The sequence below is a fragment of the Macrosteles quadrilineatus genome, unplaced genomic scaffold (genome assembly GCF_028750875.1).
Source record: "Macrosteles quadrilineatus isolate MER2022 unplaced genomic scaffold, UCM_ALF_1.0 Scaffold_2__2_contigs__length_208266976, whole genome shotgun sequence".
Lineage (NCBI taxonomy): Eukaryota > Metazoa > Arthropoda > Insecta > Hemiptera > Cicadellidae > Macrosteles > Macrosteles quadrilineatus.
Window position 1 is genome coordinate 94,061,174 of NW_026542595.1, and position 144,179 is coordinate 94,205,352.

Below are 144,179 nucleotides of genomic sequence, written 5' to 3' on the forward strand. Positions count from 1 at the left end.
GCAAATATTAAACTAATAAAAATATATAAGATTAAGTATTCAGTAACTTAAATTGTAGTTCACCAACTTTTTTACTGCATATATGTGAAATTTAACTTTGTAATCAACTAGATATGTTAATATATTGACTCCTTATCACTAAACCAGATACATTACCACTTGTCGGTTGGTCTACGACAAGGTTTCTCCTTGCAGAGTAGGTTATGCTCAATTTGTTTTATAATAAGTACTACTTAACTACTATTTTTTATAATCACAATGTGTCTTTTATGTCGTATCAAACCTCATTCATTCCACATACTATATTTGAGCAACCAAACCAATCAAAAGTTAATTACTCGTGAACATCCTTTACTTAATTTTAAATGGTTTTAGTCAACCTTACAGTTACAGTTACGGTTTAAATCCACTCAGTAGATGGTTTAGACACAACTCTCCTGTGAAGAGCACCAGACTCTAGTGTTTAGGTCTACGTTGATAAGTGTGTTTAGCGCAACAAAAGTCAAACAAACACAACGTAAAACAACCCGTCTGTATTATGTATAACGGTGGGTAAACACTGTCACCTATTTATTATGGTAACAATTCAGCCAGAGATTCATATAAGTTTATTCAAAGTATTCATATGAAAGATGGGTTAAGAAGGCTATTGCTCCTTATATCAACAACTAATGAAACATGTAGGTAGCAATTTTACCTACGACAGTTTTTGAAACTAGCTGTTTCAGTTCAGTTCTTAGAGTTAAAAAGATTCAAATAACATGGAATTTAATTGTTTACTTACTTAACAGCATTATACTTAACAACATGAGTAACGGACCAATGAGATTCAAGGATTGAGCGAAAAAGTAAAATTGAATGCTTCAAACTTTAACTGATCAGCTGTCAAGACCAATTTAATTTTTAATGAGTGCAATTAGTGGTTTGTCCAACGAGTCGTTGCATCACTGTCAGTGGTAATGAGTGTTTATAAACGAAACATAACCTATCTTAGAAGTTATTAGTAGTGATTGTTAGTAATTAAAATAAGGTCGTAGGTAAAGTAGTGAACGTAACTCACGTAAATAGTCTTAACGATACTCGTAGAACCATCCATAAAAGTAACTATGAGTTGTACAGTTCCAATATTTTTTTCACAGACTTTTTATCATAATTCCCTTATTCCAACAGTAAGTAGTGCCAATTTATGTTGGACTTTTAACTTAAAAGCTTTACCTAAACTTATCAGTCTGTGTTTGGGGACTCGACAAGTCGTTCGTCTCACTTAGTGTAGTTGGAGTAAAAACTTTAGATTTTAAAGCCAAGTTTGAATAACGTTAAGCAAAGGACTGCTTTACGTCTAAATAATGTAGAAAGATCAACGAAAAGTGATTTGGGAATAATCATAGGTAGGTATAAAACACGACTTTTTACGTCACAAAATGTATTTAAGAAGCGCCAATACTTTATTGATAGCACGTATTAGTGAGGTTAGGGAATACTTGCAGTCAGATATTAAACTTATCTCTAAATGAGTGCAAACTACAAGATTGGCTCGTTTATGAGAAGATTGTTTGACCAAAGAGAAGGTTTTCAATTACAAGTTCAAATGAGTTTTCCTGCTGGATGCTGGAGAGAATTCTTTAATAATTTTAAAATTATTAAAATGGTATTTTATTAATTATAACGTATATCCTCAGTCTAATTTAGCGATTATCTTTTAAAGCAATTTTGTACTGGGTGTTTTTTACTAAGAGTGTCTTTTTCAGCATATAATGTGGTGCAACAGAAACGAATCTTCTTCCTCATAACATTAAAGAAAAAATATTGTTTAAGGGAACTAAGTTTTTTGCCGGAATGGTTGAAGTAACTCACTCTCTAAGAGACAAACATTTGGATTCACGCTATAATGCCAGTTTAAAACACCTGCTTTAGAGAGTCTCTTTATCCGTAGCAAATTTTTGAGGTACCAGTTTTTAAGCAAAATAGTTTTTCCATGTGACTGGTTTTTACTGGAAAACTTATAATAAACTCCATGTTTTCTGACGAACGCAAAATCAATCAAGCGCTTGAAACTATCAAAAGGTTTTTTACTACTCAAAATATAGCCATAATCTTTATAATAGAACCTCTCCATATACAACGGACTGTTAGAGACCACTCATGAAATCCTGTGCTTTAGGAAGCTACCTAAGTACAGGGCAAAGTTCCTTGAAATACATTTCTTTTGCAATAGTACCAGGTTATTTATTGTGCTGCCTGAAAACCTTTAAGTGGAGGAGGACACTTACAGGCTTGGGAGAGTGGTTAAACGACTACTACTAGTAGACTACTACTAGTAGTAGTCGTTAGAAGTATCTCCCTACTCTAACAAGATTTTTGAAGTTACTAAACAAATTAAGACAAACATTTGAGTTAAACTATTTCCAGAGTTTAGTTTTATTTGAATAATTATGTTTTATAAACCTTGTGACCCAATATACCGATTTTCTGAGCACAATAAAGATAATTTGATTTGATTCTTTTTAGGATAATTTAATGGTTAATCACCTTGTAGTTTCCAATGAAAAACGCGAGTATACGGAAACTGTTTCTAGTTTATTACTGCAAACTATTCATACGTCATTTTTCACTGAAATGAGAAGACCTATTTTACAATATGTTGTATATATTAATTGATTCTGTTCTTATACTTTATGTATTGACGTTGTGTAACGAGCTAGTTTTTTCAAAACACTTTTTTCCTTTCCCCTTACCATACGTCTCCATACCTCCATACATCCATACGTCCATACCTTCAAGGCCATCACTGATCACCAAGCACTAAAATGGCTGTTAACAATTAAATAGCCATCAGGACGACTTGGACGATGGGTCTTGGAAATTCAGCAGTTCACCTTTAACGTAGTCTATCGGAAGGGTAATAACAATAAGTTGACAATAATAAATTAACAATAAGCTGACGCACTTTCCCGAATCGCTGGGAAACCGAAACAGAACCTAGAACCAAATTAAATTGTAGTAAGCAAAAATAACAACGATAACGATGCGGGACGGACCCCAAATGAAATCTAAATATCCAAGGCAATATAGTGGATAAGTGGTATGACCGCATTGTCGGAAAAGATGGGAAAAAGTAGCTCGAGATATATCGTATTCTTGACAGTAACATCTACAAACGAATTGCACGGAAAGGAAAGCACCCTATGCTATGTGTCCCAAGAAAAGATCGAATTCCAGGGCTAAGAGAAACTCATGACGCACCCACAGCTGGTCATTTAGATATCCGAAAGACCGTAGTGGGACAAAGTTACTCTTGGCCAGGTTGGAAGAAAGATGTATTGGAATATGTACGCAAAGTGTCACATTTCCCAACTCCACAAACCTGAACAAAAACCTATCAGAGGTCAAATGTTTCTGCGGAACCCAGAAGGACCATGGTATACCGTTGTTGCCGACCTTATGGGACCATTTCCAAAGTCCTCTCGTGGTTTCACCTTCTTGCTAGTGATCCAAAATTAATTTTCTAAATGGATTGAAATCATACCCTCCGTAATTCTACAGCAAAGGAGGTCAAAGGTAAATTTAAAGAAGCCGTCATACATCGTTATGGAGTACCGACAGTCATTCTAACGGACAACGGAACCTAATTCACGTCAAAAATTTTTAGCCATTTCACAAAAGAATGGCAAATTGAGCACAAGTTGACTGCACCCTATTCACCCCAATCAAAACCAACCAAAAGATGCAATCGAGTTCTCAAAACCATGATCAGGCAGTACAATGTTGATAACCACCGCCATTGGGACAAATACCTAGGAGAGTTTCGCCTCGCCATAAATTCCACTGTACATGACAGGCTACAGTCCGGCTTTCCTGAACTTCGGAAGAGAATTGAGGTCACTCAATTCGTTACTTAGAGTACAATTCGTCGAAGGAGAAGAGGTACCCCCGTTCAGACTGATTGATGAGCGCATCTAACGTTTCCAAAACATCAATGAGTACGTAAGGTGAAATCTGAGTCAAGCCTACAGGACACAAGCAAATTACTACAATTTAAGAAGACCAAATACATTGAAAGTAGGACAACAGGTTATGTGCCGACGTCACGACCTCTCCGACGCATCGAAAGGTTTCGCTGCAAAATTAGCTCCGAAGTTTGACGGCCCCTACACTATTATCAAAAGGCTTAGGGGTAAATATTTTTTACCTCAAGTCTGACAGTGGACACACCATTCGAGCCCATGTAAAAGACCTCAAACCATACCTCTCCAATTGAGAAAAGCTTCATGGATGGGGAATGAACATAATAAAGCCCCCACAAAATAAAAAGAACCAACAACGAGTAGTAGCTAAGAAGCCAACACCAAATGGACTACTGTACGACAAGTGGATGAAAAGATCTAGTACCCAGAAGTCTCCAATGGTAGGCAGCAACAGAGAAACTGTCGGGTCGTTATTGGCTACCCATTTTTTGGAAATTGTTTTAAGCCGTGTGTCAGAAATCGCCGTATCACCCGACCCTCTAATGGAAGAAATGGTACTTACGTATTATACGGAGGCCACTCATTTTACAGCGCGCTGCGGCGGTAGGGTTAAGTTGGGTTATCATAAATATGTTTGTAGAACTTTCCTAGTTTCGTTATGAATCGAACTATACGAGATGAGTCATAAAAACTTATGATAACCCAACCTAACCTAACCGCCGCAGCGCGCTGTAAAATAAGTGGCCTCCGTATAATACGTAAGTACCGAAGAAATGAACCAGTTTCTCGTGAACGAAGAAATGGACGAAGGCCTCTTCCCACAATCACCCTCAAAACCGTCCCCTGTGTCCGAAATGGCAGCGCGGATGATAATACGTTCGCCCCACATTTCCCCTCCAGTGAGGTGTGAAAGCGCCCCGGCAGCTTTAGATGGCCCCATCTTTTTGGAGAGATAACGCCTGAGGATGTGCGAAAAAATTGACGGAAGATACAAGCTCTCGTTAGGAACACCAAGTTCAACTGGGATTCCCTACACAAATGATAAATTGACGTTTTTCAAATACGGCTCATGAAATTTCTTAGACTGATGAAACGAAAAGACAGGTTTGGCAGTCTCTTCTGGTGGATTACAGTCCGGCATTCCTGAACTTCGGAAGAAAATTGAGGTTTCCCAATTCGTTATTTCAAGTACAATTCGTTGAAGGAGGAGAGGTACCCCCGTCTAGACTGATTGATGAGCGCATCTAACGTTTCCAAAACATCAATGGGTACGTAAGGTGAAATCTGAGATAAGCATACAGGAGACAAGCAAATTACTACAATTTAAGAAGACCAAATACATTGAAAGTAGGACAACAGGTTATGTGCCAAAGTCACGACCTCTCCGACGCATCGAAGGGTTTCGCTGCAAAATTAGCTCCGAAGATTGCCCCTACACCATCATATAAGGCTTAAGGGTAAATATTTTTCATCTCAAGTCTGACAGTGGTCGAACCATTTGAGCCCATGTAAAAGACCTTACACCATATACCTCTCATAACCCATTCAACTTTTTCTCTCCCTGCTCTAGCACAAAACAACAAAAGAAAACTACAAAATTTTAACGTGTAAAAGATAAATCTCGTACTGTAAATTTATATTTTCTTTTAATTTCAGGTAGACACTTCTTTTGGATATACAGAATGGAACCACTGACAGATTCAAATTTGAAAACTTTCGTAGAGGGACGGGACATAAATGACGAGGTCATCAACCACTTCTTCCACCTTCTTCAGCGACGTGGCCAAGAGAATTATGCCAAAAAGAAAGTTATGTCTTTCCCAACCCATTTCTTTGTGCGGTGGGACCGAGGTAATACGGGGTATGAGTGTGTAGCGTCATGGGTGATAGAAAATCCGATGATTACGGATATTTTGTTTTTCCCAATACATGTGGATGTAGGAAACGTGCATTGGGCCCTGATAGTTGCGCGGACACAGCACAACGACATAGTAGGTAGAGGTACCCCCGTTCGACTGATTGATGAGCGCATCTAACGTTTCCAAAACATCAATGAGTACGTAAGGTGAAATCTGAGATAAGCCTACAGGAGACAAGCAAATTACTACAATTTAAGAAGACCAAATACATTGAAAGTAGGACAACAGGTTATCTGCCGACGTCACGACCTCTCCGACGCATCGAAAGGTTTCGCTGCAAAATTAGCTCCGAAGATTGCCCCTAGACCATTATAAAAGGCTTAAGGGTAAATATTTTTCATCTCAAGTCTGACAGTGGACTAACCATTCGAGCCCATGTAAAAGACCTCAAACTATACCTCTCATAACCCATTCAACCTTTTTCTCTCCCTGCTCTAGCACCAAACAACAAAAGAAAACTAGTAAACTTTATGGTGTAAAAGAAAAATCTCGTACTGTAAATTTATATTTTCTTTTATTTTCAGGTAGACACTTTTTTTGGACATACAGAATGGAACCACTGACCAATTCAGATTTGGAAACTTTCGTAGTGGGACGGGACATTGATGGAGTCATCAACCACTTCTTCCACCTTCTTCAGCTACGTGGCCAAGAGAATTATGCCAAAAAGAAAGTTATGTCTTTCCCAACCCATTTCTTTGTGCGGTGGGACCGAGGTAATACGGGGTATGAGTGTGTAGCGTCATGGGTGATAGAAAATCCGATGATTACGGATATTTTGTTTTTCCCAATACATGTGGATGTAGGAAACGTGCATTGGGCCCTGATAGTAAGGCGAAAAAGGTTCAATAAAAAAGTTCAGAAAGATCTTGGGTTACTTTGAACAAGCTGGTCACTTGTCCATGGCAGGAGAATATCCACGATTGTACCGTTTTCGTCTGCCCGTTTGCCGACCTGTTGATGAGGGAGCAAAGCTTACAACCCTCCAGAACATGACCCGAGGATTACGTGAAATCCTAAAGAGAAAAATTAAATGGATGGGGATGAACATAATAACGGATAATAATGGACGGGACATTGATGGAGTCATCAACCACTTCTTCCGCCTTCTTCAGCGACGTGGCCAAGAGAATTATGCAAAAAGGAAAGTAATGTTTTTCCCAACCCATTTCTTTGTGTGGTGGGACCGAGATAATGCGGGGTATGAGGGTGTAGCGTCATGGGTGAAGGAAAATCCAATGATTACGGATATTTTGTTTTTCCCAATAAAAGGGGATTTAGGAAATCTGCATTGGGCCCTGATAGTTGCTCGGACACAGCACAACGACATAGTGCCGTTCGACTCACTAGGTCTAGAGCATAACCGGAGGATGGAGCAGGTAAAAGAGCTTCTCGAGAAAGACACAGGAAGGCGAAAATGGACAAGTTCAGGAAGATCTTGGGCTACTTTGAAGATGCTGGTCACTTGTCCATAACAGAAAAATATCCACGATAGTACCGTTTTCGTCTGCCTGTTGGCCGATCTGTTGATAAGGGAGCAAAGCTTAAAAACCCTACAGAACATGACTTCCCGAGAATTACGTGAAATCCTAAAGAGAAAAATTAAATGGATGGGGATAAACGTAATAAAGCCCCCACAAAAGAAAAAGAACCAATAACGAGTCGTAGCTAAGAAGCCAATAGCAAATGGACCACTGTACGACAAGTGGATGAAAAGATCTAGTACCCAGAAGTCTCCAATGGTAGGCAGCAACAGAGAAGGGATGTTTTTGGTTGAGGAAGAAACTGTCGAGACGTTATTCGCTACCCATTTTTTTTAAACTGTTTTAAGCCCTGTATCAGACATTGCCAAATCACCCGACCTTCTATTGGAAGAAATGAACCAGTTTCTCTTGGACGAAGAAATGGATGAAGGCCTCTTCCCCCAACCACCCTCAAGACCGTGATCTGTGTCCGAACTGGTAGCGCGGATGGGAATACGTTCGCCCCACATTTCCCCTCCAGTGAGATGTGAAAGCGCCCCGGCAGCTTTAGATGGCCCCATCTTTTTGGAGAGATCAACGCCTGAGGAACCAGAAAATCCCCCCGTCTTCTTGGAAAAGCCAAACCCGAAACTACCATCATGGAGGATTCAAGAAAAGACATTTGGACCGCAACAGGGAAGACACACCTCAGGCAGAGAGTTTTTGTCAACGGGAAATTCATCCGAAAAAAAAGGAAGATACAAAGAATGAAGATACAAGCTCTCGTTAGGAACCCTAAGTTTGACTGGGACTCCCTACATAAATGATAAATTGACGTTTTTTAATGACGGCTCATGGAATTTATTAGACTGATGAAACGAAAAGACTGGATATGTATAGGGTACTCGTAGTATTAGGTTTTTCTTAAATGTTCCTTGTTTTGTAAATGAAAAGTCTGTGACTTTTAGTTTTGTTTTCGTAAAGTCAAATTGATAGAAGTATTTAGAGGTAAAAACAATATGTTTTAAAGTGGTAAGGTATTTTGTATCACCTTGTTCCATTTAATTACCTTGTGATACAAGGTTGTGATTTTTTACGTTTGTTATTCTCTTATTTAGAACAGACAATTTTACAAGTTTGTAGTTTTGTAAGAAAGAACATTTTGTTTTTGTAAAAAAAAATCGTTTTAGTTGTTCTCAATTATTGTATTTCTCTTCATGAATAAAGTGGTGAGTGTACCGAGCCAGTTTTTTCAAGACACTTTTTTTCCTTTCCCCCTACCCTACTTCTCCTTTCGCCACCTTACATCACGCTTCGCTACGACCTCCGCCCTTCTCCTTACCTTACGACTCCTTTCCACAATTTGTTTTAGCTGTAACATGTTAATTGTTGCAACAATGAATAATCAGCTGTTCTTATAATCATTTTTTTAATCAGATTTCCAACAGATCTCTGCGAAGAATTTTGCATCAATATCTTCAATTCCATCCTTACAAGATTCAAGTTGTGCAAGAACCTAAAGCACCAGACTACAATCGAAGAGTAATGTTCTGTGATGAAATACTGACAATAAAAAATCAAGTGCCAATTTTGTCGGACCTGTTAACAAAGTCTGATGAAGCACATTTTTACCTTTCTGGCCACGTCAAGAAACATAATATGCGATACTGGAGTGCTGATAATCCTAAAGAACTTCATCCTAAGCCTTTACAAAGACCTAAAGTGACTACATAAGTGTCTGTAGTCAGTATCAGTGGTGTCGTCTGGTGCCCAGTTTCGACCGAGAGAATTTTTGTACCCTACTTTATTGAAAATAATGGTGGGGACACAGTAACCGTGAATTTAGATCGACATGTGGTCATGTTAAATAACTTTTTTATTCCACATTTGGGAGAGTTGGAAATCAACACAGAGCAGGTATACTTTCAGCAGGATGGAACCACTGCACACGCAGCTGATAACTCCAAGATCGCACTCAGAAGGTCATTTGAAGGTCGATTGATTTCAAGATTCGGTTATATACCCGGCTCAGCTCGATCACCAGATTTGTCTGTCTGTGATTCCTTTCTATAGTACTAAGTTCAAGGTTTTACGTCGCGCTACTCCCCCTTACGTAGTGTGTGTGCCCGCACCCACTCCACGGAGGTAAGAAGGTTTGTATCATTTGTTAATTTAGATTGGTTGATTAATTAGTAATCGATTGATTGGTTTTTATTTTTTTGTGATTTTTTAGCGATTTTTTAGCGATTTTTTCAGGATTTATGTGCTTATTTGCTTGATATTATGGCTGTAATTCCACTTTTAGTGCTAATATAAGCTTATTTCCCTGGTACTAAGCCTTTAACGGTAATTTTATTATATTCTACAGTCTAATTCATCATTAAATGATTATTAAATTGGTTAAAATGACTAGAAAGTCAAGATTAGGCTATTACGTTTTGAATTTGCCGATTAGTAACCACTGGTAATACTTGAATTTACAAGAAACTGTTCATTTAAATTACTTAGACTTCACTACATACCATGTAATAGGTGCTTAAGCAGTGAAATATACAAAAATAAAGTCATAATTTACTTTTATAGAGAAATAAATCAAGGAATAAGCCTGTACTGTTGTTTGAACTGTCTTTGTCGCAATAGATTTTTTCCATTTTCTGGCTAAACTATACAGTTATAAGCTCTCCAAATGTGGTTTTCAAATCATTTACTAGTATAGTTTAACTAATTTGATGTTAAAATCCCTTAAAAAATCACAAAAAACCCTATAATTTGCAATTTTATGACAATTATCGTGTGTTAAACTCGTGGCGAAAACGCTATTTTATTTTCTGAATTATAAAGCTATTGAAAGGATTAAGAAGAAATAAACTACATAATTATGTTTATTGCTATATATTCAACAGTAATAGATATATTTCAGCCTTTAAAAATGTTTACTTTTTAAGCTTTATCAGTCTAAAGTTGGCTATTTTGCTCCGAGTTGGACTATTTTTAAGTCACAGATTGTAGACTTTTAAAGTGTATATTAATGTAATATTTACTGTTTTAGGCTAAAATGAGTCTCAAAGGTACTATATTATCCTTTGGTTAGTTCACAATTGGCTTAAAACAGTTAGAATCCTAATAAAGATCCTTTAAATTCATATAACAATCGTAGCATTCGTCTAGATCAATATAGACCTTTAGTTAGTCTTCCTAAATATCCATTAGAGGCTATAATCAGTATTAAACTAATTATAAAATATTTATTTGAACAAAAAGTGTACATAGTGTTACATCAACTGCCTGCCAAGTCGCGGGCCGTATTTCCCAAACATCGATAGAATGCGCTGACAAAGGAAATTGCACAAGGTCACCGCGCGCTGCTGTAGATCTATTGTCATACTTTAATATGTATGGCTAATATCATAAACACTTTTTGGCTTAATGGTTTATTAGTAAACTACAAACACCATACAGTTTACCATTCACAGACTCTTGAACCTCGAGTTTTATTCGGTTGAAAATTGAATTTTCTATACGTGTTTTCAGTAAATACGTATGGTTTTAAAGTATTGAACTGTATAAAGAATGTTTATTAACAATATTATGGTGAGAACAAGAATTAGTAAGTAACAAAATCAGTAATAAAGCATTTTAATGTTGTAAAAAGCATAAACCTGAGTAGTTTTAATGCAAATTATACGTATTTTTTGGTCATTTAACCACAAATGTAGAGTTAATGTGTACTTTTAGGTATTTTACTAATAAATCTAGGCTTATATAGCCTGTTTGACCACAAATACAATAGAAAATGATTTATAGCCTTTGGAATACTTCTCACATTTTAAGACTATCGTGTCTATCGCCTGCCGTTTGCGGAACGCAACACGTAGTAACTTAAACGCGGGCGGTCGATTACTAAATAACCCTTAAAGACGCATGGATTTAATTAGGTTAGTAAAATGTGGGTAAAAATTAGCTTGAATTCAGTGAAAATCCCATCTCTGTATCACTTTTAGTTTACGAGATATTTGCATTTAAAGTTTTCCATGAGTTATTTTTCCTATAAACCACGTAAATATTATTTTTAACATACAATTTGCATCATCTAACGTTAAATTTGAAAGCCTCAACCTAATTAATAGGTTATAAAGCTATTAAATCCCAATATTCCATGAATTAACAGTCTTTAATCCATAAAAACTGAGTTTCCAACGCTTTTTGACCATTCTGATAGGTGGAAAATCACAAGAAATGCCTTAAAAATCAAACCAATCAATAGATTAATAACCAATCAATCGATTACTAATTAATCAACCAATCTAAATTAACACAAACCTTCTTACCTCCGTGGAGTGGGTGCGGGCACACACACTACGTAAGGGGGATTAGTGGCCTTTTAAAGGTTGATCGGTTGAATTTACCGTTTATTATTGGTTTTATCTAATTAATAGATAGACTGATTACTGATTAATAGATTGACTGATTAGATATGGTACTAAAACTACCAAAAAGATGCTAGATTGACTGATTTTGGTAGTAATATAACATGTTTTTTAAGAGTGTAAGGCAATAACCTGATGTTTAACGTAAAGTCATGTTTGAATAGATAATGAGATAACTGTAATCAGGCTGTTCTGTCCAAGGTATAAATATTTTGTATACAGAGTCCTTCAGATGATCACGTAAAAGGCCATTTGTCTAATAAAAGATGTATAAGTGTTGGTGTAGGGGTTATGGCGGAGAGACGTAAAACATTAGGACTTGTGCGTAGTGTTAAACGTCGTAGAGTGAACAGTGATCCAGAAGATAGAAATACAAGACCAAAGTTTACAGATCGTCATCGACTTCATTCAGAAGGAGAGAAGGAAGAAGAACCCCTATCACAAGGTGTTACAATAAAGGATTCTGGACTTGGACCATCTGCAGGACTTACTGTACCCGGCTTCAATTACCTAGGACCTGGAAATCCCCTTGACAATGGACCACCAACGAACCAGGTAGATGAGATAGCAAGACAACACGACCTTCGGTATGCTCAAGCACAGCTACTATTTGAACAAACAGGTAACACTGAGGAAGCTTTTAATAATATACAAGAAGCCGATAACGTTTTTTTAAAAGATATATCTCAAATTGTACCTGACAGCTATACAGAAGCATTTGGCAAAGTCATTGGCAAGGCTGGAATAAGTGTTAAACGAGGAGTTGAAAATATATTTCATAGTACATTATATCCAAATTTTGAAGGGAAAATGGACACTGACGAGGTTGATACTGGGTCAAGCACCACTGCTGTTTCTGTTAACCAACCTATTAATGCAACAGGCTTCCTTCGAATTAACGAAGGTGTTAGAAAACCACAAGTACATACCTACAACTTTAAAAAACATTTCAACATAGCATTTGAATGTCATCCCTTGCAGTTTTCCAAATCAAAATCAACTGCCGCTAGTCCCCATGGTGTCACAACAATCATTCCTTACATACATTCAATACCTCGGGAAAAACTTTTCTTCTATTTAACTGAAAGAGAATACAACTCTATAATTAACTCCTGTCATAGTGCCTTTGTTGATACAGTCACAATAAAAATATTCAACATGGGTATCACAACAACAACACTTCAAACTAGTGCAACCTCATTTAAGTCAATAGCAACAAACCAGTATTTAGGGATTTGGAAGAGATTTGAAGAGTACGGCCCAGTGCAACTTGGAAGTAAAATTGATCCTGATTTCTTATATGGAAAAACACTTTCAAAACTAAAAGAAAGTTCTACTGATACTACATATGAGTCTGATAATCTTGGAGCATTTTCTGAACTCAAAAGTGTAGATAATAGAATAAAATATCCCAAAATAACCAGTAAATGGGAGACTAATAAAGATAAGGAATTAGAAGAAAGTAATATGTTTCCTCCAGCTATTATGGAAATGGCTACAGTAGTAGCAAATGCATCAACTAGTACTGGGCTAATATACCAAAACACCTATAAGCCTAAAGATGGAATGTTTCATAACAGATCTAGTGCATTTCACAATGCAGCTGTAATTCAACATAAACCATATGAACAGAATATCGATATTGCAGGTGATGGAAAATTATCTGATGCTAAATATGTGATAACAAATAAAGTAAAAGAGAATGTACCTGCAGTAAAATACGAACATGCCACTGTGGACAATATGTTCTTCAGGTCTCTAAGAGGATCTACTCATTTGGAGTTTATAGAAGGACTGGGCATTGGCTTATTTCCTATGAGTCAGGCAGATGAAACAGTACCAGAAACTACACTAAACATTTACATACAAACAGACATATCTATTAGAGGGGAGTCTTTCGGTGGCAGTGTACATTTCGGAGGGAAATCAACTGCTCCTCAGTGCAACCCTAACAGAGTTTATCTCATACATGATGGTAAAAAATTCGGCAACGCATATACAGCAGATGGCCTTCCAACTTTAGAGAATGTATAAATTGCATCTATATGTTTATAATCAACATGTTTAAAACTGTATTAATAAAGTCATGCATTTAATGCAAATAATCTTGTTTTTTACATTTACTTATCCTCTAGTCAATAAATACACAATATCATTAAACCAATCAATCGATAAAACCAATAAAAAGCAGTAAATTCAACCGATCAACCTTTAAAAGGCCACTAATCCCCCTTACGTAGTGTGTGTGCCCGCACCCACTCCACGGAGGTAAGAAGGTTTGAAGGCCAGAAATTTGCTCAAACTGAAGCAAAGAATCGCCGAGGAAGTTGAAGCGATTCCTCAAAAAATGCTGGAACGAGTATTCGACGGTTTTTCTTCAAGCGAGTCGAGGAATGTGAACGTGTTCAAGGTAGTCACTTAAATTATGTAGTTTTTATAAATGAACAAATGAAAATGGCATAATCAAGTTAAAATGGCATAAGATAACCTTTGTTTATGTGCTAACTCACTTGAATGTGTAACTTACCCTATAATATAGTTAAAAAATATAAATACATTTAATAAAACCGTTAATTTTAAAGGATACTCCAAAAAGAACTACAAATGTAATTAATTAAATGCAAAACTACTAACACTGATGTTAAAGTTACTAATAATTATTTAAGGAAAATGAATCGTAATTGATAATTAATTTAGCTCTGATCTATAATACCAACGTTGTGGGTATTCATTTAATTAACCATCATAATAATTAAATCCAACCATCAATGCACAACAAAACAAATAACATTAATTAAAATTGGATAATATCTGAAATAATTTTGTTTATTACAAGCTGTTGTTAATATCTATGCACAAGTCTGGTGTGAAGTAGCGCCAATACTGACTATATTTGTATTACGTGCTTTTGCATAACCTTAAAATTATGGAGAAGTGCTTTCAAGTGATTAAAAAACTAATACTAAGTCATCAAATAGTTAAATTAACTTTACAATTAATCACAATACGACTGATAAGAGCTGTTAAATAATTTCTTCTCATTTTATCATGCCCACAAATGTAGGTCAACAAATATAAAATAAACGGTATTTAACTTACTTAAAGAAGGTAATCTCAAATGATAAAAAAAATAATACCACAAAAAACTTTAAAATACCATACAAAGATAGAAATTTATGTCATGCCAATCCAATTTTGATTTAATTATAATTTGCATGATTATTATCTTTTATACATTAATCTAACTTATTTAGTTTGCTATCGTTACATTGAGTAATTGGATTTACACTCTTTTTCATCCTAATTTACTTATCAAAGGCATTAAACTTGCTTTAAAAAATATAAAGAAGCAACTAAAACATTAGAGCACTCAGAAGTATTTTATTTGTTCCTCTACAAATTAAAAGCTCTTTCACTGTGACCACGAATTATAGATTAAATGTTCTATGCATGCTTAGTTAAAGTGAGATTAATTATTATTTCGCAATTATGTTTGGTACCCCATATGATGTAGAGCAAACACACTCTCATCTATATTATTAAAAGAATTCTTTTGTGTGCAGCAAATCGACCCTTAAATATTTATTTTTATATGCATATTGGGTATCAATTTAAAGCTCTTATCATCTAGAGATGTGCCTTTAGCTGATGTGAAAGTCCTTCGACCTTAAGGCTTTTAAAATTTATTAGTATGTGCTGAATTCTGTTGTCAAACCTCTGAACTTTTTCAAGTTTACACTTGTTTGTAAAATATCAAAACATATGGCCATGATACGATTTTGTTTACATCCATACGAAAATGGGGTAGTCTGTAGTTGGTGATGTTTCAGTGAATTTAAGTAAAATATTGTAATATAATTTGTTTATGTAAAGAAGAGAATTATTTAGGCATACGTTAGATATTGAATTGTGAGAGGGTTTTTATGTTTTCATAGTACGTTTTATTGATGTTTTAGGGAATAATTCAAGTAAAATATTGTAATGTAATTAGTGTAAAATCTAAAGAAGAAAATGAGTGACGTTAGTTTTTTTTATTTTCATTGTATGTACCTATCATTATTATTTCTAATGTTTCTGAGATTCCTCGAAGATATCGCGCACGCAATGCTAATAACAGCGATATGATAAAACATAATCGTTATCACCCTTATCAACTATTTTTTTATTTAGAAAACTGAGTTTATTAATAAACTTTGCCTATTAGACACAGTAAAATAAACTTAAATTTATGATATAAATACTATGTAACCTAGATTAATGACGTTGTCCATATAAATGATTTTGAATGATTTTACATGATTCTTTTAACACTTTTAGGACTATTTCATTTTTTAATTTTGGTGGAAGATTATTATTTTTTAATTCTTCAAAAAGTTTTGTAATAGTCCCTCTTGCACCAATCATTATGCCAATTACTGATATAGAATTTAGATTATATTTGTTTCTTAAATAAGTTTCACATTTACTAAAAATTTTCCTCTTTTCTTCATCTACTTCTAGGGGTTGATTTGTTGATGTTTCGAACCTTATAGTTGGATCAATTACAATTCCACTTTTAGATTTTGTATCATATATTAAAATGTCCAATCTTCTGTTCGTTCCACCATCTTCGAAGTAATGTATTTCTTCTACTACTTGCCAGCCTTTTTTCGTAGTTCTTCTGCGATCATTGCTCTTACAGCATGGTGTCTTGCATTACGCAGTAAGGCACCAAAGGGACAAGAGCCAAGGACATGCGGAAGGGTTTCAGGCTCCTTGCAATGTCAGCAAAGGGTTCCATCCTGGCTTCGCCCTGGTACGCTGCGTACTGGTACAACACCAGATATCATTTTTAATTAAGTGATCCATTCTCCTGTAGTAAGGCCATTTTTTTAATATATCCATAGTAAATATGTCGCGGATTTTTAAGTCCCGAAGTGAAACAGGTTGCTAGTTTATTTTTATCATCCTTATGTTTCAGCTTAAGATAGTTTTAAGGTTAATTGTGTTTGATTTTCGTAGAGGGTATTTTGTTTTCTCCTATTTGTTTCCTGTCATTTAACTAATTTTAAAACAATTTTTTATCTAACGAAAACTATCTATGAACGATCTATTATGAACAATTGCTTGGTCTCATGCATTATAACTAAAGGTTAAGGCAAAGTATGTCAAATATAGCCTAAAATAAGAGTAGAACATATAGTTAACATTATCGCACTTACAAGCCTCAGGCTTCAAAATTTATAATAGTATGAGATGTGTAGGTTTACTTGCAAAAAAAATCTATTTCAAACTCAAATACGTACATTACAAGACTCGTAAGAAAATTGCTGGTGAATTCTTCTCTAAATCAAATACTAATGCTTAAGAAAAGCTACAGTCTGAGCCAACAATTGTTTATGTATATACAATCTACTATAATTACTTGGCAAGCAACTCACCTGTTTAAACAAACACATTATGCAATTTATCTATTTAATCTGCATTCTCTTATTAGGTATTTAAATCGTTGTTTCAGTTGAGAATGGAAGCAATGAAAATATTGCGATATCTAGTTAATACTTCATGTAATTTAAAAAGTTATTTAAGAGTGCAATCTAAGTAATGGCAAATTCTCAAGTGTGTGTACATGATTTTACCGAGATTAAGTACCAGTTTTAATGGTTCAAAAATTGATTACGTTGTGAACAATCTAAAATAATTCAGAGTTAATGAGTTTAAATTTATACAATTGCATAAAAAAATACATTAATAATAGACCTTCTGGTATAATACTGATTTCATTATTTAAAATAGTTACCCTAAATGAGGTTAGGTTTTGTTTCTAAACTCATATTATTTTGAAAGATACTCACACTGGTTAGAATGCATTGCTTGTTAATTTTTGAAAATAACCATAAGTTGATCTCCTTTAGGTTTAAGTATTTATTAAACCATTATTTACGGAATAAAACCTGTTATTTTATGTAACTCATTCATTATTTTGTATTTGTATATTTACTTGTTCTATATGGCATATTAAACGTGTCGTCCTAACCAAGTAGACACCAAACTATAAATCGTAAAAGTATAAAAAATTACATAAATACATAAAACCATATCAAAAGATGGTAAGTGGAGATCGATTTCGACTGGACACTCGATCAGACGTTTTTCTAATAGGCTCTTGATCAGACCAAATAGGCGAATTCAATTCCTTTTCGCCTATTGGGTCTGTTGATGATTGGAGCGTCCAATCGAAATCGATCACCACTTAGCATCTTTAATATGTATTTACCGTGTTGTGAGTCAACAGTATAAGTGTAAATATATTATTACAACTGTTAGGTGGCGTATTTTTTGTACTTTCAGGTAATTTCATAACACGTACGATGCTGATCAAGAAGTTATTATGTAGTGTATTTGTAGAATGTTGTATAGGATGTTGCGAAAGTGTTAGGTAGTTTTAGTAGAACTTACTTTGGGACCGCACTCGTAAATAGGTTGCACAAGGAATCGTTTTCAATAAATATGTCCCAATCTTATCAACAGAGTGTATAGAAATAAAACAATTGTATTGATGAAAACCTCTTACAGTTTAGTCTTAAAATTGTTTGTTTATGTAATTTTCATAGAGTTAAATTATTAACAGCTTTACCACCACTTGGAAAACTCGGATCTAACCTGGGGAGAAAACTCATTCAAACTTGTAATTGAAAAGCTTCTCTTGGGTCAGGCAATTTTCTCATAAAGACCCAATTTCTTATCTTTTTTTATTTTAATGGTATCCAATGGTATCAATGATTCAATGAGGTGTGGAGAGCTAGAATTGGTACAGATAACCATGAATATACTCCTTTAAGTTGATATTATACAGAGGCTCAAAAAACTGTTTTCGCTTTTTTTTAAGGCTAGCTGGGATTCACAGAAAAAATTAAATATTATTGTGTCTTTATGCAAATTTCCTAATAAGGAAGAAACTATTACTTATAAACTTGTACCGTAGGTGGCGTTGTAAGACCTCATTTTTAGTATTCTTTGTTCAATTTCTGTCCACAGGTGTAAGTGTATGAAAGTGCCGTGTGGCCCTAACTTTGCCTGCTTGAAAAAAATTGATTTCAGGACGTAGACCTGAGACCGATTTAATTCTTCATTTTGGTACCAACAGAGGCCGAAAATATTCGTTCTCATGTTTATTTATGTAAAATTGTTGACAATTTTCCAAATTTGTTGTCTCATGTTTACCCTTAAACATGCACATAAATTCTCAACCACCGTGTAAAAGCTTTAAAACGAATAGTTTTATGTATCGGTGTTGTAGGATTGAAGGATTCGGAGGAAATATAAAAAAAACGGTAAATTTAAAAATCCCATGTTATTCTTGGGGAGAAAAAATTTGTAGTTCGCTTCTTTATGGATATTTGCTCAAAGTTTAGCAGATTTCATATTTCAGACTATACAATGGACATTTTAAATCAAAACACCTTTGTCTTCCTTTGATTAAGCTGATGGTGACTTTGTGTTAAATAGAAAAACACAGTAAACAACAATAATTTATCTACAGGCGAAACTAAAACCAGAATAACATCAGCTGATCCATAACAATGGCAATTCTATGAGGAGTATGTTTATTATATGGTATAAGTATTCTCAATGGATAATAAAACGACCAAACTTTTTCTTAGAAACTTGTATTCGTATACATTAACATTTGTCGAACAATGGTCAATTATAACTCGTAAATTTAACCGAGACTTAAAACTATCCTAGACCTAACATTTTGGCATCAAGTAAGACTAGGCATTGGTTTGAAAGTAGTCTTGAAAACAATAATAAATAAAACGTTTTGTTTTATCAATATTTAAACATAACAAACGATTGTGATAAAATAATAGCTTGATTTACAGCATATCACATTAATAGAATATTAAATGAAATGAACAAATATATATAATATAATCAGTGCATTTGAAGACTATGTTGGGGAGAAAAATAATAACTATAAAATTGTTTTGTAGAGTAATAGTTGTAATAAGCTTAAAATGCTTTTTCCTTTTAAATATTTGTTCACCAAATCGTATTTCTTTTGCTACAATCAGATTTCAAGCGCCATTTATTTGCATGCCAGGTTTTTAATATAAATATAAATCAAAACGTATACTGTTAAAGTTATTTTTAGATTTATTATGATACATTTTAAACTCTGATTTTGTTTATTACTAAGTTATTCTCTTGGTTCTGGAGTGTTCACAAATCTTACAATAACACTATCTAATGTTGTTTAAGTAAGAAAACAATTGTATACAACAGCAAAGAAGAGTTAGTGTAAAATTACAATTACTCTTTTTAATTTTCAACACATTTAGTACATACAAAAGAATCTAAAAAGTGGTAACTTTTATTTAACAATTTACATTATCTAAAATAGTAAAATTTACATTTGTCTACATTGCTATGGAAGATATTTCTATTGTTTTGTATTTACATAAAACTACATTAACATTTTATACAAAAATGACAATTTACATATTACACAATTTACAATTAACTTACAGGCTAAGCATATTTACAAAGCTGAAGAAGTCAAATACATTTGGCGTTACAATAACGTTCGTGATTTATTACAGTCAATGAACAAATGAAAGTAATATAGGGGCTTAGAGCAAAATCGGTTGATAAAATATAAGTTAGTATTTTTTAAATTATCTATATCCATTTGTAATTAATTGATGACTAGCTTTTGATATGATAAAATCTGCATTTGTAGTCCTTCCATAGTTCTTGATTTGAAAAAGGTAAAAATTCTAACAGAATACTATAATATAATAGTATATATTACAGACATATTTTCAAAATTTGTTTTAAAAAGCCACTTTTTGACTGTTTTACTAAATATGCTAATAAATAAGATGTCATTCAGATAATTCCATAGTTGTGTTGGTTTTGGTAACAAATTAAGGTTTTCAAGTAAAATCAAATTGCAGAGGTCACAACGTTTTCTTGCGTTATGTCGTCCAATATTATGTAGCAAGAAACTATTAACTTTAAATAAAAGCAAAACAGCTTATGCAGTTTAATCAAATAAATGGCTCACTATTGGTTTATGACATTATAAATATACATTATTCATTATTTTTTACCATCTAGAATCGTTAGCATAATATTGTAAACAGATTCAATTCATGATTTGTGTACGTCCAACATAAATTATTAAAGTCATATTTTTCCATCGAAACATTCAATGAATTTGGAAAAAATACTATACTTTGTATTTATTTTACGATGTTTATAACAATCAAAACGTAACACCAAAAAGTATGTCAAACATAATATCGTACATTCTAATGGGTAAATAACAAAAACTGAAAAGTCAGGTGTAACTACTAGTGTAACTTATGAGTTCGTTGTTTGTTTAAACTCGTGTCGTGTCCCTCGACGGAGTGCAGTCCCGTCAAGAGACGCACGAGTTTTCACTGAGTTTCGAGGGTATCAGAGTCTGGACTGCCGTAGCCGCTGGACCCGTCTTCCCGCGGCACAGCGCTGGCTATATGGTCTCTCCCTGGCTGTAACATACATCAGAGAATCAGAATATGCTGGCTACGTGGTCTCTACTTAGCTGTAACAAATATCAGGGAATCAGAATATGCTGGCTACATGGTCTCTCCATGGCTGTAACAGAGATCAGAGAATCAGAATATGCTGGCTACATGGTCTCTCCCTGGCTGTAACAAATATCAGACAATCAGGATATGCTGGCTACATGGTCTCTCCTTGGCTGTAACAGACAACAGAGAATCAGAATATGCTGGCTACATTATCTCTCCATGGCTGTAACAGACAACAGAGAATCAGAATATGCTGGCTACATTATCTCTCCCTGGCTGTAACAAACAACAGAGAATCAGAATATGCTGGCTACATTATCTCTCCCTGGCTGTAACAGACAACAGAGAATCAGAATATGCTGGCTATATTATCTCTCCCTGGCTGTAACAAACAACAGAGAATCAGAATATGTTGGCAACATGGTCTCTCTCTGGCTGTAACAGACATTGAAGAATCAGAATATGCTGGATACATGGTCTCTCCCTGGCTGTAACAAACAACAGAGAATCAGAATATGCTGGCAACATGGTCTCTCTCTGGCTGTAACAGACATTGGAGAATCAGAATATGCTGGATACATGGTCTCTCCCTGGCTGTAACAAACAACAGAGAATCAGAATATGCTGGCAACATGGTCTCTCCCTGGCTGTAACGGAGATTGGAGAATCAGAATATGCTGGCTGCATGGTCTCTCCCTGGCTGTAACAGACATCAGAGAATCAGAATATGCTGGCAACATGGTCTCTCCCTGGCTGTAACAGAGATCAGAGATTCATAATATGCCAGCAACATGGTATCTCCTTGGATGTAACAGATATCAGAGAATCATAATTTGCTGGCTACATGGTCTCTCCCTAGCTGTAACAGATCAGAGAATCATAATATGCCGGATACATGGTCTCTCCCTGGCTGTAACAGAGATCGTAGAATCATAAAATGCTTACTACATGGTCTCTCCCTAGCTGTAACAGATCAGAGAATCATAATATGCCGGATACATGGTCTCTCCCTGGCTGTAACAGAGATCATAGAATCATAAAATGCCGACTACATGGTCTCTCCCTAGCTGTAACAGATCAGAGAATCATAATATGCCGGATACATGGTCTCTCCCTGGCTGTAACAGAGATCATAGAATCATAATATGCCGGCAACATGGTCTCTCCCTGTATGTACAAGAGATCGGAGAATCAGAATATGCTGGCTACATGGTCTCTCCCTGGCTGTAACACAGATTGAAGAATCAGAATACGCTGACTACATTATCTCTCTCTGGCCATAACAAAAATCAAAACAATATGCTGACTAAATGGTCTCTCCTTGGATGTAACATATATCAGAGAATCACCCTTACCTGCCTACTTACTCTGCAACACGTTCTGGCATGAAAAGACCCAAGAGGTTCAAAATCTCTTTGATTGTGTTCTACGCATATTGTTAGTTTTTTTTTTTTTTCAAATTGCATTGTTTTATATGGAGACTTAAGTATTTAGCAAAGACCGATATAAAATATGCAAACCATTTTTGTACGGGAGAAGTTTTTATTCTCAGCACTTTTTATAAAAAATAGATTTTGATCTCTCTGAAATTCGTCCCAATTTACCAACATTCCTTCCACTAAAATTGAAAGAAGTTGGTTTAAAAGTGTGACTGAACTGTACTGTTATCAACACAATTTAATGTGCGATAAATATAATTACTTGAGAACGATCTATTGTGTATTTAACATTCAAGTTACCTGTAGGTTACCGACTTGCCTTCTAATATGCGCCAGACTGGAGGGGTTGTATGCCATGTTGGCGAACACCAGTCTCTCCTCGTAGTCGTACTCGCACAGTATCTTGTTGTCACATAGATAGAACCTGTCTCCCACACAGAACCTGCAAATTACCATCATATTAGACTAGAAAGTTCAGAGCGAGTATCAAACAACTACGTCTACCAACATACATATACTGTAGTTTGACACTACCTGCCACTGGTAAAATACTACTGCTATTTACATTCTGTGCCTAGTTTCACGTTGTTTTGTGTTCATTCTTAGGATTTGAAAGAAGTCATAAGGAAGAAAGATATATCCAAGATATAGCTAAATATAGGATTAATACAGGCTAAAAACCATGACTCGCAGATCCCTAATGTAATCAATTACCATATGTTTTGTTACTATTTTAACATCATCCGGCGAGACTGTACAAATATAAAATTCATTTGTGGTTGTCATCATGAATTGAATCACAGTTAAAATCAAAAACATTTAATCTAAATTAACATGAAAACCAAGGAGGCCTAAAATCAAGTCACAAGCTTAACAGCAGCAAATCTGCAGCATGCAGTTGGAAGTTTGCTGTTCACTGACGACAAGGTCTACACAGTTTAAGTAATTCATGTTTGCATTTTCTGTGTTTTTAATGATCAATGCACATGTCCGTTGCTTTATTGTGTATCGTTTTGTGTTTGATGAGTATCTTCAATATAAATGTGTAAATAGCCTTTATTACTCATAGTTAAATAAGATAATAACTATCTAAATAAACATACATGTGTAAGTATTCGAAAACAAGTATTATTAAAAAAGATTTAATACTTTCAACACTACACTCGTTGAGAGTTAATCACCAAGAGATCTTTTCATTTATGTATTTAAAGATGAATGAAGGATAGAACAATATTATGTATGCAGCTATTTTACTGTACAGACTAACACCAGCTGCTTCTTTACCTAGAATTATTTTAGTAAGAGTTGAATTGTTATGTAGGATAGCTAGGTTCTTCTGAATTTTGTGAAAATGGAACCGTTGTCTTCCGATTACCAGGCGAGCACTCAACTGTGCTATCCAGTTAGGCTATATGCAACATTGGAAAACACGTTTGGAAGCTGAGGTTTAGTGTTCGACCATTCAACAGGTCGTCGAATCGGTCCTGAGAAATATCAAGAGCTTTTTTATAGTTTGACCTTGAACGATGGACTTTTAATAAATGCCCAGACATGTGATCCTATTTAACAAAGATACACAGACCGCCAACTTCATTCTACACTAGGCATGCATATTCAGCTTAAAATACGAAGACAAAGTTCATCACTGTTATATTACAGTGATCCCGTTATGAGTGACTGCTGGTAGACAACTACACAATGTGTTGAAGTAAAGATGATCACCTGTGATTGCACTGTTGACAGGCGAAGCACTCGAGGTGGTAAACATTGCTCTTGGCCCGCATCACCATCTCGAACGCAGGAATGACCTTGTTGCAAGCGGCGCAGTACCCCGTCGTTCCAAATAACCTGCAACGTTCAACAGAACATGACAATACATAAAGATATCTAAGACAAAAATGATAAATATTTACAAAATGTCGTAAGTTCTTACATTATTTCCGTGTTGATTTGACGTTGATCACAATCTTTGAAATGTTGATCTATTTAGTTTGAATTTAGAAAATGACTAAACTTCTTCTTTACAGATTCGTAATCCATGAAAACTGAAAGGTATATTTTGACCAAATTAGCAGATGGCGCTTGTTTAGTACTTATTGTTTTATTGTTTATTATTTAAGTAACTTAACGAACGATTTGAACTATTGGATTGTCCTCTGGTACTATAAACTAAGAGTAACCCCCAAATTAAAAATATACTTATTTAGTCACAATCTAAAGATAGCTTATGAACTTAAAGCTAATCAACAAGCAAAAAGGCTCCATGTTTTATAACATCATGAGAAGTCAACTTGCAATGGTTTTATTTTAAACTATTTAATTAAAGTCATTGTAATTCTTTCTGTGGCACAGATGATTGGATAAAAGAAAACAACATGGTAAATTTGAGATTTACAAAACTACGTGTTAAATGAGTTTTGCCACTACAACCAGGGGTGAGTTTAATAAATTTCAATAAATTTAAAGAACGCAGTATTCATTTACTACGCCTCTTATCTTTGAAAAGCACAGATTAAGCTACTAGTGCAATATAAATAAGAATTGTAAGTAATAAGTAACGAGGTCTGTTTTTACTTTTACATGTGCGATTTATTTATAGATTAAATTAGCCAAAAACGATGTTCGTCACTGCAAATAAACTAAAAAGGACCATTTATTTCATACGTTGACTCCAACTGTTTATTACTGCCACAATTAAGTGATATAATGGTGATACTACTACCGAATAAGGTTTTAATTTAAAAGTTTTAATGTATATTCACTGTATGTTAATCAATCGTTTTGAATCTATATAGAAATTGTTTTACTTTCGCAAAACCAACATCAGTCAAGTCAACTTTGGATGTAGGTCAAACAAAATTCATTTGACCAAGTAGGACGGGTTGTGAAAGAAACCCATATCAACAATTCAGTTTGCTTCAGACAATTTCCAATCATGAGTGTTTGTTATAGTTCAATTTAAAAACCAAGTTGATCATTCTTGTCTTCTAATTTTCTAAGTGTCACAATAAAATTGTCAAAAAAAATTGGTTTGACATCTAACATTCAATAAAATTAAACAATTCTGTATAGGGCGACGTGGGTACATATTAAATAAAGTGTCTTTGTATAACATATTAAAACGAGTTTACATCAAAAGGTATAATGTTGGAATCACATAAAAACTTTGATTTAAATTCTTTATAAACACTTACGATTATTCAGAGAGCTATTAATTTTCAACACACACTCTAACATTTTAATTTGAACTAACAACAAAACAGAAATGAACAATTAAATCTTAGATCAAGCTTAGCAACGAAAACAAGAACTGCAAACTGTATAAAATACTAACACTTGATTCAAATTACTATATTATTTGTACATAATAAACTGACAAATTATAAAATCAACCATAACAAATAATAATGGTTGGGAAAAAGAATGAGCAAGTGTTCAGGTGTGTAAATACAGTTGCCAATTGGGCATACGAACTATTATTTTTAACAGGTTCACTACCGGCGTCACACCCCTTCTATATGTATAGTACTGACACATTGGTGGTGAATGTGTTAAATGATTTGATTATTACATCAGAAAAACGCACCAAAGGGTGAAAATTTTTTATTTCAGGTTACAAAAGAATAAAACCTCTTAAAGGCGATTTAGTACTGTATTGCTAAATGTCAGTATGTATTAAGAATAAGTAATTATTGTAAACACGATCGTAACTTTCCAGGTTAAGTCAGTTAGGTTCGTCGAATCCGATTACAGCCTAGCTATTTTTTTTTTCCTAGGACGCTAGGTACGAGCCCGGGATTGTTTTTCACATTACTTCAGGCTAGGCCTAGGGGTTGCGGCATTATCATCTAGATAAAATCCATTGGTGACTTGGCGGGATTTGAACCCGGGTCCTCCACGACTGAAGTCCCGCGCTCTAACCACACCACACCAGCTCGCTCCCCAAGCCAAAATATATTAATTTGGAGTTAAACTTGATCGACAATCTCTGCAACATTGTATCTTCAATACCTATCTTTAATTACCTATTGTACGTATCTCTACCATCGATCTCTATTATTACTACCTCTACACAAGCTTACAAAAAAAAATACCTCTAGTTAATTTGTGTGTACACCGCTTGGACCAATCCGGAAAAAAATTGAATGGCCAACAGTTTGACGTAAGACATTAGGAATTGTGAGAATCTTATCTGCTCTTCCATTAGTTTTACAGCCTACAACCTTCTTGTGTCTTTTGCCTCTATTGAAAAACCTATCATCTTTGAAGGATTGCTTTTCTATCATGTAACCCCTATTGTTGTGTTGATATAACACAATATTATAAAATCTCTAACCTCAGGTAATCTCTTTTACAGAGTATAAGGTTCGCTTTGGTGTACAGAGTCGATCCGACTTCTCCCAGTCTGCAGTCACAACATCCACACTTGAGACAGTCCTCGTGCCAGAACAGGTCCAGAGCCTTCAGCAGGAACCTCTCAGTGATCCTCTTGCCGCACCCAGCACACTCCTTGACGTCCCCGGTAGAGGCTCCGCCCACCCTCTCTACACCACCACCTCCTGCGACAGAGGGGAAAAGTGGTTGAAGTTCGTGACTGGCTGTGTGATGAATAACCACGCAAGTCTACTTCCCCGTTTTAACATGCATATAAACAAAAGAGTGTAGCGGACAAGAGGTCTCTATCTCAATCCAGTAAAAAATGGCAGCCAATTGAAATTCTCAGAAGTTAAATTTAACTTACAGCTTTCCAAGTCTGGAGACCCGTGTATATTTTGTAACGGCTCACACTAGGAAAACTAAATTCTACACACCTTTTTGGCATGTTATGAAGTACTTTTTAAGCCTAATAGCCACTTGGTTCTCAAACTCAAAATGGGGGATTTTGGGGGAAACTCAAAAAGTTTAAACAATAAGCCCCATCGAGTGACCCCTCATTTTGAAGGTCCTGATAAAATAAAACTAACAACGCAAACGAGAGGTTTCTAGGTCAATCCAGGAAAAAATGGAAGCTGATTGAAATCTTTAGAAATCAAAAATAACTTTCAATTTTATATTCCATTGGCTGCTATATTTTACTGTGTTAAGATAGAGACCTCTAGTTTGCATTGTTAGTTTTCTTTTATCACCTTCAAAAAGAGGGGTCACTCAATGGAGCTTATTGTTGAAAACTTTTGAGTTTCCCCCATAATCCCCCAGTTTGAGTTTGAGAACCAAGTGGCTATTAGGCTTAAAAAGTACTTCATAACATGCCAAAAAGGTGTGTAGAATTTAGTTTTCCTAGTGTGAGCCGTTACAAAATATACACGGGTCTCCAGACTTGGAAAGCTGTAAGTTAAATTTAACTTCTGAGAATTTCAATTTGCTGCCATTTTTTACTGGATTAAGATAGAGACCTCTAGTTTGCGTTGATGTTACTAGGACCTTCAAAATGAGGGGTCACTCGATGGGTCTTTGTATTTGAAATTTTTGAGTTTCCCCCAAAATCCCCCATTTTGGGGATGTACACCAAATGGCGGTTACGCCATAAAGTACTTCATAACATGCCATAAAGGTGTGCCGAGCTTAGTTTTCTAGTATGGGCTGTTAAAAAAATAACAGGGGGTCTCCACACTTTTTACTAACCCTGTATATGAGGTTACATTACCTTGATCCATGTAATTGTAACTAACATGGATCACTTGGCGATGTATTGGTAATGTAACCTCATATACTGAATATTATATCACAGTGATTCAGGCAAAAACAACACACAACATGAAAACGTTGTTGTATATTTAATAAAACGAGAGTTTCATAACGGTATATTTTAATTGAATAATTGATGACTCTTATTCCAATTCTAAAGTCTATTCCAATCTAGAGTACGAGTAGGCTTACATAAATGAACTGCTTGATGATGTAACAAAAACGTTTTGGGTAATTTCTCAACACAAATATCATTTATAAAGGTTGTTTGTATGCTTCGCTCACCTTTATTTTTGCCCAGTGATGGCCAAAACTCGTCATAAACACACAAAAAATATAATATACAGCTTTTTGCACCTTCTAAATACCACCAGAATATCAATTCCCTTTCCTGAAAAAAATATATATTGCAATTCACTTTTTACCGTCTCAACCTTATCTCCTTTCCAAAAGCACAGTTAAGAGCTTAAACTAAAGGCAGAACATCTATTGCTCAACCTACCTACTGTTCGGAGAAGTCTGGACACCCAGCCCTGATCAAAAGACATATTTTTCTATCGAAGGTTAGGCAAAAAACACCTAGCTCAAGCAAATATTTCTATCACATAATATTATACCGCAGGACATCGGGTCTAGTTGCAGAGAGCGGGGCTTCGGTACAAGATGTTCCTTGTTAAAATCCCGCCAATTACTTAAAAAGTGTATCCATGTGATAATTCTTTAAACCACGTGCAGCCAGAAGTAATGCACAATACCAGTTCCATACTAAACCCAGAAATAGTATAAAAATACACACACAGCTATGCCACCCTACACCTTACTACAAATCTATTTTATATAGGGTTGACAGATTTCAAAACTCACCTGTGGCTACTGTGTCCGCCGTACTCAGCATGTCCAAGGCGGTCTGTCCCTTGACTTCCAGGGGCGATCTGCCCTTCACCTCCTGATATCCATGTTTCATTTGTATCCGTTCGTGTCTGGAACAAACACTCACTGTTAGACATAAATTGTATTACAGTTCTTGACTATAATACCATCATTAACACCGTGTATATAAAAATGTATATTGAAATTGTGTGAAACCTATTATTATTGTTGCAATACAAATATTTCAAAAACTAGTTATTGTTGCACAAGTTATTCCCATTCTGTTAGTTCCATAACTCAAAGTTTTTTTTCACCTGCCCTTAAAAACTTCAAAAAGTTAACTGAAATGCATTAAAATACTCAAAAAAGGGACAAGATTGTTCATTTATTTGTACCGTGTTTTTATTTAATATTTGTATGTGTGTCGTTCAGCTTTTACTTTTTGGTGTAAAAAAAAAAAAAACTGTTGGTCAGAGAAAGGTGACAAACATCAATATACATAATTGTTGAGCCTAGAAATAGCATCACTTTAAAATTACTAATACTTTAAAGTTACCCTCTGTTAAAGAAATAAAGTAGTTTAAGTCCAAATTAATCACACCAAATAAGCATTTATGTTTATACACGATTTTTGTTCAACGGTTAAGCAAAATAAGAAGATCATAGTCAACATTTCATTTGATATAGTTTTATAGGTAGGGTTTTAAGAAATAAACTTTTCAGGTCAAATTTTCACCCTATTCTTATTATCTTCTAAAACAATAAAAATGCCAGCATATCTAACAAATGGTTATTTTTACACAGAATCACAATATACTCAGCTGCTTTTCAACGAGACAATAGAAGTTAGTCAAATATGTGAAGAACACAATTGTTCAGATGGCAAAACATCATTCGTAGTTTGTGTGATAACAGCTGATAAAACAGCTGATCACCTGAATGTCGAGCTTTTGGAAATACCTGTCACCTAGGAAAACACCATAGTAGGAAAACACACGTGCTATTTGCGTGTTTATTAGTTTCACTGACAAGTAAATACAGTTTAAACGGCATCCTGGTTAGTTAGTTTATTGAAATTTAAAGCTTAATTTTTAAATTGTTGCCTGATAAATTTGAAATTGATTTATTGAGGACGATTTTAAAGTGTTGCTATGTGTTTCTTGATTATTCTTACAACATTTTTAGAAATGTTAAAAACTGTTCGATTTTGCTTTTGTATGGTATTTAGTAAACTTCGCAACGGAATAACCCCTCCAAGAGACCTATTGATTTTGATTTTGTTTATAATCTAGTGTATTAAAATAAATTATTTTAAATTATATCATTATGACAGTACTGATTTTATGGTAAGTTGATTCAGAGGGTTTCCAGTCCAGAGAGAAATATCCTTACCTCAAACTAAACAATATTTTTCAATTTTTTTATGGGTTCTGAACCAAACAGCCATGTTACATCTGTAAAAATCCATACACTTTATAGAGATTTCAACATAGGCCTCATACAAATAATTCCGCTATGACGACTAGGTAGTCCATGTACATTATGCAAAATAAACTAAAATTTCCTAAATGAAATTCATAGTTTAACGATAATATAGAATTACCATAAGTCTATAAAAACTGGACAGTTTTCATGTACAGCAAAATTAATTTCTCTTGACTTAAAAAAATTTATTCAATAGAAAAAATAAATAGGAAATTATGTACTTCACGTGACCGATTGAAATTGATTCAGGAATACCAGCGACCGGATCCGTGTTCAAGTGATAGAAATCAGATGCGCAAAAAGTTTCCGGATTCGTCACGCGAAAGAAAAAGTGTCGAGAATGACGCAGCTCGTCCACGGGGTCTAGTTCCCACGAGGAGTACAGAACACGTGAATAGAACTGTGAACTGTAAACTATATGAACCGATAGATACAATAGTTGTTTGAGCTTACATTTTACACAACAAGATCGTACTCTTTAAAATGGTCAGCCTCAAAAGAACTTTGATATGAAAAGTTTCATTTTATCCTAATTCAATAACATTAAAAGCATCAAAAAGTTCGAAAGATAAAGGAAAGACGCTTGTCACATGTTCCCCTCGTTTGAGAAGCAATTTGATTAATGGAACCTTTAAACTGAATGTAGGGTTGATATACCTAGATTACCGTGAGGTTATCCTAGGTTTGGTTCGATAACCGATCGTTTCAAAACTAAAGGTTCATTTTAAATACGATGTTTTTGTATATCATCCACCTCTGAGTCATCTTTAACAAAGAGTCTAAAAGACTTTTTGCCAATTAACAACACTAATTGGAAACGAATGGTGTTGCCGGCATATGGTGAGTCTTCATTAATTATGACTCACTATATATTGTTACACATTACCAACTTACTACATTTTCGAAACTATCTTTAGCCTCTTTTAAACAAATTAGCTCGAAATATCCAAGAGATTATAATCAGATAGGACAGGTGGTCATGTGATAATTCGAGTTTTTAGTATTAATTTCTAAGCCAATATCAGTGAAAATAAGCTATACGCTTATAAATCAAGCATTTTTTTTAGATGCTTAAATTATCTTTTATAATTTGCAAAAATATTGACTACTGATCTAAACTTTACACGGAGAATTAGCATTGAATATTGGTTACTGAAGTAGACATCCCATCTATATGGACTTGCTGACGTGAATTAATTGAAAAATAACATAGTTGTGTGAGCCAGTCACAGAATACGCTAGTGCTAGTGTATACTATTCTAGTTTCTACATTAATTTGTGTAGTAACACTAATTTATGGGGCAGTAGACCAAGTTCATGGGTCACAACACTTGTTATAGCTCACAATAAGTCATTCTATTACGACTTGACAAAAAAAGCTTGTTTCGAGAAAAAAAAACTTGAGCTTGATTCGACAAAATTTTTAATTTAGATCAGCAAAATCTGTGGCTCATATCAAATGACGATTTTGATAAAAAAAAAAAAAAAAAAAAAAATTAAAAAAAAACTGGCGTCAACTTTAACATGGGGATGGAATGTGTAGTTGTACAATTGTACAATAGTCAAAGGAACGAGGAAAGCTAATTCTATTACCACAAGAAAAAATTACATAAAAATAATTAACTTGTATACTTCTCAGATTTTTCAGTCTCGTTACATTAACAATATCATTCAAGGATATCTAACGCAACATTATTTATTAATTGATTAATGACATGTCATCTTCGACCTATAATTAACTATTAACTACTGCTGCAGATATTAGAGTAAGAGGTAAACAATATTTATCCATCATGTGTTTTAACATATTGTAGCAACCTCTCCACACTACTAATCTTGAACCTCTTGTAAACGAATTAGCCACTAGACATTAGAGTGGGAGGCGGCCATATGACGGCGTGTCGGCGATCCAATAAACCAAGAAGCGGTCACTCCAGAAGGCAATATCACTCACACCAATATAACGTATATCTGAATAACTTGTCCAGTATATTGCGCATTCTTCACCGCCTTATTGCCAAGCCAGCCTGTGTCGCCAACTCATATTACCTCTACACATTGATTCAATATAAATCTCAACGAAAACCAATATCTTTGGGGTCGTATTACTTCATCGCTTTTTAATTTCGTCCGTACTTATGAGCAATATTGTCCAAGTTATTTGTGCGTGGGTGTAGTTTTGACAAATGTATATTCGAGCTTATTACAAATTCATTTTTGTGGATTGCAGTAGGTAGAATTGTATGTAGTCGTTTCTTGGTTAAAGTTTGTAGATTTTAAATTGCGTAGTGGGAAATGATGCATTCCAATAATACGTGTCATTTAAATTAATATTTATTTATTTTAAATGATTTATATATATTTTTAAGCAGGTGGCTGAGTGTTTATAGTGATAATGAAAAATGTAAAAGGTTGCCGGCTCAATCCTGACAAAGGTCAATACAATTACGATGTTAAACGTAAACCCAGCAGTCCATGATTATTGGAACTTTAATGAATGGTACAAATAAACAGATAATCTTGTAGGTAATTGTAGGTAAAAAAGCGTTGCATTAAATTTAATCTTTTCTAATTTTGTCTTATTCTGTCTTATTTCTTCTTCTTCCTATCACTCTGCATTCAATTTGGTTCAGAATTATAAAATAGGTACGTAGGTGTCTTAATGAAGTGACCTGGTCAAATTCGCCAATCTTGATCAAATCGTATGCTCAATTCATCCTTCTCACTTAGTTAGAGAAAAACTACTTTAAGCCAATACTTTAAAACACTTCAGTTTTATGAGCAAAATCAGACTAAGGAATCGACATATTATTAATAATAAAAGTATTATTACTAATGGAAATTCACATCAACATTGTAATTTACTGTTCGACGTGTACCTAGTACACCTACGTGATCATTGTTGTTAACTTTGTCGCCGAATACAGGCAAAGGTCAGCTTTGTTTACAGATATGACGTCTTAGATGGTTAGACGCATGTATCTTGTGAGGCTTGGTGACGTCAGACCCGCAGAGCATCACGGGAACTGACGTCAGACGCGCTGAGCATCACGGGAACTGACGGCAAGTGACGGGCCAAGTGAGTCGGAAAATTGCCAATTGTGTTCCAGTCACAATTCACAAAATACTCCGCCATATATAATTTCAATCAGGCTTGTTGTTTTGCTAGCTCCTGTCGGTTTCTGACAATAGTATCGATATTGCTGGGATGCGATCTTCAGGTGATACGTCTGAATCGAAACATAAACTACGTTGTTGGAAACATTTCCAAAGCTTAAGACAATGTTACCTTCAGACTGATACTTCTGTATATGGCGATGCAGGGATCGCGTATGCAATAAAATTTATAAAATTAAATGATTACATTATTCAACCACAGTTGTTTCGTTCCTTAAAACTTCATCAGGTCATTTTGTATGCAACCAAATCGTCAATGTATTGATTGCGGTTAACCACAATAGATTGTGATATGTAAATAGATCCTTTAAAAACCTGCCACAATCACAATACTTGAAACTTGCAATTTTGATATTATAGTTAAAATGGGATTAAACATTTTGATAAAACTGATTAAATGCAGGCTACTGAATAAATAAAACTGACTCTGTCACTGTGATTGTGACAGTTTTTAAAGGAACTATTGACATACCACAATGTATAATACATTGATGATGTGGTTGCATACTAAGGATGATGTGGATGAAATTCTAAGGAATGAAACAACTGTAGATTTATAAATAAATAAAGCATTTATTTATTTAATTATTTACCATTTTATTTAATTTAATAACATATTCCAACCAAGGGTCACAATGAATAATAAAGCAATAATTAAACCACTTAGGTCAACAAAACTCTTAGTCTCTTTTTATTTCAATCTTAAAAAATTTAATGGCTAAGGTGAATGCAGTTTAATGGTAGGTTTTCAAGGTTGCTTGGTATTAAACTAGGAAATTGACAAAAAAATGCTACAAGAATACTTTTATCTCATTGGAATATATTGAGCTTGTTTTAAGGTGCGTTTTATGTCTATTTGTGGGAAGGTTTTATACGTGTAATTGACTCATTTGTTATATCAGGGAAATATAAATGACCATTCAACGTTTATATTATAATAGTAAACTTACATCATAGTAGATTCCAGGTTTAATTTTCTTGTTAAGTAGTTTTTATCTTTTGGGTCAAATCGACAATGCAAAATTCAAACTAAGTCTACTTTGTTCTAATGAGCCATGGTGTAGTTGGGTAAGGCTAGGTTAGGTTATGCGTCAACGTTTTGGTAGGTTCAGGATTGTTGTCAACATTACATTATTTTATCAGGCTTTTCCCCTAACATGTGTGCAGCTTAGTTATGCATGGAACACACTGGACTGTGATTACATAGTTGTTGTAGCAATAAAGTACCTCAGTAAGGTTTAGTTACATTAGGTTAGGTTAGGTCAGGTCAGTGGTGGTGTGCTTTTTTGGACACCACCAGAGTTTGTGGACATACCTGGTCTTTTTTTCTACACCTAACCGTTTTGTATGTCGATTTCCTTTCCATCTTTTCCAACAGACCTTGAAGCTCTTGACAGATCAATCGCGTTGTAAACGATACAAATCTCTGTGTAATCAACGCCATTCAATTATTCACCGCATTCCTCCTTAATTAACTCCGTTATTGTTCATTTGCTCATGAATATTCCGCCACGTTCTTTGGCGTGGTGCAATTATTTATTTAATTACCCAGTTGCCATTCGGCCTATCGCAGCGTTCTGCGGTTTTGCGTTCGTTAACTATCAATGCTGTTCGTTACTAAATTAGTCTCTCTTCAAACCATTATTGTTACGTTGATTAGTTTATGTTTCAGCTGGTGTTTTGTTCGTGATTTGAAGTTGACAATCCTCCTCTTTCAGGTACATTTCAGTTTAAATTTCAAACTGTATGTAATAAGACTTGAAATGTTATGGTTTTTGAGGACTGTATCCGCATTTATTTGTACGTGGAAAAAAATTGAACTTTACGGACATTATGAAACAATTTTCTTTCGTGAAAAATTGTGTTTATAAATACTATATTTTAGGAACAGTACCTGATTGGCTATTGTGCTCGCCCCCAAAGACAATAGAGTTTGAATTATTCGAATAAGGATCCAACTGATGTAATGTACCCCAGATGCTGAAATACCTTGATCATGGGGATTTTAGGAATTGTCTTGTAGTGGCACGCTTATACATTATGTATGTGACTAATCTCCCATTCTTTTTTGGTTGAAATGCGTCTTAAAGGCGTACCCATCACATCACAGTACAGAGTGTTTATAAATGATGAATCAGGTTTAAATAAATTTTATTGGCCTGAATATTGAACAATTACTAAAAAATTAATTGATGAAATACATTTATGAAAATTACATCAATGGAAATGTTCTCTCTGGAACATCCTTGTTAACAAAAGAATATTATTTTAAAACAGTCATAATCTTTAAAATCTTCAATAATTTCGTATAATTTACGTATTGAATGTTCGGTAAAAATCATACGAATCATAAACTAAGTGTCTACGTTGATTTCTTTCGACAGGAAATACACCGAGGCGGTAAGTCTGGATAATGGAGTAAATGATAAGAGTGGAACAATTTAAAGGAGAGAGCTGATCCAGCCTGTTATACAGCGTAGTGATTGCACTTAATCGAACTTTTAATTGAACTCTTGTGTAAAGACGGCAATCTCTGCTCATTTCATATTCATAAGCGAAATAAACGGTTTAATTGAAGTGACAAGACGAGGTTGGTGGCGACAACATACATCGGTGCTTACACGCACACAGACGTGTACTCACAAACACACACACATACACACACACGTGTACTCACAAACACACACACATATACACAGACATGTACACACTAACACACACACATACACACAGACGTGTACTCACAAACACACACACGAACACACACACATACACACACACGTGTACACACAAACACACACGCATACGCACAGACGTGTACTCACAAACACACACACATACACCAAGACGTGTACTCACAAACACACACACGAACACAAACACATACACACAGACGTGTACACACACATAAGCACGGAGTATTTAAGTAAAATCTAAGACAATGTGTTGAAACTATTGTATGGATTTTGTAGGTATTTCTACGGTACAGAAAACCCCTGTTTGGTTAGCCTTTATTTCCTCGGGTGTAGACCTTAAGTCTGGGTTCTGAACCACCGGGTCAAGAGATAAACATTGCTTAAAACCATTTTTAAAGGCGGGGATTGCCGTTTGGAAACTATTGTACTAATCCTGTGCTCGGTCACGTTCCAGAAACCACCGTGGATGTATAAAGTGGCTAAATAAGTGTGACATCATAGCCACATTTTAATGCAGGTTTGGCCAAACGTTTTGGTTGCAGTTTACGAACCCAGTAAGTTTCTTGTTGACGATTATTTAAATTAATTGCTTGGTTATTTAAAATGACATTTAAACTTTAAAAACCTTTTTGAGAACTTTTCTAAGCCAGTTTACTTTTCTTATCACGAATCCTTATTCGGAATTTGATAAATATGGGTTTCTGAGGTAGGCGAATTTTGTCCAAAATCAAAGTATTAATAAAAGTTTAAGTTATAATGTAGGTTCTTAAAAAGTAATATTTCTAGCTATCTTTAGTTTCCAATATTCAGTTTGCTTTGGTTTTCGCAAAAGAATTGTCTAATAGTAGTTTATGCAACGATCGCGTAAAGATAGTCTTTACGACAGAAAATTAAAGGTACGAGCCTTGGCGAAGGCCTTTAAACTCTTCTACGAGTCTAAAAAATAATTACGTGAGTTACGTACACTACTTTACCCACGACCGTTTTTTAATTACTTAACAACCACTCTTCAATACCCATAACGTCTAAGAGAGGTTTCCGTATGTAACATCTCATTGCCACTAATAATGATGCAACAACTTATTGGTCTTAACAGCTGGGAAGTTGACGTTCGATGCATTACTTATTTTATCTCAATTCTTGAACCTCAATGGTCCAAACTTGTACTGTAAAGTAACAAAACAATGCTGAAAAGTAAGTGAACAAGACTTTAAAGTGAATCTTTTCAATTCTAGGTACTAAATTGAAAAGGCTAGTTTAAAAGTCGTAGGTAAAGTAACATGCAACTAAATATGCGTTAACTGCAGTCAAAATAACTCATTGTTGAAGTCATGTGAAAGGGATTGTAACTAAATAATACAAACTCAATGATCAATAGGGAATTCCTGCGACTAAAACATAATTAGTTTAACGAACAAATTATTAATTAAATTCAGATAAATTACTTAACGGAATTGCTTTCGATGGTTCTATAAAATAATCCGTAATTGTATTACGATATTAATTAAAACGTAAAAAGTTTATTAAACGGTTTAATTATGTGATACTATCAATTATTTATTTCATTTGTAATCATGTTCGCTTATCTCTAGATTTACTGATGTAATTAGTTGTTTGAATAATTAAATTGGGCTTAATCTCGTTATGAGTTTCACAGAAAAGTGTATTAAGTGAAAACAAGTGTATTACCTACCTTATAGTAGTTTATTAAGTACTGATCAATACTGTATGACTAAGTTTACTCGTCTAGAAAGCGAGTTAGACGACACATAAAATATAAAATGACATATTTTTAAATAAATTGTTTTTGGAATTGGACAACTATTTGGACCAATATGAAAACGCAAAAACTGGTACAAAATGTAAAAATCGTACGAAGTTGAAGAATATTAAAAAAATAGAGAAATACATAAGTGAAATATGCTTTATTTTGTAAGGTATTTAGTTTAGCTTTCGACTATGGTGTTGAATGAATAGTGAAAACTCTTCGTATCGAATGGCATGAAAGGAAAATATACCTAGAACTGATCGAAATCGTGGATTAAGACATCTACAACAGGATCAAATTTAAAATAAACGAGAAACATTTCTCAAGATCAGCTAGAAAGGAAAGCTTGAAGGGTCGGTACAAAATGGATTCAAGTAAGATATGGAAAAATAATGACCAAATAATAAACTGTCTTTGCATTTTCACGACTAATGATCATTTTAATCAAATATTAAAATAAATAATAATAACAATAGCATTTTTAAGCTCATGAAAAACGTATGATAAACAAGATTTTCATATGTACTATAATTTATTTCTGACTAAATAGTCCCACAATAGGTTACCACAGAGTTATTCAAACAAAAAATTTATAATACATATCATAATAATCTTATGAAGAAATAACTCTGTTGTTATCAGATTGTTCTAAAGTAGAGTTGTCAATACAATCTAGAAAAAAAATCTATAGAATTAAGTATATTATAAGTTCAAACACAATATTTTTGTGATGGAATGTGAGTAGGTAGGTCTGCTGCGACAGGGTGTCCGGACGACTCAGTTTAATGATCCGCCACGACCGCGTCTTGGTGTTGTTAATTACGTTCACAAGTTCCTTAATAAAGGTGGCTAATTGAATAACTTTTAATTGAATTCTCAACTAATGCCTCGAAGCGGCTTTTAATAATGGAAATGAGATGATACTTGGATCACCTCCGACGACTCAAATAACATGAATATCAGTTAAATAACTGTGCCGAGACGTTGGCATGACATTAATATAAGTTGTTATATTGCTAAACTCAGTTGTCATACTGTTTGGACATAATATGTACCATTAAGATATTTCCGTCTAGCTTTGGTCCAGATATAATGCTCATAAATATGATTCGCCAGAAGACAGCCCCCGGACAACTACCCCCCAAGGCAGGTAGTTTGACGTCAGTGTTCGGGGGGAGGGGAGGGGGGCAGTGTTTTAGTCACGGACTTTCAAGGTTCGTTCTCAAACTGTTCTAAACTAACCTAAACAATTCTGTTTGATATTCCCCACATGCATTTTCTGTTATGAAACGGAATTGCTCGAATTAAAATTACAATGATAATTATTACGTATGAAATTAACTTTAATAGCATCACATTTTGCTGGGGTTAGTATTCCAGTCGCGGATTATTGGTTAGTTGGCAGATTTAGTGACGTCACCTTTCACCTGGGAGGTGGTTTTCCGGGGGGTAGTATTCAGCATCCCTCTAAATATTTGAAATAGTTATGAAAACGAGGAACCTGACTAGAGAAATTTATTTCACAGTCAACTTAACTCCTACTTCCATACATAGTTAATCGTCTTATTTCATTTTTTTCTCTAGGGCGCTAGACACGAGCCTGGGATTGTTTTTCACATTACTTCAGGCTATACACAGGGGTTGCGGCATTATAACTTAGATAAAATTCATTAGTGATTCGGCGGGATTTGAACCCGGGACCTCTTGGACCGAAGTCCCACGCTATAACCACTCGACCAGCTTGCTACGCTTATTTCATATTAGGAGGATGCAAAGTTATAATAACCAATTGGAATACTAATCATCAAAAACTTATTTAGGTTTGAACACTATAAACGCAACATGTTCCAATTTCAGAAGCCGGATGTAGCTGTAACCGGTTCCAGTTATAATATTGTCGCAGTGTCTAATGAAGGCGCCTCCAGCCATTCTCAGACAGTTATAATTAATTATCCGACTAATAAGAGCGAGCGAGTGAGAGAGAGAGAGAGAGAGAGAGACCCCTCCCCCCCTAGAGCTAGATGTAAATCTGGGCGAACCTTAGTGAAGGCGAACTTGTTAGTCCTGTGTATCATTAGTAAACCCAGGTTGACACATGCTGTGTGAATTAACATTAGAGACTGGTACTGTTACCTTAGAAAACTGAGGGTGAATAGCATTTCCCCTCTAAACCTGATAAATGGAATGAGTTCTAACAAATATATTTGATTTATTGATTTGGCCAAACACTTCAATGTTCCTATAAAGAATCTAAGGCAGTTTGTTTTGTTTGTTACTCGTTGGAATTTTTTCGAACATCCTAAAAAATCAATAGAGGAAGTAATGTAATGTATTTTTTTACAGTAGCTCATTATTATACATTTTCAATATAAATGTTTAAGTATAAAAATACGTCCTTAACTTCTAGAAGAGCGTTGATAGTTTAGAGCGTCTAGACGAAACTACGACTAACAAAACACAGGAAACATTCATAATAATCATTAAGATTTTTTTCAGTAACTGGTAAATACGTCGTTGCACCATCCGTTACTAAGTAGGCATTACACCGTACCCTTACATTACCCATTTTCTGTACGGTAAGATTTGTTTACAGTACAGCAATTTCGTCTATTTTTATTTTATATATTTTGTACACGAGGAAATAAAAATTGGTTGCCCTAAACCTCACCTGACAACTTACTGGATAGTTTCAGTTCTAGGTTGTATATCAACGAGGGCGTATTTTTCTATTTTCGTACACGTATATCATCTTTATGCAAATTTTCAGCAGACGTAGCCCAGCAGTTTTTGCATAATGAGAAGATATATTTAAATTTTTATATAACTGCCTAGATGGGCATGTAAGTGTACATTTCACTCATTTTTTACTTATCCTCCGAATAAAATACGCAGAATTACTTCTTCCTCCAAACCTAACAAGATGATATGCTGTTACAGGGCACAATATTCTTAACAACAATGTACAGTACGAGTCGGAATGAATAGTTGGTTGAAACATGAGCGTTCCACAACACGATAGTTCCACGCACTCGGGCAAGGAACGGCGACAAGGAGTTAATTACTCTAACAAGCCACAATTTAGCACCGACATTAAACACGCGCGGCACGACACGCTTGTAATGGAGCCGCGTACAACACGAACAGTGTTGCCGGGAAATAGTCGTGCGGTTGGAAAAAAAATTACCGTAACAAGGTAGAAAAATTATGTTGACATCGTCGGGTTTGTCTCTGATACAAGTGACTAACCAAATACTGCTTTCAAACCCATACCCGCCCACACTAAACACCAGCTACTAGGAGGTCACGAAGTGGATATTTATAGGCATGCACTGTGGATGCAATACTCCCTGGTGTGGATTAACGTCCGCACGAGTGAGTACTACGACTATCCGCAGTAATATTATGATAATTAGATCAATTCGTATATACGAAGGAAAAATGTTGTTCGGATTACACTGTATGGGCTATTAATTAACAGCTGTGTCTAAGGAATGTCGGCTTTAGTCACTAACAAGACTACAAGATCGCGTCACTCATCCTACACTCATCTCCATTCATACTTGGCTTAAAATACCTACTAGGTATGGTCGCCATTTCATTGAACAGTATTGACAGTATTGACCAGTTTAACTGTCACATGTTTTGTTTTAATATCAAAAGGTTTAGTCCTACAATAAAACAGTTAATGCAACCGACTATATGATCGGTTATTAAATACACTCAACTTTTAACGTGGAAGTATTGGTTTATTTTAAGGTCGGAGTGTGTAATGTTGGGGAATAATCTGGTGTAGAAATATAATGCAGAGCTCCGGTCCACAAAATATAGGGTTTAATCCCATCAATCACCAATGGTTTTAAATTTTGTGTATGTAAAAACATATCAACAGTTTGACAAAATAACACTGTTTTTTTTTAATATACATTTTTATGTGGGTGCTTACAAAAACACTTAGCGTATTTATTACATTAAGAAGTTATTGAATTTGTGATAATGCAAAGACCATCTAGGCCTAGCTAACTTTTAAAACGGTTTCGGGATAGACGTAGGACGTGAAGCAAATATGTTTAAATACGAAAATGTTGTATTTGCCATTATGATTAAATTTGTCCTAAAGAGCACTTTTCACAATGAATTTTTGAATTTATTCATGGTATATGGAAACTAAATGAATTGTACTATGAGTCGAATTTCAGTGGCCATATGTTTTTGTTTAACACATCGGACCTTGCTTGTACGAGTATTTTACTTGGATCAAATGTTTAAATGATTTATTTTAGATACCCTTTATCCTTAGGCGGACAGTTTTTAGTAAGTGACCTAAAGAGGGAGGAAGGGATAAAGACCAAATTCTGGACAAAGAGGGGGTAAGCAGCATCAGAGGCCGAGTCCTTATCACATTTGGCAGCTTCTTGGCTTCCAATTACAACTTCAAATTGCTTTTGTTTGTGTTTCTGCACCAAAGTTTCTCTCCCTTCTCCGCTCACTTATTACAGCATATGAAGACCAAACAATAGTTCTAACTTACATAATGATGGTCGTAATTGGTTTTGTTTGAAAAGTACTTTTTATGCAAACAAAGTTATTTCTGTGCAAAATTGTTCTCCCTCGTTTGATAAGTGTGGATTTTGAAAGGGGTTTTTTACATTTTGTTTAATAAAAAACTGTTTCTAGTTTCATGAAGTGTGGGTTTAACTAGTTATGTTATTAGACCTCTGTAATATAGCTATGACTTGCCATTAAATATATTGTTTTGGGGGGTTTTAAGAGAAGTTTTTACAGTAGTATGCTAATATACAGACTATTCAAGTAACAAAAATTAAAGATTTTAATTTTGTGATAGCAAAATAATTATTTTGATTGGTTGTAGACTTAAATGAGGTTAAAAATAGTCAATTAGGCCGTATTTTATATTTTGTGCTCTTTTAAAATGTAGATTTTATTTTACTATTTTGTTAAAAATTGTAAATTAATGAGACCTTAATTAAATCTATTACTCACTTAATTAATTTACTCACTGAATTTCTTATTTGTTTTAATGGAAATAAATGCCTTTAGTGTGTAAATAGAGCATCAAATAATAGTTTTATTTTTTATTGCCTCTCATTTCCATTTGTCAAATAAAATAACAAATGCTAAACAAACATTAAATTTACATATGAGTGCGATGAAATAAAATAATTGTGAACAAGCGTACCCATAAAATCGTTAGTGGTATTGATGTTTTTCAACTCAATAGAAAGTTGGATTGTCGCTTGACTGTGACGACCCTAGTAGGTAATGATACGTGTAATCTAGCATTGAGAGAGCAGCAGTTGAAGTGAGAGGGTGTGTGTGTGTGAGAGAGAGAGAGAGAGATAGAGAGAGCGTGAGTGGGGGAGGGGGTGGTTTATCAAGGGGAGTGGCGGGAACTCTCTAAGGAGGCAATTAGCTGAAAACATCAAGCCCTGGGGAGTAGCTAGCCGCTCATATCTGAGCTGGTGAATTGGACATGAAAAACATGGTTATGAACTGGCGTAACTACTTTAGTGCGAGGTAATCCAAGACTGATTGAAACACGTGGTTAGAACTACGTTAATGCAAGGCGGTGCAAGGGAGCTCTTAAATATCCACGATATCGAAACACTTGATACGTAAAGGCTGTGAACTGGCGTAACTATGTTAGTGTAAGGTAACTCTCACATCTGTGATATATGTTGAGCAACGCTATATGTTGAGGCTGTGAGCTGGTAACTATTTTAGTGTTCGGTAACTCTTACATCTGTGAGATTTAAAAACGTAGCATGTAGAGATTGTGAACTAGCGTAACTATGTCAGTGTGAGCATAGACAAAAAGAATTAAATATGGACCTTCAGCCATGCTGCGGTTACCATAGGTTATGACGCACACCGCTGGGATTGCCATGTAGTTACGGCGTACGCGCTACGTAACTACACGGCGCTACCAACGGTGTGCGCCAGAACCTATAGTAACCATGGTAACCGCAGCACGGCTGAGAGTCTATATTTAATTATTTTTGTCTATGGTGTAAGGTAACTCTCACATGTGTGATATTGAAAAACGCTGTGTATAGAGGTTGTGAACCAGTGTAACTACGTTAGTGTAAGGTTTAATAAATGTGATATTAAAATACGCTTTACTTAGAGGTTATGGACAAGTGTAACTATGTAAGTATAAGGTAACTCTCACATATCTGTGAACCAGTCCATGTCAGTGAAAGATACTTTGATACTGATTTCGTCTGAAAAATTAAAAGAAATCTACATAACCGAAGTATACTGTGAAACAAATCTGTTCCATAAACAACAACGCACTCATAGCTTAGTTGTTTGAAATATCTACAAACAGCTGTCAAATAACTTGACATCAATTACTGATGCCCGGATTAAGCGAGGTATTTTTTGCTAGGGGAGTGATGAGGGTTGGGAACAATACTATAGACGAGAGTTAGTGTGATTCTGACAGAAGACTTCACACAACACAACGATCGCAATCACAATACATAGCCTCATCAGCAACGAACCACAGTGCAGTTGATTGGACCGGAAACGAAGGTGATGGCCTAAGTGTGGCTTCCGGCGAATCAGCTGTTGATTAGCGAACAATCCAGAGCTCATCCTGCAATCTGCAGCCGATGAAAAGGTAATAAAAATATCCCAAACGTTCAATGTTAAAAAATATCGGTTGCAGATGAAATTTATGTAATACTAGTTGAGTCTTGAAACAATAAAAAAATAGTCTCTTCTGTTTAATCGCAGAGAATTATTTAATTTTAAAAGTAACATTTAATTGGTGTCGAACAGTATGGAAGTTCACGGAGTAATTTAATAATTTTCTCCCCAAACACGTGTGTTTCTTTGGCTTGCAGTTGTCAATAATTTAACTAATTTGTTTAGTTACATACTTATTTCATGATATTTAAATTAAATAGTGTTTTAACTTTGCGGTTCAAACAGTTAAAAAGTTTGTAGGGGGTTAATCCACGTTTGATGTTGTTTAAGGAACCAAGTTCTAAAGGTATTAGGTTATTTTATTTTATCATGCCTTAGAGGCATAAATGCGAACAAATTATAGTAAATCATCAAATGTGTTCTCCTAATTCATGTGTATTTGATGATATATTTTATTACAATACAATGCAGTGTTATGATATACAATTTGCGACGAGTAGTTAAATTTCCAAAAAAATATTTGGTACGATTTCAATGTATAAAAAACCATTTAATCTGTTGTCACTATTTACTACTAACTAGAGTACTTTTACCTTTGCTTCAGCTAGACATGGAAATTGTAAATATGTAACTCATAAAACTCAGTATTAGCTAATATACAGGGTGTCAAATAAAAAAAGATTTTTCAGAACTTTGGGGTATGATGCCTCTTAGAAGAAAAAAGTATTTGTGAAGATATGTCCGAAAATGTATATTAAACGAGTAAATGTCCGCCATTTTCTTTAGTAGACATAAAAGTCATATTTTCCCTCGTCACATTTCAGTTGATTGTCATTCGATCTGTTTCTTCTTGGTGACGTATAATAGGAATTTCAAATGACTGTTTTCTTTATTTGTTTAATCACATGTAATTTTGGTATATGTATAATGTGATTTTAGACCAAGAGCTTTTCCGGTATACGTGAAACACTGTGTTAGTTAAAAATGTCAATTTGATAAGCTGGTTGTCAGTTCTGTTCCTTATATTACTTGATATGGCAAATCTTGTACAGTTCCTGTACAGGACGAAGCACATGTTTATCGCTGTAGGCTCTGACAGTCTCCTTTGTCGAAGGAACATTGTAGCGGATTGGCTCCATTACACGCCCAACTGATTGTCTAAATTAATTTTAGGATATCCTCGTGGCCACAATCACCGGGCATTCTCTGGCTGCCATTGTCTTATTGGCTGACTCCACCTGTTAGGTAACGATCCTGAGAGAAGTTTGTTGGAAACCTTTGCTAAATTACAGAATTTACTTGATAGAATATCGTAAACCATTTGATGGATAAAAACATTAGCTCATGTTGAAATAATTTGATTTCATCGTGTTATTATTCATCGTTTGATGCATATAATGCATATTATATCATTAATCAACTACATTTAATATACACAGCCTAGTGGCCTATACAAATCTTAACAATTTATTGAAAAATAATAATACTAATTATGGAAAAATTGTACCTGTTTTAAGGCAAAATAATGCTGCTTCTTATATATTAGGAAATCAATATAGCCCACTAGGTATCACGAAAGTAATATCTATATTGATAGTCTGAATTTCAGTTCTCACAATCACCTGGTCGATCTGGAACACTTACCCACTTCAGTGCGAAATCGGTTTAACAGAACCCACTCCATTCGCGGGTGTTGCATACGGTCTGCTTGACATTTCTTAACATTTGACATGCCTTAGGAATTGCTTACAGTATTTCAGTATTGAACTGATTTATATGTACAAAATGTCATGATAATGTAACGTACTTGTTCTTGGGTCGATGAAGTCTTGTTTCTAGCGATGTGGAGTAAGTGTCTTTATATGTCGTTTGAGTGCATACGGAAAGGCCACCCACTTCAACACATATATCCAGACATATCGCGTAACCCATCTTACAGACCCAACTGATCTAAACAACCCTAACCAGCAGCTGTGGCAATAAATTAAATCTTAATTACACCATTTTCGTAATATCCACGTGTGATAGGTGAGCTGCAACCCGACCTCAGGCTGAGGATGAGGCCTAAAACAGCCATAGCCCGCTGGAACTTCACGACACTACACTTCCTATCCTTCACATATGCTCCTACAGTAGGTTCAACCTCCCAGACAATCCTACACCCCTGACTGCCTGCAGCAGCCAACCGGTCCAGATAATGATGGTATGATTGGACCCTGCAGCCATCAATTATATAAATGTAATTAGACAAAATAAATTGGTTGAACAGACGCATCAATTAATTTGATGAGAGATATTGCTGGCAATTAAACCAGTAATAAAGGGGATCACTTTAATTAACTAGTGGAACGCCAACCCTGTGGCCGATTCAATCTGCCGGTGAAAAACTCTGTTTTATCATTTAGAAACACAGTCTACTCTTCTGTAATACAAGATATCAATTAGCTGTGTTAATTTAATTGCTCATTTGTGTTGTGTAAATATTCAAAACAACAAAGTGTTGATTTCAAATGTGTTATAAACCAGCAGTAATGGTATGGAATGCAAATGTTTAAAATTTGGTTAAATTAAATAACGTGTGAAACACTTACGTCTTATGTATGTTGATGTGTTATATTGTTTTATTTATTATAATTAAAACTGGCTTGTAGTAAAGGCAGTCCTCCAATTTTGAGAAAGTACTCCTTTCATGGAGAAACTATTTTTTTTTGTTGGACCCCGAGCCTCTGGTTCGCTGCATTATAACATAGCTATATTTTTTGTCATTTTCCAGGATGGAACCGTAGCCTCGAGGACAAGCTCTAACTACTAAATCAGCTGTATTTAAAACTATTATAAACCCGATTAAATAGCTAAATATCAAACTTACCGCATAAAAAATAAAATCATGTGTTATCATTCATGACATTTTCAAAATAAACAAATTGATTATTTTAGATAACAACCATTTGTTATCGTAAAATTTAAAATTATATATTTATAGGCTACGGAAAAGTATACAAAAATCCAGTATTTTGTCGTGTTGTTGTCTTAGGAAAATAGTAAATAAAAAATGTGCATAACTATTCTTACAACTTGAATTAAATATTTAACTTAGTACAACACATTCAGCCAACATATGTTTGAAATCAATTAACATATTAGCTAAATTACTAAACCATCCAGTAACGCAATTATTTGAATTTAATATTTAACAGTACGACACATTCCACTAACATATGTCTGTAAGTAATTAACTTATTACCGATCCTAAATTATTACGTAGTCTATTACCACACCCTACAGTAACGCAATTGTGCCCGATACTTTACAGAGGGGTTCAGAGGGGGTTGGGAAGGGGGGGAGGTTCAGAAGCAAACCTTTCTCATTACAAACTTCCAGCAGGCCTCATTAAACCGTTCAATGGCTCACTGTTTGATAATAAATAACCAATTACAGCAACTTTGTGTCTTCGCTAATTATACTTTGCCTTAATCAAGGCTCCATTATTTGATCAGCCCTGCTCGGATGAATCAATTAGTTTATTAATTACGAAATATCAGGTCTGCCCTTTGTGTCGCGTAATAATGGGATCAAAAATTGGATTCGGTAAAGAGTTCAGAATGTTAAGGTTAGTTGGTGGAATGTAAAAGAACGTTGAGGTTATTTTGTGATAAATGCTTTTGAGGTTTATTTATAAAATGTACATAGCAGAATAATATTTTGAAACTAAAAAACGTTTATGATGTTAGGCTTAACTAGTGGTAGCAAAACGGGAGTGCCGATGGAGACCTGTGGGGGTGCGTGCGTTTAAAGGGACTTGACCTGGTCTCCATCGGCACTCCCGTTTTGCTACCACTATAGCGCAGGGTTCATGTGGTGAAAAAAACAAAAGATTTTTTATATTTAAGTCCCGTTTGTGTCCCAGTGGTTGTTTACAGCAGAATAAGGCTAATATGTAATGTCATTGACTATTGGCATTTTGGATACTAAAGTAGAAATCCCATTTATATGGACCAGCTTTGTTATGGACCAGCTGTCGCCAATTTTTTTATTAAAAAAGAACGTAGTTGTGTGAACCAGTCACAGAATGCGCTAGTGTCTACATTTCTATTTTACATCTTATTATTGGTTGCTGACCTTTTGGTGGCTGATGGGTCACAAAATTTGTTATAACTCAACATAAGTCATTCCCTAAGATTGATTTGGTAAAAAGTTCATAAAGAACTTAAAATAACCTAAACACGTTTCCAAAGTAAGACATGATTTAAGAGTTTGTATACAACTTCTGCGACAAAAATGTAAGTGACTTTAAACCCCTAAACTTAGCTTTTGACATTGGAACGAAATGACTACGTTTTAAGTTTATTTTTAGTCAACGCTTATACTTATTCAGCAGCGTTTAAAGGCCGTAAAAGAGGCTAAAGTTCCAAAGGAGAATGTTGATGGATAATGTAATCCCAGGACTCTGCAAATCCAGCCGTTAATGTATCTAATGGAGTCTGGCTTAGAGAAGGAGCACACCTACGCACTAAGTCTCTGATCAGCTGCTTCAAATATTTTGAATTGAATTATTATTTAAGTAAGGAATCGTTGTTACAATACTTAGAGACAGAACACTTTATTAAGTGAAAACTTTCAACCCTAAAACAAATTCTAACGAGTAACTAAGTGATAGATTTATTACTATTTTAAGTGTGATATTTATGATTTATATTATTTTATTTATGTAAACATCAATGGCTTGAAATCCAAAACCACCCAACGGAAAAATTATCATAAGTAAAAGTTGTGAAGAATTTTTAATTTTTCCAAGAATCTTTCGTTCCACAGCCTTTGATGATTATTGTTTTGAGGTAAAACTCCTATGTTATGAACAAATTTTTTCTGCCCTATAAAAAATGCAAAAAGGCATAAAGGAAAGTAGTAGTAGAGGAAAAATTATAACCACAGTAAACTTAAGCATCTTAAAGAGTGGATTAGCCTTAAGATCAATATAATGCATTATGTCATATATTTTTAAATTTTTATTCGCATTTGTAAAGCATGTAGAAGTAAGTAATCTTTAATCATACAAACATTTTCATTATCAATCTATATTATGGATGACAGTAGTCTAATTATGTCAAAAGAGTACTCATTAAGTAAAGAGATATAGACATTTAAAAATTGTCCATGGGAACAACTTGAGATTGTATATTGGATCAAAAATTATCATAAGAACTACTATATTCAACATATTTTTGGCTCAAACGTTAATGAGAAATAAAAAAATAATAACCTGTACTATAATTACCATTGAAACCACCAATAACAAATAGGTAATATTCAGTAGCTAAATTCAATAAGAATGCAAATTGTAGTTGTCACTGTATGAATGTTGCAATGCTGCAACGAATAAATTATTTGTGTGACATTTAAAAACCCTAATAACGAACTCTGCTATTACATTGGACGAGTGGTGCATGATGTAATATGAAATAGGGTTTGTTTTATCAATCCAAACGTTTGTGGAAACGTCGAAGATTATAAAAAAAAATACTTGTTTGTTCGATTTCCTTTTTAAAGGAGTATTTTATTTGCGTCATTAACCAAAAACAGCTAAACGTAAATTAAGTGAAATTGAGGAAACCTTCATGAATTGAAAAAGAAAATGTTTTAAGGTTTAATCTTTTTAGAAATTACTATCAATTGTCAATTGAGTAAGAACGCTTACTACTGTAGGAGCGTGACAGGAGTGAAAGATAAGTGTCGGTTGTTTTTTTTTTTTCATTTTTATTTTTTTTTTATTAAAAGCCAGGAGCATTTATTAAAAGCTTAATGATCAAGGAATATCATTATCAAGATCTAGTTTCTCACCATCAAAAAGCTACACACTTTTCTCAGGATCGAGCCAGTGAACTTTTAGATTACCATTCGATCACTATATCAACAGAGCAACCCACTTTAGTTCCTATTTAAGCATATCATAACTTAATGTACTATTCGTACACTCAGTCCAAATAAAACATTTTATATACAAATAATATATAAGAATACCTTTACTACCTTTGGAATACGAATAATAAAGACACATCAGTAGTTTAGTTAATTTCCTAAGAACGGATTATCCTATTAGTTTTCTAGACATGGGCTTCTTTATTGAGCAGATGAAACTATTCAAAAGTATTATAAAACTATTTAAATGGTGGAAAATGATAATGATGAAAGTGTACAGTTCTCCATAAACTAACTTGTAATACACTTTTGTTTTTCAACTATCATAGAATCTTATCATGTCCGGATTTTAAATATTGAAATGACATAAAAATCAGAAATTAGTTGTTAACCTTAAAACTGCAAATCTCCCAATACTTATATAGATGAATAAAATCTCTATATTGTTAACAAAATGAATATTCTACCAGCTACTGAGTTTATTGTTTTGAATCATTTCAAATAAACCAAATGCGTATGAGTAAGGGAACACACCTTGACTACAACTCGCAGCTGTTTCATCAAGAGACTGTGAAACAATTAGTGAGGACAAAGTCGTCTAATTGGTTATCAATTATCAACCAGAAGCTTAACGAGGTCCAGGAACCGGCTCAGAGGATGAAATATGGGAAAACCGACGTCTAATTGAATGTGGTTCTCTGACCGACACAGTCTCTCGTCTGAAACTGATCTTTCATTTATTGGATAGCTATTATACATTTTATAGATCAAATGAATACTGTATAGTCACCTTGGAGTAGTGAATCGTCTAGCTTAGTGCACAATTTAAATTCTCATGTCTCACTCTGTTGGCAAAATAAAATAGTATAATGTAATAACTATTCTGGACTTTATGAACTGTCGGGGACAATGGAACGTAAGCCTCAATCAAATATTATTTAAAAGATTATGATAACTATAGACGAAGAGATGTAGCAATCCAGGTAGAAACAAACAAAACTAAACAAAGTGCTAACAATTTTAATAATAACCAATCAAAACTGATTGGCTTTTGAATAAAAAAAATACACATTTATATTGATTGTTTCTTTAACATGACTCCTTTTCAGTTTTGCCTTAGGAACACATGGGGCATTCGAATTCTGTCGAAATCAATCTCTTAGGGGGCTTACTTTTAAATTATATGAAATCTTCGATCATCTGTTCGATTCCGTCCCCAATCGAAAGTGGTTTTGTAGTATTTTAAAATTAAAGCGAAATACGGAAAACACTGCAACGTAAACAGCAAGATTGAACTGATGACAGCGGAAATACGGTGACGCATGTGGATGACTCTTCGATATATGTTATCATGTTTTGCAAGTTTCGTATGTTTGTCTTGGCTTATAAACTGACGGGAATAACGACGTTAGAAGCCTAAGTGGCTTTAGGGGACAAAACATCTGTTAACCAACGATAGGGTTAGAGAGTAATCTATTTTTAAAATTCACCCGATTCGAGTTACTAAAATAAATTTCAGTTAAAGTTTCCAGCAACAATTTGTCAATGCCGATTCGTCTAACCTTTATCCGCCATATTGTAAAAAACAACAATATGTTAGTCGTTCGTAACTATACCGGGGTTTTTCTTTATTTCAAAATACGAAAGATGTTAAAATCCCATTTTCAATGTAGACAATAGACATAGTTAACATTAAAAACGAGGATTTTCAATTTATTTAGGTAATTTGTTCCCCCTTTATTGAGTATTTTCAAGAAATGTATAGCAGTAAATTGTAGGAAATTTGACTCTCTTTTGAAATTTAACCTTCCACTTTGGTCGAATTCCTAACCATTTAAAAAGTTATTCGCATAAATGTTTAGCAACCTTGCAATTTATATTGGTGAAAAATGTTGGACATTTCTTTATAACTTTGTCTTTTTGGTTTAAAGGCAGAGGTGATGCATTTGATTAAATAAACTTCATTTGAAATGCAAACTAATAATTCGTAAATAGATCCCAAATGTAAATATTGTAGTTTTTATTTTCATTGCTCAAAATTTGAGCGTTGAGCGGATATTTTTAACATATTTTTAAAGGATATAAAAAAAGTCCTATTAAGAACGGTTCATGTTTTTTGTGTATAAATTAAAAAATATTTTTTCCTTGAATATATGGATTAAATTAAATAGCATTTAGTTTTGTATAACTGTAATCGACGCCATGTAACTAATATAATCGAAAATGAGAGGACGAAATAAATCTTAGTATGTTGCTTCTTCAACCTTTTATTTACTTAATGTGGTTAAATCACAATAGATAGTTTTTATTAAACGTCCAACTTCTAATTACAAGTTCGGCAACTCCAACAGTCACTGAGTTATTCAATACAATATGGCGGAAAGTCTACAAAGTCAATGTAATTGGTTATCAATTATCAAACGTCACCATTGAAGGAGTTAATGAGAAGCGAAAACTTGTAATGAGCCTGCCGTGACGTCATGACTCTGACATGAAGCCTTTGTAGTGAATTAGGCGATGATTGTAACATTAATCCTTACACGGTAGGCAATAGCCTCAACGACTTGGTATGCTGAAGTTAAATTATTCCTATGTATTTTATTACACATTATGTACAGTTATGTAGCTGGGGGGCCGTTCGGTGAGGGTTAGATGATGGGGTAATGGGTGGTTAATGGTATGGAGGAGGGAATTCGGGTAATCAGGAGGGAATAAACAGGGTAAGGCTAATAGGTTAGGAATAGGTGTGTCTGGACCAAACTTAATTTAAGCCTGCTGAATCTGCTACCAATAAAATTAGGAAGATTGCTGGGGACCAGAGGGACGGAGACCTTTTACCCAGATCAGAACACCTGCCTAGCCAGCTTTGATTTGAACTATGGAACTAACTATTTACATATTAATCTATCCTTCCCACTAAGAACTGAACTTGGATAACTGGAAATAATTGCTAAGTTACATTCTGGGAACATGTGGTTTAATATTTCATGTTCGATAAGGATGGGTGCTGAAGGCAGCCATCTCAGCTAAGAGTTAATTGACCTCATTTCAATAGTCGGGTGAGCCAGAAGGGCTCCCCGCTTGTTTCCTGAACTAGCCAGACATTATTGCTATTAATTTTAGTCCTAAGCTAAGGTAAAAAACTTATCCGTAACATGAGAGTCCGGTTCGGCGAATTTTTGGCTTCCTTTTCGTCTGACGGTTGGTTGAGCAAGAAGGAGGAGAGGACAAGAGTCTAGGAGGGTGGGGATAGCGCGTTTATGCAGTCGCGGCAGGCAACGAGATAGTCATGCAGCCCGGCTTCGCGAACGGCACACACTATGTAAAATATAGCGTGCCGCTATGCGTCACAACCACCCCCCTTACGACGAAAGAAAAGAAAAGAACAGAACAGTTTTTTTTTTTTTTAAGGTTGATGAAAGGGTTTGGTTTGGTTTTTTTTTTTTGTGGGGAAGTTTGTCGTTCGATTTGCCTCCAGATGTGGAAGCCTGAAGGTTCTGACCAGCCTGGCTGTAAATGGCACCTCGGACCACCGGACTTTCCCGAACCAACCACGGCAGAGAGCGGGATCCACCCCCCCTGCGAAAAGAGGAAGGCATTGTGGGGGATGACAGTTTGTTTCCCTAACCTGGCAAAAATTGAATTGAATTGTTTTCTGTTGTGAAATAAAAAAGGGATGGACAACTGCACGCACAAAAGATTTTTTTTTTCTTTTTTTTTTGTTTCCTAAGGAATTGTAGAAGTGCACTGTGGGGGATTGAGATCAGCTGGTGTGTCTTTTGGTGATGCTGGTCTTGAGAGGTAATGATGGTATGGGCTACGTGTTGAGGCAGCGGGCTGAGTGCAGGTAGAGATGTTGTGTGCTGATGACTCATGCGGACAAGGCCGGAGCATCGCAGGCTGCGCCCAAGGTGTGTTGGCTGATGACTCATGCGGACAAGGCCGGAGCATCGCTGGCTGTGCCCAAGGTGTGTTGGCTGATGACTCATGCGGACAAGGCCGGAGCATCGCTGGCTGATGACTGAAGGTGCAGAGCGTCTATTGTGGTCGAAAGCTGCTACCAGGGTCCCATAAGTGCTCGATATACAATAATTCTTGGTTCTTCATATTAGTCGTTATGCGGGAAAATTGTAGAATTATTAATTGATTTTTGGTTGTTCATTTGATTTGCTTATTATTATTATTATTTTTTTTTTTACTTTTTTTTTTGATTGTGCAGTTGTCTGGTTTCTAATAAATCATGTTGGGGGAAATGAATATTTAATCCGATCGCAGGTGATCGTTAAAGAAATTGTTGTTCAAGGTGACTGTCGTTGTGGAAATGAAGAAGGGTTGGTCGCAAGGCGGAGGTCCGATCACTGACGGGTTGGCTCGGACTCAAAAGGCGAACCATGGGTTCGTTGGGGCCGAGCTACTCAAAACCAGACTGGTGGAACTCGCGGATACCGTTTTGGGGTCTGTGTGTTGATGGGGTTTGGAAGGATAGTAAACTGTTCTTGTTGAAACCCTTTTTTTTTTTTTTTTTTAATAAAGAACGTTTCGCATGCAGTAAATTACGCATGCAGAAAATTGCGCGTGCAGAAAATTGCGCGTGCAGAAAATTGCGCATCGGTAAGCGCTAGAAAAAGGTGGGGATAGGTATTGCTGGAATTCCGGAGGTGTTTCCTTGTCAAGTATTTTCCTTGAAAGGCGAAGTTTCCTATTCATTTGGTTTCTTGCAAAAAATGTACTTATTCCTTAACTTACTGGTAACTATTTCTCCCTAAATCTAACTATCTCTACCTTAGTGACTAATTAAGCTAAGAAGTGTGAAAATAGATAAGGGTGGATAGGAAAGAATAGAAAGAGAGTTTGCCTCTAGACAAGTGACCGCATGCAAGCCACCACAGAAGGTGCCATCACTGAGCCCTTTCCAACGGGGTAAAAATAACAAAAATAAAAATAAAAGGTAAACGCCCGTGGAAAGTCATATTCAAACAAAAAAAAAATCTTTACTGAACTCAGTGAAGGTGTCAGAGACGAAAAGGGAGGGGTGAAAGATTTGGCCGACAACGCACGGAGGAGGACGAGTAGGGCAGCCCATCCTAGGGAAGGATACCCTGAGACTCACAGTCCTCCGGGCGTTGGCGGGGACAGCGACAGATTGAGAAGGCTTAATCTAATATCACTTTAGCAGAGTGTTCTGATCTGGGCAAAGGAGGTTGATCTTGTTGTGTTTAAAATTGTGGCTGAAAAAATCGTTTAAGATGTGACACGTGTGCATTTCTAATGAACTTCCCTGTTGATGGATTTACCAAACGTGCCGTGACTGGGGAAGAAAATGCTTCAATGACACAAGGTTTGGACCAGACAGGGAGCAATTTTTGGTTGATGGCATCGGCAGCTCTACTGAGTTGATGCTCTCTGAACATTACCCAGTCCCCGGTCTTGTACGGGTTGGGCAATCTGTCCAGGTCGTATTTCTGCTGCCTAAGCTGTCTAGCTCTGATGAGGTTCTCAACGGCTCTTCCCCACTCTTCATTTGAAGACTGTGGGGAAGCCTGGTCGTCGATTAGCCTGTCTAGATTCCAGTGGAGCTCTAAAGGATGGGAAATGTTTCTACCAAGGAATAAACGGGCTGGGGAAGTTTTGGTGGAGTCATGGCGGGCAGAATTGAAGGCTAACTGGAACCAGTGTAATTCCTGATCCCAGCGTTTTTGGTGTTCATGGTGGAAAATTCGGATGGCTATTTTTATTTGCTTGTTGACCCTTTCGGCGTGGGAAGGGTTGGGGTAATAGGGACTGGTGTAGATGTGCTGAATGCCTAGTCCCATGCAAAGGTTTTTGACTGTTACTGACTTGAAGGAGGAGACGTTGTCGGAAACAAGAAATTTTGGAGGACCAAAGATTGAGAAAACTTGCTTGGTTAGCACTGATGCGGTGGTTTCGGCCTTGGTATTCCTGACAGGGATCATGAGGCAAAACTTGGAAAAGGAATCAACTACGGTTAGGATGTACTGGTTTCGATTGAGAGAGAGTGGCAGAGGGCCAATATGGTCGATGAATATTTTCTCCCACGGTTGAGTTACTATTTCAGAAGAGAGTTTCCCCACCTTTGTGTTTGGTGCCTGCTTGCACCTTTGGCATTTGACACAAGCTCGAACCTTATCAGCGATGAAGGTTTTGAGGTCTGGTGCCCAGAAAAAGGGTTCGATGCGGGCAAGGGTCTTGCTGATGCCTAAATGGGCTGAAGTGGGAGACTCGTGGTAGTAGGCAAATAAAAGATCGAAAAGCTTGGGGGGAACAACTACTCTGGGTTTTGTTTGGCTCGGAAGACGGTAAAGAAGGGTGTTATTGTCAACTGAATAATTTGGAGGTTTGTTTGCGGATTTAATTATTTTCCTGAGGCCGGGGTCATCGAGTTGATGCTTTGAGATGTCCTTGAAGGCCTCGGGTAAAGAGAAAAGAGATAAAATTGATGGTTGTGTTGCGGGGGGTGTAACCTCTGTCGGTTCTGAGTTTTCAAAGAGTCGGGATAGGTAATCAGCGATAACATTGTCTCTTCCACGAATGTGGTAAATTTTGAACTGAAAGGAGTTAATGAAGGAAATCCAACGTGCAATCTTGCCGATCTGACGGGGGTGATTAAGAAGCCAAGTGAGGGCTGAACAGTCCGAATGAAGCTCGAACTCCCGGTGTTCTAAATACTGATGGTATTTCTGCAAGGCAAAGACTACTGCAAGGCATTCAAGTTGAAGTGTAGAGTAGTTGAGTTCGTGCTTATTTAGAGCTCGGGAAGCATAGGACACCGGGAACAACTGATCACCATGGGGCTGAAGAAGGACTGCTCCGATTGATGAGCCGGAAGCATCCGTGTGGACAACGAATTGTCGGTTGAAATCGGGCATGCGGAGGATGGTAGAGGAAACTAATGCCTTCTTTAAGGCTTGAAAGGCTGTGATTTGGTCGGGGCCAAAAATGAAAGGGACACCCTTTTTCTTTAGCTGATTCAGAGGTGCCGTTATTGATGCATAATCTTTTATAAAACGGGCGTAGAAGGCTGTCATTCCTAGGAAGCGGGATAACTGTTTGATGTTCTTGGGGATGGGAAATTCATCTATTGGTCGTGTCCTGTCAGGGTGGATGGAAATAGTATGATTGGAAAAAATATGGCCAAGGAACTGGATTTTATTGGAGGCTACTGTGATCTTTTCCGGGTTGACAGTGAGTCCTGATTCGCGGAGACGTTGGATTACTGACCTGACCTTTTCCACATGGTCTTCAAAGGTTGAATCGCTATATACACACAAGTCGTCGAAAAAATTGTAAATGTATTTGAACTTTATGTCGCCAAAAATTTTGTCAATCAAAGAGGTGAGAACCATACTACCAGACGCAAGACCAAAAGGGAGGAAATTGAACTCATATTGAGCTCAAGGAACAACAAAAGACGTGAATTGCTTAGACTCCTCGGCCAGGGGAATTTGGTTGTATGCCGAGTTCAAATCAAGGAGTGTGAACCAACGAGCTTGGCCTAAATGCTGAAAGGCGCTTTCTATGGTGGGCATTGGCGTGGCGTCAAGCTCCAAAATGGAATTCAAATTTCTGTAGTCGACGACCATGCGAGTTTTCCCACCCTTTTTGGGAACTAGAAAGGCGGCGGAGGCATATTGTGACGTGGAGGGTCTAATAACTCCCTTTTGTAGCAGCTCGTCGATGTGCTGCCGCATAAGTTGAAGCTTGGGAGGGGCGTACTGGTACGGTTTGTTTCGCACAACTTTGGTTTCCTTGATGCGGATATGATACTTCAAGAGGTTTGTTCGCCCTAACCTGCTAGTGATGGTCTCAGGGAATTCTGAAAGCAACTGAGAGACAACTTTGCGTTGTTGGGGATTTAAATTTTCCCCCATATTGACTGAAAGGTCTTTCTGCTCGGTGATTGGGGTGCAAATGAGTGAAAAGGCTGTTGGGGATCCCGGTGATCCATATGGAAAACTTAGAGAGTGTGTGCACATGTTGATTTGTGCCTTGGTTTTGGTTAAAAAATTAGACCCTATCAAAATGGGAACCGGTAATTTATCAGTGACAAAAAATTGATACGTCCAAGAAAGGTGTTTTATTTTGAAGTGAATCTTTGCTGCAAATTTGAAATTTATAGGTTCGCCGGCGGCGGATATTGCTGAAAACGTTGACGGGTGTTTACTGACGACTGCGTTGGTATGTCGCTTTAAGAGCTGATAAGTTTCAGAAGACAACAAACAAAACGAAGATCCGGTATCTATAAGGGCTTCCTTAACAATTCCCCTAAAATTCAGGGCGACGTGACAAAGCTCGTTTGGCGGAATGCTTGGGGAACCCTTAGGTTTGTTGACCAAATTCTGCCTTTTGGGCACCTGACATACAGACTGAACAAGGGGAAGCGCTGCGGTGCCTAACGGCGCTCCCCTTTGGAGTTTCCCTGAGCTTGGCATGTCGACGGAGACTCGCGGTTTGATACAAAACGCTGAGATGGTTGATGTGACCTTGGAAATTGCTGATTGTTCTGGTGAAACGGAAAACGCGGAATGTGAGGTGGAAAAGTCTGTGGCTGAACATTTGAGAAACGTTGGGCGCTGTGGCCTGGAAAATTGTGGTTGCTTCGTCGATTTCGCCACTCCCCTGGTGGGCTTGATTGATAGCTCTGTCTGTGCTCAATACTGCGCTGTGGGAAACCCGGTCGCGAGACGGCCTGCCCCCGTTCCAGCGCGCGGACAGTCTGAACCCTGGGTACTAAGGCTCGGAGATCAGACAGACTACACGCTGCAGGAAAAGCAGCAAGAGCCGCCCGCGTCGGTGCACTCAAACCGTTCAGCACCGTATCGAGCACATCGCGTTCTGAGAAGTCAGAGACTAACAACGCTGAGGCGGCAGAAATGGCGTCGACAAATTCGGAAAGAGATTCTGAGGGTCGTTGGATCCTGTAGACCATTGAAGAAATTATCGCATGCCTGACTTGCGCAGGGAGAAAAAAATCCCTAACACGCGAGATGACCTGCTCCAGATTGATGTGATCGGCGATTCCCTTGAGCCAAAATGCCCTTAACTGTTCCGCAGTGCGGGGAAGAATCGCTAGCAAAACATCTTCGTCGTCAAACAAATCCAATTTTGATATCTTGGAGGCTGCGATCAAAAATTCTGCCAATTCACGAGGCTCCGAACCAGTAGCCACTGGCAAGTCCCTTACGAGATCGTCTAACACCCTGGCTTTGCTCTGAACTGCGCGAGGGGGAGAACGACTCTAGGTCGTGGCTGAAAAAACTTGCTGGCCGACTGCGATCGCGGTTTCCTGAACCAACTGGGCCCAGTTCGCTTGAAAAGAATCCGCGCTGTCGGTGTTCAGGGTCGCGGCGCCGTTTGTGCCACTAAAGCCGGCGTCGTTTACCTCTTGAATCGTGCCAGGAGCCTGAGTGGTGGTCAGGACCTGAGGAGATTTGTCGTCCGTTTGATTTGGAGCAATGGTCGTTGGACAGGTCAGGTCCGGCCTGGCATTGATGGGCAAGGGCTCGGTTCCGCCGTTCAATTGCAATGTTTTCAAAAATTCGCTTAACAAGGTCCTATTCACTGACAAGGTCGCTGAGGGTGCAATCCCTAAAACATGACATTGATTTGTCGCATCCTGCGCATTGAGAGTGCATACCCAGGAAGTGCCTGTTGGCAACTCCTCGGGAGAATATATTCTAGAAGGCATGTCGCCTAAACAACAACGAAGCTTAACAAAACAAATAAATAATTCTCTAAACACTAAACACCTACCGCCTACGGTAATCCCTTCTCTTTCTCACTCAAAATTCAACAGAGGGAAAACCCTAGGCAACGCTACCGACACATGAAATGAGGAATTGCTTTAAAAGAAAAAACTAAGAAATTTATCCCCCCAAAAAAGTAGCCTATGACTGTATTTGGACCACCCATAGCTAGGCAATCTCCTGGAGCCCACAAAAGACTTTTTTTTTTTTTTTATAATAGCAAGTGCTTTCAATGAGGGGTAAATCATTTCTGCGTGAGAACTGGTGACAGAATGTTTTCTATTGATGGAATCAATGTCGCAAATGCGTCGTTAGTAAAATGCATGTCATCACGACGCCTTGACCTACCATAATAGGCATGAAAATATTGCATGTGATTCAATTCGTCGGGGATGTCAATTACTTTGATGAAATCTGAACGTAAAGTCAGTAAAAATTTATTTGCTTGATGCAGACGGTTGATTGCTGAAAAGGAATTCCTTATCCTTGGATAATGCGGTAACGTCGTAAACACAACTACCATCCCAGGATAATTCCGACGTAATAATCTCAGAAAAGACAAAAAGGAGTTCTTAAAAACTGTAATTATTCCAACATTTGCTAAAAAATCATTATTACCTAAGAAAAACAACAGCGGCATGTGTGGCTATATCGCAGTACTATTTAACTTAACAAAATTCTTGAGTTCAGATATTTTTGCTCCAGAAATGCCCTTGACTAAGATTGGCTGTAATCCTCCAGCTGAGTGACGATTGGCTTGACAAAAATTGTAAAATCGGGTGGCGTAAGAGTCACCGATTACCTGAACATTTAACGAATATTTTTCTTGGTTCATGGCTATTCTTAAATTCACCTAACCTAATTGCAACTCGGTGAAACCCAAAACTGCTCAACCGACCACGAACAGAAGTGTAGATTCGTCGAATTTACCAAAAGCAATTTGTTTAAAAAACCCACTTAACAAAATACAAATATATCCTACACAAACTTGCACAAAACCTACCCAAATGTAGGCCTACACACAATTGAAAACCCTACTCAAAATGTGGTATTGGACACAAAACAAAATTATTTAATGAAATTGCAAAATGCATTTAAAAATCTAATTTCTTTGCTTCGAAGCAAAAGATAAAGATATTTGTCGTAGGCTAAGTCACAAATTTCCAGCCAAAATGAGTAACCAAATTGTTATGAGTACACATATTAACTAAAATTGCTGTGTTGGTACTAGAAAACCAGATACTGTTTGCCCCGCTTGCCAATGCTTACTGTAAACGGCGAGGATTCTGGCCTAATTCGAGGGTCCGCCCGGACAAAAACTGAGTTTCAGCAATATTAGAAATAAATTAAATAAATGAGATGGTAACCATAAGCTTCCTGGTAACTTAAACTACAATTACAGAACTTAAAAAACTAGCCTAATAATCATTAACAAATTTTAATAACCAAAAAACTGTCTACTGTAAAAGGCAAAGTAGGCCTAGCCTAGTAATTTTTCCCAACAGATTTGCTTTATTGAAAATTTTGACAAAAATGACTAACTAAGGCTTACTAGGGATGACCAATAGTGTGACAAAACAATTAATAATGACAACTCATATGACACAATACATTTGACAAGAATAAATAAGGCACAGATGACAAATAACAACAGTAAATTACACTGGAGAAAAATTGGTGACAACTAGGCTATTGCATGAAAAATGATTTATTTAATAGGACATAGACATATAACACTGACTCTACACTGGTTCACAAGGTGCTGATTTTAATTTAAAATTAATCTGGCCAATGTGCAAATAAAAAACACCTTGTGTTTGGCAAAGTGCCGCTATTTAAATTTGACAAAATTGGGTTGCAGGTCAATAAATACCATACCTGAGACCTTACACCCACTAAATATTACAGACCAGCTAATGCCTCTTGTTAGGCTTAACTTTAAAATCAAAATTCACAACACTTGATCACTAAATCCACTGTCCACTGCCTAGGCTCGAAAGGTGGTAAGATCTCCTGTAACCTAAAAAGAGACAAAACACACACAGCCCTACCTACGTGTCACACTAAAGTTGGATGTCACCCTAGCCTAACCAATTTACACTTCCCTACCGATTTACTAATTCCAATACACTTTAGCTACTAGCCTACCTATCCGGTGTCGGTTAAGTCAGGAAAAGGCACTTGGTCTTGGCAGAGAAAAAAAAAATATCCCCAGAATGCACACTTAAACAAATTTCCTAAAACTGAAACTGTTAAAAGAAACTGACTAGGTTAAGTACTCCGATCTAGGCCAAAGCCTGCTACCATATGTAGCTGGGGGGCCGTTCGGTGAGGGTTAGATGATGGGGTAATGGGTGGTTAATGGTATGGAGGAGGGAATTCGGGTAATCAGGAGGGAATAAACAGGGTAAGGCTAATAGGTTAGGAATAGGTGTGTCTGGACCAAACTTAATTTAAGCCTGCTGAATCTGCTACCAATAAAATTAGGAAGATTGCTGGGGACCAGAGGGACGGAGACCTTTTACCCAGATCAGAACACCTGCCTAGCCAGCTTTGATTTGAACTATGGAACTAACTATTTACATATTAATCTATCCTTCCCACTAAGAACTGAACTTGGATAACTGGAAATAATTGCTAAGTTACATTCTGGGAACATGTGGTTTAATATTTCATGTTCGATAAGGATGGGTGCTGAAGGCAGCCATCTCAGCTAAGAGTTAATTGACCTCATTTCAATAGTCGGGTGAGCCAGAAGGGCTCCCCGCTTGTTTCCTGAACTAGCCAGACATTATTGCTATTAATTTTAGTCTTAAGCTAAGGTAAAAAACTTATCCGTAACATGAGAGTCCGGTTCGGCGAATTTTTGGCTTCCTTTTCGTCTGACGGTTGGTTGAGCAAGAAGGAGGAGAGGACAAGAGTCTAGGAGGGTGGGGATAGCGCGTTTATGCAGTCGCGGCAGGCAACGAGATAGTCATGCAGCCCGGCTTCGCGAACGGCACACACTATGTAAAATATAGCGTGTCGCTATGCGTCACAGTTATGAACTCTCCATTTCCAAAACAGAGGGAAATACCCCCGCCGCAGCAAACCTGCAGACTAAGCGAATTTCCATTTGACTGATTGGATATACACTGAAATGTCTACTTAAAAATATAGCATTTATTCCCGATTTAAATATAATAATTACATTTTTGATGTTAGCCTCCGGATTACGTTGAATATATAAATTGGTTTAAATACCTGCTTCTAGTAATCCAATAGTCGCAATTTTTCGTCACGCAACTAGTTTCGACTTCATACAGAAGTCATCATCAGGCGTCCAGTGGATGTCAAAATAATCACTTCAGATGAAGTGATTATTTTGACATCCACTGGACGCCTGATGATGACTTCTGTATGAAGTCGAAACTAGTTGCGTGACGAAAAATTGCGACTATTGGATTACTAGAAGCAGGTATTTAAACCAATTTATATAATAATTAGTTTAACAAGTACTTAGGTTTGCTGCATCAGGGAGGGTAAAACTGTTTTTTTTTTGTAAAATGTTAATAGTTAGTAAGAAATAAAAACATTTTCTAAATTTGATCAAAATATGTTCATAAACAAGCAAACTACATCAGTTTACTCATTCTCCATAAGAATAACATGGGAATTTTAAATTTACAATTTTTTGGAATTTTCTCCGTAACCATTAGGCGCATAATAACGCTTCAATATACTAAATTATTTGTTTTTTTAAGCTCTACAAAATGGTTTGGAAATAAATTGCTAAATTTTATGTTTTTTGGGTCAAAAATGGGAAAACCCTATTTTTACCCCATAAAACCCCCCGTAAACACCCGTTCCCATGGTCCGATCATGCTGGATCGCGAACTCGTTCGAATAAACGTAGGTTTACACGTTTGTACCAAATTTCATCAAAATCGGATCATTTTTGCTCGAGTTATCATGCTGACGGACACATATATATATATATATATGAATTTGAACGGATGGTGTTTTTGGCCTCTAGGGACCTCAAAATGAAAAAAAAATCGGTCCCGCGTCCAGGTCTTACCATGAGTACTACGGTAATAGCTTATTCCCTATATGGGAAATTCGCTAAAAAGTGGTAAGAAACTAGTAACTACAATCAATGGTATTGGAGTATACATATATTTTTCCAACACTGTATTAGCTATAGAAAATGCAACCACAATACGTATTTAAAATCTTTTTAAGAGGCAAAATCAAGAATTCGAACTGAGCCTCCCCCAATTGTATGGAACTGGGTGTCTGATTAGGCCTGACGATGGATAGGGTGTTTACTGTAAAGTTTAGGTTGACTATTAAATTCGTTATACGAATATAATAAAATAGACTCCGCATTTTAAAATAGTCCAAAACTTATTTCAGATGCCAAATGAATTCAGTGAAGTATCCATTTACAATGCAATATAATTACAATCAGTTGGTAAACATTCAACTAAAAGAACAGCTTTTAGATTACAATTCACATTTGCACTGTTACTGTATAAAGAAAGTTGGCTATCATAACTGGATCTTTGAAAATGGACTCTAGAAATAAATTAAACGTAAGGGAGGCAAAGCCCAAAAGGACAATACCTTTTTTAACCACTATTTACAGGTGCGCAAGACCATATGCTTTAAAATGACACACCAATCATAAAAATTGGTTAAGTAGGGCAGCCGGAAAAGAGATGTTACAGGAAAACTCTTTCTGAAAACTGATAGATAAAGCCAACACGTAAAAGTTTATTCTAAAGATTATTTAATGACGTCATAAAAATCACGCAAATCACCTGACCTAAAATGTATTGTTATGAAACTGCTCTCTTCATGTAAGGAATTATAAGGATAGACAATTACATACTGATAACCAAGGATTATTTAATCACGTCGACCTGCTAGGTAAATCAGCTGATTTCAACCCAATACCAAGTCACGGAAACGTATCCACTTCGCTGCTAGACCGAGACTGTCTGATACGATAGTCAATAAACCAACCAGAATAAAATGCAACAGTCGTCCAGCAATCATTGTATTGTTCTGTATCGTGGTGTTTCACTATCTATAAACAATTGGCTACGTACAAACGTTCTTACTATTTTGGGGTACAGTTAACGAATCTGTATACTTACCTAAAGGGTTTTCTCTGTAACGCCCTTTGTTAAGCTGTACTACTTCCTACTTAGCTGAATTTCACGATGAATTTGTTATTTTAAAGCTTATTTAAAGAACACCTGCGAATGGCATCGAAAAATCCATTATTCCTTTCCTGTAAATTTCCTTAAGGCCTGTGCGTTTCAATTATTTTTAGAGGTTACTCTCTATGATACAGTGTTGCTGCTGATGTGACGGTATTCACTATTTTCAATATTATTTTCCTGGGATCACATTGTTAAGTAAGAGACCTGGTATTTGGATTTCACAATTGAAATACCAGTGTTGTGTTAATTGGCACATAGAGTACAAAGTTGAATTCGGTGGACTCAGCGATTGAGTCACTTTTTGGTTAAAAAGCTCAACCTCAGGTCCTCCGTGTTGCAATCGCTGAGTCCACTGAATTCAATGGTCAGATCGACTAAGTAGGTGTGCATGTTACTAATATACTTCAATACTTTGTACTCTACGTGCCAATTGACCCAACACTGGTATTTATTCTTAGTCTTCTAGTCTTCTTTCTTAGATTCTTAGTCTTTATTTGAATTGTGAAATCCAAACACCAGGTCTTTTACTTTACAATGTGATCCCAGGAAAATAATTTTGAAAATAGTGACTACCGTTACACTGACAAACCTTCTTTACAACGGTTTGAATATGAATTGTAATCTAACAGCTGATCTTTCAGTTGAATAAAGGTTGAATGTTATCACTGTCAGATTTTAAACCAGAGACAGACGAAACACTTGATGAAAATGGATTTAAATAGGTTACTTATGATAGTTGCAACCTGGCTGAGGTTATTAAATCATTCTTTAGTCTTTATGGTATGGATCTAGATCTTTTGGCAGTTAAAGGGCATTGCGTTATTATTTTCAGCTAGGAAATAAGTTTTGAACACTATTAAAATAAGCGATTTTCACATGGATCTCATAATTCTGCTAACTCTTTGGTATCAATGACAATCAGCAGTACCAATATATTAGTTACCAATGTATTGTTCTGTGTAATTTAAACAGCTTTAAAGTGTTCTTAACAACAATATGTAAATGACATCAAGACGAATGCTACATATACCATACAGAAACATAGCTCAAGATAGTCTTGGTGACCCATTAGAACGACAAATGTATTAGAGTGTATGTTAACTATAGTAGATGTATTATTTTCAGTGTAAACCATTTAACTTTATTCCATTTGAGATACTAAGTGATAGGTTCTTGTTTATGTCAATTGTTTGCAGTTGAGTGATTATGTTATCAAAAGGATTATTTTGAACATTTTTTACCTATTCGTAAAATGAACTTGAGTATTCCTCTACGGTGATAATACTTATACAACATTGGGTTGCTCAAAACGCTTTTACATATAAGTCTTTCTAACGATATAAGTATGTAAAAAAAAATTTAATAGAGAAAGAAAAATTGTATAAAAGCTATTTTTTATTATAAATTTAATTGAAACTGTTCCAAAATCAGTACCATATTTCCAAACATAGCAGAATGTATAGTACTGCATTCTCTTATAACAACAAATAAAAAGAAAGAGACGTACTCTTTAATATTTTCTTTTCTTTAATGGATCAATTAATGAATAAATAAGATTTTCGACAATAGCATTGTTTAAAGATATTCACAATCCAACGACCTACGACTTTAAATACTAAATCCATAGAATGAAATAATTATTTCCACCCTTTGAAATATCAACAAAACGAGAAAACTACAATGAAATAAATTAAAGACCGGTTCAATTTGAGCCGAAGGGACGAAGATGGAACTGAACAATACAGGAGCACAAGAATATTACTTGGACAATAAGAAAAGCAATATAAAGCCAAAGACAGATGAGGCAATATTCAATAGGGATACTCCCGCCCTGATATGGCTTATCGATCAGAACATTGGTTTTGACTGTAATACATTATACTGTACAATACGGCATTGGCTCTCATATTGAATACGGACTGAAGACTGCTATGTTTGAACGATTTATTCATACATAATAATACTTGTAGTAAAATAATATTATAGTTTGTTACTGTAATATCATTATACTGTACTGTAAAATAAGGTATGCCTTCCGAGCCAATACTGTATTCAATATCAGTATTAAATAAATAGTGAAGTCTGCAAGTTTAAACAATCTTCTTGATTATTAATTATACTAATCTTTTACCACGAAATAATAATGGTTAAATTTATAGTATTTTTTGTTTCAAATTTAATGATGAGTACAGTTTGACATTATTGCATTGAGCAAGGCTGTAACTGGATGTGATATTCACTCAGAGATAATTTATAGTTTTCTTCTACAATGTAATTGAAATTTTGTGTTTTGTTTCGTAGCAGTGAATAAATAAATTAAATTTACTCAAAGATAAAAGAAAATTAAGTAAAAGTATACGCTTAAAACGGAACACAATTTACTAAAACCGAGTTTATACATATTTTAGGCCATCTTCAGCTAACATCTAAGGAAGATCAATTAACAAAGCAAAATGTTAAATCATTCAAACTTCTCATTCTATTTTTAAATGAAGTCTGTCTAATGCGTGTTTATTATTGGTAACATTTAGAGTGCGCTACTGTAGAACATTGGTTTTGACTGTAATACATTATACTGTACAATACGGCATTGGCTCTCATATTGAATACGGACTGAAGACTGCTATGTTTGAACGATTTATTCATACATAATAATACTTGTAGTAAAATAATATTATAGTTTGTTACTGTAATATCATTATACTGTACTGTAAAATAAGGTATGCCTTCCGAGCCAATACTGTATTCAATATCAGTATTAAATAAATAGTGAAGTCTGCAAGTTTAAACAATCTTCTTGATTATTAATTATACTAATCTTTTACCACGAAATAATAATGGTTAAATTTATAGTATTTTTTGTTTCAAATTTAATGATGAGTACAGTTTGACATTATTGCATTGAGCAAGGCTGTAACTGGATGTGATATTCACTCAGAGATAATTTATAGTTTTCTTCTACAATGTAATTGAAATTTTGTGTTTTGTTTCGTAGCAGTGAATAAATAAATTAAATTTACTCAAAGATAAAAGAAAATTAAGTAAAAGTATACGCTTAAAACGGAACACAATTTACTAAAACCGAGTTTATACATATTTTAGGCCATCTTCAGCTAACATCTAAGGAAGATCAATTAACAAAGCAAAATGTTAAATCATTCAAACTTCTCATTCTATTTTTAAATGAAGTCTGTCTAATGCGTGTTTATTATTGGTAACATTTAGAGTGCGCTACTGTCTAATAAATATTTATCTTTTTTCAATAGATTTAACAATTCTTTCTTTGCTGTTGATTAAGTAGTAATAGCAAAAGACAAGCTATTAGTTTTAGCTATATTGTTTTAATTACTTTAGCTTGCAAATGAATTAAATACCTAGAAATATATTTAAAAGATACTGCCCTTTGCATGAATCGACTAAACTAACCCTAAAATTGTTCCCAGTTGCTCCACAAGGATGATAAATTTACTTGACAGTTTGTTTAGTAATGATTTAATCTTAACTTACAGTTAGTCTACCAAACTTGGACCTGTTGAACTGCTATAATGCAGCCACAGTGTGTGTATTTGTATCCTATGTTTGCGTAGGCTTGACCGCAGTCTGTCTGTGGTCTGCCAGGAACCACACGTTAACGTAGCGATCAAACAAACGTTCGTCTGACGTCCTCACGTTAACGACAACACAAACGAACACGAGGAATGTTTGTTGACCGCTTCAGAAACTTTAGATGTCATTAGAAAATACTCGAACTGTGACATTGTGGTTTGTTATAGTAGTAACACAAACACAGGGGGATTCACCATTGTTTGATTAATTAGTAGTGGTATGTTTACCTTCTGGTAAATTATATGAGTCATAACTTCAGTGAAGTTAGGAAATTTATGTAAAGGATATGACTGTCTCTTCTAATAAATTAACGTAATGATACATTTAAAGTTAGTGTTGTTAAAATAGTTGGATTTATACAGGAACACAATACTCTGCACCTAAACTTGAATACAAGTTATGGATTGTAAGAGTGAGATTTGTACAGAGTTGTTACGGACTAAGATCAGCTGTTTCTTTTGTGATGTGCAATGATTTAAATACCACGACATGATGTTACTGGGTGACGTTTAGAGCAAGGCCCCACTAGAAAAAAACCCATCAAAATCCCATTAACTTAAAATCGAACCAGCATTCTTTGGTTACAAAAGACCGTTTTTACCTTTGCCGTAGATAAAAAAAGCTTAAATTTGGGATCAAATCATGTTGAGGGTATCACGGCCCAGATCTTTAGGTGAGCATTAAAAATAATCCAACGAAAAATATTACGTCTACCGTTATATTACAATCAAGGTAGACACTTTGGACAGGACTGGTAATTAGACATGAGGGACGATACAAAAACCTGGAGCGAATGGATATGTATGTCAGTGACCCATTGAGCAGATCAGAGGAATCTACTGATCAGCTGTTAGACTGCGAGAATCTTAATAAGGTAGGAACGGCAACCTTGGTCAATGTTTGTGTCGTGATCGTGTTGGTGATGAACCCACTGAGGCTGTTCTGGGTCTTCAGTCTTGGATAGTCTGAGTTTTGACAGGCCCTGCTTGCGTTGCGAGTTAGCGACCTGTCGCAGCAACTGGTGTGGATTGTCGGGCTTTAGTTAATTCGTTGTCAGGTGGTTTTCGTCATAATACATTGCGATATTTAGCTGATTGAAATTATCCATGATGGCTACTAGCCTACAAGGACTCTTAATACTTCACTTCAAAATGTTGTACATCCATGGATTGCGGAAATAAATATGACCATACATAAGGTGCGTAGACTGTATATCGATATTTTGGGAAACGTTGTCAAACTTTTCAGACGAGTGAACATCGTTTCTCGCGCCTTTCTCAGGGAGAGAGATTTCTATGATCCTAAGCGCGATTGTTTTTTTTTTTAGACTCGAGGGTGAAAAGTTAAATGATAAGAGGTATCCGGTTAACCAAAAAGTCCACGAATGTTTAGGAATACCGCTGATTACGGTCAAGAAGTATAGTGCCAGCATGAAGGAAAACCACGGATGAAGCTTCGCTAACGGCAGCAAGAAAGGAGCAATGCCTTCAACGTGGAAGACCGAAAATTGAACTCGACCACTTTACTCTGTGTGTGATTAGAAGAACAATCTTTGATATTTATATGAGAAAAGTGTTTCCCACAATTGAATCTCTTTTGGCATCTCTAAGGGAGAATATGCCAGATTTTCCTGACATCTCCAAGACTACGTTGTATAGAAGAGTAAGGAAACTTGGATTTCGATACAGAAAGTTAAATAAGAAACCAGTACTCATGAAATCTCACTATGTTGCTGCTTCTAGACGGTTTCGTCTGTGTAGAATATATTGTATCCACGGTGTGGGAAAAACCACACTTTGAGGTATGGATGGCAGGAGCCAGTTCTTGATTCATTAAACAACGAATTAAATAACTTTGATCAATACCGGGCTCACTTTCAAGAGATTTTTGCTTGGAGGGGTGGATTTACACCATCAGGAGCCGGGAAGAGGATAATAATACTCCACATCCGCAACAAAGATGGTTTTCTTCCTGGAGAAGAGTTGTGTTTCGTCGGAAAAAAGGGACAAGTGATTACCATAATGAAATGAACGCTCGTCACTACGCCGAGTGGTTTACAAATGTGTTACATTTGTTACCTGAAAGGTCCATCATTGTCATCGATCAAGCCTTTCCATACCATGGCAGATCCAGGAACAAAAAACCCAAATATGTCCTGGAAGAGAGCTGATATAATAGACTGGATCGTAAAGAAGAATGTTCCACTTCCTCTAGGACCGCACACAATTGAGCGATTCACCAAAGCACAATTAATTGTTCATGTAAGTACAGTGTTGTTCCTGATGTTTCAGTCCAGGATACCAAACATCTGCGAGGTGTAGAAGGGGATGGGGTCCCATTGGAGTTTGCAGGGGAAATATACCGTTGAGTCTTTTGAGCTAGATAACACACTGATGTGAAAATTATTAAATTTGTACTCAACGGACCTTGGAAGCTTTAAATAATGTATATGATTATAATCGTTTATGGTTCAGTTAAGTGAAAAGCTTTGTTAACAGAAATTTGTGTGATTATCTTCCAAGATACTGCCCAGGTTACCGACTCAGAACTTTTTATGGTCCAATAAGTGGATAATGATCTCAGTGCTATTTTTAAAACTCATTAATACTTGAGCGGTTGGTGTAGAAGGGGATTGGGTCTCATTGGAGTTTACACGGGAAATATACCGTACAACTCCCATATACACATCATGGATCTACACTGTAACACGAGCCCACCGATCAAATGGAGAATGGAGAACTATTGTCTTCGTCGAACTATTAGAAACTAATAAACTAAAACATAAATTAGAGTGTTTAGTTTAACCAAATGCTAACTGGCCAGTTGGTTAACGCCACCAGGTGGGGTTGAATTACCATATTCGTGGAATTGAATTTATATTGAATTTTTTTATATGTTACCACATTTTTGCGTATTTATTATATTATATTTTGATAACGTTTACCTGTATGTATGTATATGAATATTTTCCTTTATGTATATTTTCATATCTAAGTGGTATTTTAATTCGTGTTGTCATAACGACCTGTGGTTAGTCTCAGGCTTTACTTACACCGGTTGTACTAGCTCAATTTTGTATACCATACTTATTTTGTATGTACTATTTATAATTAAAAAGACTGAATGTCTCTTTTGAGCTAGATAACACACTGATGTGAATATCATTAAACTTATCATCATTAGTGAGTCGGTGGCTCAGTCGGTAGCGTCGCGGACTTCGGGCCCAAGGCAGTAGTGTCGTGGGTTCGGATCCTGGTCACTGCAGATAAAATTGTATTAGTACAGTTCACCTTTGTACTGTACCGGCTCACTCCTTGCTTTGCTGTAAACGATCCACGCACGGGCGCTTAGTCTATGTGGACGATCAAATGCAAGGTTAAAAAAAAAAAAAAAAAAACTTGTACTCAAATAATGTATATGATTATAATATTTTATGATTCAGTTGAGTAAAACACTTTGTCAACAGAATTTTGTGTTATTATCTTCCAAGATACAGCCCAGGTTACCGACTCAGAACTTTTTATGGTTCAATAAGTGGATAATGATCTCGGTGCTATTTTTAAAACTCATTAACCCTTAATTTGGCAAACAAATCATTTTTTGAAAACTACTTTTTCCTTTCAATATTTCAATCAAAAGGGTCCAAAGGAACGTCAAAAAAATAATTTTAAAATTCTTATAAGTATTTTTCACAATTTTTTCATGTGTGCCATTTTTGGCACTTTGCCAAAGATGCGGAGATTTCTCTAGGAGTCTTATTTTGAATTAAATACGACAAGTTTATCTGTATAGCACTTAAAAATAAACTTTAGGGTTTGAATAAGTCGACATTATCACATATTGGATATCAAAATTGTATAACTATAATTATATGTAAGATATAAAAAAAATCAATTTCTCCACAATCCAATATAAAATGGTATAAACGTCATTATAAAAAATGAACTAAAATGTATACACATGTAAAACCTCCACAAAACTATGTGATTATAATAGAAAATACATTATTATATAATCTATTGATATTTCATTAGTCATGCCCATCAGGAAAATCGTTTGAAATTTCAATAGAGTATGTTCATCAAGAAACGTAATCTACTTTTGGTGAAACCCCACAAAACAATTGCTATTTTCTTTTAGTTACAGCCTCGCATTGCACTTTGAACACTCTATCGACGATTTATTTTTATTTTTGAAAAATCTGCATCGACCTCTTGATGTATACAAAGAAAAAGAAAGGGTAGTGTCCAACACCATCAAAGCGTACATCTTCAACATTCACCAGAGCAGCTGGTGTGAGAAGAAGTAAATCCTTGTCTTTTAGAACTTGTCTTTTACTCCTTCCTTTGGTTAGCGATTCAAAAATCCCATAACCAAAATTTTTTAGTGACATATTGTCTTGCAATTCCATGGTATGTCGATATGGTGAGCAAATATTTGTAAGTACCAAAGTCTTTATCGGAATGCACAATCAACTTTCATATAAGGAGATTCACTTTCAGCAGGAAATAAAACTCTTTTTGGTAGATATTTGTTGCCATGGATGGTCGGAATTTTTTGTAAAGCCAAAGTCTTTTCTAAAAAGCCTAGTGAAAAATCTTCCCTCACAAAAACATTTTTATTTTACAATTTGTGGAAATAAGAGACATACGTTTATAAATATATTATAAATACCTTTCACTGTTTTATAAACAGTGTGCTACTTTAGGCGCGCTCAATAAACTAAAAAAAATAACTGCATCTTTGGTAATGTGCCATTTTTGGCACGACCAAAAATTTTCATTGTTCCCTGGTTCTTTGGCAATGTGCCATTTTTGTCACACTCAAATTGTTTAGTTTATAAAAAAATCAATATTCGTATTTAAGCTAATTACTGACCTGGGTTATGTTTTCTCATCTTTAATCCGTGCAAATCACTTAGATATATAAGTAAACAGCCTAAAATATTGAAATAAGAAGTAATTTACTAACCTTCTACACTAAGCCTCCATACTTCCTTTTCTATATTTTGGTCTATATTTGGTCTAAAGTGATATTAATTTCCAAAACATCCACTATAGTGCACTAAACCATAATAGCAATAGGCAAAGAACCTTTGGACGCCGTTTGTTGGAATTAAAAAGTTAACAGGCGATCGTGACATTTTTTTGAATCCTCATGTGCCAATAATGGCACGCTGTCAAATTAAGGGTTAATACTTGAGTTGTAGGTGTAGAAGGGGATGGGGTCCCATTGGAGTTTGCAGGGGAAATATACAGTACAACTCCCATATACACATCATGGATCTACACTATAACACGAGCCCACCGATCAAATGAAGAATGGAGAACTATTGTCTTCATCGAACTATTAGAAACTAATAAATTAAAACATAAATTAGAGTGTTTAGTTTAACCAAATGCTAACTGGCCAGTTGGTTAACGCCACCAGGTGGGTTGATATTACCATATTCGTGGAATTAAATTTATATTGAATTTTTGTATATGTTACCACATTTTTGCGTATTTATTGATAACGTTTACCTTTATGTATGTATAGATATATTTTCATTTATGTATATTTTCCTTTATGTGTATTTTCCTTTATGTATATTTTCCTTAATGTATATTTTCTTTTAGATATATTTTCCTTTATGTATATTTTTCTTTATGTATATTTTTATATCCCAGTGTTATTTTAATTCGTGTTGTGATAACTACCTATGATTAGTTTCAGGCTTTACTTAACACCGGTTGTACTGGCTCAGTTTTGTATACCATACTAGTTTGTGATGTACTATTTATAGTTAAAAAGACCGAATGTCTCTTTTGAGCTAGCTAACACACTGATGTGAAAATCATTAGCTTTGTACTTAACGGACTTTGGAATTTTTTTATAATGTATATGATTATAATATTTTATGGTTCAGTTAAGTGAAAAGCATTGTCAGCAGAACTTTAGTATGATTCTTGTAAGAAACTACCCAGTTTACCGACTCAGAACGTTGTATGGGGTCCAATAAGTGGTTAATCGGTGCAAGTTTTAGTACTCAATAATACTTGAGTTGTTGAAGTATTTTAGGTACTTAAGTGCCTTTATATGTTCCTATTTTCAGTGCCATATTCGTATCATGTGTTTCGTGCACATATCAGTGGTATATTTGAATCCAAGACTTGACATATAGCCTTGACATGTCAACATGTTACACTTAAAGTATTCATCATGTCCCTGGACGTGGAAATCATCTAAGGGCATCTACCACTTAGTAGAATCCTAGATTACTTCTAGATAACAGTTACTTTTATATAAATAAAAATATAATTGAAAATATCCACAACAAAACAGTTATAATTTTTCAACTTAAACATTTACACGTTATTTAACGAATATTTGAAGTTATTAAATTTAGCCATCTATAACACCCGAAGTGTTCGGTTAAGTTTTCACATTATTTATAAGGGACATTGTGAAGTTTATCTGGTTCTTTTAAATTAATTGCACCAGTTATAGAGGTTATAATCCTTTTGTTTCTACTAATTTTGTTTGTTTGTTTGTTTTTTTGTTTGTTGTTTGTTACTGAATAGTTATAAATACAATAAATCTCATAAATAAAATATAATTGTGTCGTGTATATGAGGTAATAAAATGCAATCGTGTTTAATTTACCAATAACTTAAATCATATTTAAATTTCAAAAACTTCCCTTGAGGAAAAATGCACTTCCATAAAGCAGATCCATAAACGACTTCAATATCAAGAGAGTGGTTGTTTCAAAGTTACTACGAGCATTATACTTACAAAGCCAAGAAAATGCTTCTCGCGTCATTGTATCGACTAAGGGATAAAACTCATTCCCTTTAAAAGCCTTGAGTGCCTTTCTCAATCTGTGGTCTTCTTTCTCCGTCGCTCTCCATTCATCTCTCTCTCTCACTCCCTCCCCCTTTCTCTCTCACTCTGACAAACTAAGTGCTCTCTTACACTCACAGGAATTGTCGCCTTCGGTCCATGTCCATTAGCGCTTTTAAAGAATAACTCAGTAGCTCTTAGAGTGGCTGTCGAAGTTGTGGTGTGCGTGTGTATGTGTGTGCGTGTGTGTGTGTACGTAACATCACATCGTTGATGGGTCTCTTGTTTATTCCTTGCTAAAAGCTCTCTTAGTACGCTATTAGCAAAGATCACTTCTTCATAAGCCCTATTAGAGTGCAGCTCCCAAAAGCTTGGTAAGCGTCTCAAACGCAACCCACTTCTCTCGCGCACTTCGTTTTCCAGTTTATGATGTTCAAATAAATTTACTTCCCAAGGTTTGAATGTTATACGCAGATGGACATTTTATTTTGGCTCTATTTTGTTTATTTCTATTTAGTGGGGGTACAACTATTAAACAAAAACCTTAAACAACTATTTTGCACTATTCAATAAGTCACTATTTTATTTCAGTTTTATTCATCATGATCTGATAGCATCACATTGTCTATTGGACGATTTTATATCACATTAATGTTAATGTTGTACAGGGTGTCTTGCAACCAAATGAACAAACTTTGTCACGTTATTCAGCATATCAAAAGAAATTAAAAACAAATAATATAACATAAATTATGACCAATCTCATTCCGTTTTCAGTCTATTTATATGTTTTTTTTTTTTTTTATATTAAAACATTCATAACTCCTTGACAGTTTGGCCTATATTCTATAGCGTTGAAATTCTGGAAGATTTTTCATCTTATTGGTCACCATCTTTTATATACGTTATGTCAAATTCCAAGAAAACCATTAATTTTACGAAAAAAACTGCATGATATGTAATACCTGTAATACTTAGGAAATTGTATGTAGATTTCAAGGATACCTTACAACCTTACATTATAAAGTTTGGATAAATAGTAGCTGATAAATCAAATTTTTACTTTCTCTACCTACAGTTTTCTCTATTTATTCAATGTTAAGTAGTTTTATCAATTTAGCATGGTTTAAATGGAGAAATATGTTGGTATAGGAAGAAAAGGGTTAATTATTCTACATCCAACACTACTGTCCATGAGACACATACGTAAACATTGCATTAAGTTATCGGATGATTCCTGCTGGGAGATTTTCAGAATTGGTAGGCCTACAGATGTCCTCTCTTATATTTTCATCTTAGGTGTACTACAGCTTTGAACTTAATAAATGGAAGACCAAACCATAGGATCTCACGTTGCCATTCGTTATTGGTGGGTTTGGGTCTAGGGCCAACAAGATAGATATTATGTTCCCTATTACAGCTAGACCAGATTTCGTGACACAGATGTAATAATAAGACAGACGAAGTGTTATAAAATAATGGTGACATTGCGGGACAGACCATGTGACAACAATATGAAAAACTACAAGCAATGAGGTCGTGACACAAACAGTAGTGTGATGATGCTAACGATGTGACAAAGAGACATACAAATGCGACATTCAATGACAATCAAAGTTGTTTAACATGAGAGTCAATAACGTGATATGACGAGAATGCCCGAATTAAATGGCATATTAACTGGGGATATAAAATGATGTTACATAAAAGGTGATGGACATACTTTAAAAAGTGGTTTAGCATGTCAAACATTGAAAGGTGTGACAATAAAGTGACATATCGATTAATTGTATACAACTCCGCAAAATGTGACAAATTAACAGGTAATATAAAATTATGTGACATAAAACATGAAGGACATATTTAAAAAATTGGTTTACCATTTATCTATTGAGATATAGTGTGACAATGAAATGACATACTGAGTAATACCATACAAACCCACATAACGTGACATATTAACTGGGGATATAAAATGAGACATAAAACGTGAAGCACACCCTTAAAAAGTAGGACAATGACATATCGAGTAGCCTAATACCACAAAACCCCGCATGAAGTAATGAAGCAACAATCTAACAGACTATAAAACAAAGTGACATATAACGTGACAGACATATTATGACAAACGTGACGTACAGCGTGACATAACGTGACAGACGACGTGACATGACAATGTGACACAACCTCAGTAATGACCATATCAATTGGGATAATTAGCCAGTTAATATCAGCAGTACTGGCACTGGACGTCGGTCGCCGGGGGACCTTATATCACCACACTGTTGTTGTTGATAATACGAGTAATTACTGAGTAAATAGTTACGTTGTTTGAGCAAACACCCAGAGATTTGACTGTTTACCTAAGACATCTCTATAGTTGACAGATCGTTTATGTTTGTTTGAAAATAGCTTTTATAATCCTGGACAGAAATAGACATCGTTTAAAGATCGTTGGTATAGTTGACCAAAGTGTTCAAAGATCTAATTTCTAATCCTGAACAATGATAAATTGACCAGAGATTGGATTGTACCTGACACATTCTGGTATACAGGTAACAGATTGTTGTGTATATATATTTTTTATTAGCATTTATAATCCTGAACATAAATGAAAATAGTTTAAAGATATGTTGTTTAGCTAATACATTTGTGGATCTTTGGTTAGGTGAAAACTACTTTCCTAATCTTTGCTAGAAATAGAAATCATTCAAAGAGTTTACTGGATTGTTAGAAATACAATTTAAAAAAACATTTTTAGAGTCCTTTAGTAGATATAAATCGCTGGTTGAGAATGCAACTGTTCCATCTCCATTTTTTTGAGAAATTGAGTTATATATCACTTTGAACTATTTGCAATGCTTTCTCTATGTTAAAACATCAAAAAAAACAAAAAACAGTCGGTTTATGGGTAAAACTCAGTTTACTCTTTGTTCCATTTCCAAAAAAATCAGAAGAAATTACAATGCTAGTGGTCTATCTCCAGAGATGGAACACATGCATCCCTACTTTTGGCACTGACCAATAGGAATCGAGTATTCACTGGAGTTGGAACACATGCTTTCCAAATAAATTGTTATTGTTTGTTTATACAAATATACAGTTAATTCAGTCTTCAGTCCTTCTGCAGACATTGCGAGAATGGGTTATGTTCTTATGAGTTAAATGTTGGTAACTTTTCTGTTATTTAACATAATGTCGAAACTAGATGAAGAAAATATTATGTCCCTATTAAATGACGAATTCCTCATGGAAAGGTAAGAATGCCTACATTACTAAACTTACAGGAATATTCTTTAATTCCTTATATTCTGGACTTTACTTTGTTTAGGTTAGGCCTAAGTTTTAGGTTATTTTGCTTCACAAACAATACCAATAATGTGTTATTAAACTTTTAGTTATTATCTGGGAGTACAGGCTAGGCCTAGATCTATTCATTTAATGTTGTGACCTGTACGATAGGGCCTAAGAGGTCATAATCTGTGATTCATAATTATTGTTAAAATTGAAAGTTCAGTTTTTTTTTATTTGTGCTTTCCTGTCTTGTTTACTAAAGTAGTGCTTAATTAAAGTTTTAACACAGTTATTTTTATTTATTTTCTTTATTTTAGTGACATTGAAGATGACCCAGGATTACCTGACACCGCCAATTCAAATCACAATGATAATTGTGTCATTATAGACGATATCCAAGTTGGTGAAGAAGTTACGCTTTTAGTTGATGGTTCTGGTGTCTGTAGTATCTATAATGCAGAACGTGAAAGCAAAGTGAATGATGAAGAGGCTGTTGCTAGTTTGAGCATTGATAACAGTGTTAATGCTACCGGTATGGAAATAGGCCTAAGTGACTCCCCGAACATTGATAACAGTGATAGTGATATGGAAATAAGTGACTCACCAGGAAGTGAGAGTGATGAAATGTGTGACCAAGGAAAAAAAGTTAGGAGCCGAAAAAGAAACGTCTGTAGGAAGAACTGGAAAATGGAAGTAAGGAAGAGAAAAAGACAGAGTGGAAAAGAATATGAAGATAGAAAAGGAAAGGTTCACAGAGCTAGACGGATTCAAGGTGATTGCAAAGGAGCATGCAAGTTTAAATGTGACACACAAGTTAGTGCTGATGAAAGAAAACAAATTCACGACAAATTCTGGTCCCTCAGTGATACAGGTAAAAGTCATTTTTATAGTAAGTTTGTCGAAAGACACACTAAGCAAAGGTCTCGTACATTACACGAAAATAATAGGAAGTTTTCTTATTTCTACTACTTGGGAACTGAAAAAGATATGCGCGTTAGAGTGTGCAAAGAATTTTTCTTTAAAACTTTGGACATAAGTCAAAGGAGGATATATTACTTTTTTCAGAATGTGTATGATTCTCAAACAGGTACGGCCCGATCCCCTTTAAAAGGTAAAAATACTAAAAGTCATATTGACGATGAGTTGAAGGAAAAGGTTCGTGACCACATTAACTCGTTTCCCCGCATAGAGGCTCATTATTGTCGAAAAGATAGTACCAAAGAATACCTAGAAGGGGATTTATCTCTGGCTGAAATGTATCGACTTTACTCAGCATCAGTAGAAAATCCAGTAAAAGAGTCACTCTATAGGCATATTTTTAACCATGAGTTCAATTTAGAGTTTTTTAAGCCTAAAAAAGATCGCTGCGACACTTGTGAAGCTTTTAAATGTAATCTGGAACCGAGTCAGGCAGAAACAGAAAGATTTAACTTACACAAAACAGAAAAGGATGCAGTCAAACTTGTTCGAGACAAAGACAGAGCTGTGTCAATAAAAGCTGTAAATGACTCAAATACCTGCTTTATAGCTTTTGACTTGGAAAATGTTTTTGCTCTTCCAAAGGCCGAAGTTTCAAACTTTTTTTATAAAAGAAAGTTAAATTGCTACAATCTTACAGCACATGTAACATACAAGGGCCAAATAGAATTATATTGTATGGTTTGGCATGAGTTGATTTCAGGTAGAGCTGGTAACCATCTTGCAAGTGCGGTTTTTAAAATTTTAAACCATGTATTTGCTCAAAACAGAGAAATCAAAAAGTTTGTTTTGTGGTCCGATTCATGCGTACCACAAAACAAAAACTCCATAATGAGCATGGCACTTAAATCATTTTTAAAGGAAAACCCTACAGTAATTGAAATTGTACAACGTTTTTCTGAACCAGGTCATGGAGTTGTCCAAGAAGTCGACGCAATACATAGCAAAATTGAGAGGTGGTTAAAACCTTTAGAGATATTCAGTCCCCTTTCATTGGTAAGGGTCCTGGTAAACAAAGCCAACAAAAGCTCAACAAAAACTAATATAATTCAAATGAAACCCTCAGACTTTTTTGATTTTCAATCTGCTTCAAAGTCACTAAACTATTCCATCATCCCCTACACTAAGATTAAAGAAATAACTGTTACCAATACCGAATTATTTGATGTAACATATAAAACAAGTTTCTTAAATGAAGAATTAGTAAAATGCAACATTGCAAAAGATGGACTGAGAGGGCGTGACAACATTTCAAAATCGCCTCGCCAGCTAAATAAAAAAACTACTACTAGCCCTCAAGCTCAAGCTAAGACGAGACCTAGCCTTCCCTCTGTCAACCCTATCACTTCAAAACCTATTCTGCAAGTAGAGAAGAAAAAAGCCTTGCAGTCGATGTTGAAGTTTATGCCAGCAGTAGACAAAGCATTCTATGAAACTTTGTTTCGGAACACTACGAATAGCTGAGCTGTTATTTGAAGGACTAAGACTAAACAACTATTAATAAGTCAATTCTAAGACTTGAAAAGATCCTTGTCTTTTAATTACCGGTAGGCCTTTGCTAGCCTGTATTGTATTTTAATGTTCTTTTTACTAGGTACCGTGCTATTGTATTGTTTCATTTCGGCATAATAAAATTATTCTTTATTTTAACAACTTGTTTTCTTACTTTACCTATCAACAAAATACCATTTCAAAAAAATATGATCTGTACTAAATATCTTATTTTGACATAGAAGTCACTGTTAGGTAGGCTAATAATTTTTAATATCTGGAGATAGAACAGGTGTACCCATAGTAGTATGAAAAACAACTGTTCTATCTCCAACATTGCTTTAAAAACACATAATTTTTTAATATTAAATCACATAATAAGTTGCCATGGTAAATTTTCACTAGAATACAGTTACTAATAAATATAGTGGAATTATTTAATTGTAAATAGTGCAAATCATGTGATTTCAACAGAATATCAAAGTTTGTTTTCAAGTTTTTGCAAAACTTGAGAAAGTGGAGTTGGAACACTTGCATTTTCACCCAGCGAAATGTAGTTCAAAAGGATTGCACTACTTACTGAAGTCAAAGATATATTTAAAATATCATTAAATTAGGATACCAACCCCTCTCAGAATCTTCCAACCTTCCAATTGACATATTTATACAAACGTACTTTGTGTTATACTACATCTGACTACAATTATTTTTTATATTTGATTATTAAATTACCTAAATTAGTTTTAAAAGATAACTCAAACTTAACAAAGTACATTTGTAGACGATTCGATTTTTTGTAGTTTGGTCTTGTAGAAGACTTTTTTCTCCAAAACGTGAAATATACTATTTTAACAAAGTCGAGTCTTGATTTGACTCTTAACATAACTAAACGCACCAATGACTTGTCATTTGTAATTTACGCTTGCATTCGATATTATATTTGGCTCTCATGTTTTCCTTTAATTTACCCTACTTGATATTTATATATTGCTCTTTTAGTTCTCACATACACATATCTAACACTAACACGTATATGGGGTTTTGTCTCATAGGCAATTATGTACAAGTATTTGGTAAATATAAAAGAAAAACTATAAGTATACCTGAATATAATATACCCCTAAACCAATTTATAACAAATGCATATGTTAATTATCTATTTTTGGAATACACTTAGGGGTTGGATTGACTTTTTTGATTGTTGAGATTGACAGATACAATTAATTATAGTCTGAACTGAGTTCTTATTTTTAGTTTACCTATTAATTGACTTCACATACCTTAACAGTGATTCGAAGTATATTTACTCCATTGTTCTGGACCTGAAACAAAGTTCTATTTAAAAAGGGATTTACAAAGATATCGATTAATAAATCCTTGTACATGATAAAATTACAATTTTTTGAAGATATATAAGGATCTCGTGGTTCTTGCTTGGAGTTATCCTGTAAATAAATAAAAATAACACAACAAGAACATAGACAAATTTAATGAGCCTGAAAAATAAGAAAATAACATATTTGTTGATTTTCTAACATTATGTAACACACATTCACTCTCTGCATGATAATTATGTAAGTAAAAACTCTATGAAAAACCTCATTGTAGAAGCATAGAATTGAATTTAACCTTTTCTTATAAAGCAGAAGCAATACATAGCCTGCATATTATCGATATTCCAAAAATAGGTAAAACAGTTACTTCTACTCTTCCACATAGTAAATGATTCATTATTACCTTTATTCACATCAGTTAATTTCTTGTCAATATGTGTATGATATCAATTATTTTACTTGTTTATTACCAATCCATCTTCAAGTCTTATTTATTTAAAATTACACTTTAATTTTAATTCAATTTATTTTCTGTGTGATATTTACTGTGATAAATTTAACCAAACATCTCAAATTTAAAATTAAGTAATTCCAAACGTTTGCCTGTAAATAGATTTTCCAAAGCTTACCATTGTACCACCACTAACTATACCGGCCAAAAAACTGGCTATCTCGTTTTAATTATCCCAGAAGGATGACCTTTGCAACCCTCGCTGGGGTGGGATTGTCCACCCTTTGCCAGGGTTGATTGCTATTCTCCCCAAGCATTGCCAGGTGCGCGGGTCATTGTGGCCATGATAATGATATGCGGTTGCCCCCCCCCCCCCCAATCTTTAATCCCCAACACCTGGGCCGAGGTACGCAATCGTCTTAACCCCCCCCCCCTGGGTAACTCGGAGGACAAAAGTCCCAAAGGTCAATGTCGAAGCGTGACTAAAAACTGTTATCCGGCTTAACGCTTCCATTGGGGTTTATTTTGAAGATTTGCTCCGCTTTAGCTGTTAAGTCTTTGAAATCCGTTACGTTATGGTGGGGCGTCTGAGAGTGGACGAACACTGCCTAGGGCGCTACTTGGTGCTTAGGAGGTGTGACGTTAATCTTGTTATAAGTTGGATTGTTCATTGCTTGAGTATCATTAAGTTTGGTGTGAATAAGTGAATAACTCGTATCAATATCACACGGTATTAGTAGATTGAATTATCAATAATTACTCTACTCTACTAGTATCAATAATACCAACAGATACTGCTAGTAATGGATAGTTGTAACATGTAGTAGTGTTAGACGAACAAAGTATCAAGAATTGTAAGTTTAGTGATTGTTAATAAGAGGATTTTTTTTTTTCAAAAAAAGAAATCATTTTACAGCACTGCTATATTTTGACAATTTATCTCCAAAAGGAAAGTCAAAATTTATATTTGATAACGTAACTACCTGAAAGATGAGAGTTTATGAAAACAATTACTATCTTTTTAGTACTAGTATTGAATTATAACATTTTCTTCCCGGTTAAACAATTGTAAAAATAAAAACATGTTTCTATACCTAATGGGAAATAATGAATAAATTACTGGCAGAGGGAGACTATATGGAAGATAGATGCAATACGTATTGAATAAACTGCTTTAGAATAATTTGCACGATCCTTCAGAATCCATTACAAATAACATTAATAATTAAAAACCTATAAGATATAAAAGTGTTATCAGCTATAATTAGGAACCTGCAACACCTCTAGTACATTTAGGAGACGCGTGCCGGCCGAGGTCTATCGTGTGCGGAGCCGACTGTACTGACCACACCCCCCACCACCTCACACAACCTTTATACTAATCACATTAATTAATATCTCTTAACTCTGCGCCACTGTGACACTATCACGGCAATCTCCCTCCCCTCGCCCCTCGTCCTGCAACCACCCACTCAATCACACACACAACACCCACACACACACGCACACACACACAGGGTGGAACAGATTATAACTTAGTTGTTTTACTTCGATTTTAGCTTTAAACGACACACAGTTGTATTTCATGATAAAGAAAATAAAAACTATCCTGGTTTAAGATACAGCTGTTATCGTTAAGTAACATGCTGTTAAGGAAATTCACTCTTCGTCCATTCATATCTTACTAGTAAACACGTTGCTCGAAATCAAGCAATTGGAAAGAAGTAAAGTAGTTATTTAAAAACAAATAAAAGTCATCATAATTTCCGATGAATTTAAAAGACTTTGAATTGAAAAATAATTAACAGCAATTAAATTATACAGCTGATCAAAATGTAAACAATTATGTTCTTCGTAAGGATAACATTCGTAAGGGAACTTTAACAGCCACTGGGGCAGAGCCCAAGGGACTTTTTCAAAAATGTAAGGTAATTTTTCAAATTACGTGACACTCTCTTTCCATTGAGACGTCAATGGATAAAATCGGTTAAGAAATGGCGAAGGAGTTCAACCGAGAAAGTTTCATGTAGCGTATTAATTATATAGATAGATTATACTCTTAAAGCGTTTGCTTGTATGTATGTATGTATGTATACGTCCACAAAGATCTCGAAAACGGCAACTTCCATCAAATGTTGTAAATAATTTATACCTGACCTAAAAACGTGTTAACTGCAGTTAAAACTGCCAACAAAAATTTGAATTACGTAAATAAATTAAAGTAAAATAAAGTGAAAGTCACAATTTGTTAACATTGGCCTTATGAGTTGCCAAGTAACCATGCTGGTTGAACAAAATAACAAGGAAAAAGTAAACAACAGACATATAACATGTGTTTATCACAAGCCATCCCTAGTATACTAGCAAATTACAAAATACAGTGCAATGGGAAAACATCAGTTGTTACTATTGAGCAAAGATTACACTGAAGATTACTCGATATAGGGGCACAATGGAAACAAACTATATGTCATGACTTGGTCCCCAGGTACTTTGTTTGAAATAAGCATCAGCTTCATACACATTTTATACTAGTGATATAAGAACACTTTTTAAATGTATAGTGTTACCTAGTTAAGTTCAATAAAAAATTATAATAAAGTGCACTATTAGTAGTTAACTAATAGTGCTACATATAAACAGCTTTCTTCATTCAATTATAAATTTTACTGAGTGTGATTTACTTTGATTATAATGAGGTCTAGAATTGGATTACAATTATGTTGTGGCGAGATTTGAACCTGGGACCTTGGGGACCGAAGATCCGCGCTCTACCACAAGACAGAGTCGCCCGCTCTTCTTAAAATATATATAATTAATTTATCTATATATCAGTTAAACTATCGTAACTGAATCCAAATTACCTTCAAACGAGTTTTAAACAGTTAACAGACTTTAATAAAGAGTGGATTCATGTTTAACCAATCAAACCCTGAGCCTTTTCTTCATTTTGATCGGAAACATTCTGAGTCGTAGACGACCATTAACACTATGTTCACAGGCAATCAGAAATTAAAATGTACGATTAAAAAAAAACTTTTTTATCAAACAATTCTCTCTAGTTAATAATCTAAAAAACAGTGTAGTGTTTCCAACTGCAACGTTATGCATTAACTCCTCGCCCAACCTCACAATCACGTAGTTTCCCTCCAAATTCGCAACCTCTGCTGCTGATTACCCGGGTGATCACCACTAACCAGGCGGAAGCGTCGGAAACTTCGTTGCCAAACATAATCAATGGAGCGACAATTAAATAACGCCAACAAAACTTGTACTGACGATCGGAACAATTGGATTGTCAGTGATTGTGTAAGGCAATCAACCTACATTGTAATGTCGGGCTGATTGTTCGGTACAATCAGTTTAATTACATCAAAATGTAATGTGGCGGATGCGCTTTTGTCGCTGGCGCCATTCAAATTATTATAATTGTATCGATTAGGCATCGCGGTTTGGCAATTAGCAGTAATTAGAATGTTGCTTGGGGACGCGAAATCGAGCTTAGATTAATCGATTTGGGTTTTAATTAAACTATGTAAAATGAGTCATGTTGTTGCATCATAATTTATATTGGAATGGTTTTATCTGGCATTAATGAACGATATAAGTTGAAAAGGCTTCTTTTCATTAGGAAACCAGTTAAAGTTTATCAAGATGTATGCCAATTTATGGAAGGTTGGTTTTTGCCGGACAAAAAATGGACCCGGTTTGCTGTGTCGGACTTTTAAATTTAACTCCTCAAAAAATATATTTTCTTCTTTGGTGTATTGAGATCCAAAATTAAACTGACCAAACATTGTTGTTTATTCAAATAATTTATTAAGGCCAATTTAAAATTGAATTAATTTCTGGTAAGTTGTTTTACCTCTGAATTAGAGTAGACTCTAATTTGAGTAGACTTTTAGATTAGGACTGATTGAAGGTTATTTTAGATTTGTGTATTAATACGGAAGCTAATAACAAAGATCAAAACCTTTAAAAAACGAATTAGTAGACCATATTTTGAAGAGGAAATGAATTAGTGGCTCTATAATTGATAAACCTAAGTAACCTTCACATAAATTTTCTATGTAAACTTTTTAAATATATATACATCACCGTTTATATATTTTGAGTTTACACATTCAGTGTACGTTACTGTTCATAAAATGATGTAATCGGACATATATCAATATCACATCCTAATAGTTGTTTATTACAGTATGATTAGCATTGAAACATAATCGTCAAGAACATAAACTTAATAGTAGGAACCTTGAAAACGAAAAAGCTAATTTCCCATTGTTGAAATGATTCAACAATTACGATACATATCCCACAGGCAGGGCAGGAGGTAGTTTAGGTAAACAAGTTTTGTTTAGCATTATTTTGTACTTAAGTCTAAACACTTTGGGTGTCGTTTAAGTGAATCTGGGGCGATTACAAAACAAGACTAAATTACTCGTAACTCCAGCGTTATTAAACCCTCCGGGAGTTAAACCTGGGCCAATTATCTCAGTCACTACAGCTTCCTCCGGTAGTTTGTATATCGGCCACCATGACTACGAAACTTTGCCGCATAGGTGTACAATAGGTACCGTCTGTACAGTTTTTGTACGCTCGCAAAAACCTTGAACATATAGCTTCGACACCTAGGTGTTCATTGTTCAGGTACTGTGTATAGATAGTACGGACGCAAAACACTTGAATACGAGACTTCATCACCTAGGTGTACAATATGTTGTCTTTAGTTTGTACGCTCGCTACGCGTCAACAACATTGAATACGAGATGCTTCGTCGCATAGGTGTTACAGTTTTAATATATTGTTTGTACGGTAAAAAAAACCTTTATTGCAATACTTCGTCACCTGTGTGTACAATATGTATTGTGTGGGGTTTGTACAATCTCACCCACATTGACTTCGAGCTTTGAGACTTCGTCAACTAGGTGTACAACATGTATTTTGCATGCAAGTGTAAAGTTTTAAAATGTGTCATGCATTGTGTATTATTCGACATGATTAAATATCTGGTGTACTGCATGATCTTCAACCATTGTTGCACCAATGAAATAAAATATTATGTGTTAATTTGTGATATCCATTTGCATACATTGAGTTTTGTTTGGTGTACCTATATAAGTGCTGCAATGTATAACCTTCGACTCAATAAGTTTCTCTTTTACAATACTGTGCATGTGTAGTGCAGTCATATATTTAGTACGGTTTTCAGAAGTGTTCCACGAAATATTCGTGTAGGTTCTCGCACTAGTTTACACCTTTATCTGTTGCAAAGTGTTATGTTCTATTTCATGAGTTTGTTTCATGCTGTCCACTATACTCGGTATCTACTGCAGCCAAAGCCGTGAGCCACTTAATCAAATCACTACCAGCGTCGTCGGAAGTGGTGCCAATAATAGCGACGGTTGACTAATCTGGCTCGATTGCCGCTTCCTGCGTTGCGAGTGATGATCATGTTAACTACCTCCATCGACCGTTTAGGGTACTGCGTTACGGGGAAATTAATATTCCGTGAATTAATTATGTCTTTGGCAATTTTTCGCTACGACATAGCTCAATATGAAATAGAATGTGATTTGCATCTGAACGAAGCCCTTATACCGTATGTTTTTAATAATTATCGTTTATTTGCTTCTTATGTAGTAAAATAGTGTAGTAAAATTTATTTGCTTTGCATGTTTGTAGCACTCAAGCTACTGTACTTAAATCGACATAAGGGAAAAATATTTTAGTAACTATGTTATCATGTTTGTCTTATAAGTCTACAAATTATAATAATGAGAATCCTTATAACTACTTTAAACATTATAATCAATTCATCAACTGTATTTTATTGTTTAAATCAACAGCAAATTTTACAAAATGATTTAAATGCGAACAAGCCAATGGTTTTGAAATTCAAATTCATTATATCTTCTCATTCAATTGAAATAGTATTTTTACAAGATCAGTAAACAAGTGAAATTAAGTAGACGATAAACAATTTAGAACAACAAATACATAAGTAGTCTTTAAAAGCTTTGTTTGTCGTACTCGCTTCGTAATTTTAGATTATTAATTATATTATACGAAAGCAATTTTCTTTTCCAGACTGTTAAAAAATATTCGTACAACGTTAGAAAATAATTGAAAAATACCAATAAAACTTATACAATCTTCGAACTAATTGCCAACTAACTTATTTAATTACATCGTGATACAATTCAATTTTAATAGGATCGTTAACGAATGGAATGGATATTAGAGATTTATTACGTTATTAACTACTCGAATAATTAACTTTCTCGTTCAATCAAACAAATCTTTCTGCGCTCCAGCTTAAAACCCAATTACCGTAAAGAACGATTATTTTCTAGCAGTCGCTATGTAACTGCTGACAAAATAGTTAATTTGAATTCTTATAGCCCTAAGAAAGAGTTATTTAATTAGTTACCTATTTGTATCTGACGACTTTTATCAATGACATTGAGGCAACGATCGACGGAATTCAATATTTCATTATATTTCATGATGAATTATAAGTATATTTTTTAACGACGAAAAAAATGTAATTAAAAGTAGTGTAAGAGAGGTTTCTGATATGTAAATTTGTAGGGTAATATATATCTACAGATTGTAGTTACTATAATAAATATGTATTCAAGATATGTATTTACACTATATAATTTTCAGTTAATTAATTAAAGGATTAAGCTAGCTTACATCAGGTTATACATAGAGGTTTCTGGTATTGTGTGTAAATTAGTTGGAAAATATATATCTGCAACTTGTAGTTACTATATCAAGTAATAACTCAAATATGTATTTATGCTACATGACTTATAGTTCATTCATTAATTACCTTCTAACCGACATCTCGGTGTTTTTTAAGACAATACATTTACAAAAAATAACGTTTTTCAATATCCATTACCTGTGGATGATTCACTATAAGAGAAATCCTACGAGATCACACGGACGCGCAACGACTGATAACAGATTACGACAGCGGTTCACTGACAGAGCAGCCTACACGAGATGTTGACACAACGACGGCTCGTACACGACTGAATGCGACACCTGCGACTGTCACGACCCTGGTGGCGAGTCTGCGCACTACACCCCCCCACCACCTCAGCCACTCCTAGGGGAGGGGGGTAATGGGATTAGTTTTCCACCACCTTGTTTATTACTTGCACCTTCATGCCCATCGCCTTCTGATTTACTTAATCAATTACATTATTACCCTTATCCGATTGGCCGTACCTTTTGTTTTGCTCCCTTCGCCCATTACTCTGGCCACTCTTTCATTACGTAATTGCCTTAGCCAACACCCAGCCGTAATTGTCTAATGGTCAGGTATAAATACAATTAAGTCAACTGCAGAGCTACTGTGTTTCTCATTTAAGTTCCCGAAGTTGTAATTTTACTTTACAGGAATTTTTACCTAAGATTAATATTCGGTTTTGAAATCTTGTGCACGGTTTGGCACTGTATTCGGTGTAGTGTGGTAACAAAGTATCAATAAATAACTTTCAGATCATTGAATCAATAACCTAGGGCTTTTCTTCAAGATAAGAACGTTTAAGAACGTTCGATCACCTAATCATATTTCCTATACTTAATTTTTCATTTTTTTAATACATTTCCAATAGATTCATTTTGTTACAGTATAGTGTACACACAGTTTCTTATAATTTATATTAATATGATTCCCAGTTATATGACGTAGGATTTCCTTATTTCTGTCTTATTCAGCTGCTTCAGTTATAATTAATATTGTTTACTTTAGTTTGTTGTGATTTTTGTATAAATTATATTTGTGAATCAAATACAACTACATGAAAACTATTATTTAACACTGACACAACAGTGTTTTGGTGACGAGGATGGGATACACAAGTGTAACGTCATCAGGTACATCTAGATGGTCTTCTTTCAAAAGACGTCCCACAACAAAGTGCTCAAGAGCTGATTCGGGGAACGTTTTTCCGCAACGTGAGCAGATGCGGTTCTTTTCTACATACTGCCAAGCAGCTGTATCTATTGCAAACCCTGCAACTGTCTTCTGGTACATAAGGTCAGACCGTACTTGAGTGATCCAATTATGCACATCCTCAGACACAGTCCTAGTAGGAGTAAGGGTAGGAACCTGTTTTCCACTCTGAACGCTCTGTTCTTCATCAACAATCCTGTCACCTGTGCAAAGTTCTTCCTTTTGGGGCGAGAGCTCCATTGCGGTATCATCATCACCACTAAAATCCATGGTTGAGTCGAAAAATCCAGCACACAATCGAAAGATTTCCTCTCCTTCATGAACTCCTACATCCTCAGACAACTGCACACCATCAAAACCCGGTATATCTTAAATGTTATAAAACACAGTAAAGCTATACTATACTATAATATACGGCTGGTTTTGGTCTTAAGGCCGTATCTACATTCGTGGGTTCGGCACAGTGAGTCTCTTTATTGATATCATCATTAGGAATTGAAAATAATATTTTCTGGTCTAGACCGTGGAACTGAAAGTACATTTGATTATCTTCAAACCGTCCTTCTTCGTTCAGTGTTAAGTACTTAGAGACATAGCAGTTGAAATCTTCTTCCTCAAAGACTTGATAAGGTCTTGTGACTTCTTGAAACTTATACTGTGAAGATAGTTTGGAAAAGTATAATCATTTTGATATATCTAGTTGAAACTTTTTGTAAATCTATGTTTAGTTATTTATTGCATTTTATTTTTTTCCGTCAACATTTGAAATATTTTTATGTAAACTAGATTCTTTAATCAAATTATGACGTTTTACACTCCAAGCCATATATAATAAAATAAGGAAATCGAATAAAAAAATTAAATTTGATTTTTGGTAAAAAAAAAAACTTTCATAGAGATATTCCGTCTCTAAGTATTACTATGTATCAAAGTAAGACAGCAAGATAGATGAATAAAATCACATCATGTAATCTAACAACTGAAAGATATTACTTAAAGATAATATATTACTTAAACACTCTATTGCAGTTTGTCTTTGAAGTTTCCACAGTGAAAAAGCAATAAGCTCTCAAGAGTGCTAATTAATTACACTATGAGGATAAAGTAATTTAGGGACAAAGACACCGGTGCTGAAACACCTAAAGAAATGATTCACATGGTTAAAAGGGATAATTAAAACCCTTTTAAAGTAGATTCAACTGAGGGCTCCTGCATTAGGGTAAATTAAAAAGTTTCCGGTGACGTCTCCTTTGTTTTTTTTTCGAGGCGGTTATAAAAGATAGCTTTTAAAGAGTCGAGTGGCTTAGGCTTCATCCATCTAAGGCTTTGTACTTGCCGCTTCCATTAGCGCCTGCCTTGCAATGTGGGAAATGAGAAATGAAGACAATTGAATGTGAAAAATTAGGGGCAGAAAATTTAGACAATAGATTAAGTCGAGTGTAGACAATAGACAGTAACCCATAGTAAGTATATTTTTAGTGGTGATATTATTCGAACTTTTTTGTTGATAGATTCAACACAGAGCTACAAGTTAAAACTGCTTAAGTGGGCGATATATGTGAGTGGTTGGTCGCTATTTCAGGCACATTCGAGCATCTCAATTAGTACAGGCTAGACCATCGGTTATCTCAGGCCTTCCATTACGCATTAGAGTGGAGGCCTCAGAATGGTTCATCTTGAGTACTAAGTGCTCCACATGCTCCAAGTACTAAGGCGGTGCAGTGTTAATTCAAACATGTAGGATAACACTTCTAATTTAGTCTTTATGTTCAGTAGTTGCGTCACAGTAGGATTAGAACCCTTAAGAGAATGGTGTTGGTTTTAAATATAGTTTAGGAGATAGTTACACATCAATCATTGATTTTAGAAGCTAATCTCTGTTGAGTACCCTAAATTTATCCAGACAGAAATAATTTTGTCTCATAGTTCAACTTGCAGGCATATTTAGCTTGCAATGTGTTATTGAAGAACTTCGATGTTTCGATAAAGTGATTTAGTGATTAATTTTGAAGGTATCCAATCTTACAGCAGACTATCTTACATTAACTCATTTTCCTGTCCCACAATCTCCAGCTAGTGGTGTGTCGTATACTCTCCTGACGCGCCGCCGCAACTACAAATTGGAAAGATGATTACAAAGTCACGGTTCTCGCTTCAACTTTTAAGGGTCCCATTTTCATAAGCGCAGCGACATCGACAGCCGCGTAATGGTGTCACCACACTACGCTCCCCCCCCCCCCAATCACTATCTTACTCACACACTTAACTGCAACAGCTGAGGAAAATTGTTGAGAACTGTTACAGACATCTCTCACGAACGGCGTTTTTCTCATTAGTATAAACGTGTTTTTTCTCATCGAAGTGTTTTATAATAAAAGTATTAAAAATTAATACGAATCTAGACACAACACACTTGCGTGTATACAACTACTTTATTATAAATAAACTCAAATAACTTGGGGAGAGGGTGGCTCATAGCGCGATGGAGTGTGAAACCAATGCGGCGATATTGAGGGTTTCGAATTTAAATATATCCGTGTAGACAATTTTTGTACTGTACTGGTCCACCTCATGGTTTGCTAGGTATTATCCACACACAGACCTTTGAGGTTAATGTAGACAGGCTAATGTTTCCAATCTCTTTAAAATAACAATTTTTAATATTCCTTCCAAAAACGTTAAGATCTTATGAAACTGTACAACTTAAGCTAGGACTTGGAAATTAACGGTGCTGTTTAGAAGTCTATACTGACTGTTGTACGAGTAGAAAAGCATTCTGGCCATTTAGAAAACATTTGTCTATGAAGGAATTACACGATTAAAGGGATAAAAGGCAACATGAATTGTTTGAAAACTGTTATTGGGTATTAACAATTTCAATTTCTACGCGCAATTTTGTATTGAGCTATACAATCAATACTAAATCCTTTTTGTTCTTATTTAAACTAAGAATTGTCCTTAAAGTTAAGCCTGGATGATAAGTTCATATAAGAAAATACGACTTCTAAGATTTGTCTGGAAATAATCATACTTGTTACTAATGTAGGAAGATATTTATTCCGTGGTAATTACTTTTCTTTGAAATAGATACGTAATGGTCTCCAGTATTCTGCTGTTATAGATGTTTAAAATATACTCCATATACACGACCACAAAGTTCTAACTGCCTCAGTCCATTTCCTCATAGTGAACTCAAGACTGTGATAATGCGTCAGACCCATCAACATCGTTATAGTGGATATAACGCATTCTACTTTATCAGAGTCTCCCTCCATCTTCCATTTCCTCATCCATTCATCCAACCATGGCTGAGTGACTGACCATCCATTACTTGATACACCTCCATCACATGAGAACTAAACTTCGAGTTGAGCTGCTGAGCAACACAACTCATGTAATTCTCCAAGCCCCCTTGTATTTTCCAAACCTCATATATTACCTGAGCTTTGACTCTCAATGTTCTTATAGGGCACAACATAGTTTTTTTTTATAGACTTAAAGGCGAGAGAGACTACAATAAAAACCAAATAAAACATATTTTATAATATTGACTTTTAAGAAATAAATAGTTTAAAGCATTCATATTAATTATCAGTCATTGAGATTAGGATACCACCTATGTATTTTAACCCAAATGAACTAGTGCACCTGTTGCTCGAATTCGAGCGATTGCAAAGTATTACAGGCGTTATTTCAAAACCAATAACAGTCATAATTCCGATGACATAAAAGATTCAACTCAAAGATAATGTAATCAATCACTCAACTCTAGTTAACGAAGCTGAAAACGAACTCACTCTGAAAACGACTTGTGTGTATCATGTGTTTATTATGAACAGCTGTTTTAGTATACAAATTATTCGTCTGTTTAAGTAAACAACATATTTTTTTCTTGAGAAATACATTGGGATTTTGATGGCCTGTTGGGAAAAAATTATTCACCCCCACTCCCTACCCTGTTAAAGGGGTTAAAAACTGTAGTTGAAGTAAAAATTTGCGGAGCCTATGTTAACAATCAGTTCTACAAACAGAATATTTCTATCTATTCCGGTTTTAAAAATACAGATTTGTTTCCATATTTGCGAAATTGGTGCTTTTTCACATACAGTAAATCAAATTTTGGAATACCTGCCATTTTGGCTAGGGGTGAGATATCCACCTCCGGTTTGCGTCATTGTGTTTCTTTTGACAACTCCTTCAAAATGAGGAGTCACTCAATAGGGGTTGCTATTTGTAAAAAAATAAGTCACCCCCTGGACCCTACCCCCTTTCCTGTTAGGGGGGTTAACAAATATTTTTGATGTAATAAATTACTGAACCTTTGTTGACAATCAACACCACAAACAGAATAATTCTATCTATTTCGGTTCAAACAACACAGATTTGTTTCAATACTTAATTTAAACACTGTATAAAAACTAATAGTCACCAAAGTTTTCATTCTGTACTTTATCTTTCTACAGTAAATATACAGTATGCATCCCTACATAGATTGAATCTTCTGCAATAATTCGTAAATTATAGAGACCCAAAAATAGAAATATTTTTATGTCTTTGGTTCACACTAATAATTTAAACTTTTAAGCATTTTTCTATACATTAAATTCTCGACCTATTACTACTTATCATGGCAATTTCATGTTACTATTGCTATGGAGAAGGGTAGAATGGGGCGAGTTTATAGTTACGTAGGGTCGGATAAAGGGCAGCTACTGTAATGTCAGGTTTGCGGTACCGGCGAATGCGGGAATGCTGGGGGGAGGGGGGGGGGGTAAGAGGTTTTAATTAATGTAATTAGTTGAGAGTTGAGCTTGTTTAGGGAGAGGGGGTAGTATAGTCGGTGTCACATTACTACAGACCACCGCTACGCCTTTGCATGGCTCGTGCCAATGCTTATGTAAAGCTGTCTTATTTAATTACCTCTGAGTTTTCACCTTTTGAACAGTTGGTTTGAATTTGCTTTAACAGTTGCTTCAATTGCTTTCACTAAATTTCTAAATAGTCCTTATGTTCCTGAGGGTTATGAAAAAATACAATGAAAATCCCTCTAAGAAGTTAAAAAATATAGTAAGCAGCATTTAGGTAACTCAAATTATATAATACTAAATAATTTAAAAGCAAAAGAAAATAAGTTTCACAGCTATAATATGTTTCACATAATTATATTATTTACTACAAGATGTAATTCTCTCGATTAAATATTACTATAATTAAGTATTATGCGAAAGGCTTGCTGCTAAGATTACTAAACTAAAGGGTTTAATAATTAAATTACTTTTACAACTATTCCAATGAAATCATTTCATTTGCTCTTGTGCTTAAAACATGTATTTATTATGTTTGGTGAACCGTTGAAATAAATAAATAAAATAAATAAATAACTACTTGAGGTTTGACTATTATACACTACGCACTGTCATAAATTGAAAAAAAAAAAACACTTTAACATGTTCCATTTGTAGACAGTTTTAAAACATAAATAATTATGAGAAAGGTATATAAAAGAAGGAGAACTTAATTTGAGCCACTGACATATTGCTACTGTAATTATAGTATATTTTCTGATATACTAACCTTCTAAACTTAAAGGGGAAAATCGAGATTCATCAACACTCTCTAGCAGACACTAATTCATCTAGGTTCTCTATGAGTAAAACACAGCAACAGATTATGGCCCATCAATTGAATGACACTCAAAATTCCAAAAGGTACTGGGGTTGATAATGCCGTTGACTTAGGTGTTGGTATATCCTACCTAATTGAGGAGTTGAGGAAATTTATAACATAATGGGGATGTTGTATGAGAAATTAGTGATAGACACGAGAAATATGATTTCATAACTGAAAAGTGTCGTGAAGAATTTTTTATTTTTTATATTTTAGAAATTTTGTACCACTTACGATTAAACGCATCAAATGGGAAATTTTTAACCTGGTCGTCAGTGTTCTTAAGTGGTCAATAAGTTACAGTTGAAGGATAAGAGGAAGGAATACACATTGAACAGTTGAGGAAATATGCTCACTAGTGCGAAGATTTTAAAAAGATAATTCTTTTTGAGTTCCTAACATTAAATACTCAACATAATATATTTATAAAAATTTCTACTGTTTTGTTTTTCTGCGCATTTTACGTGCCATCCGGTTTTGAGGATTAACGTCCGCACTATCCGTAGTATTATCCTGATAATCAGAACAATTCGTAAATTACAAGGGAAATATGGTTCGGATTCCACTATAAATTGTAGGTCCCTTAGTTGTCATTGGCTTCATGGGCTATTAACAGTCCTGCCTAAGGAACGTGCCGGTCTTATTCAGAATCAAGACTACAAGATCGCGCCACTCATCCTATACTCATATCATCTTCATTCATTCTTGGCTTAAAATACCTTCATTCGTATGGTCGCTATTTCAGATAAAAGTATAGTGTGTGTAGCGGAACCAATTCTTCTTAGATTTTCCATTAGTTGGGGGCCCAATAGCATTCTGCTTCAAAATTAGGCTCCCTTGGGATCGAACCGGCAACCTTTGGGTTTTAAAGCGAGTTCTATAACAACTCGGCACTCATATAATTATCAATATAACAGTTTTGTAGGTCATTTGTGTTACAATAATGGCATGATCGCAATGCAAGAGGTACACTTTATGAGTAAGTAAGAGAGATGGAAGATATGTGTACCCGTGTGTGAGTGAATGTGTGTGTGTGCTCAAGTAAGTGCGTTTTTGTGTGTCGGATGAATGAGAACAACGCGAAGGAGAGTGCGGATTGAGAAAGGCACTCAGCGCTTTTAAAGAGAAAAACTTTTATCACTTAACGTCATAAAACTACCCGACGCGGCCGACGCTCTTGGCTTCCAACGTTCTCAGCTCAACTTGACTTTATGTTCTCAACCTCTATAAATATTAGCTTTTAATTTTGTACTTGTTTAGCTAAATAAACCATACAATTACGAAGTAGAGGGGGTTTATGTGTACGTTTGTTCCGGCGTAAGTGAAGCCAACTAGATTAAGTCTTTACGAGTTCTTGAGCTTACAAAATACAAAGGCGTATTAGCGTAGTTATGTGTCTCCTCGGGCTCGGCCCTTTTGAACGGGCATTAACTGCGCCAATTTTTCATGGTAACATGCAGTACTTCATGGTAACATGCAGTACTTCATGGTAACATGCAGTACTTTATGGAAACATGCAGTTCTTCATGGTAGCGTTCATGGTGTCCCTTCATGGTGTTCTTCATGGTGCCATGGTGAGTCTGGTAGTCAGCTATTCTTGAATTGCGCCAACTACTCCAGGGACCCACCCGATACGTTCCTTAACTAAGCCAAGTGGCGGCCCTCTTCGACTGTATAATTGAGTAGGTACGGTTGGGTTAAATTAGGATGACACAAGGACATTCCTTCTGCCGGCAACTCACCCCTACGTGGCTTGGGCTTGGCGCAATTAAGGAACATTTTTTGGAACTTTCTAAGGGCTTGGCACAATTAATGCATGACCGCTCTTTAAACGCCTAAGATCAGGTGAATGCAGTATCCAAACAATATTTACGGACACAATAATAATACTGTATATTTGAATAGGTACGACACAATAATAATACTGTATATTTGAATAGGTACGGTTGGGTTAAATTAGGATGACACAAGGACATTCCTTCTGCTGGCAACTTACCCCTACGTGGCTTGGGCTTGGCTCAACTAAGCAACATTTTTGAAACTTTTTGAGGGCTTGGCACAATTAATGCACGACCGCTCTTTAAACGCCTAAGATCAGGTGAATGCAGTATCCAAACAATATTTACGGACACAATAATAATAGTAAAATTTTCGTTATTATATAAAATTATGTTGAACTACCATTTTCAAAAAAGTGTTCGATTTTAGAGTAGTTTTACATTAAAAATTACAAACCATGTCATAGGTAAAAATTTCAAATTAAATATACTGAATAACAATAATAGCTCAATTACTCTGGAAATACGTTGAAAGGTTACAAAATTACATCAATTGAACAAAGGAACGGCTAATTTTTATGATAGGTTGCTATGTATTGACGATGTTATCAATAATTTATTTTACAACCAAAATTTAACCAAAGATGGCATTTTCCTCAGGTGTGGTATCTCCAACGTTTACTCTAACTAAAATAACTAAATACTGTTTACAGGTATTTGTACATCACATAACTGCACTTTAGTTATCAAATAAAGACATCAACATCAAAAGGTAATTTACGAAAAAGTTAAAAATAAATTAAATTAAGTTATTAAACCTGGGTAAAACTTCAAACCAACAATTCATTATACAATTACTATACGAGTTGTTTCACAATTTTACAAAATGAAAACTAAATGCATCCTGGTCTTCCTACAATAAAGGTTTGACCCTCGACAAATAATCCATACATCTCATATATAATCAGTGCTAAAACAATGCATAACACAATTTGGCTGTTGGCAAACCTGTCAGTTGGTACTAATTGGACAACAATGTGAGAGCAAGTGTGCCAACCTCGGGGGACGTCGTAACGAGCCTCATCCACAGCAGTTGGTAGCCCTGTCAATTTGTCAGCTGATCTTTGTTAACTGTTTGTCTCTCCCTTGTTAGTTCTGTTGCTCCAATTATGTGATCCCTCAGGCGGCCTCGGCGTCGCTTACTTGATGAAAACTTCTTAAAATAAGTTGACATTTATAGAACACGTACCGTCACCTGTAAATCTTCTCTAATGATGTGTTTCGTGTTCGCTACAACTAGGTGTTGTTTATAGTCTGCGATTTGTTCTTGTCTTTTTCATAGATTTTCTACTAGTGCGGAGCTTTTGTGTTTACAATCTTACTCTGTAGTTTATTACGTGGGTATATATTATGTACCCGCATTTTTCAGCCAATCAATTTTAGGAGAACTACAACAAGAGTAGTCCTAGAAGCAATATAAGATATTTCAAGGCAGGGTTAAGTTAAAATTAAGACATACAGGGTGGCTGAAAAGTAACTTACACCCCCCTTAACTTTTCAACCATTTGAGATATTTGAAATCTGTTTGTGGCAACCTTCTTAGATATGAGGGGCTACAATTATTATGGTCAATTTTGAAAATTTTGCCTTAAGTGGGGTAACGGGGGTATGGGGTAGCTCAAAATTTTTAAATGACAATGATAGTCGAGTTTGGTTAGCATTTTACAGGTCTTGAAGAAACATACAAACTGACATAAAGAAAACCAAAATCGGCCCACTAATAAAAAAATGGCGCTCTAAAACTTTTCAAATCCAAATAATACATATTAGCGAAAACATTGTGTGCTGTAAAAGTATTTATTATATTTCTATGACATTGGTGTTCTAAGCTAAATTAATCTTACCACCACAAAGTACCCATCTTTCGACCAGATGTAGATGTGCCTTAAAGAAATATATTTTGGAGCGGTGGTATAAGCCAAGTATTACCATTAATCAGTAATGATAATAATAATATTAGCTACCGTAAAACGGGGTGACTTGAGCCCACTTTTGAACTTTGCTTGTTCATTAAAGTAAACCCATTAAGTATTTTTTTATAAATATTTTACAGTAAACTTAGTCTTGGTCTATTCTACAAATGTGTGGAATAAGATTTTTTTAAAGTTAGTGTAACTATTTAAAAAAAAAAAAAAAAAAAAATATGGGTGGGCTCAAGTCACCTCGTTGGTCGGGGTGACTTGAACCCAGCTATTATATTTCAATGCTATTCTAATGCACTAGACCCACTGCACTGACCCATGAGGTGACTTGAACCCACATATATAGCTGACTATTTTGGTATTTTTTTTAGATTAAAAATTCCTGTTTTTTTTTAGGTTTAATGACGGTAAGTGTAAAACAAAACACAAAGTTTTCGTCGAAACTGTAATAAATTTATAAAAAACTTACAGAAACATTTAAACAAATTTTACTTACCAAATATTGAAGATCTGAATATGATTAATCAGAAAAAGTCCACCAGCAATTTTTGAAAATATAAAAAAGTAATTTTTTCTGTAAATGAAATGTTGCCAATATCTCGTTCTAGTTAATCCGAACCGATTCGTCACTCCGAAATAGAAAACGTCACAATAGACATTTTGACAGTCATTAATAGACTAACTAAATGTAAAAATAACAAATTGTTTTTTATCTACACACTATTTACACTAGTAAATGCACTTGTTCTACTTTATGTCTTTGTCCATTAACCGCCACTTTTCCACTTCTGGAACGGCAAAAGATCCTCTGGCGGTAATGGGTGTGGGGCTGCTATTTTTCCTTTAACTTAACTGCTTTGCTGTACCAGCACTCATCTACCTTTTCTGGCCATTTCCAATTACTAGACCACATGAAATAATGAAAGTGTCTTATTTCATTACTAAACAAACGTTACGGTGCCACTTAAACACAGGTGGGCTCAAGTAACCCCAAAATCTGCCAAACTTGGTCATGATAAGGTAAACCCAGGTCATACTGACTTAAACCATTACATAATCAAACATGCTTCAACATGTTTGTGTTGTCAAGGAAATAATGAAATGGGGAAAAATAGTTTTATTTTCATTTAAGTGCAAAAACCCATTGTGCCGATAACCATTTTTCAACGTAATGAAATTCAGATTCGGACGTGTTAACATTATTACTTTTTATAATTATTAAAATGGACAGTTAAAATAATTGGAATCGTTTGTGGTGAAAGCTAATTAGGTAACCTTCAAATCGATATATAAAACCTTTTGATAAATCATTTAGGTTTTTGAAACAAAAATTCTAAACTTTTTCTTGCGTTTTGGGCTCAAGTCACCCCACTGGGCTCAAGTCACCCCGTTTTACGGTATGGGAAAAATTAAAATACGGTACGCTTTAAAAACCCTATTGTATATTTAGTTACCGACTGTGCATTTTTATTATATTAGTGTTTGATTTTTTCCAAAATTTTAGTTACATTCAATGTTTTTATTTGCTAATTGACAGTTTTACTAATTGTGTTATAATTTTGTGTTCGGAGTTTGCAATGTACATAAAATAGATAAATGTCGACTTGTTGCTGTGCATGGCTTTTATTTTTGCTTATTATAAAAGGAAAAATAAATAAACCATAGATTTGTCCAGAATATTAAAAACTGCTCTGCCAGTTATCGCTATAGCCGTTTTTCAAAGGCGTTATAATCTTTTAATCTTAAGTTATCTTTTATGACTTTTAAATAGTCGGGTAGTTTTTTGAACAATATGGGTCCTATATTTCGAGGGCGGGAACCTATGAAATCTAATCTTTGATACGTTGTCCAAAGTCGCTTAAGTCCAATTATTATTATTATGGACATGCGTGCCAGTTCCTCGTAACATGGATTACTTTTGAATGGAGAATACTTTCCAATGACATAATTTGATAAGAATTTGTTAAATTTCTAAATGCTTAAAATAAATATCGACATCATTTTATCTCCACTAAATTTACCATTCATATGAAATAGTTGTTTGAATGGCATAGCATTCAATAATACTATATTATTAGTTAAATAGTATGGACTATACTGTGCTACTTAAGACATTTTCACAAATTAATATGTGATTAATTTTTTTTATTGTCTGAATCTTTTGACATATTTATATTTACAACTCCACCATATCAGTTATTAAAACAATGTTTTACAACCTTATGAAAATTAAAATATTTAGTAAAAATAAACCATCAATGTAACCGCCCAAATCATATTATTGCCTCAAAACGCATTTCCATGAATCAATTCAAGTAATCGTCATATGTAAATTTATTATAGATTGATTTGAATGGTGCGAGAATAACATAATAAAAAAATATGTATTAAAATTAAAATTGCTTAAATGTTGTTCTACTTTACATTAACATGTTTAAAAATAAATTTACCAAGAGAATTATTTTATACTCATTTCAATTTGTATAAGTAATTTTAAATTTAATTAGTAATTAGTACCACAGTTACCAGAAATAAGTAATATATCGAAAATATAAGTTAATCTTTTTTATGTTTACTGTACATGTAACTATTTACAAAACATATTTTCTATGTCATTTTATTCGTATTTATAATGTTTTGTCAAGATTATTACCACGCAAAGCAAAGCAATTGGTAAATATTACCTTGAATTAGTAATTAATTGTGAATAAAAAGTAAACAATTCAAACAAATTATTTACGGTACATGTATTAATTTAACAAGCCAATTTTTATAACAATATATTTAATTCGCTACAAAGATTATTAATTTGCAAAACATTCACTAAATAGTATAGATATTCTGCTTACAAAATTGTAGTAAAACTTTCAATATGAGTAAACTATTAAAACATACATCTTCTATAATTTCAAAGTATTCACGCAATTCGAAATTTAAATACTAATATAATTTGTCCATACTATAAACATTAGTGTTAAAAAATTTGTAAATATTAAAACTTACCAAAAGGTGTAAGATCCGTCACAGGTTAGATCAATCCACGCTATTGTTGAAAATATATCGCAATGTTAGTAAGTCGCGATATATCACGGACAGCGCGGTACGGTTTAAACATCCAAGTATGCCACACAACACTAGCAACGACTGCTGACGCTAGACTGACGGTGTCTGGGTGTCAGCGCAGTGGCACGCTCCAGGGGGGGGGGGGGGGGTAGGGGGGCAATACCCCCCCACGAGGTGGTAATGGGATTAGTTTTCCACCATCACATTTATTACTCACACCTTCATGCCATTGCTTTCTGATTAACTTTATCAATTACCTTTATTACAGCAACAGTATTGCTTTTCTTTCGTAATTTGAATTTTAACTTTTCCATTCCCCCGTTTAGCGGTCTTGAGCTTTTAACGGGGTTCTTTTCAGTCCACATTTTCTTGGTGCGAAACATTTTTAATTTTTGTGAATCACTATCGGAGACTTTGGTCTATTGTTTATACTCACGTGTCGATTTTACTTCGATCATTACATTAAAGATTCGTCATACTTATATCGGCTGAAAGTAATCTTAAACTAAAAATTTATTGGTAGCAATTTCGAATGTTTTAGTGTTTGGAAAAGTATAACTTGTGTCCAACATTGATGATTGGTATCAGCAAATGTTGCAAAATTAATGGGCTGTAATTTGTTTTGTATATACTCATGTCAAATCACAAATAATAACAAATAGTAATAGGGTTGGACTGCATGTCATATGGGGTGGAAGTGCAGCAGTCATTCACTGTTACTGATTTAAAGACAGTACAAACCATTTTATCCCATGGTAATCTATGATTGGACAAATAGAGGAATCAAAAGAAGGTAAATAATTATGAAGAACGTTAAGACATCGACATTCGACTGTGATTGTAAAATGTCCGAATCGTTGTATTCTAACTGATCATTTTACCAATGTTATTTATGTAGGCTAAAAACAAAGCAGGGAGTACACTTGGTCCTGCTTTGTTTTTAGCCTACATAAATAACATTGGTAAATTAAATCTGCCTAACGGAAATATTTACTTATATGCAGACGACACCGCTCTTTTATTTCAGGGCGACAGTTGGGAGGAGGTGTATGAATCAGCTGAGCGAGGACTGTTAGTGGTCAAGAGTTGGTTTGATCAGAACAGGTTAACCGTTAATCTCACTAAAACTAAGTATATGGCTATTTCTTTACGGGCAAATAGTGACCCTCCAAATCTACAATTAAGAATGCATACTTGTGGCGGTGTTGTAGGATGTGTGGTATGTGAGCCGATCGAATTGGTGACGACGTTCAAATCAAATCAAATCAAATCAAATCAAATCAAATCATTTTATTTAGCTAAAATTAACAATACATATTGCATTAGCTAAGTCATGGTACAAACGTACATTTTTAAATTATAAATTTTTCCTTATAAAACTATTTACAGTAAGGTATTTACAAACTATGGCTAGACAAAAATCATTTACAAAGCTCAGCTGTCGCTATCTATACGCCAGGGTTTACAGCAGTCCAGTTTCTATGGTCCAAGAACTCTTGGATGCTGTAACAGGAGATATTAACTAACTGTCTTTTTATGCATCTTTTAAATTTTGAGTGGTCTGATTCCAATTTAAGATAAAGGGGAAGGCTATTATACAGTTTGATGCCATTGTAAAGAGTATGTTTTTTGAAGAAAGATGTAGCATGTTTAGGAATTGGCAAATTATGAAAATTTCGAAGTGAATATGGGCAGATGCGGAAGTTTTCTGGAAAAGTGAATAGAGGAAGATTTTGCTTGACTAAGATGAGGGTTTCAAGAATGTATATAGATGGAAGAGTTAGGATTTTTGATTCTGAGAAGAACTTTCTACATGATTTACGTTTGGGGAGAGATAAAATTGTTCGTACAGCCCATTTTAGCGAATTTCCCATATAGGGAATAAGCTATTACCGTAGTACTCATGGTAAGACCTGGACGCGGGACCGATTTTTTTTTTCGTTTTGAGGTCCCTAGAGGCCAAAAACACCATCCGTTCAAATTCATATATATATATATATATATATATATATTTATATATTTATATATTTATATATTTATATATTTATATATTTATATATATATATATGTGTCCGTCAGCACGATAACTCGAGCAAAAATGATCCGATTTTGATGAAATTTGGTACAAACGTGTAAACGTACGTTTATTCGAACGAGTTCGCGATCCAGCATGATCGGACCATGGGAACGGGGGTTTACGGGGGGTTTTATGGGGTAAAAATGGGTTTTTCCCATTTTTGACCCAAAAAACATAAAATTTAGCAATTTCTTTCCAAACCATTTTGTAGAGCTTAAAAAAACAAATAATTTAGTATATTGAAGCGTCATTATGCACCTAATAGTTACGGAGAAAATTCCAAAAAATTGTAAATTTAAAATTCCCATGTTATTCTTATGGAGAATAAGTAAACTGTTGTAGTTTGCTTGTTTATGAACATATTTTGATCAAATTTGGAAAATGTTTTTATTTCTTACTAACTATTTACATTTTACAAAAAAAAAACAGTTTTACCCTCCCTGATGCAGCAAACCTAAGTAGTTGTTAATCTAATTCTATTTAAATCGAGAATAAATGTTATATTTTTAAGTAGACATTTCAGTGTAAATCCAATCGGTCAAATGGAAATTCGCTTAGTCTGCAGGTTTGCTGCGGCGGGGGTATTTGGAATTTAAATAGAAATTTAGTTTTTAAACTTTCATAGCCCCATATAGGTATAGCATAAGCTAAATGAGGATATATCAGTCCGTAATATACGGATATTAGAACTTCGAAAGTAGACGGGTTCTTTAAACTACGTAGAACAAAAATTCCAGAACTGACTTTTCTTGAAACCTGCTTAATGTGATCTGAGAAATCAAGATGTTTATCTAGTGTCAGACCCAGAAACCTAACACTGTTAGTTGGATGAACTGTTGTGTCGTCCAGAAGTAGGCTGAATCCATTAGAGAGTCTCTTTGAAATAGAAAAGTGCAAAAGTTGGGTTTTTTCGGCGTTGACGGAGAGAAAGTTGGAATCAAACCACTCGATTAAGTTACTGGCTTCCCGAAAAGTAGTGAGCTCCAAGCTTTCAATGTTGCGGCTGGAAATGGAGAGTGAGGTGTCATCAGCAAATAGTGTTGGTTTGGCGGTTGATATGCAAGATGGAAGGGTGTTAATGAAAAGTAGGAAAAGGGTAGGTCCTAAAACAGAGCCCTGAGGCACCCCTCTCGAAATGGCGGTCTTATCAGAGGAATAAGAGCGAATGAACCCGGTCTCATCTACAGCCTGGATGTACAGCCTCTTAATGTAATTCAGAAATCAATAATAAAGGCAGCTCTTCGTAAACCCCGTACATATCCCTCAAACGTTATTTTTGACGAATTTAAATTTTTTAATATCACACAATTATTTGTTAGATCCCTCATCCTATACATATTCAAAAATAAAGCTGAAATTTTTTCTAACACCAACCATAACCATTTCACCCGGTATGCTCTTAATACTGGTATCGCCGTTCCCAGATTGAATAAAACTATAAACTGTACTTGTGCTTTTTATATTGCTAACTACATATTTCCAAAATTACCTGATAGATTAAAATTTCCATTTCACTATAGTATTGGCTCTTATAAAAAAGCTGTAAATGGCTGGTTAGTTAGTATTGATCAGAACGAGATTGAATCTTTAATCGCCTCTAACTACGTTCAATAACGTAAGTTAGCCAGGCAGATTGAAAGGAAATTTTGTAGTGACAAGGTATGAGTACGTTAGTACATATGTGTGTGTGCGAGTATTACGGAATGCGCGCGGGTGTAATGCGCGAACGCCAGTTTCCTGCGCAGATTAATTCATAAGCATATATTCTACATACCTTCCCAAGGTCGAATTCTTTTCTTTGACGGGCAGTGTTGTTATTTTGTAGTAAAGTTTGAATACTGTTTCCTTTTATTAGGTACTATACAGATTAAAGTTGTACATATTTTATTATGATAATGAATCTCGGATTTACATTACCTCACCATTCTATTACATAGATGTAGTAATTATTTATTAGAATTATAATAGTGAATATGCAAAAAATAATATAGTTAATAGTAATATTTTTTGTCACAATTTAATGTAATTGATATTCTATGTATTTGTTGTTATATAGTTATTTCACTTGATGTTTGCGACTCGGTCCCTGCACTCAAGCTTAGCTTCGCAGGGACCTAATTCAGATTATTACATGTATAAAGTGAAATGTAATGTTTAATACTTTCTGAATAAATGAATTGAATTGAATTTAATTGAATTGAATTTTTGATTGGCTGAAGACAGAATAATCAAATTTGCTGTTCCATAAGTGAAGAGGTTCCGTATGTGAAGATGGTAAGTATTCTAGTGGTAGTTTAGAATACTTCGTACATTGCCCACTGGACAATTCGTGCTTAAAACAATGGCCAATCATCCGACGATGAATTCATTTGAATTCGTAGGAATAATTACGTGTTCGTTTGGTTAATCATACAATCACATTGTGAGCTAATGCAGGGTCAACTTATGTCTATTGTGTTGAAATTGAGTATTGTGTTGACTTAATTACAGAGATCCAGGTAAAACTTAGGTGATCTGAAAGGGTAGGTTGTAAAATAGTATAGTTCAATATAGGGTAAAACTATTCTTGAGCCCCTGTTTTAACTTTCAGAAAAATGTAGGTAAACCAATCCTAGAGCACCTAATATTTAAATTCAATAAGTAACAAATATGCTACTTTTTAATTGCTTCAAAGACCAGCTGAATTTTTAAGTGTAAACCAATCTTAAGTTCCATTCCATTTAAAGATCTTTAAACAATTTTGACAGCGGATTTCAGATTATTTTTTATTATAATCCAGGGAAATATTGGCAGTATATTTAAAATACATAAACAATTTTGCAACAGTACTTGTATTTAAAAGTGTCTAGTAAGCCCAAATCTACTGCCAAGTCAATGGATATACCGTTTATGTCAAATCTTGACAGCCCTATTAAAGCAAGAGATTATTCATAGCCTGGTACCATACTCATTATCTATTCTTAACGTTAATAAGGTACACGGATTCTTAAGAAAGCCTTATACCTATTAACTACATACTTTTATGAGAGGTCCTTTTAAGAAACTTCATAAAAATATTTTCCGATGAATACTCTTCTAGAGCAAGAAACTTACTTAAAGGCTTGTGGTTTATCACATTAAAAATTTCGAATGAAACGGCATGATATTCCTTAAGTAGGTCGTGAGGTCGGGGCAAACTCGTATAATGTGGTTGAGAACCCATGAAAGGCAGTGGTACCAAGTAGTCGTAGACAATCCGAATTACTTTGAGGGCTTCGTCTACCTTTCCAGGAATGAAGCAGGATGGTTGGTCTGTACTTAGAGACAGTCATAGCCAACAGAGAGCCTATCAGTACGTCTATGTGTCTAGGATGATGTCTTGGTTTAGACTCTGTACTGTGTTCACTGCCTTGGATCATTGGTTTTAGTACGGGTTCACATAGTTAAAACCTTGGTTTGGTCTGTTGTTGCTCATGACATTCAACTACATTTTTCTACTTGAAAATGAAACTTTAGGTCCGAAATCAATGGTCACATATAAACCAAAATCAACCTCAAAATAATTTTCCTAGTTTTCTGAATCTTTCTCTAAACAGAGTGCCAGTTGTTTAAAGCATTTGACCATGGTCATTATTAGTAATTTACAGCCTGAGGCTTGGCGGTGTGAGTGCCAGCCAGGTATTAGTGGCTGGTTTCACGGTGCCGTGTACATGGGGGTGGAAAGGTCGACAAGGGGGGGGGGGTGAGCAAAAATTGTTTGAGGGATAAAAATAATGAAAATGTTATAATCCAACCAAACTTCCTGATTATGAAAAAATCTGATGAAGGTTTACTAATCGAATCGACATTTTCAATAGATATATTGCCCAGTATAGAAACTGTACCCGGTCTCCGTTACATCCTGCCCACTACACTCCCTTCCGCTAATACCCCTCCCCCTATAACTCTTACGCTCTGAGGAGTCAACTGGCACTCAGGCCTACCTGACGGTTTTGACAGTTTATGATCCCCTTGGCAAGAAACAGGATGACACTCGTTCCACTTCCCCGCTAAACTATTCTTTCTTCCATTTAGTAGCCTTGACTAAGTAACATAAAACATGACTCACACCGACTAAGATAACGATTTACCATAAGTTTTGCAACTCTGGTTACTGCTGTGACACTTAACAACGTCAAACCGTTCAACAAACGTGTCATATCTTACAGAGATCTGTTTAAGCTTTCCTTAACTCATGTATATTTTTACTTTAACCTTAACCTAGTAGCTTAGCCCGTGGTGATTCTACAAAAGGAAATATTTAGTTTTTTAGGTTGTTTTTTCTTTGTATACGTTACTTATTGTTACCAGCTATGATGGGGACCAATCTATGTGTTTTTCTAACCCAAATATAAAAAGATGATTGTAGGTGTAGAGCGGGATTAAAAAATCAATGTAGTTTTGTTAGTGATTTAAGAACAGCTGTCTCTTTATCATTAACTTGATGTTGGCAACATCTCAAATCCAAACCGAAAGAAAACCCTATTGATGATAGGAAGAGGGAGGGAATTGCGGAGTATTTGAGGTATTATTGGGCGCCCAATGACCAAGGAAGGTCAGGAGTAGATATTGAACTGTTATCTTACTGTTATATTGTTATCTTAAGGTAATGGTCTAATAGTGTAAATTTTTTTTATTAAATACGTATAAATTTAATTCTTACATTAATTTTACAAATAAAATATTGATGAAAGGTCGTCGTCTGTGGGTGTGGAACCAATTATGCTGGCGGCATTTCCTTTCTGTATGGCCATGGCAATTCGTTGTATTAGGTGGCTTCTTGCTTTATGGTCGCCTGTTTTTTCTATTAGCTTGCGGCCTATTTGATTTACCCAGTTCTTGCCTTCCTTGCACCATGGCCCAGCAGTTTCCAAAAAAATGGTCTAATATATTAAAGAAAAAGATAAAACACACACTATACATGAGCGTCCACAAGTAATACTGAGCATAAAACATACACCAAATATTCTACAGCTTAAGAATAGGATGGCAATTCGACTTGAAGTACCCAAAATTAATAGTTGTGTATTTTATTACCTTGTTCCTTACAAGGCAAGGTATTACCTTGTTCTTAAGATAGACGTACCCACCTAAGATAAGATGTTTATAGAGGTCACCCGCCAAGTCTTGCATCACCATCACCTTCTTTAAGTTTCAGATTGTATAAAGAGACGAGAAATCTACTAGTAGTCTCCAAAGTCAAAGACAGCGTATCCTATTAGAACAAGTTTCTCTTCAATAGTGATCTCGAAGAGTCTCGAATACATCAGCGCATTCTACAGGATAATTCTCAGAACTCACTTCCACTCGAGTCTAGTCAAGTGCTATTAGACTAGCTGTATCAATTACCTACCAACACATTTGGTGTGAGTTCGTGTCATCGAATCCAGATCGCTCATTTACCAAAACCGATTCTCGATACCGTTTGCTTATCGACAGAAAGTCCGTGAAGTGTTTCTTCATATGGAGTTCTCAACTTTCTGACCAGTAGATTGTAGTGTTATACTTTCTGTTATTTACAAGGATAAGCCTTTTCCTGGGATTTTTACAATATCATGCAACTATTATTTTTTCAGCCTCGATTAACTAATCTCGGTATTGCATCTTCCAATGTTCAAACTTGGATAAGTTAGTTTGTAAGCTCTTAAATGTTTTCCGAGTCCTCTACGTATTCTGAGTCGTATCTTGTAGTTTTTAATTATGTGTTTTGATTATAGATAGATTGCCAAATTGAAAAGTAAAAAGTCGGCATGGGGAAAAGTGAAGATAGTATCAAACTTAAAAAGACGAACTCACCCGCCAATGCACCCCAATAGCTTTTATAAACGACGATGAAATAAATGTAGCAAAAAGATAACACACAAGTCTTATGCTAACTTGTCACATATTGTTTTTTGGTGTTTGATGTTACCATAGACAAAAAAATTAAATATAGACTGTCAGCCGTGCTGCGGTTACCATGGTTACCATAGGTTCTGGCGCACACCGCTGGGAGCGCCGTTAGTTACGTAGCGCTAACTCCGCAACTACATGGCGCTCCTAGCGGGGTGCGCCAGAACCTATGGTAACCATGGTAACCGCAGCACGGCTGACAGTCTAATTTTGTTTTCTTTTTGTCTATGATGTGACGTAGCTAAAAGTACATTCAGTGATAGTTTGTGCCACTGTCTAGCGGGTTATGCAGTCGCTAGTCGGCCCGCATGTCCTCTAGTCACATGCGGGTAGCAGCGGTCGACGTCCGCACACATCAATATTAATGGCACGACACGTGAGTCTACCACTAGCCTACACTGTACTCAACAGTAATGTCAACAAGTCTATTGCTAACTGGTCACTTGTTAAGCCTACATGACATTCGTCACCTGGTGATGTTAGAACAGACATGTGCGTTTTACAATAGTGATGTAAAATGTCATCTTAAATGCTTTACAGTTTTCACTTTTATACATCACTTAAAAATACAAATGAATAATTTGTATATTGGATTAACAAAATAATCCCTATTTTGTGTAACCGTATTTAATCCATTGTATTATAATTCACGATAGTTTTGTTTAAAGGTTTATTGCGGACATTTTCCATAACAATGGTAAAAAACAATACACAACGTTTCGGGATTAGGAATCTGATCCCGTCCTCAGGTGAAAAAAAACTTAACCAACACATTACAACCAACAATACACAAAAGCCCAACCTAACAATAAGAGTAGCAGTCAAGTATATGCACTGTAATATCTCTGAAGTGTATTTCAACTTAGGTTAAGCTTTTATGTGTTGTTAGTTTTAATGTGTTAAGTTAAGTTTTTCATCTGACGGGATCAGGTTCGAGATCCTGAAATGTTGTGTATTGTTTTTTTACCATTCTGATGGAAAATGTCCGCAATAAACCTTTGGGCAACATTTACTCACCAAAACCACTAATCAACTTCAACCAAAGAATTTATTGTAGTTAATGTTTCATGAGAAAATATTTTTTTTTTCAGTATTTAAATTATTTTATTTTTATCCATTAAGCTACAAAGCATGGTTACGCTGTAAGTAATTTGTTAAACTATCAAACGATATACAATTATAATATTACTTATTACATAGTAGTAGTCTTGACTAAAACATTAGTGTGAGTGGAAGGTTGGCCGCGGCGCTGACCGAGGGTATATTTATGTCGTTAATCCTCGCCTAATCCTGGCCTCGGTAATTGGAACCTCGATCTGATCACGACACCTGGCTCGGACACACACACACACACACACACACACACACACACACACACACACACACACACACACGCACACACGCACACACACACTAACACACACAGTAGTTGCCTATATCTGCAACGCACCAATTAGTAAAGCCAGGAATTCCCCCGCGTGTTTTAACTACCACTAATTATAACTCGTGAAACAAGTTTGCTTGGTACTCCAATGCGAATTATTTAAGTGGTTAACGATTTGAAAAAAAAACAACTAAATTAATCGCTGACTTTTAGAATGAACCATACTGGTATACTTGACAGATGTTTGCATATATGAACGATTATTAGACGGATTTAATTTCCAACGTTACGTTTTAGAGGGTTGAAAATAGGCATCAATTATATATCGTAGTAAAAAACTATATGGAAAAATTATCAGTTTGATGAAAAAATAATAATGTCAAACGTTTAATTACATAATATCTAATCAAAGTACTTTTAGGATAAATTACTGTTTTCCAATGAACGAAAAATAACATTATTTGTTTAGTATTCTATGGTTTATTTTATTTTAGTCTGTCTCCAACACATGTTTTTAGGTTTTTAAATTTTTTACTACATGTGATTCTTGTTGTTTGTATTATTATTATTGTGAAAAATGGTCAAGAAATACATCTAAGTTTTGTCCTCAATCTTTTTACTTTTATTTAATGGTGATTTTCTCTAGATTATGTAAGTATATCTTAAAAGTTATAAAGGATTTTCTCTTTCTTCAACACCATTAAACTCAAGACTAGAATCAAGATTAGAAAGATATAACTATTCAAGGTAAATCTCTATCCTTTTCCAGTATACATCAAGCCTAAAACTATTCTCTCCTCTCTAAAATTCTCTAATCATTTCATTGGTCCTTCGAGCCTCGGATAAAAGAATCAAGAATATGGATATTCAAAACTACTAATATTTTACATTATTATTTGTTATTTCATCAAGATATTCAAAATTAAATCTTTAAAATCTACTAATGTTTACATCCTAATTAAAGTTCGTTTCAATAATATTCTTTCATTTATTGACACTATATCAGAAAATGATCATGTTCAATTAGTTGATCAACAAAAGGTTAATTCCTATAAAAGTGAAGTCAATGAAAAGCGTTGTGAATTTAATGAACACATTAGAAAATTACTGGACGTGCCCACTCTGCCTGGTGACTATGATGAACAAGATCTAATTGATCGACAGTGTGAGGGAATTTCTGTGTGTGTGTCGTTTTCGTTATCTTATCGCCAAAGATAGTTCAGCAGTGCTGGGTTTAAATTTCCAGGGGTCGATGTGAATCAACAAAATATTGTTGATGTGAAATTCCACTCAATATTAAATTCGTTTCGAATAATCTAAAGTATCAATCGTCTGTGTTCAATCAAATTCCTTTATTGAAATGATAGGGTAACTCAGTGAAATGTGCGAACCAGTTGTCGCTATTCACTCATCATCGTTACCCTATCAGACGCGAGAGAAAACGTTGTCGTGTATAATCTATGTGTCGTGTTATCTGTTAATTCAATCCTCGCGTTAGAATCTATTTCAAGAATTAGGTTCGATAGCTTGTACAGCTAGTTAGGATGCTGAATGTTCTTCGAGCAAACTAGGATCGGTATCAAAGGTTATAGGATCAAACTAAACCTTGCTACGCTCCGATCGTTACCCTAACCCTACGCAAATGCGCTCTATACAACCAAGAGGTTAAGGATAGATAGCCTGCACAGCTAACTAGGATGCTGAATATACTTCAGCAATCTAGGATAGGTTACGGTAGGTTAATCGTTACCTTAACGCCCGTATGAACCTCGGTCGCTACCCTAAACCCACGCAAATGCGCTCTAAACAACAAAGAGGTTAAGGGTAGATAGCCTGTACAGCTAACTAGGATGCTGAATATACTTCAGCAATCTAGGATAGGTTACGGTAGGTTAATCGTTACCTAAACGCCCGTATGAACCTCATTCGCTACCCTAAACCCACGCAAATGCGCTCTAAACAACAAAAAGGTTAAGGGTAGATAGCCTGTACAGCTAACTAGGATGCTGAATATACTTCAGCAATCTAGGATAGGTTACGGTAGGTTAATCGTTACCTAAACGCCCGTATAAATCTCGGTCGCTACCCTAAACCCACGCAAATACGCTCTAAACAACAAAGAGGTTAAGGATAGATAGCCTGCACAGCTAGCTAGGATGCTGAATATTCTTCAAGCAATCTAGGATAGGTTACGGTAGGTTAATCGTTACCTAAACACCCGTATGCACCTCGTTCGCTACCCTAACCCCACGCAAATGCGCTCTAAACAACAAAAAGGTTAAGGGTAGATAGCCTGTACAGCTAAGTAGGATGCTGAATACACTTCAAGCAAACTAGGATAGGTTACGGTAGGTTAGTTTGGATAACTAAGACCCCCCACTATCCTTTAAAGATCCCAATTAATCAACAGGCTAACGCTAGCTATGCGAGCACTAAAACAGCTATCCTTATAGTTAATTCTGTTTCGTAACTCTCTCTACGTTTTAATTAAATACCAGAAATTCGTTAAGCATACAATATAGGGTAATAGGCTATAGAATGGCGTACACTGCCCAAAGGATGCTGCTTGTACTTCAGCAAAAGGAGGGATGTTTGGAAGGCAACATTGAGTTTATATGACGTTATATTACACAAGCTTAGGCTATTGTCACCCTCAAATTATATAGCTCTCCAATAACAACTAGGCTAAGGCTTAACCTATTAAATCACTCCTTAACTGCGATACAAGAGGGTTTAGATATTTGAGTAGCGTATTCCGCCCAAAGGAGGCTGCTTGTACTTCAGCCAAAGGAGGGATATTGGAAGGTGACACAGAGGTTATGTAATATAAGATGGGTAGGTAAAAATCCTTTAAAATACTCAATCGGCCTTACTAAGCTTTTGCTTTCCTCAATAGCCTAATGTATGCAAATTCGTCTGGATTTTATATCGCTAGTCGGCAAAATTTCTTTAACTTCAAAACTAGTTATTTCACAATTTAAAATCTAAAAATTGCAAAAATACCAATTAATCACTGATCAAAATCGAAAACTTCGTTTATCGGGAACAAATTATCGTAAATCAATTATTCAACATCGATCGTAAATATCCAAACGTAAAACAATCTAATTCCCTGAATCATAAAATGATGTCAAGTAGGCACTATACCTTAGAGAGAGAGACGTGTTGATCGGGTCACAAAATGGCGCAGACTGTCCGGCGGCGCCCGGTCCCAGTGGTTTTGTTGCACGTCTGGGCCGGTCATGCGCAGAAACCAGTTTTGGCAGTCTGACTCGGCCTCGGCGGCGGCTCGATCGGTGCTCGCGCTAACTACTTGAGCCTCGCCTCGCCATGCTTAACCTCAAAATCGTTGATCGTTCGTACTACTATGATGATCCTCAAGTAAAAACATTTTTGTCTTGCGATCTCAGCCATGATATGATAAAAAAAAAGGTGAGGTGTAAAAAATCAACCCTTACATCCTCCACTCACTTCGCGTAAACAAAAAAAGAAACAGAAAAGAAAAAAAAACATTCTCAACTTCTTCTAAACCAAAATTCAAATTCTTCCAAACTAAAACACAAATAACGTCAATGTCCTTCGATTTGTAGATCCTACTCCTGGGATCTAAAAATATTTGCAATCTTCTACGGAGTAAAGAAATGAAACTTCTTAACATCAAAACAAAACTGAGTTTTCTCAAATGGCTCACTTCCACGCTGGTGGGGGACAAGTCCCAACTTTCGAATATTGATCCTCTTGATCTCGTTCGTCCCGGGTATCTGGATCTTCATAGTTCGTCTTTTCCCTCGTCTTCTTGCTGGACGATTGGGTCGATTCTCATCGGACTCGGCTCTCGGAGTGTTCGTAGGTATCACTTCAAATTTCGCTGGCGCTTTCTTCTTCGGTGGGGGTGCAGGGGTATTCGGGATAGCCAATTTCTTCCCATCAAATCGAGTAGCAGCAGTCTGGTTTGGATGATCTTGACTAACCACTCGAACACTATAAGCACGAGAGGGTTCAGGCTCCAGCCCACAAACTGTAGTGTCTTCTATCTCGGCTCGTTTCCCTGACGGATGTGTAGAATCGTTGACACTCGGAACAGTCCGGCATGGGCCTAGGAAATCCTCTTCAATTTTCACGGCTAATACGTTCAATTTTCTTATTATGTCCATGCCCAAGATTATAGGTGTGCTTAACCCAGGAAGGTAGAATACTTTTAGCTCGTGGTTCGCACCTCTTATTGTGGATGGCAGGGTAAAACACTTATTTAAAGTCATTTCCGAGTTGTTGGCCATGGACACCCTGACTTCTTGATTTTTTGGTTGCACCATCCGTTCAATAAAATCAGCGACCTCGTCTCCTATCAAGTTTATCGTGGAACCAGTGTCAATCAGTGCCTTAAAATCTCTACCAAACATCGAAACCTTAACGTACGGCCTAAGGTCTTTCGTCACTTTCTCTGAGTTATAACAGTGAATGGTGCCTAACTGGAAGTTGGAGGTCGTTGCACTTAGTCGATTCTCGGACTCCGGCGACCTCCGTGGTCCATCGTCCGTCTCTCGTTTCCCGACTTCGAGCAGTCACAAGTTGTTGTTCTCGCTCCTGGCTTCTTGCAGTTAAAACATCTGAGTATTCTTGGTTCCTTGCAGAAACTGAAGGTATGTCCCGTCTTCTCGCAGTTCCAGCATGTCCTCGAATCGGCTGGTCGCCTCTCACCATCGTAGTATCGTCGATTCTGATACTCCCTTTCACCCATGTTCCTCGCCGTATATCGATCTTTATTCATAGGTTCACATCTAACTTGGTTGCTGGTCGTGGATTCAACTGTTGCTGTGTGATGTGATAATTTTGGTGCCAATCTGCTTCGCCCATGATAGGCAGTTTCGGGTACCAACGCCTGGGCAGGGTTCGGTGGGGGTGTATATTCAGTTCGCTCTCGCAAGCAGGTCTCATAATCTTCAGCGACTTTGATCAGACTTGGCAAGTTTACAAAGTCTCGCCTACGAACATATGTTTTATAGCTCGGGTGCATGTTTCTATAAATTCGATCTAACTTTTCATGCTGCGAATATCCTCCTCTCCTTCGAATCAAGGTTGAAATGGCTACGACGTAGGGTTTGAACAACTCCCCTTCCCCTTGTGTTCTCTTCCTAATTTCGTCATCTAAGTGAAGTAGATAGCCGGGAGGTAAGTACTGAATTTGAAAATCCCTGACAAAGTCCATGAAGTCACCCCAAAATTCCCGATTATTCCTATACCATAGGATTGCACTGTCTTTCAATAGCTCGGGCAACGCTTTCAACATCAACTCAGGGATCACACTATACGATTCCATCAATTCATTCAAGCGCTCTAAGAAAGAGAGGGCATCCGATTCTTTCCTTCCATCGAATCTCAAATTCCATTTCCTTACGGTATTACAAAGGGAGGCAGTGTTCGACAGTCTTGGTGAATCGACGTCACCTGCCACCATTGGCTCTTCGCGTCCACTCGTGTGGTTAAAGCCAAAATCCAATTGTTCTGCCAAACCACCTTCATCATTTGATTGAGTGCGTGTGAAGACTGGGGCATAAGACTTCATCCTTATCGGAGTAAGCATCGAGGTTCGCCTCTCGGGAACCCCCACAATTGATCGAGCTGTCTGGTATGTAGTTGACAAGGTCGCTTGGCGTGGCTTTGAAACTTGTGTCATCAGCCGTCTGACCTCGTTAAAATCAGCATCAGGTGGAAGACCCAGAAGTTCTCGGATGCTCACGGCTTCTAACTCTAAGGATGCACCCGCTGGTGCTTCTTGAGATGCGTGGTGGAACTCATCATCCTCTCCAATCGCCTCCTTTCCAGCCCGTTGTCGTAACCGTCGAACAAGTTCTGCTCTAAGCTGATAAGCGTTTCCTTCTGGTGCAGTTCCCAGCTTGCCTAGCTCGTCTTCAAGCTGCAATCTTGATAACTTGTAGACCCAGCTGACCCTTACTTCTGTATCCGAGGGTGGTCGTTGAGCTGTTCCAGCTGCCGTAGAGCTAGTAGTCGTAGTAGTGGACGTCCGTAGGTCCGCTCCTCCAGACGAGGTCGTGACCGTAGCGATAGGTTGTTGCTCGCCTCCTTGTGACGAAGCGCTTCCGTTGTCACCTTCTTCCATTATATTCAATGCCAGGAGAATCTTGAATGGTCTAAGGAATCTCTCTACGTGATAGAACATCGTTGTTCCTCAAATAAATCGTCTAAAATCCAAATTTCTACTTTTCTTTCAACAATTTCCAAATTTTCGTCAATAACTACTTATTCAGTAGTCCCTGTTCGGGCGCCATAAATATGTGAGGGAATTTCTGTGTGTGTGTCGTTTTCGTTATCTTATCGCCAAAGATAGTTCAGCAGTGCTGGGTTTAAATTTCCAGGGGTCGATGTGAATCAACAAAATATTGTTGATGTGAAATTCCACTCAATATTAAATTCGTTTCGAATAATCTAAAGTATCAATCGTCTGTGTTCAATCAAATTCCTTTATTGAAATGATAGGGTAACTCAGTGAAATGTGCGAACCAGTTGTCGCTATTCACTCATCATCGTTACCCTATCAGACGCGAGAGAAAACGTTGTCGTGTATAATCTATGTGTCGTGTTATCTGTTAATTCAATCCTCGCGTTAGAATCTATTTCAAGAATTAGGTTCGATAGCTTGTACAGCTAGTTAGGATGCTGAATGTTCTTCGAGCAAACTAGGATCGGTATCAAAGGTTATAGGATCAAACTAAACCTTGCTACGCTCCGATCGTTACCCTAACCCTACGCAAATGCGCTCTATACAACCAAGAGGTTAAGGATAGATAGCCTGCACAGCTAACTAGGATGCTGAATATACTTCAGCAATCTAGGATAGGTTACGGTAGGTTAATCGTTACCTTAACGCCCGTATGAACCTCGGTCGCTACCCTAAACCCACGCAAATGCGCTCTAAACAACAAAGAGGTTAAGGGTAGATAGCCTGTACAGCTAACTAGGATGCTGAATATACTTCAGCAATCTAGGATAGGTTACGGTAGGTTAATCGTTACCTAAACGCCCGTATGAACCTCATTCGCTACCCTAAACCCACGCAAATGCGCTCTAAACAACAAAAAGGTTAAGGGTAGATAGCCTGTACAGCTAACTAGGATGCTGAATATACTTCAGCAATCTAGGATAGGTTACGGTAGGTTAATCGTTACCTAAACGCCCGTATAAATCTCGGTCGCTACCCTAAACCCACGCAAATACGCTCTAAACAACAAAGAGGTTAAGGATAGATAGCCTGCACAGCTAGCTAGGATGCTGAATATTCTTCAAGCAATCTAGGATAGGTTACGGTAGGTTAATCGTTACCTAAACACCCGTATGCACCTCGTTCGCTACCCTAACCCCACGCAAATGCGCTCTAAACAACAAAAAGGTTAAGGGTAGATAGCCTGTACAGCTAAGTAGGATGCTGAATACACTTCAAGCAAACTAGGATAGGTTACGGTAGGTTAGTTTGGATAACTAAGACCCCCCACTATCCTTTAAAGATCCCAATTAATCAACAGGCTAACGCTAGCTATGCGAGCACTAAAACAGCTATCCTTATAGTTAATTCTGTTTCGTAACTCTCTCTACGTTTTAATTAAATACCAGAAATTCGTTAAGCATACAATATAGGGTAATAGGCTATAGAATGGCGTACACTGCCCAAAGGATGCTGCTTGTACTTCAGCAAAAGGAGGGATGTTTGGAAGGCAACATTGAGTTTATATGACGTTATATTACACAAGCTTAGGCTATTGTCACCCTCAAATTATATAGCTCTCCAATAACAACTAGGCTAAGGCTTAACCTATTAAATCACTCCTTAACTGCGATACAAGAGGGTTTAGATATTTGAGTAGCGTATTCCGCCCAAAGGAGGCTGCTTGTACTTCAGCCAAAGGAGGGATATTGGAAGGTGACACAGAGGTTATGTAATATAAGATGGGTAGGTAAAAATCCTTTAAAATACTCAATCGGCCTTACTAAGCTTTTGCTTTCCTCAATAGCCTAATGTATGCAAATTCGTCTGGATTTTATATCGCTAGTCGGCAAAATTTCTTTAACTTCAAAACTAGTTATTTCACAATTTAAAATCTAAAAATTGCAAAAATACCAATTAATCACTGATCAAAATCGAAAACTTCGTTTATCGGGAACAAATTATCGTAAATCAATTATTCAACATCGATCGTAAATATCCAAACGTAAAACAATCTAATTCCCTGAATCATAAAATGATGTCAAGTAGGCACTATACCTTAGAGAGAGAGACGTGTTGATCGGGTCACAAAATGGCGCAGACTGTCCGGCGGCGCCCGGTCCCAGTGGTTTTGTTGCACGTCTGGGCCAGTCATGCGCAGAAACCAGTTTTGGCAGTCTGACTCGGCCTCGGCGGCGGCTCGATCGGTGCTCGCGCTAACTACTTGAGCCTCGCCTCGCCATGCTTAACCTCAAAATCGTTGATCGTTCGTACTACTATGATGATCCTCAAGTAAAAACATTTTTGTCTTGCGATCTCAGCCATGATATGATAAAAAAAAGGTGAGGTGTAAAAAATCAACCCTTACAACAGGAGGAAATAAATGAACTTTGTATCAGCATAGAAAGTAAAATAAATGCTTATCTTTTGGAAGGTAAAGTCAATGATGGCAATCAATCTATTACCTCTCATCTCAATGAACGGGAACACTCTAACATGTCTGTGGTGCGCTTACCGAAAATAGAATTAAAAAACGTTAATGGTGACTCTCAAACTTGGATAGCCTTCATCAACCTCTTTGATACCACAATTCATTCAAATTCATCTCTCTCAAACGTGGCTAAATTTCAATATCTACTTAGTACTTTGTCTGGTGAAGCACTCAATCTGGTCAAATCCCTACCCATCTCTGAAGCAAACTACACCATCGCGTACAACATGTTGCGAGATCGTTACCATTCAGTGCGAAGGCTTTCATCTCTCCACATCAATAAAATCATTGATTTGCCTAGTGTTAGTTTTTCCTCTACTAAGGATCTCAGAAACTTGCTAAACTCTTTTAATGAAAATTCCCAAGCTCTAACAGCATTAGGCTGTGATATAGTGGAAAACAATCCTCTCTTAGCATCAATGCTTTTACGAAAACTAGACTCAAAATTGTTAAATAAATATGAATCTTCAAGAAATGACTCTGAATCTCTGCCCTCAGTCAATGAGGTAATAACTTTTCTGTCAAATCATTGTGCACATGCTGAAGATGTGTCCATGCACTCACCCAATAGTAGTAAATGGGTCAAACCTCACTCAAATATCCCACCTTTGTCCAACTTCAACCGCAAAAATGAAATGACTCATCCCAGACCATTTACCCTTGCATCAACACAAAGCTCCACTGATTTCCCTTGCTTCGTTTGCTCTAAACCTGGACACAAAGTATATTCCTGTACTTTATTCAAAGAAAAATCTCCTCAAGAAAGGTATGAACTAATCAAATCCAAGCAACGTTGTTTCTCTTGTCTTGGAAATCACAAAGTCAGTATCTGCAAATCGAAAAACTATTGTTTTAAATGTCATAAAAATCACCACACCCTGTTACATTTAGAACCATCGAAAGACCTCACATCAAGAAATGCTGTATCATGTTCATCTTCATCTCAAAGTCAAAATGAATTTGCTGGAGTATCAAAAAAATTTTCTCGACCTCAAAAGAACACCACTGTTTTATTAGCAACTGTATTGGTAAAGTTGGTGTCTAAGCAAGGTGTTGCTCATGTCTTCAGAGCTCTAATCGACTCGTGCAGTCAATGTGATTTCATAACAGAAAGAGCAGCCCAACTGTTGGGAATTAAACGTCAAAAGTCAACTCTTCGTGTTAATGGAATCAATCAGTCTCTTACATCCCCAATGGGCTATGTGGACATCGAAACACTAAGTGGGAACAAAGTTTCAGAAAATCATCCAATGTTGATTTTGGATAAGATTACCTCGGACATGCCAAGATCTCCTCTTGATCCAAATTTATTGGAAATAGTGAAACCGTGAAATAGCTGACCCTACTTTCCACCGCCCTGGGCCTGTTGACGTTTTACTGGGTGGGGGTTTATTCCCATTCATTTTCACCGGAGAGAAACGACAACTTGGACCTAACCTACCATTTGTCATGAACACAGTGTTTGGTTACACTCTCATGGGACATGCTCCATGTGAGAGTAATTCTAAATATAACAAAGATTCTTCTCATTTCACAACTATGTTAAATGTCTCTGATTTTGATCTTCATTCCTCTTTACAACGGTATTGGCAGCATGAAGAACCTCCCAGACAGACCGAATACAAACTTTCAAATAAAAAACATTTAGTGAAAACACAATCTAGAGAACCCTCTGGCAAATACTGCATTAGGCTGCCATTCAAACCTAATCGCAATCATCTCGGCAACTCTAGTAACAACACCAAAACAAGATTATTTATACCAGAAGAGAAATGTTAAACTCAACCTTATTACAAAGAAGCAATCCAGAAACCTCGTCTTGTAACTCCTCTTTCAGAAGATCCATCAGACCTATCTACACCAACACCTGGATACTTTCTGCATAGTACACCTCATACGATGAATAAACTCCAAAGATGGCATCGATGGAGACTACCTTCATCTTGTTGTGATTCAAGACATCCTTACACCTCCAATGTGTTGGCCACTGGCTTGAATTGTTGAAACACACCCTGGTTCAGATAACATTACAAGAGTTGTGACTGTGCGTACGAAGAATGGACTTCTCACTAGACCGGCAATCAAGGTTTTCCCACTGCCTGTACTTGAAGACTAAATTTTATTACAGTTCCGCCCCTTTTGTTGCTTTAACTTTCTCTGTTTTAATTGCTGTTTCTGTACTCACTTGTTAAATTAATTCATTGAACCTGCGGTTCAAGGGGCCCGGCATGTTTAGTATTCTATGGTTTATTTTATTTTAGTCTGTCTCCAACACATGTTTTTAGGTTTTTCAATTTTTTACTACATGTGATTCTTGTTGTTTGTATTATTATTATTGTGAAAAATGGTCAAGAAATACATCTAAGTTTTGTCCTCAATCTTTTTACTTTTATTTAATGGTGATTTTCTCTAGATTATGTAAGTACATCTTAAAAGTTATAAAGGATTTTCTCTTTCTTCAACACCATTAAACTCAAGACTAGAATCAAGATTAGAAAGATATAACTATTCAAGGTAAATCTCTATCCTTTTCCATTATACATCAAGCCTAAAACTATTCTCTCCTCTCTAAAATTCCCTAATCATTTCATTATTTACAACTCCATGTTACGGAAAAATGCAGTTTAAATTTGAAGATTCTCCACGTTTAATCAATTTAAAACAATGTGTTGCTTGGCAAAGAATAAATAGAGAATATGAATTAGACTTGTACGGGACATAAACTGCTTTTCAACGAGTAAGTTTTACCACAGTTACAAACTATGTTATGACAATTTCATTTCAATTTCATAATGCTTTGGAGGCATCGATGGTAACCTTTGTGTTAACTTCGACACTTAAAAACATTTTAAAACCTATATGTACTGTAAGTTGATTTTTAATTGTTAAAATAATTAAATGCGGGTAGTGACCAGGATGATATTTTTGTTAAATAACGAAGAGAATTGTAGATAACTACTGGACCTAGCTGATCATGATCATTAGGATTTAAATAAATGATCCTGGATAATGAAAAAGCTGATTAAGTCAGTAACATAAGTAGTTGGTTCTTGTATTTGACATGGTATAAATATTTGTATTTCAAACTATTAACATAAAAAAATATTTAAAAAAACTTTTACTAAATCTATTTCACTACTCATTAGTTAAGATCAATACAACAATACATCGCGCTGCAACGGTTCTCGCAGTATTCAACAGTTGTCGAACTGAGGTAAACAAGCGGTCCGGCAGCTTTATGTAAATGGGACCCTTAAAAGTTGGAAGCAGGAGTCTGTCCAATTTGGCGCCCTTTAATGAAGGGAGCTGCTTCCCTTTAGAGCGTTAGCCGCCAGCGTTTACTGTGTAGACGACGTGCAATTGTTAAAAACGTATTCATAGAAGAACTACGACGGACAAAAATGTAAATTAATTAAAAATACAGGGTGTTTATAAAAAAACTTTACAACTTTAACATTCTCCCATTCATGATCCATGGGACATAAACGTTTCCTATTGACACCACATGAAAGGGCTGCTCAAAAAGTTTTAATCAGCTGGCAGTTCAATCAGCTGATGGCCTTACATTGTTGTTTGGTAAACAAAAACAAATAATTGAAAAGTCTCATTAGCATCGCAATGGAAGCACGAATCAAAGCGCAGTGTGTGGAGTGGTTCATTGAAACGAAATCTGATGTTGTTGTTCAATGGAGATTTCGGACAAGATATAGCCTAATAGGAATCCTCCTTCAAGACCCACAATTAGGGCTTGGTACTATAAGTTTATGAACACTGGCAGTTTGAATCACAAGAGAGGAAACGGTCGACCAAAACAACATAAATGGAAACATTTACATTGATATGTTGGAGAATTTTGCTTTTCCCCAACTAGAAGAATTACAGCCAAATGTAATTTCTCAACAGGACGGTGCTCCCCCGCACTGGAAGAGGTTTGTTCGGGATTGTTTGGATCAAAAATTCCCAAATCGTTGGATTGGCCGTGGTGGGCCAACACCTTGGCCTCCTAGGTCACCAGATATAACTCCATGTGACTTTTTTGTTTGGGGTTTTGTTAAGAATCGTGTCTACGCTAGTAAAGTGGACAACAAAGAAGAACTAATAGAAAGGATCAGGAGAGCGTTTGATGAAATAGATCATTCAATTTTGCGTCGTGTTTGGTCAGAACTGGAATGTCGACTTGATTTTTTGCGAGCAAACAACGGGAAACACATTGAAGTTAGGTAAACTTCTTATCATGTAAATAAAACTTGAGAAAATTTCCTAAATTTTAATTTTTGTTTCATAGCTGTAAGTGAAAAAATAAAGGTTTTATGATTGTTTAAAGTTGTAAAGTTTTTTTATAAACACCCTGTAGTTTATAAGTGTATTTCTTTTCTTACGCCGGCTCCAGACATGCGCGATTCTCAAAGCACGAAATATTTGACGTTCGGTGTTCTAGTTGTCTTAGAATTCGCCGATTAAAGAGTAGACGTCTACACACAAGTGTTGTTTCCCGAGGAACTGTTCGTTTCAAGAATAGCAAAAATATTAGTTCACTTTGACGTGCCACCATATGTCTCATTCTAGGACGCTAAGTTCTAGCTCCGAACTGTTTTACACATTACTTCAGGCTAGTCCTCCAAGGAAGATCGATAAAGTCTATTGGTGTTTGGCAGGATTTTAACCCCGGTACCTCGGGATCCGAAGCCTGCGCTTTACCACCAGACCAGCTCGCTCCTGGTAGAGTAATACTAAGCTTCGTCATTTTATACACCTACAAGAGCTTTGAAAAAAGTGGATGAAAGAAGATAATATGGTTCAGAAGATCAACTACGGAAATGATTACATACTCATCAGACCATTGATTGTAGAAACAAAACACAAAAATGTATACCGTACACACTTCTCACTTCATAGCAAAGTTTTAACCTAGTGTGTATGGTTTTAGTTAATTTTAATTTAATGTATTTCCACTTACTAAAATCATTTACTGTTCCTATTTCTGTTTCATCATACCTACATCCTTCTGAACATTATATCTTAGGATCACATGAAACTTGACTAATTAAACACATTAGTTATACAGATGAAACTTTACCAGAAAGAAAGAGTAACGGTACAAACAATAATTGTGACAATGCACAGTTGTAACTAGTCGACCGGAACTGAAGCAGTCAACTGCTCGTTAGTATCACAAAACATCAACTCAAACAGAACAATTAGCTGTGGTTGGAGCAGACTGCCGTGGCGAAATGTACTGTGGTATCACCACATTTATACTGAAATGAACAAGACCACTGCACTTAGCTCCTCAAGAAACTGTATCTTTTCGTTTTATAAATTCTCTCTGGTTTAATTTAGTAAGCTGTGTAACAGAATTAATAAATTGTACTGTCGTCCTTTAAATAAAGCAAATTGAAATAGAGTAAACACGTAGTACACGAGTTAAACACTTACTTTTAAACCCCTTATTGTTTTTCAGTGATTGAGACCAATAAATATTTAAGCTTACCCTTATAACTTTGAACGACTTGGGGTAATATTTCACCTGGACCTAACAAATAGAATATTTGTTGGCATAATATAGGATAAGATTTATAAATTAACTTTTGACAAACTACCAATATTAACTCGATGTAGATTATAGCTATAAGCATAAAACATTGATAACTTAAACGCATTTTGTTTAAAAATGACCTACACGCTAAGTTTGTATACGTCAGTTGTCTTCTGAGAGGGACCCTGGTTAAACTTCTGATATCTATATCTATAAAAGATGACGTATGTAGGTATGTACCCTAAGGACTCCGAAACCACTCGGCAGATTGCAATGAAAATTTCAATCATTTTTAAGCTTTATTCATGGATGGTTTGTGTGAAGTTTGATGCAGATTCGTCAAAAGGGCTCTGCCCCAGTGGCTCTGAAGTTTCCCATGTCAACCTTATGAGTACTCATATATAAATGGAATTAAAGAATCTTAACAGCTGTTTCAACTAAACAATTTGATTTTGTGATTATCAATAGTATTTAAAAGTTAAAAGGTTTAACAACAGTGTGCCCATTACTATTAATTCTTGAAATTGATAACAGCAGCTAATTTGAACCAAGCAGCAACACAAAAAGTGATACAAAATGAGAACTGTCAAAGTAGGATTTTTACAGAGCTATGTTATGTTTTTAATTTAATACATAATTTCTCATATTGTGGGAATAAGGCCTTTTATTTTTTAATTTCATAGTTCATTAACTTATTGACGTTCTTTTTTTCCTATTTGTTAACAAAAATCTATTGTGTGTGGGAAACGGAGTAGCCAGTTAATAGTTTTAGTGGATTACTAAAAGTTTATCTACATACAGCAAATATATGGAACATAATTATTCTATTTAGCGTTCTCGTCCCGTGTCGAAGCACGGGTATGACTGCTAGTACATGATAAAAAGGATTTTAAAGAAAATTTTTATTTTCCTCAAAAATGTACAAATTTGTTAAAACTTAAGATTTTAACTATTGTAAATATTTACCTATTCCTGAACTATAGTTTAAACCTAAAATGTCAATAAAAGTTTTGATTTATAAAAAAAATTGTTAATATTTTATAAGTTACCTAGATAAAACAATTACTGATTTGGTTATTTGCATTTCTTTAGTAGCATAAAACCCCATTTGCTACCTGCCCTTAACTGTAGTCAGTTTAAATGTACTCGTACATGCAATAATTACCAGGTGTTGGGTGTTAGGTCATTATGTTTATGACTTATTATTATATCAAAGTTGAATTAATTAATTAGTTTTAGTAAAAAAGATTTAATATACCATTTTATTAACTAGAAAACACTATTTTAAATTTAGACCACGAGACATGAATATTTTATTGATCATTAATATCCATACTATTATATCCAGCGTGGCTGGTCATAAGCATCAAAGAACAATATTGCTCCCCTTGTTAAATTAATTGACTTCCTGTACAGAGGTAGATCCTAAGCTGATAGTAGTCTTCAGAAACATCTCACTGCATTTAGGTTTTTTAGTTTGTTGTAGAACGTAAAACAATAGCTTCTTCTGGCGAAACACTCCAAACTGAATCGTTTGACGCGATGTGACGACAGGTAGTTAAGTGTTGCCAACCCCCCGGCCCGGGCAAACGAGATCATTAAGTTGGCAACACGGCTCCAACAATGCTAATTGTTTATTTCTGCCAGCTGTTATTGAGCTCAATTTACTCCTACCTCTTTCTTCTTTTACTTTTTACGCTTCCCACTCCCGGTTACAATTGGAATGGCGTACTTACGAGAATGCTGCGATGTTCGTTTGTCGTGTATTGTATTATTCTGATGTGTCCACGATACGCGATATTATTTTAAGTAAATGTTTTTACTTGTAACTATTTTATTTTATCAGAAGCAGTGAGCTGTCTTTCGTTGCACAAAGTTAAAAACAAATTTTAAGCTATTTCCTTGGTTCAAATAGCTTGCCATTTAAAATTTTAAGCTATAGGTTTAAAAATTTTAATCATTTTGTATAAGTTTGAAGTATTTTATTCTTACTCTTAGAAAATTCATAATTGCATAACTTATATCGTAGGCAAATTAGTTTACAAATACCTTAAACCAATTATGCAACCTTTTATAAAAAAACAACGTTCATTGAGGGAAAAAAACCGACACCCAAAATAATTTAAATCATAAAAGATGCTAAAAATAGCCATTTTGACAAATGTGGAAATTGGTGTTTTTTTTTTTTTTCATTAAGCAACCCATAAAGGAGCTACAAATTTGAAAGTTGGCTCATACAATGTCTATTAATATGAGAATTATTTAATTAAAAAATGCAACAATCAGAATACAAGTATTTAAATAAAACAATAAGAACACCCAGAATTTTACGTATTTTTATCATTTTACTAAAATGTATAAACGATAATTGATGAACTAAAACAGGATTACCTTCCAAAAAAATAATTGAAGAAAAAGTCAACAATAACGTTGTTATCAAACTCTAATATTTTTTTCTGTGCAGGAATTTTAATTGTAACGAACTTCTAGTAGTTTTTGTAACATACAGTCAAACTTTTCTTTTAATTTACATTTTAACACATTGTCTTTTGAACATTACACATAAAAACATATTTGTATGAAATTCAACATACACTGTGATTAAGCACAAGTCATAAAATCATCAGTAAAATCAAACCCAACAAACCCATCTATAACACAATTTGTTAGAAAGGTTTCCCTCACTTGACACAAACATCCTTACATTATCGATGGGCAGACCAAAGGAGAATGAATTAATGTCTTGGTCTGCTCCATAAATAGGATTGCGAAACAGTAAAAGCCCGATGTCCAAGCCCGCCATGCAATATTCACCGACAGCACGGCCAATCTTTTATAAGAGCCTTCTCAGAGAATTGCTCCCTCCACCATCCATTTCCCTTTCACTTAACTTGTATTAGTCCGCAGGATTCGACCTAATGTACGAGTTATTTCTTTCAACTTGTGGTTCTGTAATACATCACAAATTGGAGTGGTTTAGTGGATTCGTTTCTTATGAACCCAGAAAGGTATGAAAATAATGTTTTCGAATACAATCAGCAATTAGTTAAATTAGTCTTGTGCGAGATCTTTAAACTGTTCTGTGTTTCTGTTGTTAATGCATTACAAGATGGAATACCTGTAATTGTACTGAAATTAATTTTTTTTTAAATTAAAACAAAATTACTTATACGCAGAAAAAAATCCATACAATTGTATGGAATATTTTTCTATGTATAATGTACTATATTTTCAAATACAACAAGACATAAAATAGAATATTCTGAAGAACTTGGCCTAATGTACGAGCGATTTTTTTCAAACTCGATTTAGTTTGATAGTACAGGCCATGTGGTCTGTCGGGTTGGTTTCGTAAAGAACAGAAAATAATTTTACATTATTATGAAAGCATTTTTCATAATGTTTATATTTTTGAAACAATTAAGGTATATTTGTGGAATTACACTTACAAGGAGGTCAAGGTTGCATTCAGGTATATAATACAAATTGTAAGGATTGAAAAGCCTCGAGTTGTCTGATAAAAAAATTATTAAATAAAAATAATATCAGCATCTCAATCTATTATGCTATATATTCTGGTGACACTGAGTTCGTTAAAAAATAGGTGTAAAAATCATTAGTTGTGCTGTTGCTAACCATTGGATAAACTAGAACACTGTCGAAGAAAGGAGGTTCCTGAAGATTCTGTAAGTACCAACAGCGAGATGATTGAATGTCTCTGGTGACAAGGAGCTCATTAAGAAAAGAGGCGTAAAAAGCATGAGTTGTGCTGCTGCAAACCATTGGACAAACTGGAACTCTGTCGAAGAAAAGTGGTTTCTGACGATTCTGAAAATTCCACCAACGAGATGATTGAATGTCTCTGGTGACACTGAGTTCGGTATATAGTATAATTATTATCCATTACTCAATCTATAGTGTACTATATCTTATAATAAGTCGATTAATCTCTAATTGTAAGCCTGGTAAAAATTTTCAAATAAATTGGGTCATATGGGTTTTTGAGTGTTTGGAACGTGGAATTAATTACTTGTTTAAGGCGCAAAAGCGGATTTTTTGTGATATCCTTTTGTATTTTTATTTTTTTTTTATTACAATTTGAACTGGCATTCTTTCTGGAGTCTAAAGTTTTAAATATAATATAGTGTTTACAAATTGTTAGTCCAACCAATAAAATTTAACTGCACAATTAAATTAAAGCATGTAGATCACGTTATAACAAACTTATAGATTCTAGTAAAGGGAATAAATAACAAATTTTTCATATTATACTCGAGCTGTATCACTTGTGTAAAATGACTTTAAATCAGTTTCGAGTTTATGAAGCAAGACAGGCGGTCAATCACACTAAGGACCTACACTTGGAATTGGCTCCAGGCCCCGCACAACTTGTGTATTGAATCTGTCTGGCCTGTGTTATATAATGAATGGAAACATTCTCTTCTCAAATAAATCACATTTTAATATGATGCAAAATCTACTTTTACCAGTTAATTAAGAAAACACTAAATTGTCTCGTTTTAAAAACATTCGTGTAAAAAAGGATTAAGACTAGACTTGACGAATATGGTATTATTATTTTTTTTTTACAATTTATACATAATCTTTGAGTTTAAGTAATTAAGTAATTAAACTTTTTCGTGGTTACCAAAAAATATCCTTACTCATTGATAAATTGTAAGCGTCGTGATGATTATATTAAATTACTTAAATTTAAATTTAGATATAATCATCACGAAGCTTACAATTTACCAATAATGAGTAGAGATATTTTTGTTAACCATAAACAAATTTAAATATAGGCTTTACAGACTAAAATCGGGCCTACCAATTCAAGCCTAAATTTACAATAGTTAGCTTTTCTTATTTTAATGGTATGACACTAAGGCAGTGTATTTATTGGGACATCAATGTGAATATGCTATGGCTACCAATAACGTAGGGGCGGAATACAGAAATTAACAATGATTGAATAGTTTTAACTAAGCCTGCGTCACAATACAAATTTTCTAAATGATGTCTGCAACAACACAAATTATTACTGTCAGCATTCAAAATTGTTGAAAGAAAACAGTAATATTTGTTAAAAGATATGACATATTAAATATATTACCTTATGGTGTTATTATCATTAGGGATTAGGAAGACAAATTAAGCTATTCCCATTATGGGAATCTTTATCACAATATTTCTAATCTTTGAGTAAAGAATTACTATTATAATTTTATGTTCGATTTGAAAGTTGATTATAATGAAATTTTCAAGTCATAAGTACACACACTTCCTATAAGAAAAACACCTATGAACAACATAATACGTTCAGTGAAATAACATTAAACAGGGGGAACAATTTTATTAAGCCTATCCCTACAAAGTAATACGTTAGTTAAAATTGTTCAAAAAAATTAACTTACAAAAGATTACTATTTTAATATGTTTTATAATTTCTGTTAGGTGGAGTGATTTTTTTTACAAGAAAATAAATTAGGCTAAATGAACCCAGAGAGAAAGAGTAACGGGGCAAACAATAATTGTGACAATGCACAGTTGTAACTAGTCGACCGGAACTGAAACAGTCAACTGCTCGTTAGTATCACAGAACATCAACTCAAACAGAACAATTAGCTGTGGTTGGAGCAGACTGCCGTGGTGAAATGCTCTGTGAAATCACCACATTTATACTGAAATAACCATTGCACTGTACTTAGCTCTCAGAAAAAAGAATGCTGGGAAAGTCAATTGTTGATAAGTACCTTGATCATTAATGACATAACTAGAGTTCTTTAGATATGAAAAAGCAGAAAAATACAAGGTGTTTTCCACCTTATTTTCATGTTACTGTAATTCGAAAATATTTGGCAACATCATATTCAAATTTGAAATTAATATACAATTATGTAATGTTAGGTCCAACATTTCATTATACATGCTAGAAAACGCATTATCATTTATATGTAGTGGTTCAGTGTGTATTTCGTAGGTCCTAGTTTGTAATTATATTGTTAAAAAAATATATTATTGGAAATTAGCTAAAAGAAACTTACATTTGTAAACTAATCAGCCTACAAAGGAAAACTGTAGTTCATTTATACATATCTTAATAGCATAAAATTTTAACGAATTGAGTATTGAAGAGATTGTTGATAGTTCACACATATTTTAATGTACTAAATATACTAACAACTCCAAATAGTTACATTTAATTAAATATCCCAACGACCTTATCAACAATCTAATCTCATTTAAAACAAAAGATTGATGAATGGGTTAAAATGGTATATCTTTCTATCAGCTATACTTATTGTGATATAAAGCTAATCATGTGCAAGGGACTAAACAATCAGATATATGTACAAGAAAACAGTTTTTGTACAAACAGATATTCTTTTGGATTTAAATAAGAAGTTAGTCCTTACGACCTCCTGGAATTGACTTTAACTATTTACAAAAACATACAATAAACCTAAACACTCTCTACATTCAACATACAGAATGTAAGCCTAATGGATGTTTACAGTATAGAAGTGACGTACCAATATGAAGCATTCACTAGAGCTAATCACTCTCTACATTCAACATACAGAATGTAAGCCTAATGGAGGTGTACAGTATAGAAGTGACGTACCAATATGAAGCATTCACTAGAGCTAATCACTCTCTACATACAACATACAGAATGTAAGCCTAATGGAGGTGTACAGTATAGAAGTGACGTACCAATATGAAGCATTCACTAGAGCTAATCACTCTCTACATACAACATACAGAATGTAAGCCTAATGGAGGTGTACAGTATAGAAGTGACGTGCCAATATGAAGCATTCACTAGAGCTAATCACTCTCTACATACAACATACAGAATGTAAGCCTAATGGAGGTGTACAGTATAGAAGTGACGTGCCAATATGAAGCATTCACTAGAGCTAATCACTCTCTACATACAACATACAGAATGTAAGCCTAATGGAGGTGTACAGTATAGAAGTGACGTGCCAATATGAAGCATTCACTAGAGCTAATCACTCTCTACATACAACATACAGAATGTACGCCTAATGGAGGTGTACAGTATAGAAGTGACGTGTCAATATGAAACATTCACTATAGCTAATCACCCTCCACATACAACATACAGAATTTAAGCCTAATGGAGGTGTACAGTATAGAAGTGACGTGTCAATATGAAGCATTCACTATAGCTAATCACCCTCCACATACAACATACAGAATGTAAGCCTAATGGAGGTGTAGAGTATAGAAGTGACGTGCCAATATGAAGCATTCACTATAGCTAATCACTCTCTACATACAACATACAGAATGTAAGCCTAATGGAGGTGAACAGTATAGAAGTGACGTGCCAATATGAAGCATTCACTAGAGCTAATCACTCTCTACATACAACATACAGAATGTAAGCCTAATGGAGGTGTACAGTATAGAAGTGACGTGCCAATATGAAGCATTCACTAGAGCTAATCACTCTCTACATACAACATACAGAATGTACGCCTAATGGAGGTGTACAGTCTAGAAGTGACGTGCCAATATGAAGCATTCACTAGAGCTAAACACTCTCTACATTCAATATACAGAATGTAAGCCTAATGGATGTTTACAGTATAGAAGTGACGTGCAAATATGAAGCATTCACTATAGCAAATCACTCTCTACATACAACATACAGAATGTAAGCCTAATGGAGGTGTACAGTATAGAAGTGACGTGCCAATATGAAGCATTCACTAGAGCTAATCACTCTCTACATACAGCATACAGAATGTACGCCTAATGGAGGTGTACAGTATAGAAGTGACGTGCCAATATGAAGCATTCACTAGAGCTAAACACTCTTTACATACAACATCCAGAATGTATGCCTAATGGAGGTGTACAGTATAGAAGTGACGTGCCAATATGAAGCATTCACTAGAGCTAATCACTCTCTACATTCAACATACAGAATGTAAGCCTAATGGTTGTTTACAGTATAGAAGTGACGTGCCAATATGAAGCATTCACTACATCTGATCACTCTTTACATACAACATCCAGAATGTACGCCTAATGGAGGTGTACAGTATAGAAGTGACGTGCCAATATGAAGCATTCACTATAGCAATTCACTCTCTACATACAACATACAGAATGTAAGCCTAATGGAGGTGTACAGTATAGAAGTGACGTGCCAATATGAAGCATTCACTAGAGCTAATCACTCTCTACATACAACATACAGAATGTACGCCTAATGGAGGTGTACAGTATAGAAGTGACGTGCCAATATGAAGCATTCACTAGAGCTAATCACTCTCTACATACAACATACAGAATGTAAGCCTAATAGATGTTTACAGTATAGAAGTGACGTGCCAATATGAAGCATTCACTATAGCTAATCACTCTCTACATACAACATACAGAATGTAAGCCTAATGGAGGTGTACAGTATAGAAGTGACGTGCCAATATGAAGCATTCACTAGAGCTAATCACTCTCTACATACAACATACAGAATGTACGCCTAATGGAGGTGTACAGTCTAGAAGTGACGTGCTAATATGAAGCATTCACTAGAGCTAAACACTCTCTACATTCAATATACAGAATGTAAGCCTAATGGATGTTTACAGTATAGAAGTGACGTGCCAATATGAAGCATTCACTAGAGCTAATCACTCTCTACATACAACATACAGAATGTACGCCTAATGGAGGTGTACAGTATAGAAGTGACGTGCCAAAATGAAGCATTCACTACATCTGATCACTCTCTACATACAACATCCAGAATGTACGCCTAATGGAGGTGTACAGTCTAGAAGTGACGTGCCAATATGAAGCATTCACTAGAGCTAATCACTCTCTACATACAACATACAGAATGTAAGCCTAATGGAGGTGTACAGTATAGAAGTGACGTGCCAATATGAAGCATTCACTAGAGCTAATCACTCTCTACATACAACATACAGAATGTACGCCTAATGGAGGTGTACAGTATAGAAGTGACGTGCCAATATGAAGCATTCACTAGAGCTAATCACTCTCTACATACAACATACAGAATGTACGCCTAATGGAGGTGTACAGTCTAGAAGTGACGTGCTAATATGAAGCATTCACTAGAGCTAAACACTCTCTACATACAACATACAGAATGTAAGCCTAATGGAGGTGTACAGTATAGAAGTGACGTGCCAATATGAAGCATTCACTATAGCTAATCACTCTCTACATACAACATACAGAATGTAAGCCTAATGGAGGTGTACAGTATAGAAGTGACGTGCTAATATGAAGCATTCACTAGAGCTAATCACTCTCTACATACAACATACAGAATGTAAGCCTAATGGAGGTGTACAGTATAGAAGTGACGTGCCAATATGAAGCATTCACTAGAGCTAATCACTCTCTACATACAACATCCAGAATGTACGCCTAATGGAGGTGTACAGTCTAGAAGTGACGTGCCAATATGAAGCATTCACTAGAGCTAATCACTCTCTACATACAACATACAGAATGTAAGCCTAATGGAGGTGTACAGTATAGAAGTGACGTGCCAATATGAAGCATTCACTAGAGCTAATCACTCTCTACATACAACATACAGAATGTACGCCTAATGGAGGTGTACAGTATAGAAGTGACGTGCCAATATGAAGCATTCACTAGAGCTAATCACTCTCTACATACAGCATACAGAATGTACGCCTAATGGAGGTGTACAGTATAGAAGTGACGTGCCAATATGAAGCATTCACTAGAGCTAAACACTCTTTACATACAACATCCAGAATGTACGCCTAATGGAGGTGTACAGTATAGAAGTGACGTGCCAATATGAAGCATTCACTAGAGCTAATCACTCTCTACATTCAACATACAGAATGTAAGCCTAATGGATGTTTACAGTATAGAAGTGACGTGCCAATATGAAGCATTCACTATAGCAAATCACTCTCTACATACAACATCCAGAATGTACGCCTAATGGAGGTGTACAGTCTAGAAGTGACGTGCCAATATGAAGCATTCACTAGAGCTAATCACTCTCTACATACAACATACAGAATGTAAGCCTAATGGAGGTGTACAGTATAGAAGTGACGTGCCAATATGAAGCATTCACTAGAGCTAATCACTCTCTACATACAACATCCAGAATGTACGCCTAATGGAGGTGTACAGTCTAGAAGTGACGTGCCAATATGAAGCATTCACTAGAGCTAATCACTCTCTACATACAACATACAGAATGTAAGCCTAATGGAGGTGTACAGTATAGAAGTGACGTGCCAATATGAAGCATTCACTAGAGCTAATCACTCTCTACATACAACATACAGAATGTACGCCTAATGGAGGTGTACAGTATAGAAGTGACGTGCCAATATGAAGCATTCACTAGAGCTAATCACTCTCTACATACAGCATACAGAATGTACGCCTAATGGAGGTGTACAGTATAGAAGTGACGTGCCAATATGAAGCATTCACTAGAGCTAAACACTCTTTACATACAACATCCAGAATGTACGCCTAATGGAGGTGTACAGTATAGAAGTGACGTGCCAATATGAAGCATTCACTAGAGCTAATCACTCTCTACATTCAACATACAGAATGTAAGCCTAATGGATGTTTACAGTATAGAAGTGACGTGCCAATATGAAGCATTCACTACATCTGATCACTCTTTACATACAACATCCAGAATGTACGCCTAATGGAGGTGTACAGTATAGAAGTGACGTGCCAATATGAAGCATTCACTATAGCAAATCACTCTCTACATACAACATACAGAATGTAAGCCTAATGGAGGTGTACAGTATAGAAGTGACGTGCCAATATGAAGCATTCACTAGAGCTAATCACTCTCTACATACAACATACAGAATGTACGCCTAATGGAGGTGTACAGTCTAGAAGTGACGTGCTAATATGAAGCATTCACTAGAGCTAAACACTCTCTACATACAACATACAGAATGTAAGCCTAATAGATGTTTACAGTATAGAAGTGACGTGCCAATATGAAGCATTCACTATAGCTAATCACTCTCTACATACAACATACAGAATGTAAGCCTAATGGAGGTGTACAGTATAGAAGTGACGTGCTAATATGAAGCATTCACTAGAGCTAAACACTCTCTACATTCAATATACAGAATGTAAGCCTAATGGATGTTTACAGTATAGAAGTGACGTGCCAATATGAAGCATTCACTAGAGCTAATCACTCTCTACATACAACATCCAGAATGTACGCCTAATGGAGGTGTACAGTATAGAAGTGACGTGCCAATATGAAGCATTCACTATAGCAAATCACTCTCTACATACAACATCCAGAATGTACGCCTAATGGAGGTGTACAGTCTAGAAGTGACGTGCCAATATGAAGCATTCACTAGAGCTAATCACTCTCTACATACAACATACAGAATGTAAGCCTAATGGAGGTGTACAGTATAGAAGTGACGTGCCAATATGAAGCATTCACTAGAGCTAATCACTCTCTACATACAACATCCAGAATGTACGCCTAATGGAGGTGTACAGTCTAGAAGTGACGTGCCAATATGAAGCATTCACTAGAGCTAATCACTCTCTACATACAACATACAGAATGTAAGCCTAATGGAGGTGTACAGTATAGAAGTGACGTGCCAATATGAAGCATTCACTAGAGCTAATCACTCTCTACATACAACATACAGAATGTACGCCTAATGGAGGTGTACAGTATAGAAGTGACGTGCCAATATGAAGCATTCACTAGAGCTAATCACTCTCTACATACAACATACAGAATGTACGCCTAATGGAGGTGTACAGTCTAGAAGTGACGTGCCAATAAGAAGCATTCACTAGAGCTAAACACTCTCTACATTCAATATACAGAATGTAAGCCTAATGGATGTTTACAGTATAGAAGTGACGTGCAAATATGAAGCATTCACTATAGCAAATCACTCTCTACATACAACATACAGAATGTAAGCCTAATGGAGGTGTACAGTATAGAAGTGACGTGCCAATATGAAGCATTCACTAGAGCTAATCACTCTCTACATACAGCATACAGAATGTACGCCTAATGGAGGTGTACAGTATAGAAGTGACGTGCCAATATGAAGCATTCACTAGAGCTAAACACTCTTTACATACAACATCCAGAATGTACGCCTAATGGAGGTGTACAGTATAGAAGTGACGTGCCAATATGAAGCATTCACTAGAGCTAATCACTCTCTACATTCAACATACAGAATGTAAGCCTAATGGATGTTTACAGTATAGAAGTGACGTGCCAATATGAAGCATTCACTACATCTGATCACTCTTTACATACAACATCCAGAATGTACGCCTAATGGAGGTGTACAGTATAGAAGTGACGTGCCAATATGAAGCATTCACTATAGCAAATCACTCTCTACATACAACATACAGAATGTAAGCCTAATGGAGGTGTACAGTATAGAAGTGACGTGCCAATATGAAGCATTCACTATAGCTAATCACTCTCTACATACAACATACAGAATGTAAGCCTAATGGAGGTGTACAGTATAGAAGTGACGTGCCAATATGAAGCATTCACTAGAGCTAATCACTCTCTACATACAACATACAGAATGTAAGCCTAATGGAGGTGTACAGTATAGAAGTGACGTGCCAATATGAAGCATTCACTAGAGCTAATCACTCTCTACATACAACATACAGAATGTACGCCTAATGGAGGTGTACAGTCTAGAAGTGACGTGCTAATATGAAGCATTCACTAGAGCTAAACACTCTCTACATACAACATACAGAATGTAAGCCTAATAGATGTTTACAGTATAGAAGTGACATACCAATATGAAGCATTCACTAGAGCTAATCACTCTCTACATACAACATACAGAATGTACGCCTAATGGAGGTGTACAGTCTAGAAGTGACGTGCTAATATGAAGCATTCACTAGAGCTAAACACTCTCTACATACAACATACAGAATGTACGCCTAATGGAGGTGTACAGTATAGAAGTGACGTGCCAAAATGAAGCATTCACTACATCTGATCACTCTCTACATACAACATCCAGAATGTACACCTAATGGAGGTGTACAGTCTAGAAATGACGTGCCAATATGAAGCATTCACTAGAGCTAATCACTCTCTACATACAACATACAGAATGTAAGCCTAATGGAGGTGTACAGTATAGAAGTGACGTGCCAATATGAAGCATTCACTAGAGCTAATCACTCTCTACATACAACATCCAGAATGTACGCCTAATGGAGGTGTACAGTCTAGAAGTGACGTGCCAATATGAAGCATTCACTAGAGCTAATCACTCTCTACATACAACATACAGAATGTAAGCCTAATGGAGGTGTACAGTATAGAAGTGACATACCAATATGAAGCATTCACTAGAGCTAATCACTCTCTACATACAACATACAGAATGTACGCCTAATGGAGGTGTACACTATATAAGTGACGTGCCAATATGAAGCATTCACTAGAGCTAATCACTCTCTACATACAACATACAGAATGTACGCCTGATGGAGGTGTACACTATAGAAGTGACGTGCCAATATGACGCATTCACTAGAGCTAATCACTCTTTACATACAACATACAGAATGTACGCCTACTAGAATGTACAGTATAGAAGTGACGTGCCAATATTAAGCATTCACTAGAGCTAATCACTCTCTACATACAACATACAGAATGTACGCCTAATGGAGGTGTACACTATATAAGTGACGTGCCAATATGAAGCATTCACTAGAGCTAATCGTTCTAAACCAACATTGGGTTGATTACTCTTTCAGTTGCCAACGGCCGACCAATAATTTAATTGGTGTAACACAATACCCTCTTGAAAGTTGGTTTGTTATTTATTTGTTATTGATTGGTAAAAATCACATAGTTTCAGATACTCAAGTACGTTGGTGTCCTGTTATAATTAATGTGGTTAAATCATTTATTTTTTAAATTTATATTACTAATTTCAAACAAAAAAATAATAGTTTGAGTCATTTTATGGGCAATTCTGTTTTGTAATCACTGCTTCTGTTTTTAGAGAACGCAGCCAGTCTCTAAATGTCACTAAATGTTACAAAATACATATGGGAATGATACAAATTACTTTAGAATTTGCTGGGACAAGGATTCATTAATAAGTTTGAAAATATTGAATTTTAAATAAATGATCTGATATTTTTATCGCAGATAAAAAATAAACTATTATAGTTAAAATAGTTACTAGAATAGCAATTTACCAAGTGTAGTTTGCGCAGTAAAATTAAGATAAAACTACATAATACTAATGAATAGATATTGCGACGTTTTCAATTAATGGAGCGGTGCAGTGTATAAGTGATAAGCTAATTAGTCTTTCCTTATCAGGATGCAAGTTTAATGCGGCTCCAGGCAGTTCGTATCTCCTAGCTCCAAGTTGCATGCGACCTTGATGGGTTTATTAAGAGAAGATAGCTGTTGAAATATTATTAGTTTTCCATGCAGCCTAAACTTATTCAACAGTAAATTTATGTTATTATAAATCTAGTTTTTTAATTTTAATACATGTTTTTGTAACCATTTACTAGTTCCTTACACAAGGTTTTTGTATTATTTGTTATGCAACCTAAATTATGGTAAAAAATTTAGTAAAAAAAAATTACAGAATTGCAATACTTTTCATAATGCTGTATACAACAAATATTTTTATGGATAGTGTAAACTAGCCAATGAGTTTATCTTAAAATAAAACAAACCCTGTGACTTTACCTCCAATATTTTTTCATATGTATCCCAAAGTTAACATTACGTTCCTTATGGAATTAGGACTTGACTTAAGCTTGTATTGTTTTGGTGATTATCACGTTTCCCTGTCCTGTTCCATGAGCTTATCCCTTGCGCTATTGGACCAACCCCGTTCAGTGATTCCATATGTTTGTTCGTGGAGCTCATTAGAGAGTTGATCCTCAGTTGAAATGTAATTATGATAACGAGGAACAGCTGAACAGCTGTGGAGACTGCGGCGTTCCGTGGATGTTCATCTTCTAATGGTGGCAAGATTCATTATTCAAAACTTCATTTCCAAAAGCGTTCTGGAAACGATTGAATGCAACGCTGACAATATTGTTTCTTGAACGTTGATGTTTTAAACACCTCTCATGCTGATGATGAATTGTAATATAAGTCTGGGTGTAAATGGTTTTGTTGAAATTGAGTTATGTAAGATTATAATTAGGCTATGTAGCACGAAGCTTTGCTTTTTTATTAGGAGTGATTTCGTTACGTCTTTTTATTTGAATCGGAATTAATTTCAATGTTTAGTTTGTTAATTGAACTTTATCTTATTTTGTTCATGATTTTAAACATTATCTTGTTTTTAGCAGGATATTTAAATTTTTTTTAAACCGCTCGTTAATATTAAAACTCTTGGCGATGGAGAGTTAAAAATGATGTAGAAAACCTTACTTCCTTCAAAAAAAAAATATGACAAAATATAGGATATAATTTTAAATTAAAACAGAGACACTTTATTAAAGAAAATATTGAAAAGTATACAATTAGTTTTTATCATTTTAATTCAGTAATCCAAGTAAGTAGAGAATCATTTTATATCCATTCCATTCAATAACCAATGCTTATAGGAGTTTATTAGTTTATTACAGTTTTAATTTCAATTTAATTCCAATAAAAAAAAAATCATTTCATAATAATGTATTATATAAAACTTATAACTTGAAGAATGTTTAGTTATCAATAATGGTATAACTGTAAATGCAAGCAGTTTAATTAAAAGTTCACAATTTAAAACCAATCAGAGATTTTATAAGACAACTATCATACCTGCTTAAAAATATTTTAGAGAACACATGTTAAAAAACAACTACGAAGAATGGATACCAAGAAAGAAGAATCTGCCAGTGTGCATCAAAAATGATTAATGGAAACAAGTTGAAGTCTAAATTAAATGAAATACAAAACAACAAAATGAACTTATCAAATTCAAATGAAATGAATGAAATTATCAACTTATAGTGATATCTTTATCT

At 35.5% G+C, this 144,179-nt stretch overlaps 2 protein-coding genes across 4 annotated transcripts; one reads left to right on the top strand and one right to left on the bottom strand.

Moving 5' to 3' along the window:
- Positions 1–19,415: 19,415 nt before the first annotated feature.
- LOC128985956 (LIM domain only protein 3-like) lies at positions 19,416–104,484 on the bottom strand. 3 transcript variants are annotated; one of them, XM_054405963.1, is made up of 7 exons: positions 104,407–104,484; positions 83,497–83,538; positions 29,326–29,441; positions 27,113–27,335; positions 24,499–24,624; positions 23,077–23,218; positions 19,416–21,295 (listed from the first exon to the last, which is right to left on the bottom strand). In XM_054405963.1, exons 3-7 carry the CDS (start codon positions 29,423–29,425, stop codon positions 21,203–21,205), a joined length of 684 nt encoding a protein of 227 aa, XP_054261938.1. In that variant the 5' UTR covers positions 29,426–29,441; positions 83,497–83,538; positions 104,407–104,484; the 3' UTR covers positions 19,416–21,202. The 3 variants fall into 3 exon arrangements, with proteins under 3 accessions (XP_054261938.1, XP_054261939.1, XP_054261937.1); XM_054405964.1 differs by lacking the exon at positions 104,407–104,484 and adding an exon at positions 90,915–91,048 and having other exon boundaries at positions 23,096–23,218; XM_054405962.1 differs by lacking the exon at positions 104,407–104,484 and adding an exon at positions 90,915–91,048.
- LOC128985955 (uncharacterized) lies at positions 79,342–82,197 on the top strand. Its single transcript, XM_054405961.1, has 2 exons — positions 79,342–79,710; positions 80,065–82,197. Exons 1-2 carry the CDS (start codon positions 79,619–79,621, stop codon positions 82,187–82,189), a joined length of 2,217 nt encoding a protein of 738 aa, XP_054261936.1. The 5' UTR covers positions 79,342–79,618; the 3' UTR covers positions 82,190–82,197.
- Positions 104,485–144,179: the final 39,695 nt, after the last annotated feature.

Excerpts from the sequence above, each read along its gene's own strand:
- LOC128985956 (XM_054405963.1), bottom strand. The coding sequence starts at position 29,425 with ATGAAACATGGATATCAGGAGGTGAAGGGCAGATCGCCCCTGGAAGTC. Across the intron at positions 23,219-24,498 it reads TGTCAACAGTGCAATCACAG|GTTCTGTGTGGGAGACAGGT; the intron begins GTGATCATCTTT and ends GGTAATTTGCAG. Across the intron at positions 21,296-23,076 it reads GGCAAGTCGGTAACCTACAG|CCAGGGAGAGACCATATAGC; the intron begins GTAACTTGAATG and ends TGTATGTTACAG.
- LOC128985955 (XM_054405961.1), top strand. The coding sequence starts at position 79,619 with ATGTTGGTAACTTTTCTGTTATTTAACATAATGTCGAAACTAGATGAA. Across the intron at positions 79,711-80,064 it reads GACGAATTCCTCATGGAAAG|TGACATTGAAGATGACCCAG; the intron begins GTAAGAATGCCT and ends TCTTTATTTTAG.